Source organism: Triticum urartu, chromosome 2A (genome assembly GCF_056163025.1).
Source record: "Triticum urartu cultivar PI428250 chromosome 2A, HENAU_Tu73, whole genome shotgun sequence".
NCBI lineage: Eukaryota > Viridiplantae > Streptophyta > Magnoliopsida > Poales > Poaceae > Triticum > Triticum urartu.
Genome location: NC_141874.1, coordinates 552091485 through 552235663, shown reverse-complemented (window position 1 = coordinate 552235663; position 144179 = coordinate 552091485).

The window sequence follows — 144179 nt, the reverse complement described above, 5'->3', positions numbered from 1 at the left end:
ATTAGTTAAATAAAATAAAATGCCATGTTTTGTCAGTTTTCTGTATTTCCCGTGCAATAAAAAATGACCCAAAAATAAAAGTTCTCAGAATGCTCTGAAATTTTAATATGATTTTTCTTCTTCTAAATATTTAAGAATTTTTTATGCAAATAACATCACAGGGGGGTGCACCAGGTGGGCACAACCCACCTGGGCGCACCAGCACCCCCAGGCGCGCCTTGGTGGGTTGTGGTTCCCGCGAGGCCCCCTCACTTATCTCTTCATCCCACATCACCACCTACCTCCAGAAAAAAATCACCATTGCTCTCTCTCTCATGTTCTTGCTCTCAAACCCGCGGATTTCGATCTCTTTGCTCGAAGCTCCGTTTCCAAAACTATTTTGGGGGATTGTTGCTCGGTATGTGACTCCTCCGTTAGTCCAATTAGTTTTTGCTTTAGTGGTTTATATTTTGAATAATTAGTTACTCTTGGTGCTGCTATAGATGAGCTTGCATGTTGAATTCTTAGAGTTCTTAGTAGTTTGAATGCTTGATATAGCCTCTATGCATCCCTATGAGTAGTTGCTTTCAATCTTGTGAAGTTTTGTTGAGAAAAATTTTGTGGACTAAAAATTTCCGAATTTTGTTCATAGGAAAAAGATGAGTATCTTTAGGAAGTTTGCTTCCAAGAAGAACTCCAAGGGAGTTATTGGGGAGTCATCTGACAGTGATCTCCACACCCGGATAATGGTGTAGGTACGACCGTGTGAATGGCCGCATAACCCATTCATGGAAGGGTCCAGAATCCTTCAGGAGTTTGCACAATATGCTGCTAATGCCGGCCTCACCGACTTCATTGCAGCTGAATGTGAACAGTATCATCTCCTCAAAAATTCCTTTGTGCAATGTTTTCATTTCTTAGTTAGGAATAACCCCCCTGAGGTGTAGTTTAACTTATATGTTGAACCCCATCAGATACCGCTTACTGAATCTTGTGACATATGCTTGCTCCCTTCTGATGGTGGTTTAGTAGAGCCTAGGCCCGCGGAGTTTGATGGTTTTTACCATACTTTGACAGTGGGGGATGAGAGAGGGGTGTCAGGTGTCACCGCCACTAGCTTAGACTTTCCTGTTATGCATTATTTTGCTCTATTCATTATGAAGTGTTTGCTTGTGAGAGAGAAGGTAGGTGCACTTAGTGCCCCAGACTTTGTTGTGTTACACCATGCACTTTACGGTGACAACACTTATAGCTTGGGAGCTATTGTGGCACGTCGCCTCCCCATTAACAGATCCAAGGGTAAAATACATGGTGGCATTTATGCTACTCTCCTAGCGAATCACTTTAACGTCTAGATACACCAACATGATTATCCCTTGCCCAAGGTTTACCTAGATCATGCAACTATGGCACAACACCAGTTTATTGATAGCGAGACCACCACTATGGATGTTCCATATAACCTGGTTTTCAGTGTGGACACTCGTGATATTATTCCATTGCCTGGACCTGCTTTGTTTGATCCTATTGCTAGGGGCGAATATAGGATTACGCCTAAAGACATTGTCGCTTACCAAAACAATCTGGCTGCGGCAGAGGAGGAGCCTCAGGAGTAGGACCCTCAGGTGCCCGCTCCCCAGCACTTCAACATAGGACCCCATGGCTTCTTCGAGTGGTGATTACCAAGCTAGGACAAAATCCTAAGCTTGGGGGAGTATGTGTTTCCACGGACATTACATTCGTGTTCACACATTTCATTCCAGTTGTCCGTGCCCACAATCTTTATTGTATTATCCATGCTAAATTTATTTTCTCACTATCTTCTTGTGTGTTTGCAAAACTTTGAGAAAATCCAAAAATATATTCCCTGCTTCTTTTCGGGTTTTCTTCCTAGTTTAAATTGTTGTAGTACTAAAAAGAAAACCCCAAAAGATTTCCTTGTTCTTCTTTTGCTTGCTGGGAGCTTTCCCGTGTAAATAGTTTTTCTCATTTTTTATTTTCCCTTTAATTTTCTTGTTCAAGAAAAACCAAAAACTCCAAAAATATTTCAGTGTGTTTCTATGATTTTCTTTTTCTTTTTATTGAGTCAAACCGAGGAGAAGACCACAATGAAAATGTTGAGTGGCTCTCTTATGCATTATTGTTGATCTAACAAAGAGCCCATATTACTTTTTCTCCTCCTTTTGAATAAAATGTTTGCAGATTCTAGCTTAGTCCATGACACTTTTGCACTATTATTATTTTCATATCGTTCAATCGTGCAAGTGAAAGGCAATAATGGTGATATTTGATGAACTGGCTATGGCAGAGAGAAACGGGTATGAACTCAACTTGTTCTGTTTTTTGTAAATATGTTTAATCTAGTATTTCAGCATATTATGATCAAACATGTGTGCAATGACAATGAGAGATTATAGTTTCTCATGCCATTCTGAAGTAGCTAGGAGTGGATACTGATTTATCTTGGATGCCAACGTTGCATTAAAATGATTGTGATGTAGTATGATGATGTTCAAGTGGCTTGACTTGGCACATGTTCATGCATGTAGTTGAATCAAAACCAACATAGCCTCTATGATATTTATGTTCATGGCGTTCATATCCTACTCATGCTAGTATCCAATGTTACTTATGCGTAATGCATGTTCATGGCCGTTTTCGCTCTCTAGTTGGCCGCTTCTCAACCTATTTGCTAGCCTTAACCTGTACTAAGTGGGAATTCTGCTTGTGCATCAAAAACCTGAAAACCTGAAACCCAAGTTATTCCAGATGAGTCCACCATACCTACCTATATGCGTTATTACCCTGTCGTCCTAAGTAAATTTGCATGGGCCACCTCTAAAAACTTCAAATAAATATCCTTTTTGTGTGCCTGGATTGTTCATAGAGCGACAAGAGGTAGTCAGCATCTTCCATGCTAAGTGGGTTATTCTCATGATGAGTTTTTATTCACCTGTCCTTGCACGAGAGGGGCGATAATAGGGATTCCCAGCCCCGAACTCAAATTGCAAATAATTAAACCTTTACTTTTATTTCTTGGGAACTGCCACTAATGTGAAGATACCGATAACTAATGGTCACGAATTAAACAAGAAGGGTGCATTTCTCAAAATTTCATTTACCTCTGTTTTAAAAACTTGAGCTATGGCACCACTTCAAATCACTGCTTCCCTCTGCGAAGTGACTATCTATTTACTTTTATGTTGTGTCATCACCTTCTCAAATAAGCGCCAGAACCTGAGAGCACTATTGTCATTCTCATGCGTTGTGTGTAGCTAATGTTGGGTGCATCATGGCTGGATCTTTTCGACCATGAATTACAATGTTTAGTCGCTGCTTGAACTTTGGAGGTGCTCTGCATTTATGTTTTGCAGTCTCAGAAAGGGCTAGCGAGATACCACTATTGTCATATTATGTTTCATAACATGTTGTCGTTTGAGATATCTTATTATTGCTCGCTAGCTGATTATGTCATTGATATGAGTTAATATAATTTTAAGAGTTATTGTCGACATGGTTAGATATAGTCTTGGCTGAAAACCTGGGTGCTACTTAAGCTTATTTATGTAAACAAGAGAAAAAGAGTTCGTAAAAGTTTTTCTTTTTCACTTTCAGTTTATCAAATGAATTGCTTGAGGACACGCAAAGGTTTAAGCTTGGGGGAGTTGATACGTCTCCGTCGTATCTACTTTTTCTAACGCTTTTCCTCTTAGTTTGGTCTCTAATTTGCATGATTTGAATGAAACTAACCCAGACTGACGTTGTTTGCAGCAGAACTACCATGATGTTGTTTTTGTGGAGAAATAAACGTTCTCAGATTGGAACGAAACTTTGTGAGGATTTTTTATTCCATAAATAAGAATTTCTAGAGTCAAGAACCACCAAAGGGGGCACCTGGGTGGGCACAACCCACCAGGGTGCCCCCCTCGAGGCGCGCCCAGGTGGGTTGTCACCACCTGGTCGCCCCACATGCCTCAACCTATTCTTCATCGAGAGGCCAGATCTGGAGTCCATTTGGGGCTCCGGAGAGGGGGATCTTCGATCTTCGTCATCACCAACCCTTCTCCATCGCCAATTCCATGATGCTCCCCATCAGGAGTGAGTAATTCCTTTGTAGGCTCGCTGGTCGGTGAGGAGTTGGATGAGATTCATCATGTAATCGAGTTAGTTTTGTTAGGGCTTGATGCCTAGTATCCATTATGTTCTGAGATTGATGTTGCTATGACTTTGTCATGCTTAATGCTTGTCAATTTGGGCCCGGGCACCATGATTTCAGATCCGAACCGTTTATGTCATCACCATTATATCCATGTTCTAGATCCGATCTAGCAAGTTATAGTCACCTACTACGTGTTATGATCCAACAACCCTAGAGTGACAATAGTCGAGACACTTCCTGGTGATGACCGTAGTATGAGGAGTATGTATTCACTATGTGTTAATTCTTTGTTCCGGTCCTCTATTAAAAGGAGGCCTTAATATCCCTTAGTTTCCAATAGGACCCTGCTGCCACGGAAGGGTAGGACAAAAGATGTCATGCAAGTTCTTTCCATATGCACGTATGACTATTTACAAAATACATGCCTACATTATATTTATGAACAGGAGCTAGTGCCGTATCGCCCTAGGTTATGACTGTTATATGATGAATATCGTCCAACGAATTCACCGATCCAATGCATATGAATTTCTCTTATATTGTTTCTGCTAACTTACTACTTCTGCTATTACTATTGCACTTGCTACAAAATCATTGCTATCACTGTTAATGTTACTATTGTTGTTGTTACTACTATCAAAACAATCATACTACTTTGCTACTGATCACTTTGCTACAGATAATTAATCTCTAGGTGCGGTTGAATTGACAACTCATCGGCGAATACTTGCAAATATTCTTTGGTTGCCCTTGTGTCGAATCAATAAATTTGGGTTGAATACTCTACCCTTGAAAACTGTTGCGATCCCCTATACTTGTGGGTTTTCAGGGGGCGTGCCTCCCCCTAGGGCGTTCCGTCCACCCTTGCCGCCGCCTCGCGGGTCTTCTGGCTTGGAGTCCAACTCCTACAGGTGTCATATGGTCCAAGAAAAATCATCACAAAGTTTTATTCTGTTTGGACTCCGTTTGATATTCCTTTTCTACGAAACTCGAAAACAAGGAAAAAACAGAAACTGACACTGGGCTCTGGGTTAATAAGTTAGTCCCAAAGTTAATATAAAATAGCATATTAATGCATATAAAACATCCAAAACAGATAATATAATAGCATGGAACAATCAAAAATTATAGATACGTTGGAGACGTATCAAGCATCCCCAAGCTTAATTCCTGCTCGTCCTCAAGTAGGTAAATGATAAAAACAGAATTTTCGATGTGGAATGCTACCTAACATATTTATCCATGTAATTTTATTTATTGTGGAATGAATATTTAGATCCATAAGATTCAAAACAAAAGTTTAATATTGACATAAGAACAATAATACTTCAAGCATACTAACAAAGCAAATCACGTCTTCTCAAAATAACATGGCCAAAGAAAGTTATCCCTACAAAATCATATAGTCTAGCTATGCTCCATCTTCATCACACAAAGTATTAGATCGTGCACAACCCCAGTATTAGTCAATAAATTGTTTCTTACTTTTGATGTTCTCAAACTTTTTCGACTTTTCATGCAATACATGAGCGTGAGGCATGGATATAGCACTATAGGTGGAATAGAATATGGTGGTTGTGGAGAAGAAAACAAGAAGGAGATAGTATCACATCAACTAGGCATATCAACGGGCTATGGAGATGCCCATCAATAGATATCAATGCGAGTGAGTAGGGATTGCCATGATACGTATGCACTAGAGCATAAGTGTATGAAAACTCAAAAGGAAACTAAGTGGGTGTGTATCCAACTCGCTTGCTCACAAAGACCTATGGCAATTTTGAGGAAGCTCGTCATTGGAATATACAAGCCAAGTTCTATAATGAAAATTTGCCACCAGTATATGAAAGTGACACCATAGGAGACTCTCTATCATGAAGATCATGGTGCTACTTTGAAGCACAAGCGTGGAAAAAGGATAGTAACATTGCACCTTCTCTCTTTTCTCTCATTTCATTTTTTGGTGGGCTTCTTTGGCCTCTTTTATTTTTTGTAAAGTCCGGAGACTCATCCCAACTTGTGAGGGAATCATAGCTTCTATCATCCTTTCCTCACATGGGACAATGCTCTAATAATGATGATCATCACACTTTTATTTACTGACAACTCAAGAATTACAACTCGAAACTAGAACAAATATATGACTCTATATGAATGCCTTCGGTGGTGTACCGGGAAGTGCAATGACTCAAGAGCGACATGTATAAAATATATGAAATGTGGCTTTGCCACAAATGAGATGTCAACTACATGTAACATCCCAAATTTTCAATTTGGAATGTTATACACTAGATCATCATTGCATATCATATTTTATTGCATTTTGGTTGATCCTAGAAATTCTACGCAACTCAAGGACCCTCGGAGAGAGTTGGGGATTTCGTTATTTTCATATTTGAGTTTTTCTCAAATTTTGAAATCAGGATCATTTGATTTTATTTATTGTATCTTCATTTATTTCTACTATCAAAATATGAGAGAGGGAATAAAATGACTTTCCCAAAATAAAGAAAAAATATTGAGGATTTAATAAAAAATCAAATAAGATTTTATTTGGTTTTATTTCCTATTTTATTTGAATTTAGGAAAAATTGCACGTTTTCAAAAATTGCATTTAGAGCCAAAAAAATGTTCATCATGTTCTAAATATTTTACTTAGATGAAGAAAATTTGTTTTGACATTTTTAGATTTTTATTTATTTTTCTACAATTTTTTTAGGCGCAGCGAAATTGTTTAAAAAAAACCCCGCGCCCGACTGGGCCAAGGGCCCAGCAGAGCCAGGCCGGCCCAAGCCGCCGCCTCCTCGCCCGTGCTGCTGCCGGACTCGGGAGGAGACCGAGCCAGAGCCGCCGCCGCCGTCGACCCCCTCCCCAAGCCAGCCGACCCCCCCTCCTTAAATAGCACCCCGGGGCCCCCCTGGAGCCCCGAGCCACCACCGCCACCACCCCACGCCGCCGCCGCGCCACCCGGAGCCGCCACCCCGCCGCCTCGCGCCACCCGCCGCCCAGCTGGAGCCTCGCCGGAGAGCCGCCGCCGAGGTAGCCGCCGGCCGGTTTTTGAGAAAAAGCCGTTTCGATTTTTTTTTGAAAAAAACCTAGTTTCGTTTGTTTTAACGAACGTGTTTTTCCTTTAGTTCCTGTTAACGAACGCTCGTTCGTTAACCTGTTCGTCGTTTTTCTTTTTCTCGGATTAAATCCGCTGTTTTTCTGATCGCGATCCCTGATCCAATGTTCGTTTTAGTTTAACTTTTCGCTCGTTTATCGGAATCAGGCGATTCAAGCGCCTGGAGTTTCGTCTCGAAACCCTCTTTCCGTTTAACCAACTCAAACAAGTTTTTGCCACTATAAAAATTGCCCTAGATCCAGAATAGTAAACGAAGCTTGTTTCTTTTGCCGTTTGTTTTTCGTTGCTTCGTTCGATTTGATTCTTTTTGCCAACCGGAGTTCTTAAGTTGAACTTTCTGGTTAGATCTTTTATTCGTGTTTTACCTGTGCATTAGTTGAGTACTTATTGTGTGCTTGTTTGTTTGCGATAGAGTACCCGGAGTGCGTCGCTTGCTACTTCGAATCGCTAGGTTTCCCGGATCATCAGCAAGGCAAGTAACACTTTGATCATATCTCCTACTACCCAGTTTTATTGCATTAGATTAATCCTCACACATTGCATGATTAGGATCTAAATAAATTGTGGGTTTGGGGAGTAGTTGAGGTAGAACCTATTACCTGTTTATTATCAAACCTTTGGGAGTTACTTCTACGTTTGCTTATTATTGCTATGCTATGCTAGTAGACGTGCATTGGGTGAGTGAAATCCATGACAGGTGTGAGTTTGTTAAATTAATGATTTATCTAAGGTGGCAACTTAAACACACATCTGGGTGGATTGAGGCACCTGGGTATTCCAGCGATTGCCTGTTTTCTTTTGGACCGCCACCCAGGCTCAACGGGGTCATGAGATTATTCATGCTAGAAACTTCCGTGTGCAGCCACAAGCTATTATGGGCTCTAGCATAGTTGACTAAGTCGTGCAAACTCTTACAGTGGTAGACTAGCAGATGTAGGGGATGTAGGTTGGTACGGTCTACCCGTCCGTAAGGTGCTAGCGCTTCTGAAAGGCTATGTCTCGGTCATCCGTTTCTCAAACACCTTGTCGTGCGAGAAATCCAACGGAGGAGATCGGGCCTTGTGGGGAAAAGTGCGCAAACCTCTGCAGAGTGTATAAACTAATCATGGTTAGCCATGTCCCTAGTTATGGACATCTTGAGTATCTAGTACCTGGATTATCATGTGAATCTCAACATGTTACTCTAAAATTAATTTTGTTGGGTTTTGATTAATGATGATGCTTAATTGGGATTGAGAATGCTATCAACCATTCTCAATGTTTAACCACTACCATGATAGTTAAGTAAAATCTATTCCTTTGCAGTAGGGAAAAATTGGCTTTACGCAAGCTTTCTACCAGCCATATATGCATATAGTATAGACTATTTCATTCCATTACTCTCTATGTGTTACATTGCCAGCATATTCCATGTGCTGACCCATTTCGGGCTGCAACGTTAATGTTGCAGACTTTTCAGACGACGATTAAGGTGCCTTTAGGTCGTGGTTCTATACTCAGTGATGCCGTTGGAGTTGATGGACTCACTTATCTTCCAAGCCTTCCGATGTTATCGTTATTAGATGGCCTTAAGCCATTATTATTGTAATAAGGTCCCTTTGGAGACTCTCGATAATAAGTGTGTGATTGCTACTCTGTTATAAGTCCTTCAAGTACTGTGTGGTGTCAGCATTACTGATCCAGGGATGACACCTGAGCACAGAGATTGGATCGTTTGAGGTCTGGTCGCTACACTACATGATCATGCAAAGCAATATGACAATGATGAAGCGTGTCATAATAAACGGAAAGGTGGAAGTTGCATGGCAATATATCTCGGAATGGCCATGGAAATGCCATAATAGGTAGGTATGGTGGCTGTTTTGAGGAAGGTAAACATTGGGTTTAATGCACCGGCGAAATTTGCGCGGTACTAGAAAGGCTAGCAATGGTGGAAGGGTGAGAGTGCGTATAATCCATGGACTCAACACTAGTCATAAAGAACTCACATACTTATTGCAAAAATTTATAGTTATCGAAACGAAGTAATAGACGCATGCTCCTAGGGGAGAGGTTGGTTGGAGTTAACCATCATGCGCTCCCGACCTCCACACAAAGGATGACAATCAATGAATAAATCATGCTCCGACTTCATCACAAAACAGTTTACTATTCTTGTAGCGATCCGACCTTAAACGGTCAAATGTCTATGCATAAGTGTCATCCCTGGATCGGTAATGCTGACACACACATTACTTGAAGGATTTATAACAGAGTGCAATCACACACTTATTACATCGAGTATCTCAAAAGAGAGTACTTATTACAATAATATGGCTGAAGGCCATCTAATGAAGATAACAGCGGAAGGCTTCGAAGGTAAAATGAGTCCATCAACTCCAACGGCATAGCTGAGTGCAAGACAATGACCTAGCACACCTTACTCTTCGTCTGAAAGGTCTGCAACATAATACATTGCAACCCGAAACGGGTCATTGCAACCCAAAACGGGTCAACACATGGAATATGCTAGCAAAATAACACTTTAGAGCAATGAACAAGTAGCAACTATAACTATATGCATATTTGGCTGGTGGAGGCTCTATGGTTATTTTTGCAGAAAGCTAGTTTTTCCCTAACACAAAGTAATATATTTTATTTAACTACAAAGTTTGTTGAAAACATTGAGAATGGTAACCCCATCTCAATCCCAATTAAGGTAATCATTAACCCAACAAGTTAATTAAATAAAGTGATGAGATCAACATAATAATTCAAGCACCAGATACTCAAGATGTCTATAACCGGGGACACGACTAACCATGATTAGTTTGTACACTCTGTAGAGGTTTGTGCACTTTTAACCACAAGACTCGATCTCCTCCGTTGATTTCTCGCACTACAAGATGTTTGAGTAATGGATGACCGAGACACAGTCTTTTAGAAGCATTAGCCCTTTTGACGGGTAAACCATACCACCTACATCCCCTACATCTGCTAGTTTACCACTGAAAGAGGTCACACAATATACTCAACTATGCCAGAGCCCATAATGGCTTGTGGCTGAACACGGAAGTTTCCAGCATGAATAACAATATGATCCCTTTGAGACTGGGTGGCGGACCATAGGATGATCGCACGGATTCCCCGGGATCTCCTTGGACAGCACTGGATTGCCCCAGGTGCCCACAGGCAATCCACCTAGAGGTGTGTTAAAGTAGCCACCTTAAGTAAACCCTTAGTTCATAGTTATACTCACATCTGTCATGAATCACTCAAACCAAACCACGTCTACGAGCATAGCTTAGCAGCATAAGCATAACGTAGAAGTAACTCCCAGGGTTTGAATGAAAAGTTCAATAGGTACTACCTCAACTACTACTTCCCAAAACCCAGATGTTAAACAGATCCTACTCATGCAATGTTTGAGGGTTGAAACTAATACATAAAAACTAGGTAATAAAGGGGTATGATCAAAGTGTTACTTGCCTTGCTGACAATTTGAAAACCTAGTGACTCGTAGTAGCACGCTTCGCACTCCGGAAACTCTATCGCAAACAAACAATAACATACATAAGCACTCAAGAAATAGATGCAAGGGTAAAACTAAAGAGAAAAGATCCAAATCGAAAGTACAAGAGAAGAGCTTCGATTTGCAAAAAGAATCAATTGAATCGGAGCTACGAAACTCAAACTGTGATCAAAATAAGTTCAAATTCAAATCTGCTTGCATCCAAATTTTAATTATTTCAAAACCATGTTCAAGTTGACTAACTAGAAATAGGGATCCGAGACGAAGATTTTGGCATTGGTTTCACTGGATTTGGACAAACATTTAAAAAGTTGCGAGCGTTTGAAGATCAGGGGTTAATATGCGATAAAAATAATCACGGATAGGTCTCTAGCCAAAAATAAAATAAAAAAAGACTAATGAACGAACGTTCGCTAACAGAGACGAACGGACGAACGCGTTCACGAACAGAGGTGTTCGAGTGAACGTTCGCTAAATAGATCCAACCGAGAAAACCCTAACCCTAAAAATTAAACCGATCTAAAAGGCGAAAAATCGAAAAAAAATCCAAAGTGAATCGGCAAAATGGAGCGGTTTTCTTATACCGGTCAACGGGCGGCGGACAGTGGCTTAGGCGGGATCTGGTGCAGGCGGTGGTGTTGGTGTGGGGCATCGGCGACGGCGGCGGCGCACCAGTGGCAGCAGGCGGTGGCAGGGCGGTGCGGGTGGCGGCGGGGCGGTGCGGGTGGCGCCGCGGCGGAGTGCAGGAATTGGCGCGGCTTGGCGGCGGGGTGGTGGTGGCGGCGGGGGCCTCGGCCCTATATAAAGGCCGAGGGGCGGCAGCTTGCTTGAGGAGGGGGCCGGCCCGGGGCGGAGTCCAGCTCGGACTCCCCCTCGACGTCCGTGCCAGAGACGGCGGCGACGCGAGGAAGGCGGCGGCCGGAGTGGGCTTCGGCCTGGCTTGGCTGGGCCTTCGGCCTAGTCGGGCGAGAAACTTTTTTAAATAAATAAATTCTGCCTAATAAAAATCATAAGAAAATAAAAAAACTAAAAAAGCCAAAAACAATTTTCACTGTCTAAATAAAATATTTAGAACAAAGTGAACATTTTTCTGGCCTAATAAAGAAGTTTTCAAAAAAAATCATATTTTTCTAATTCAAATAAAATCTCGAATAAATCCAAGTAAAATATTTATTTGATTTTAAAATTGTTCCTCCAATATTCCTTCATTTTGAAGAAGTCATATTATCTTCTCTCTTTTATTTTTAATTGGAAAAATTGGAGAGAAAAATATTAAAATCAAAGTGATCCCTCTTTGCAAATTTGAGAAAATTCAAATATGAAAATAAATGAAAAATCCTCAACACTCTCCTAGGGTCCTTGAGTTGCTTAGGATTCCTGGGATCACAACCAAAATTCAAATAAAATATGATATGCATATGATGACCTATGTATAACATCCAAATTGAAAATTGGGATGTTACAAACCTACCCCCCTTAAGATGAATCTCGCCCTCGAGATTCAGGTTGGCTAGAAAATAGGTGTGGGAGGTCTTTCCGTAGGTCTTCCTCTCGCTCCCAGGTGGCTTCATCCTCTGTATGGTGGCTCCAGTGAACTTCGCAAGACTTGATAACCTTACTGCGTGTAACTCGGCTGGCAAAATTGAGGATCTTGACGGGTTTCTTCTCGTAGGTCAGATCACTCTCTAACTGAATTGCTTCCAGGGGCACTATATCTCTTAGAGGAATATCGGCCATCTCAGCATGGCACTTCTTCAACTGGGAAACGTGAAACACATCATGAACTCCTGACAGTCCTTCAAGTAACTCCAACTTGTAGGCAACCTCTCCCATGCGTTCTAGAAATCGATATGGTCCTACAAATCTTGGAGCTAACTTTCCCTTAACTCCAAATCGTTTAACTCCTCGCAGTGGTGACACACGAAGATATGCTCGATCTCCAATCTCATAAACTACCTCCATGCATTTAGTATCAACATAACTCTTCTGCCTGGACTGAGCTACCTTCAGTCTATCTCGAATCAACTTAACCTTCTCTTCTGACTCTTTGATTAAATCTGGTCCAAATAACTGACGGTCTCCAACTTCATCCCACATTAACGGTGTCCTGCATCTCCTTCCATACAAGGCTTCGAAAGGTGCCATCTTCAAACTAGCCTGATAACTGTTGTTGTATGTGAACTCTGCGTAAGGAAAATTGTCATCCCAACTAGATCCATAATCTAGTGCACAAGCTCTCAACATGTCCTCCAGAATCTGATTGACTCTCTCGGTCAATCCACCTGTCTATGGATGAATGGCTATACTGAACTCTAGCCTAGTACCCAAAGTATGGTGCAATTGATTCCAAAACATTGAGGTAAACTGTGTCCCTCTATCTGATATGATGGTCCTCAAAACTCCATGCAGACATACGATCTTGGTAATATATATCTTGGCCAACTTCGCGCTTGTATACATGGTCTTCACTGGGATAAAGTGAGCTACCTTGGTCAAGCGATTAACTACTACCCAGATTGAATCATATCCCAATCGGGTCCTGGGTAATCCGGTGATGAAATCCATGCCAAGCTTGTCCCACTTCCATTCGGGTATCGGCATAGACTGCAGTAATCCTGCTGGCTTCTGATGTGCTGCCTTCACTCTCTGACATACATCACAGACTGCTACATAGTTGGCAATATCCTTTTTCATACCCGTCCACCAGAAATGCTCCTTCAAATCCAAATACATCTTGGTGTTTCTGGGGTGAATCGAGTATGACGAGTCATGAGCTTCCTGAAGTATTAACTTCCTATTCTCAGCATTATTGGGCACATATATACGGTCCTCAAACCATAAGGTCTCGTGCTCATCCTCACGGAAACCCTTGGCTTTTCCCTTGATCATCTTCTCCTTGATCTCAGCGATTTCCTTATCATCCTTCTGAGCTTCTCGAATCTTTCCCAATAATGTAGACTGAACCTCCATTGTTGCAACAAAACCTCTTGGAACTATCCCCAAATGAAGCTCCTTGAGATTCTCTACTAACTTCTGCGGTAATCCTTCACTTACAAGGGTATTGGCATAACTCTTCCGGCTCAAAGCTTCTGCTACGACATAGGCCTTTCCTGGATGATAATGAAATTTCATATCATAATCCTTTATGAGCTCCAACCATCTCCTTTGCCTGAGATTTAACTCCTTCTGCGTGAAAATGTACTTCAAACTCTTGTGATCCGTGTACAAATCACATCTGTTTCCAATCAGGAAATGTCTCCAGGTCTTGAGCGCATGCACTACGGCTGCTAACTCCAAATTATGGGTGGCATAATTCAACTCGTGATGTCGAAGTTGTCATGAGGCATATGAAACAACTCTTCCGTCCTGCATAAGTACACCTCCAAGTCCTAAGCGAGAAGCGTCGGAATACACTTGGAAATCCTTGCGTATATCCGGAAGAATCAGCACTGGGCTGTAACCAAACGTTTCTTCAATTCCTGAAAACTGGCCTCACAATCTTCAGTCCATTTGAACTTGGTGTCCTTCTTCAACAACTCTGTCATGGGTTTCACAAGCTTGGAGAAATTCTCAATGAACCTTCTATAATATCCTGCGAGTCCCAGAAAATTGCAGATCTCTCCAACTGAGGTGGGTGCCAACCACTCAGTGACAGACTGAACCTTGGTGGGGTCTACTGCTATACCTTCTCCTGATATAACATGTCCCTGAAATCCAACTTCCTTCAACCAAAACTTGCATTTGTTGAGCTTGGCATACAACTGATGTTCCCTGAGCTTCTCGAGAACTAAGCGCAAGTGTTCCTTGTGTTCCTCTCCATTCTTCGAGTACACCAAAATATCATCAATGAACACCACTACAAACTTATCCAAAAACTCCATGAACACCTTGTTCATCATACTCATGAAATAGGCAGGGGCATTAGTCAATCCAAATGACATGATTGTGTACTCATACAACCCATACCTTCTGGTAAAAGCTGTCTTAGGTATATCCTGTTCTCGGATCTTGAACTGGTGGTATCCTGATCACAGATCAATCTAGGAAAATACTTTGGCTCCCTTTCGGTGGTCACTCATTGATCATCGGTAGTGGGTACTTGTTCTTGATCGTCACTTCATTCAATGCTCGATAATCAACAACCATTCTCAAAGATCCATCCTTCTTCTCAACCAAGAGCACTGGGGCTCCCCACAGTGACGAACTTCATCGAATGTAACTTTTATCCAATAACTCCTTAATTTGCTTCTTAATTTCCTCCAGATCATTTGCGGGCATCCGATACGGTCTCTTCGATATTGGTCCGGTGCCTGATACATCTCCATCGTATCTACTTTTCCAAACACTTTTGCCCTTGTTTTGGACTCTAACTTGCATGATATGAATGGAACTAACCCGGACTGACGCTGTTTTCAGCAGAATCGCCATGGTGTTATTTTTGTGTAGAAATAAAAGTTCTTGGAATGACCTGAAAATCAACGGAGAATATTTTTGGAATATATAAAAATACTGGCGAAAGAATCAAGGCCAGGGGGCCCACACCCTGTCCATGAGGGTGGGGGCGCGCCTACCCCCTGGGCGCGCCCCTTGCCTCGTGGGCCCCCTGGTGCTCCACCGACCTCAACTCCAACTCTATATATTCACATTCGGGGAGAAACAAATCAGAGAGAAGGATTCATCGTGTTTTACGATACGGAGCCGCCGCCAAGCCCTAATCTCTCTTGGGAGGGCTGATCTGGAGTCCGTTCGGGGCTCCGGAGAGGGGAAGCTGTCACGATCGTCATCATCAACCTTCCTCCATCACCAATTTCACGATGCTCACCGCCATGCGTGAGTAATTCCATCGTAGGCTTGCTGGACGGTGATGGGTTGGATGAGATTTATCATGTAATCATGTTAGTTTTGTTAGTGTTTGATCCCTAGTATCCATTATGTTTTGAGATTGATATTGCAATGACTTTACTATGCTTAATGCTTGTCACTAGGGCCCCAGTGCCATGATTTCAGATCTGAACCTATTATGTTTTCTTGAATATATGTGAGTTCTTTATCCTATCTTGCAAGTCTATAGTCACCTATTATGTGTTATGATCCGTTAACCCCAAAGTGACAATAATCGGGATACTCACCGGTGATGACCGTAGTTTGAGGAGTTCATGTATTCAGTAAGTGTCAATGCTTTGGTCCGGTACTCTATTAAAAGGAGTCCTTAATATCCCTTAGTTTCCAATAGGACCCCGCTGCCACAGGAGGGTAGGAAAAAAGATGTCATGCAAGTTCTTTTCCATAAGCACGTATGACTATATTCGAAATACATGCCTACATTATATTGATGAACTGGAGCTAGTTCTATGTCACCCTATGTTATAACTATTGCATGAGGAATCGCATCCGACATAATTATCCATCACTGATCCATTTGTTGGAAATATGCCCTAGAGGCAATAATAAATTACTTATTATTATATTATATTTCATTGTTCATGATAATCGTTTATTATCCATGCTAGAATTGTATTGATAGGAAACCCAGATACATGTGTGGATACATAGACAACACCATGTCCCTAGTAAGCCTCTAGTTTGACTAGCTCGTTGATCAATAGATGGTTACGGTTTCCTGACCATGGACATTGGATGTCGTTGATAACGGGATCACATCATTAGGAGAATGATGTGATGGACAAGACCCAATCCTAAGCCTAGCACAAAGATCGTGTAGTTCGTATGCTAAAGCTTTTCTAATGTCAAGTATCATTTCCTTAGACCATGAGATTGTGCAACTCCCAGATACCGTAGGAATGCTTTGGGTGTACCAAACGTCACAACGTAACTGGGTGGCTATAAAGGTTCACTACAGGTATCTCCGAAAGTGTCTGTTGGGTTGGCACGAATCGAGACTAGGATTTGTCACTCCGTGTAAACGGAGAGGTATCTCTGGGCCCACTCGGTAGGACATCATCATAATGTGCACAATGTGATCAAGGAGTTGATCACGGGATGATGTGTTATGGAACGAGTAAAGAGACTTGCCGGTAACGAGATTGAACAAGGTATCGGGGTACCGACGATCGAATCTCGGGCAAGTATCGTACCGATGGACAAAGGGAATTGTATACGGGATTGATTGAATCCTTGACATCGTGGTTCATCCGATGAGATCATCATGGAGCATGTGGGAGCCAACATGGGTATCCAGATCCCGCTGTTGGTTATTGACCGGAGAGTTGTCTCGGCCATGTCTGCATGACTCCCGAGCCCGTAGGGTCTACACACTTAAGGTTCGATGACGCTAGGGTTATAGGGAATAGATGTACGTGGTTACCGAATGTTGTTCGGAGTCCCAGATGAGATCCCGGACGTCACAAGGAGTTCTGGAATGGTCCGGAGGTAAAGATTTATATATGGGAAGTCATCATACGGTCACCAGAATAATTCGGGGGTTACCGGTATTGTACCGGGACCACCTGAGGGGTTCCGGGGGTCCACCAGGAGGGTCCACCTGCCCCGGAGGGCCCTATGGGCTGTATGTGGAGAGGGACCAGCCCCTTAGTGGGCTGGGCGCCTCCCCCCCTAGGGCCCATGCGCCTAGGGTTTGGGGGAACCCTAAAGGGGGGGCGCCCCCCTTGCCTTGGGGGGCAAGGCAACCCCCCTTGGCCGCCGCCCCCTCCTCAGATTGGATCTGAGGGGGCCGCCCCCCTCTCCCTTGCCCCTATATATATGTGGGGGTTGGGAGGGCAGCCGCTCCCAAGTTCTGGCGCAGCCCTCCCCCTCTCCCAAGTCCTCCTCTTCTACGGTGCTTGGCGAAGCCCTGCAGGATTACCACGCTCCTCCTTCACCACCATGCCGTCGTGCTGCTGCTGGATGGAGTCTTCCCCAACCTCTCCTTCTCCCCTTTCTGGATCAAGGCGTAGGAGACGTCACCGGGCTGTACGTGTGTTGAATGCGGAGGTGCCGTCCGTTCGGCACTAGGATCATCGGTGATTTGGATCACGACGAGTACGACTCCATCAACCCCGTTCACTTGAACGCTTCCGCTTAGCGATCTACAAGGGTATGTAGATGCACTCCCCTTCCCCTCATTGCTAGATTACTCCATAGATTGATCTTGGTGATGCGTAGAAAAGTTTAAATTTCTGCTACTTCCCCAACAATGGCATCATGAGCTAGGTCTATGCATAGTTTCTATGCACGAGTAGAACGCAAAGCAGTTGTGAGCGTCGATTTTGTCAATTTACTTGCCGTTACTAGTCTTATCTTGATTCGACGGCATCGTGGGATGAAGCGGCCCGGACCGACCTTACACGTACGCTTACATGAGACTGGTTCCACCGACTGACATGCACTAGTTGCATAAGGTGGCTAGCGGGTGTCTGTCTCTCCCACTTTAGTCGGATCGGATTCGATGAAAAGGGTCCTTATGAAGGGTAAATAGAAATTGGCATATCACGTTGTGGTTTTGGTGCAGGTAAGAAACGTTCTTGCTAGAAACCTATAGCAGCCACGTAAAAACTTGCAACAACAATTAGAGGACGTCTAACTTGTTTTTGCAGCATATGCCGTGTGATGTGATATGGCCAAAAGGATGTGATGAATGATATATGTGATGTATGAGATTGATCATGTTCTTGTAATAGGAATCACGGCTTGCATGTTGATGAGTATGACAACCGGAAGGAGCCATAGGAGTTGTCTTAATTTATTTATGACCTGCATGTCAACATAAACGTCATGTAATTACTTTACTTTATTGCTAAAGCGTTAGCCATAGTAGTAGAAGTAATAGATGACAAGACAACTTCAAGAAGACACGATGATGGAGATCATGGTGTCATGCTGGTGACAACGATGATCATGGAGCCCTGAAGATGGAGATCAAAAGGAGCAAAATGATATTGGCCATATCATGTCACTATTTGATTGCATGTGATGTTTATCATGTTTTACATCTTATTTGCTTAGAACGATGGTAGCTTAAATAAGATGATCCCTCACTAAAATTTCAAGAAAAGTGTTCCCCCTAACTGTGCACCGTTGCGAAGGTTCATCATTTCGAAGCACCACGTGATGATCGGGTGTGATAGATTCTAATGTTCGAATACAACGGGTGTAAGCCAGATTTACACACGCAATACACTTAGGTTGACTTGACGAGCCTAGCATGTACAGACATGGCCTCGGAACACGGAAGACCGAAAGGTCGAGCATGAGTCATATATAAGATACGATCAACATGAAGATGTTCACCGATGTTAACTAGTCCGTCTCACGTGATGATCGGACACGGCCTAGTTGACTCGGATCATGTTTCACTTAGATGACTAGAGGGATGTCTATCTGAGTGGGAGTTCATTAAATGAACTCAATTATCATGAACATAGTCTAAATTGTCTTTGAAAATATGTTGTAGATAAATAGCTCACGTTGTAGCTCCCTGTTTCAATACGTTCCTAGAGAAAGATTAAGTTGAAAGATATTGTAAGCAATGATGCGGACTAGGTCCGTAGTCCGAGGAGTGTCCTCACTGCTACATAGAAGGCTTACATCTTTGATGCACCGCTCGATGTGCAAACCCCTACAACATCGTCTGTGGATGTTGTGAACACCTGACAGACATATCCTGATGACTACTTGATAGTTTAGTGCACCATACTTTACGGCTTAGAATCGGGATTCGAATGAAGTTTTGAACACCATAGAACATATGAGATGTTCCAAGAGCTGAAATTGGGATTTCAGGCTCATGCCCGTGTTGAGAGGTGTGAGACCTCTGACAAGTTCTTTTTCCAACAAGATGGAGGAGAATAGCTCAGCTAGTGAGCATGTGCTCAGATTGTCTGGGTGCTACAATCACTTAAATCAAGTGGGGGTTAAACTTCCAGATAAGATAGTGATTGATAGAGTTCTCTAGCCACTATCACTAAGCTACTAGATCTTCATGATGAACTATGACATGCAAGGGATGGAATAGATCCCGGAGCTGTTCGTGGTGCTTAAGACCGCAAAAGGTAGAAATCACGAAGGAGCATCAAGTGTTGATGGTTTAACAAGACCACTGGTTTCAAGAAGGGCAAGGGCTAGAAGGGAAACTTCATGGATGGCAAACCAGTTGCCGCTCCAGTAAAGGAACCCAAGGTTGAACCCAAACCCGAGACTAAGTGCTTCTATTGTAAGGGGAACGGTCACTGGTAGCGGAATTACCCCAAATGCATGGTAGATAAGAAGGCTGGCAACTTCAACAAAGTATATACGTGTTATTAATGTGTACCTCTCTAGTACTCCTGGTAGCACCTGGGTATTGGATACCGATTCAGTTGCTATTACTGGTGACTTGAAGCAAAAGCTACGGACTAAACGGAGACTGGCTAAGGGCGAGGTGACGATGTGTGTTGGAAGTGTTTCCAAAGTTGATGAGATCACCATCGCACGCTCCATCTGCCTTCGGGATTAGTATTGAACCTAGATAAATGGTATCAGGTGTCTACGTTGAGCATGAATATGATTAGATCATGTTCATTGCAATACAGTCATTCATTTAAGTTAGAGAATAATAGTTATTCTGTTTACATGAATGATACCTTTCATGGTCATGCACCCTATGTGAATGGTTCATTGAATCTCGGTCGTGGTAATACACATGTTCACGCCAAAAGATGTAGAGTTAACAATGATAGTACCACTTTCTCGTGGCACTACCGCTTAGGTCATATTGGCGTAAGATGCATGAAGAAACTCCATGTCGATGGATGTTTGGAGTCACTTGATTTTTAATCGCTTGACACATGCGAGCCATGCCTCATGGGCAGGATGACTAAGACCCCGCTTTCAGGTACAATGAAACGGGCAAGTGACTTGTTGGAAATCATACATGCTGATGCATGTGATCCAATGAGAATTGAAGCGTGCGGTGGATATCGCTATTTTCTCATCTTCACTGACGATTTGAGTAGATATAGGTATATTTAGTTAATGAAGCACAAGTCTGAAACGTTTGAAAAGTTCAAGCGATTTTAGAGTGAAGTTAAGAATCATCATAACAAGAAGATCAAATTCCTACGATCTGATCAATGAGAATATCTGAGTTATGAGTTTGGCAAACACTTAAGACATTGTGGAATTGTTTCACAGTTGAAGCCACCTGGAGCACCGCTGGGTTATGGTGTGTCCGGACGTCGTAATCGAACCTTATGAGATATGGTGCGATCTATGATGTCTCTTATCAATCTACCATTTTTATTTTGAGGTTATGCATTAGAGACAGTTGCATTCACTTTAGATAGGACACCATCTAAGTCCGTTGAGACGTCGTCGTATGAACATTGGTTTGTCAAGAAACCAAAGTTGTCGTTTCTTAATGTTTGGGGCTGTGATGCTTAAGGCTTCAGCTGGAGAAGCTCGAACCCAAAGCGGACAAACACATCTTCATAGGATACCCAAAGGTGACAGTAGGGTATACCTTCTATCTCAGATCCAATGGAAAATTGTTTGTCGCAAAGAACGGGTCCTTTCTCGAGAAGGAGTTTCTCTCGAAAGAATTGAGTGGGAGGAAGATAGAACTTGATGAGGTTGTTGAACCTTTACTTCAACCAGAGAGTGATGCAACACAGAAAGATGTTTTCTGTGGCGCTTACGTCTGTTGAATAGGAAGTTAATGATAGTGATCATGAAGCTTCGGATCAAGTTGCTATCGAACCTTGTAGGTCGACAAGGATATGTACTACTCCTAAGTGGTACGGTCATCCTGTCTTAGATATCATGTTGTTAGACAACAATGAACCTACGAGCTATGGAGAAGCGATGGTGGGCCCGTATTCCGACAAATGGTTAGAAGCCATGAAATCCGAGATAGGATCCATATATCATAACAAAGTATGGACTTTGGTGGACTTGCCCGATGATCGGCAAGCCATTGAGATAAATGGATCTTTAAGAAGAAGACGGACGTGGGCGGTAATGTTACCATCTATGAAGCTCGACTTGTGGGAAAGAGTCTTTTCACAAGTTCAAGGAGTTGACTACGATGAGAATTTCTCACCCGTAGCGATGCTTGAGTCTGTCGGAATCATGATAGCATTAGCTGTATTTTTCAATTATGAAATCTTACAGATGGATGTCAAAACAAGTTTTCTTACCAATTTTCGTAAGAAAAGTTGTATGTGATACAATAAAAGGTTTTGTCGATCCTAAGGATGCTAAAAGGTATGCTGGCTTCAGCAATCCTTCTGTGGACTAGACCAAGCATCTCGGAATCGGAATATATGTTTTGATGGAGTGATCAAAGCTTTTAGGTTTATACAATGTTTGCTAGAAACTTGTATTTACAAGAAAGTGAGTGGGAGCACTACAACATTTCTGATAAGTATATGTGGATGACATATTGTTGATTCGAAATAATGTAGAATTTCTGGAAAGCAAAAATGGTTGTTTGAAGAGTGTTTTTCAAAGGAAGACCTGGATAAAGCTGCTTACATATTGGGCATCAAGATCTATAGAGATAGATCAAGACGCCTGATGGTACTTTCAAAGAACGCACACCTTGGAATGTTTTTGAAGGAGTTCAAAATAGATCAGTCAAAGAAGGGGTTCTTACCTGAGTTGTAAGGTGTGAAGTTGAGTAAGACTCAAAGCTTGACCACGGCATAAGAAAGAGAAAGGACGAAGGTCGTTCCCTATGCTTTTGTCATAGGCTCTATACGGTATGCCATGCTGAAGTACCGCACCTGATGTGTGCCTTGCCACATGTCTGGCAAGAGGGTACAAAGGTGATCTAGGAGTAGATCACCAGATAGCGGTCAAAATTATCCTTAGAGGAATAAGGAAATGTTTCTCGGTTATGGAGGTGATAAAGAGTTCAACATAAAGAGTTACGTCGATGCAAGCTTAACACCTATCTGGATAGCTCTGAGTAGAGATACCGGATACGTATAATGGAGCAACAATTTGGAATAGATCCAAGTGGAACGTGGCAGCAGCATCTACGATATAAAGTTTTGCGAAATACATAGGGATCTGAATATGGCAAGACCCGTTGATTACAACCTCACTCACAAGCATAACATGATCAAACCCAGAACTCTTTGAGTGTTTATCACATAGTGATGTGAACTAGATCATTGAGTCTAGTAGACTCTTGGATGTTGGTCACATGGCGATGTGACCTGTGAGTGTTAATCACATGGCGATGTGAACTAGATTATTGACTCTAGTGCAAGTGGGAGACTGTTGGAAATATGCCCTAGAGGCAATAATAAATTAGTTATTATTATATTATATTTCATTGTTCATGATAATCGTTTATTATCCATGCTAGAATTGTATTGATAGGAAACCCAGATACATGTGTGGATACATAGACAACACTATGTCCCTAGTAAGCCTCTAGTTGACTAGCTCGTTGATCAATAGATGGTTACGGTTTCCTGACCATGGACATTGGATGTCGTTGATAGCGGGATCCCATCATTAGGAGAATGATGTGATGGACAAGACCCAATCCTAAGCCTAGCACAAAGATCGTATAATTCGTATGCTAAAGCTTTTCTAATGTCAAGTATCATTTCCTTAGACCATGAGATTGTGCAACTCCTGGATACCGTAGGAATGCTTTGGGTGTACCAAACGTCACAACGTAACTGGGTGGCTATAAAGGTTCACTACAGGTATCTCCGAAAGTGTCTGCTGGGTTGGCACGAATCGAGACTGGGATTTGTCACTCTGTGGAAACGGAGAGGTATCTTTGGGCCCACTCGGTAGGACATCATCATAATGTGCACAATGTGATCAAGGAGTTGATCACGGGATGATGTGTTATGGAACGACTAAAGAGACTTGCCGGTAACGAGATTGAACAAGGTATCGGGGTACTGACGATCGAATCTCAGGCAAGCATCGTACCGATGGACAAAGGGAATTGTATACGGGATTGATTGAATCCTTGACATCGTGGTTCATCCGATGAGATCATCGTGGAGCATGTGGGAGCCAATATGGGTATCCAGATCCCGCTGTTGGTTATTGACCGGAGAGTTGTCTCAACCATGTCTGCATGACTCCCGAGCCCGTAGGGTCTACACACTTAAGGTTCGATGATGCTAGGGTTATAGGGAATAGATGTACGTGGTTACCGAATGTTGTTCGGAGTCCCAGATGAGATCCGGACGTCACGAAGAGTTCCAGAATGGTTCGGAGGTAAAGATTTATATATGGGAAGTCATCATACGGTCACCGGAATAATTCGGGGGTTACCGGTATTATACCGGGACCACCTGAGGGGTTCTGGGGGTCCACCGGGAGGGTCCACCTGCCCCGAAGGGCCCTATGGGCTGTATGTGGAGAGGGACCAGCCCCTTAGTGGGTTGGGTGCCTCCCCCCCTAGAGGGGGGCGCCCCCCTTGCCTTGGGGGGAAAGGCAACCCCGCTTGGCCTCCGCCCCCTCCTCAGATTGGATCTGAGGGGGCCGCCCCCCCTCTCCCTTGCCCCTATATATATGGGGGGGTTGGGAGGGCAGCCACACCCAAGTTCTGGCGCAGCCCTCCCCCTCTCCCATGTCCTCCTCTTCTCCTACAGTGCTTGGCGAAGCCCTGCAGGATTACCACGCTCCTCCTTCACCACCATGCCATCGTGCTGCTGCTGGATGGAGTCTTCCCCAACCTCTCCTTCTCCCCTTGCTGGATCAAGGCGTAGGAGATGTCACCGGGCTGTACGTGTGTTGAACGCGGAGGTGCCGTCCGTTTGGCACTAGGATCGTCGGTGATTTGGATCACGACGAGTATGACTCCATCAACCCCATTCACTTGAACGCTTCCGCTTAGCGATCTACAAGGGTATGTAGATGCACTCCCCTTCCCCTCGTTGCTAGATTACTCCATAGATTGATCTTGGTGATGCGTAGAAAATTTTAAATTTCTACTACGTTCCCCAACACCATTGCCTACAAACTTTTCACATATTGATCTTTGCTTAGTTACTTATCCGTTGGCATTGTTACAATTACTACAAAACTGCTACTGTTACCTTTGCCAATGTTACCACTACTATCATATTACTTTGCTACTAAATACTTTGCTGCGGATATTAAGTCTCTCAGGTGTGGTTGAATTGAAAACTCAACTGTTAATACTTGAGAATATTCTTTGGCTCCCCTTGTGTCGAATCAATAAATTTGGGTTGAATACTCTACCCTCGAAAACTGTTGCGATCCCCTATACTTGTGGGTTATCAAGACTATTTTCTGGCGCCATTGCCAGGGAGCATAGTTCTATTATTTGAGTCACTTGGGATTTATATCTGCTGATGACTATGAAGAACTTGAAAGACAAAAGAACCAATATTTTTCCCTCGACTACGAGGGGAGGTAAGGAACTGCCATCTAACTCTGCACTTGATTCACCTTCTGTTTTGAGTAAAATTGCGACACCTACACCTGCTATTTATTCTGATATGTCACATGCTATTGATGATGCCACTTCTGATTTGCATGATGCTTATGATGAAACTACTTCTATGCTTGATAATACTGTGCTGCTAGGTGAATTTCTCGATGAACAACTAGCTAGGGTTAGAGAGAATGAAATTATTGAAACTGATAATATTGATGAAAGTGATGATGAAGATTCTCCCCCCACATATGAATTGCCTGTTGTGCCTGAGGATTATGTTATGGATGAAGAAACTACTAGAAACTTCTTAGCTTGCAATGATAGATATGATCTTAAGAAACTATTATCTAAGTTGAAAGAAAAATCTTTGAATGCTAGAATGAAATATGACCCTGCTTTTGCTACTTCACCTATCTGTATTTCTGATAAGGATTATGATTTCTCTATCGATCCTGAGTTAATTACTTTTGTTGAATCTGAAACTGTTGTGGCACATCTTACTAAATTAAATGATATAGCCACCGTATTCACTAATGATGAGAAAACTCGCTACTACTTTATCCTTAAGTTGTTTCCGTACTCATTAAAGGGTGATGCTAAAACATGGTTTAATTCTCTTGATCCTGGTTGTGTGCGTAGTCCCCATGCCGGGGTACTGATCCACGGGCACCTATGGGACCGGCGGACCGAGTCCCTTTCGGTTCGGCGGGGGCGGACATCGTGCAAAGAGCAAATCGAGGCGATACACGCGAGCGGTTTACCCAGGTTCGGGCCGCACAGATGCGTAAAACCCTACTCTTGCTTTGTGGTTTGTATTGATTTCTTGCTCGGGAGCGCGGAGTGCTACACACCAGCAGCTAATGAGACCGAGCGTGAGTGTTCTCTGAACTAGCTAACCCCCCTCTACGTTGCGCACGGGCCTCCTTTTATATTCTCAAGGGGTCACCGACAGGTGGCAACGGAGGCAAAGGGTAAAAATGGAAAGGTGCTGCGGTAGGCACAGCTACCTGCTACAGTGTATCATACCTAACCCTGACGGCAGGGGACAAGGGCAGTAAATGTCCGTCTGTGTCGCCTAAACAGTGCAAAAAGAGACCGCCAGGGACGCCACCGTTCGCCACGATGGCGATCTTGTCAGCGCCGCTTGCCACCGCACGCCGCTGGCTGCACAGCCTCCCGCCACGTACGCCTGGAAGGGCCCCAGAGCGACACGTTGGTGGATGTGCTGGAGCGCGGGCACGGAGAGGTGGCTTGCCGCGGCAAGCGCCTTGCCGCGGTTGTTGTCTTGTCGCGTCCGGGAGCTTGTCGCTCACCGGGCCTTGCCGGGACGCGAGGCGCATCGCGGCAAGTTCCTTGAGGTGCCTTGATTGGCCTTCCCGGCAAGCTCCTCTTGCCGGGGTCTTGAGATGCCTTTGTTAGCCTTCCCGACAAGCTCCTCTTGCCGGGGTCTTGTCTTCTTGGCTTGGACAATTTGTTCTTGAATGGCTCCAAAGGAACCACGGAGGACCTTGGCGGTCACCCGGCAAGCCTTGCCGCGGGATGCTGCGACTGCCCGTGCACAAGTTCGGGATACTAGGGTACCCCTACTCTAGTACACCGTCAGGAGCCCCCGGGCCTGGGCCATACACGGTGCCGAGCGCTGTTGGGCCAGGCCCAAAACAGGGCACGGGCACGCGCGGCCTAGGTTACGCCGTATCTCACTCCGTATCCACCGCGCCCTCCCCGAATGGCACGCGTTGAATGCGGCGTCGTGGGAGAGGTCGTGGGCGGTTTCTTTATTCGGAATTGCGGAACGTCCGCCCGTTGCTGTTCCAATCTCAGAAATCTCCGCCGCTCCCTCGCCTTCCCAAAGCTGAGAGAGAGAGAGCAGCGCTCCGCCCCCCATCGCCACCAGCACCACCAACGCCGTCAACCTCCTCCACTGCTTCCGCCATGGCTCCAAAAGCCGACAAGGGGAAGGTCGTGAAGTCGACCGAGGCGCAGCGGCTCGCAGCGTTGCGGAAGGAGCGGGCCGTCTTCCCCCCCAAGCTTGGCGCGAAGGAGCTGAGGGAGAACTACTACCTTTTCTGGTCGGCGGAGACGCGAGCACATCCGCGCACAAAGGTACTCCCCGCCGCCGCTTGGAAGAAAGCTCCAAACGGATACCCCTTCTTCGCATTGTTCTTCTACTGCGGGCTCTGCCCGCCTTTCTCTGAATTCTTCTGTGACATCATGAATACCTACGGATTCCACCTCCTTGACTTCACCCCCAATGCCGTTCTGACCATGGCAGTTTTCGCACATCTCTGTGAAAACTTTGTCGGAGTCCATCCCAGCGTAGCCCTCTTTCGCCACTTCTTCATCCCCCAAGTAGAGAGAGGAGAGCCTCTATCCGGCGGAATCGCCTGGATCTCAAGGGCCGGCAAGAAGGAAACGTATCTAGAGGGAGAATTCCGCGGCAAGTGGGAGGAGTGGAGAGCAGACTGGTGCTGGATTGACGAGGAGAACCCGCAGCCATTCACCACCCGGCGCCGAATCCCAGTAGCACGCGGCAGCGATTGGAGTGACGTGGCCCCGGAAGACGACATGCTGAAGATTGCTGTCACCAGGATCCTACGCCTCAGGCTTGCCGGGCTTACTGTAGGCGCTGTTGGCGCAGACTTTCTTCGCCGCCGCATCGCCCCCCTGCAGGAACGGGGGAGGCCCACTTGGGAGTTCAAGAACGCGGCAAACATCATGAGGCTGCGGCCGGGCCTCAACTTCAACTTCACCGTTCTGGAGCTCAACGCGATGCTCCGGGAGCTCTTCAAGTATGACCCCCAACACCCCGAAGTTTTCAGGTTGCCGGGGGACGTCGTTCCGCTGTGCAACAATTCCTCGCTCGACCGCATCCGCGCAATGATGCCGGAGTGCGACTCGCATGGAATTGTGCCAACTTGGCAGGAGCTTGCAGACGACGTCGTGCAGCAGTTCTTCGATGACTTGGTGGAAGTGCTGATCCGCTCCGACGAGAAGGACAGCCTCACCCGCGACACCACAGATGCGAAGATGGCACTCATCGCCACTAGGCTGGAAGAGGCGGCGGCAGCCGCAGCCGCGGGCGAGTTTGGATTCACCGTGGAGGAGGCAGATGCAGCAGAAGCGGCAAGCCATGCCGAGCGAGGGGAGCCCGCCGGCAAGAAGGAGCTTGCCGGGCGTGACGCCGAGCCGAGCGAGCCCGCCAAGGACACGAGCGGCTCGTTGGAAATCAGCTCCTCTTCCTCCTCATCTTCGGGCAGCTCGCCGCACGTAGAGCCTCCACCCCCACCAAGAAGGCGTCTCCGCAAGGCCGGTGACGTAGTGGAGCGGCAAGCGGGTCAACAGTCGCCGCGCCGCGTGACACGCTCCACCGCGGCAAACACCGTTGCCGCAGGAGCGCCTCATGCTGTGACGACAACTGGAGCGGGGTCTAGCCGGACCACCGCTTCAGTTCCTGCCGCTGCTCACGCCGCGCCGGCAGCCGGGGCGGGGTCGTCTCAGGCCACCGCCACTGCTCTCGCCAAGCGGCCAAGGGAAGCTTCTCCTCCGCCTCCTCGCGCCGGGCGCGCGCCGGACTTCGACTTCTCCGCGTTCAGCTCCGACGAGGAAGAAGAAGAAGAGTAAGCTTCTCTTGCTGTACTTGTATTTCTTCAATCCTTGCTGTTTGTCTTGTTTCTCACTTGCTTTTCTCTGAACTTGTTCCTCTTTAGGACTCTGGCCCAGAGAGCAGCAAAGAGGGCCAAGGTCCCGAGACAACCTTGCCGGATCCGGCGACTTTTCTCCAGAGCAGCCCCCAGCGTAATTGTATGATTTACTTTCCGCTGCGAGGCGTGCATGGGTACTTGTCTTTGCTGATATCTGCTTGTTGATTTGTGTAGGAGCCGAGCAGCCCCATCGGGAGCCAAGGGAGAATCCCCCGACAAGGGAGAATTCTCCGACAAGGGAGGGCTTTCCGGTAAGGGAGAAGTCTCCGGCAAGGGAGGGTTCTCCGGCAAGGGACAGCGCCAGCGGCCCTCCGACGGCGGAGAACCTGACTGCAGAAACTGGCATAGGTAATCCTTTTGCTGCAAAACTTCCCTTGGGTCCTTCTTCTCTTAATCTTCCTGGGTTTTTGCCGGGTTTTGCTTGACTCTTCTCCCCTTGCCGGCTGTCAGACCCATCTGCTGCGGAGCAGATGGAGACCGAGGTCGCCGCCGAAGAAGCAGCCGGCGCTGACGATCCCACCGGCGCCGAGGCCGCCAAGGCTGCCGCCGCAGCAACTGGCGAGGGGTCTGGCGATCGTACTGACGGCCCAGAGGCCGCAGGAGCGCCAGGCGCTATGCCGACCGCTGACCCGTCCGCCGAAGCCGCAGCGCCAAGCTCCGAGGAGCCCCAGCCGGGCGTCTACTTGAAGGCCGGCGAAGGCGTCTTGATCAACCTCCCCTGGGCGTCAAGCTCCAGGGCGCCGGTCGAGGGAGAGATCTTCGACGGGGAAGTGCTCGCCTCCGCTGGGTTGACGGTGGTTGACGCGCCAAACAGCAGCAGCAACGAGTCTGAGGAGGAGCGGCTGCTGCGGAAGTTGCTGTCGCTCTACCGCGCGCGGCAAGCCAAGCTGGAATCCCGCGAGGCGCTTGTCGCGAAGGCGGGAGCAGACATCGAAAAGCGCGTGGAAGAGCTCGGGGGTTTCCACCGGGAAGCCCTCCGGTCCCTGGCGGAGGAGCGGGAGCAGCTCGCTGAAGCGCAGAAGGCCTTCCTCCTCGAGAAGGCTGAAGTCGAAGAGCAGCAACGACTTGCTACTGTGAAGCTATCCGCGGAGGGGGGCGAGCTGGCGCAGCGGAAGGTCAATCTTGACGCCCACGAGGAGGAGCTTGCCGTGCGCGAGGAAAAACTCGGCGGAGCCCTCAAGCAAGCAGAGGACGCTGCCGGCGCCGCCGAGGCCGCCAAGAAGGAGCTGGAGACGAAGGTGGCGCAGTTAGAAGCCGATCTTGCCGAGAAGGGCAAAGAGCTCAGCGCCGCCAAGGACTCCAATGCGGGTCTTGAGTCGAAGTTGACTGCTTTGACCAAGACGCTGGATGGCGCCAAGAAGCAGGAGGCGGCCTTGAAGGAGGAGATCAAGGCCGACAAGGCGCTGCTAGAGAGTGTTGCCGCCACCCAAAACGCCTTCAGGGAGACTATGGAGCATTGGACGGAGAGTCTTGTGGTTGCCGCCACAGATATTGACAGGGAGCTGGCGCAGCTGGGGATGGGAGATCTCGGGTATCCCTCCGACGAGAACCTCCAACCCAGCGCCAAGCTCGCCTTGTTCTTCAAGGGCATGGCGACGGCCCTCCAGCGACTCCGGGAGAGGATCCCGAAGCAGCTGGCCAATGAGTCGCGCAAGATCTGCGCGGGAGCTCTTCAGAAAGTGTTGGTGAAGGTGGCGTTCCGCAATCCGGGCCTCAACCTCACCAACGTCCTCAGGACCCTACCGCCGGATGCTGATCTGGAGGCGCTCAAGGCCCTTGTCGCACCCATTGTGGACAAGGTGAGCGGGATCAAGAGGATCGAAGGCGATCGCGTAGATTAGGCCGCCCGTTTCTTCTTTTCTTGTCGCTGTTTTTCATGTTATGAAAACAATCTATTAGAGCTGCGACAAGCTATCTTTGTAATATAACTCTATTCTGGGAAATGATTGCAATGTTATTCCCTTTACTTGATTCCTCCCTTTGTATGTTTTTGCCCTACGCTTTTAGGGAACTTGCCGGTGCAGGCACCCGAGCCGCGAGCGCTGAGTGCGGGACGTCAGCAGCCTGCTGGCGGTGCCGCTACCGACAAGAAACCTTGTCGCAACTAGTTGCAGCTCACTTAAGTTGTTGAGTGGACTCAAAACAAAGTAAGGGCGCAACTAGCTACGAGTTGGTTCCTCCGCGCACAGGTTTTCCATACAAAGTGCGGTCGTTCAAGGGAGATAACTTAAAAATTTAAAAAATCTGATTGCTCAAACTTTGGCAACTTAGCTTTTCTGTTGTTTGCTTCCCGGCAAGGCGAAACTTTCTTGAACGACGCCTGGTCCATACCATTATCTTCTTCTTTCCCCCCGGCAAACTTGTGGGCGAGGGAACCTTTCTTTCCTTAAGAAAAAAGAAAGAAGAGAAAATAAAGATACGGAGCCTTACGGCTCGTTATTGCTTACCGTGGAGTAGGTGCTGCACAAAGTGTTAGATCATATATGCGAAAAAATAGAAAGCATGAAATTGACAAAATGTGCGGAGCACATGAGCTTTACTTATGCACGGGGTCTGCGCCCGGCTTTGTACAAAGGATTACATGCAACAGCGGCAAGACTTGTACAAAAGGTGGTTGCCGGAACAGGTTCCGGCAACCGCGCCTTACGGGTAAAACTTACGAAGATGCTCAATGTTCCAGGAGTTGCTCACCGGAATGCCATCTTCGGTCTCAAGGCGGACAGCGCCAGGCCTAGTGACTCGTTTCACCCGGTAAGGGCCTTCCCACTTTGGCGTCAACTTGTTGGAATTCTTGGCGGACTGAACACGCCGAAGAACAAGGTTGCCTTCCTCGAGACTTCTGGCGTTAACTTTGCGGCTATGGTAGCGGCGCAAAGCTTGCGGGTAGCGAGCAGCTCGCACAACAACCTGAAGACGGTCTTCCTCACGGAGCAGCGCGTCATATTGTCGCAGCTGCTCTTGCTCAAGCTCATCATAAGCGAGCACTCGAGGTGACCCATATACGAGTTCCGTGGGGATAATTGCCTCTGCTCCATAGACTAGAGCGAAAGGTGTCTGGCCAGTGGCTCGATTTGGCGTCGTCCTGATCGACCAAAGAACCACCGGCAGCTCCTCGATCCAGTTTTTTCCGCACTTGTGCAGCCTGTCGAAAGTCCTGGTCTTGAGCCCGCGCAGCACTTCAGCATTTGCCCTCTCCGCTTGACCGTTGCTTCTCGGGTGAGCAACAGAAGCGAAGCAGACCTTGGCGCCAAGGTCTTGGACGTACTGCATGAAGGTGCGGCTCGTAAATTGTGTACCGTTGTCGGTGATTATCCTATTAGGGATCCCGAAGCGGCAAACAATCGACCTGAAGAACTTGACTGCTGACTGTGCTGTCACCTTCCTCATTGGTTCCACTTCTGGCCACTTTGTGAACTTGTCGATTGCTACGTACAAGTACTCAAAGCCCCCGACTGCTCGGGGAAAGGGGCCGAGGATGTCGAGCCCCCAGACCGAAAATGGCCAGGATAAAGGGATCGTCTGGAGAGCTTGAGCTGGTTGGTGTATCTGCTTGGAATGGAACTGGCACGCTTCACACTTGGCTACTTGTGCAGTTGCATCCTGGAGGGCTGTCGGCCAAAAGAAACCTTGCCGGAATGCTTTGCCGACAAGTCCTCTTGCGCCAATGTGGTGACCACATATGCCTCCATGTATCTCTGCCAACAGCTTTTGTCCGTCTTCCCAGTGAATACACTTCAATTTCACACCGTTGAGTCTTCTTCTGTACAGTGTCTTGTCGACAAACTGGTACATACTTGACTGCCGGGCTACTCTTTCTGCTTCTTCTTGCTCTTCGGGAAGTTCTCCTGTCTCAAGGAAACGGACAATCTGCTGTGCCCATGCTGGAGCTTGTGGCTCGACAACAAGGACTAAAGGCAAATTTGCTGCTGCGGGAACATCCGCTTCCACGGCGAGAACCTACGGCTTCGCCGGAGCTTGACGTTCCCCGGCAAGTTTGCCGGAGCAAAACTTGTCGGGAGTTTCTGCTTCGACGGAACAAACCCTAGGGTTTGCCGGAGCAGATTGCTCCTCAGCGCAAGGCAAATCTGTTGCTGCGGGAACGTCCGCTTCTACGGCGAGAACCTGCGGCTCTGCCGGAGCTTGACGTTCCCCGGCAAGCTTGCCGGAGCAAAACTTGTCGGGAGCTTCTGCTTCGATGGAACAAACCCTAGGGCTTGCCGGAGCAGACTGCTCCTCAGCGCTCTTGGCGTTGATCTTGGGGACCTTCTTGGCGGCGGCTTCGGGAAGCTCTGCCGGCAAATAGTCACCAGAAATCAACTTCCTCTTCTTGCTCTGTCCAGTCGGTGGCGTTACGGACGGTTGAGTCAGCTTGAGCACAAAGATCCCTGGTTCCACAGGTAACTTAAGTGCGGCGCACTTTGACAGGCTATCGGCAATGGCGTTCTGAGCTCTTGGAACATGCTCCATCTGCAGGCCGTCAAAGTGCTCTTCTAGCTTTCTCACTTCGTCGACGTAAGCTTCCATCAACAGAGTCTGATAGTTCTTGTTTACTTGGCGGACGACAAGCTGTGAGTCACCCCTGACAATGAGCTTCTTGATCCCAAGGTCTGCTGCGATCCTGAGACCGGCAAGCAAGCCTTCATACTCTGCAGTATTGTTTGTTGCTTGCTCCTTGGGAAAGTGCATCTGGACTACGTACTTGAGGTTCTCTCCGGTGGGTGCGACAAGCAGCACACCAGCGCCGGCGCCTTGCAGCGAAAAGGCACCATCAAAGTACATCAGCCACTCTTTGCTTGCTTCCTTGACGGGGATGCTCGTTTCTAGAATTTCTTCATCTGGTGTTGGCGTCCATTCTGCTATAAATTCTTCCAATGCTCTGCTCTGGATAGTTGAAGTACTTTCAAACTTGAGGCCAAAGCTTGACAGTTCCAGTGCCCACTCAACAATCCTGCCTGTTGCTTCTGGATTCTGCAGTATCCTCTTCAGCGGAAAGCGAGTGACAACTGTGATCTTATGTGCTTGGAAATAATGGCGCAGCTTTCTCGAGGCCATGAGAAGGCCGAAAAGCAATTTCTGCATGCCAGAGTACCTTGACCTAGCCCCCTGCAGAAGGGAACTGACAAAGTAAACTGGGCGCTGCACCATCTTCTTCTGTGTCTCCTCGTGCATCTGCGCAGATCCATCTTTGTCGGGACCAGAGCTTGCCGGGGAAGCCCCTTGCTTGTCGCTGGATGTGCTTGCCGTGGTTGCGGGCTCGTCATCTGCCTCCCTCTCTGTTACTAACGTGGCACTAACCACTTGATTGGTTGCCGCTATATACAGCAGCAACTTCTCTTGTGGCTTAGGTGCGACAAGTATTGGAGGGGAGGACAGGTATCTCTTCAAGTCTTGCAGCGCAGCCTCCGCTTCCGGAGTCCATTTCATTGGACCTGCCTTTTTCAATAGTTTGAAAAATGGCAGGGCGCGCTCAGCAGACCTAGAGATAAACCTGCTGAGAGCAGCCACGCAACCGGCAAGTCTTTGTACATCCTTGACACGCTTTGGTGCTTCAGTCTGCTCAATGGCCTTGATCTTGTCGGGATTGGCTTCAATTCCCCGCTGAGACACGAAGAACCCGAGAAGCTTGCCGGAGGGAACTCCAAACACACACTTCTCTGGGTTGAGCTTGAGGCTGATCTTGCGCAGATTTGCAAAGGTCTCGTCTAAATCTTGAATCAGAGTTGCCCTGTCCTTGCTCTTGACCACTATATCATCCATGTATGCTTCCACATTTCTGTGTATTTGCGGCTCAAGAGCGACATGAACTACCCTTGCAAATGTTGAACCAGCATTTTTTAATCCGAAAGGCATCCGTACGAAACAGTACGTGCCACATGGAGTAATAAATGCGGTCTTCTCCTCATCCTCTTCTGCCATGAAGATCTGATGATATCCTGAGTATGCATCAAGAAATGAAAGCAAATCACATCCAGCTGTGGAGTCAACAATCTGGTCAATGCGCGGCAAAGGAAATGGGTCTTTGGGACAAGCTTTGTTAACATCGGTAAAATCGATACAAAGTCTCCATTTCCCGTTTGCCTTGCGCACGACTACAGGATTGGCCAACCAAGTAGGATGGAGCACTCCTCTGACAAGGCCTGCTGCTTCCAGCTTCTTGATCTCTTCTGCAATGAATTCTTGGCGCTCCACTGCTTGTTTCCTAACCTTCTGCTTGACGGGCCGCGCATGAGGACAAACGGCAAGGTGGTGCTCAATCACTTTCCTGGGAACACCGGGGATGTCAGACGGTTGCCACGCAAACACGTCGACATTCGCCCGCAAGAAAGCAACGAGCGCGCTTTCCTATTTAGGGTCGAGAGTGGCACTGATGGTGAAGGTACCACCAGTGCCGTCCTCCTTGGCGGACACCTTTTTCGTCTCTGGCGGAGCTGCCATCGTCTTCTTACACTTGCTGGTGGAGCTCGATGGTGCGTCCTCAACGGCAGCGCAGCACTCCGAAGAGGTGCGCTTGCCGGAGTGGGCATCAGAACTCTTGCCGGACTTGGTCTTCTTCTTCCCCCCGGGAGCTTCAGCGGCAAGTGACTTGTGATCTGCTGCGGCTGCTGCTTCCCGGTAGATCTTGTCGGTGCAGATAAGAGCATCCTTCTTGTCGCCAGGGACATAGATGATGCTTATTGGGCCTGGAATCTTCAGCATGTTGTATGCGTAGTGAGAGGCCGCCATGAACTTGGCGAGTGCTGGACGGCCAAGTATCCCATTGTAAGGCAATGGAATATCGACAACGTCAAAAGTGACCCTCTCAGTCCTGAAGTTCAGCTCGCTGCCAAATGTTACTGGCAACGTGACCTTCCCCTTCGGCTTGCTCCTTCCCGGGTTGATTCCTTGGAATGTGCCGGTTTCTTCAAGCTCGCTGTCAAGGATCTGGAGTTTCTGGAGTACAGCGGAAGAGATCAGGTTCAAGCCGGCCCCGCCATCAACTAACATCTTAGTGACCTTGAGGTTGCGGATAGTTGGTGAAACCAACATCGGCAAGCACCCAACCATAGTTGTGCGATCAGGGTGGTCCTCAATATCAAAGATGATAGGCGTGCTGGACCATTTCAGAAGCTTGCGTGACTCGATGGGTGGTTCTGCTGCATTGACTTCCCGCGCCCACTGCTTGAGTTGGCGGTGCGAAGTATGCAGAGAAGCACCGCCGTCAACGCACAAGACTTCTATGGCTTTCTGGAACTCCTGCTCATTGGTCTCGACATCATCCATGTCTTCGTCGTCGTCGTCGTCTTCATCATTGTCGCGGCCGCGGGGAGGTCTATCTCCTTGCCGCTGCTTGGCCTTGCCGCGGCGTCCTCCCCGGCCGGCGTGCTTCTTTCCGGATTCTCCAGCACCTCCTTGGGCCCTCTCCTTGTCGCGTCGCTCGTACTCAGCCTTTTGCTGCTGGACAAGCTGCTCGACCTTTTTGCAGCTCTGGAGGTCATGGCCCTTGGTGCGGTGAATCTTGCAGTACTGCTTGTCGGTGCCGTCCTGCTTGTTGGCGACTGCCACAGCCTGGAAGTTGGTGCATGCGGCAATCTCCTTGCCGGAGCTACCAACTTTGGCTTTCTTGGCGCCACCTTCGTTGCCGGACTGCTCAACGACTAGCACCTCTTTGCCTTTCTTCTTCCTGTTCCGCCGCCGGTTTCTCTTTGCCGGGGCAGCATCCACGCTGTCAGATCCTTCTGCTCCGGTCTTCTCTCCGGGGAGTTTCCTCCCTTCCTCAGCACGTGCACACTTGTCGGCCAGGGCATACAGCTCACTGACGTCTCTGATCCTGCACATCGCCATCTCCTCCCGCATCCTGCGGTTACGCACGTTCTGATGGAACGCGCTGATGACCGCGGCGGGGTGGACGTCTGGGATGTTGTACTGTACACGGCTGAACCTCTGAATGTACTTGCGCAGGGGCTCTCCTTCCTTCTGGGCGAGCAAATGAAGGTCACTCTCTTGGCCATGAGGTTTGTGGCCGCCTGTAAAGGCGCCGACAAACTGATGGCATAGGTCTGCCCAGGAGGATATGGAGTTGTCCGGCAAGTGCATGAGCCAGGACCTGACGTTGGGCTTGAGCACCAGCGGGAAGTAGTTGGCAAGGATCTTGTCGTCCCGCCCCCCGGAAGCCTGCACCGCGATGGTGTAGATGCTGAGGAACTCCGACGGATGCGTCTTGCCGTCGTACTTCTCTGGTACGTCTGGTTTGAAATTCTTTGTGCTGGGCCACTGGACTTGCCGCAGCTCACGAGTGAACGCAGGGCAACCTACCGCGTACGGCAAGTCGCCTGGTTCCCCTGGCGCATGCATGTCGACAGAGGGCCCAGCGCGCTGGTCTGATTGACGTCACGCTTCTCTTCGGCGCTCGATGCGAGTACGAGCGTCTTCTTGTTGTCGTTCTTGAAGAACTTGGCGCTGATCGCGACGAGCTCGCGGATCTGATGACGTGGTGGAGTCGCTGTCGAGGTGGATCCGATGAGTCGGCGATCTTGGCCTTCGGGGTGGAGAGTGCACAGTGGTTGCACCCCACCGGTCTTGTCGCCACCGGCTCGCGCCTGGCTGACCGGCTGCGGCTGCAACGTGCTCGGCTGCCGTTGAGTGTCGCCGTTGGCGAAGCCGATGAGACTCTGAATGGTAGCCCTCCAGTCGTCGATCTTGTCTGCCATTGGAGGGTAGTCCAGGAGCAGTTGAGCTCGCGCCAAAGCTTCTGCTGCAGTGGCGGGTGGCGGTGGCGAACGGTGCGAGGAGCGGGATATGCTCGGACTTCTAACTATGTTAGAAGGAGCAGTGTCCTGTCCAAGCGACCGTGCCTGGCTCGTGCCAGCATGTTGGCGTGCATGCTGGTCTTGAGCGCCCCGAGATCCACCGGCTCGATCTTGGTCCAGCAAACGCATGGTACCGTGAGTACCATGACGCTGCTGATCCCGCGCCTCCTGAGATGGGCGCGGTGCATGTATGGACGCCGAGGTCTTGGAGTGCGCCCGGTCGTTGTGGGAGCCGGCTACGCCGCCGACGGGCAGCGCAGCCTTGTCCTTGGACCTGGCAGCACCATGAGCTCCCTCGTCGACGCCCATTCTTCCGCCGGCGCCTGCCCCATCAGCCGTTTGCTCCGGCGGTGGTGGGCTCGGCACGGACGGAGCAGCCGCCTCCGAAGTCTTCTTCTTCGGCGGCATGTCGATGAAGATGATGAAGATCTAGCTCACGTGAACGCTGGATCTGGTCCACGCAACCTCGACGCCCCCTACCTGGCGCGCCAAAGATGCCGGGGTACTGATCCACGGGCACCTATGGGACCGGCGGACCGAGTCCCTTTCGGTTCGGCGGGGGCGGAGATCGTGCAAAGAGCAAATCGAGGCGATACACGCGAGCGGTTTACCCAGGTTCGGGCCACACGGATGCGTAAAACCCTACTCCTGCTTTGTGGTTTGTATTGATTTCTTGCTCGGGAGCGCGGAGTGCTACACACCAGCAGCTAATGAGACCGAGCATGAGTGTTCTCTGAACTAGCTAACCCCCCTCTACGTTGCGCACGGGCCTCCTTTTATATGCTCAAGGGGTCACCGATAGGTGGCAACGGAGGCAAAGGGTAAAAATGGAAAGGTGCTGCGGTAGGCACAGCTACCTGCTATAGTGTATCATACCTAACCCTGACGGCAGGGGACAAGGGCAGTAAATGCCCGTCTGTGTCGCCTAAACAGTGCAAAAAGGGACCGCCAGGGACACCACCGTTCGCCACGATGGCGATCTTGTCAGCGCCGCTTGCCACCGCACGCCGCTGGCTGCACAGCCTCCCGCCACGTACGCCTGGAAGGGCCCCAGAGCGACACGTTGGTGGATGTGCTGGAGCGCGAGCACGGAGAGGTGGCTTGGCGCGGCAAGCGCCTTGCCGCAGTTGTTGTCTTGTCGCGTCCGGGAGGTTGTCGCTCACCGGGCCTTGCCGGGACGCGAGGCGCGTCGCGGCAAGTTCCTTGAGGTGCCTTGATTGGCCTTCCCGGCAAGCTCCTCTTGCCGGGGTCTTGAGATGCCTTTGTTAGCCTTCCCGGCAAGCTCCTCTTGCTGGGGTCTTGTCTTCTTGGCTTGGACACTTTGTTCTTGAATGGCTCCAAAGGAACCACGGAGGACCTTGGCGGTCCCCTACCTGGCGCGCCAAAGATGCCGGGGTACTGATCCACGGGCACCTATGGGACCGGCGGACCGAGTCCCTTTCGGTTCGGCGGGGGCGGACATCGTGCAAAGAGCAAATCGAGGCGATACACGCGAGCGGTTTACCCAGGTTCGAGCCGCACGGATGCGTAAAACCCTACTCCTGCTTTGTGGTTTGTATTGATTTCTTGCTCGGGAGCGCGGAGTGCTACACACCAGCAGCTAACGAGACCGAGCGTGAGTGTTCTCTGAACTAGCTAACCCCCCTCTACGTTGCGCACGGGCCTCCTTTTATATGCTCAAGGGGTCACCGACAGGTGGCAACGGAGGCAAAGGGTAAAAATGGAAAGGTGCTGCGGTAGGCACAGCTACCTGCTACAGTGTATCATACCTAACCCTGACGGCAGGGGACAAGGGCAGTAAATGCCCGTCTGTGTCGCCTAAACAGTGCAAAAAGGGACCGCCAGGGACGCCACCGTTCGCCAGGATGGCGATCTTGTCAGCGCCGCTTGCCACCGCACGCCGCTGGCTGCACAGCCTCCCGCCACGTACGCCTGGAAGGGCCCCAGAGCGACACGTTGGTGGATGTGCTGGAGCTCGGGCACGGAGAGGTGGCTTGCCGCGGCAAGCGCCTTGCCGCGGTTGTTGTCTTGTCGCGTCCGGGAGCTTGTCGCTCACCGGGCCTTGCCGGGACGCGAGGCGCGTCGCGACAAGTTCCTTGAGGTGCCTTGATTGGCCTTCCCGGCGAGCTCCTCTTGCCGGGGTCTTGAGATGCCTTTGTTAGCCTTCCCGGCAAGCTCCTCTTTCCGGGGTCTTGTCTTCTTGGCTTGGACACTTTGTTCTTGAATGGCTCCAAAGGAACCACGGAGGACCTTGGCGGTCACCCGGCAAGCCTTGCCGCGGGATGCTGCGACTGCCTGTGCACAAGTTCGGGATACTAGGGTACCCCTACTCTAGTACACCGACACCCCAGGATATGATTTATTACTTGTCTGCTAAGTATTTCCCCGCTCATAAGAAACAAGCTTCTCTAAGGGAAATATATAATTTCGTGCAAAATGAAGAAGAGAGTCTCCCACAAGCTTGGGGGAGGCTTCTCCAATTACTTAATGCTCTGCCTGATCATCCTCTCAAGAAAAATGAAATACTTGATATCTTTTATAATGGACTAACTGATGCTTCCAGAGACCACCTAGATAGTTGTGATGGTTGTGTTTTCAGGGAAATAAATGTTGATCAAGATGAATTGCTATTGAATAATATGTTGAGTAATAAAAATGATTGGACACTTCCTGAACCAACTCCTAAGCCAACTCCGAAGAAAAGGGGTATTCTATTTCTCAGTCCTGAAGATATGCAAGATGCAAAGAAATCTATGAAAGAAAAAGGTATTAAAGCTGAAGATGTTAAGAATTTACCACCAATTGAAGAAATACATGGTCTTGATAACCCAACACAGGTAGTAAAGGTAAATTCTCTCTACAGATTTTATGAACGTGATATTCCTTGATATAAGTCTGCTAGCCAATGCTTGGATGAGTTTGATAATTTTATTGTTAAACAAGAAAACTTCAATGCTTATGTTGGTAGACAATTGAAACGTAATGCTTATATGATTGAACACTTGAGTGATTATATGTCTAGAGTTAAAGGTGAACTTAAACTTATTAGTAAACATGTTTCTATGGTTACCACTCAAGTAGAACAAGTGCTTAAAGCTCAGAATGATTTGCTCAATGAATTAAATAATAATAAAAATGATAATGCTGTTAGAGTTGTGACTAGAGGGGGTAAAATGACTCAGGAACCTTTATATCCTGAGGGCTACCCTAGGAGAATTGAGCAAAATTCTCAGAGAACTAATGTTGATGCGCCTACTTCTTCTAAGAAGAAGAAAAAAGAAAAATGATAGGACTTTTCATGCTCCTAGCGAACCTGTTGTTGACACACCTGAGAATCCCAATGATATTTCTATTTCTGATGCCAAAACCCAATCTTGTAACGAACATGAACCTAGTGATAATATTAATGATGATTTTCGTGTTGATGCTCAACCTAGCAATGACAATGATGTAGAGATTGAACTTGCTGTTGATCTTGATAACCCACAATCAAAGAATCAACGTTATGATACGAGAGATTTTGTTGCTAGGAAGCACGGTAAAGAAAGAGAACCATGGGTTCAGAAACACATGCCTTTTCCTCCTAAACCATCCAAGAAAAAGGATGATGAGGATTTTGAGCGCTTTGCTGAAATGATTAGACCTATCTTTTTGCGTATGCGTTTGACTGATATGCTTAAAATTAACCCTTATGCTAAGTACATGAAGGATATTGTTAGTAATAAAAGAAAGATATCGGAAGCTGAAATTTCCACCATGGTTGCTAATTATACTTTTAAAGGTGGAATAACAAAGAAACTAGGAGATCCAGGAGTACCAACTATACCATGCTCCATTAAGAGAAACTATGTTAAAACTACTTTATCTGATCTTGGAGCCGGTGTTAGTGTTATTGCTCTCTCTTTATATCGTAGACTTGATGTGAATAAGTTGACACCTACTGAAATATCTTTGCAAATGGCTGATAAATCAACTGCTATACCTGTCGGTATTTGTGAGGATGTGCATGTTGTGGTTGCAAACGTTACTATTTTAACGGACTTTGTTATTCTTGATATTCTCGAGGACGATAGTATGTCTATTATTCTTGGAAGGCCCTTTTTGAATACAACAGGGGCTGTTATTGATTGCAATAAATGCAATGTCACTTTTCATGTTAATGGTAATGAGCATACAATACACTTTCCGAGGAAACAACCTCAAGTCCACAGTATCAATTCTATTGGAAAAATTCCAACAATTACTATTGGAGGTTTTGAATTTCCTCTTCCTACTGTCAAGAAGAAATATGATATTCTTATTGTTGGGGACTTGCATATCCCCGTTGAGGTAACCTAGTGTTATTCGAAATTTCTCCGGTTTCATGCGAATCAGAATGAGTTTGTTAACAAGACTTGATCAACCTTGTTAGTGGATTCCTTTTGATGAGCATGAGATGGATGAAGTTAGAAAGCACAACTCTTTGTACCCTCCTTTTACTTTCTGTTATTTAGATTAAATAAAGCAAAAATAGTATTTTCTGTCTATTTTCTGAATTATCCTTGCAATAAAAAATACCTCGAAAATAAAAGTTCTCCAAATGTCCCGAAAATGAAATATGATTTTTTGTAGAATATTTAAGAATATCTGGCATGAGAACACTCGAGAGGGAGCAACCACCTGGCCACGAGGGTGCAGGGCGCGCCCTACCCCCTGGGCGCACCTCCCTGCCTCGTGGGCCCCTCGTGGCCCCCCTCCACTTATTCTTGCACCCACACACTCATTCTTCCTCCAAAAAAATCACCACACAACTCAAAACCGAGTTTTAGCTCATCTTGCTGCCATTTTCGATCTCCTTGCTCAAAGCTCCATTCACAAAACTGCTTTGGGGGATTGTTCTTCGGTATGTGACTCCTCCATTGGTCCAATTATTTTTTGTTCTAGTGCTTTACTTACTGCAATTTTTTGCTGCTTAGGTGACCCTATTCTTGAGCTTGCATGTCAAATTTATTTGGTCCCAAGTAGTTTTAATGCATGATATAGCCTCTAGGCACTTGTTGGAGTAGTTGCTATTAATCTTGTTGAGTTTGATTCACTTTTATTTTGAGTCACTAAATTTTTTCAGAATTTTTCAGAAAATGATGAAGAGATTTTTGAGGGGCTCTTCGTGCCAAAACTCAAAGGATAAGCAAAGTGAAGAAAATAAGAAGCCCAAATATAATCTCCCTCGCACTGTGGAAGTTCGTCCGTGTGAATGGCCTTGTGATGAGTTCTTGAGAGAAGCCGGGATTTTTGAAGATTTTTATTATTTGGCTGAGAATGTAGGCCTCACCGACTTCCTCCACGACCAGCTCGAACAGTATCTCCTACTCACTAATACTTTTGTGCAAAATTTTCATTTCCATGCTAGGAGGTCGCCACCTTCAATGGATTTTTATTTGTATGATGATTATAAGGAGATGTCACTTTATGAAATTTTTGGGGATTGCAAGTTGCCCTTTGAGGGCAGCGTCGAGGAACCACATCCTAGGGATGTGGCAGGATTTATTGATATGATTGCTGTAGGGGAAACAAGAAAAGTGTCAGAAGCAAGAACCACTAGCATACATTTTCCTGTTTTACGTTACTATGCAATATTCGCTAGTAGATGTTTAATTGGCCACGGGAACAGTGGGGGCCTCAGTGCTCCTAACCCCGCCATTTTGCGCCATGCTTTATTCCGTGAGAGAACTTCCAGTTTAGGTGCTATGGTTGCTAAATGATTGAGTTTGAATCGTACAAAGGGCTCCATCTTTGGAACCATCTTTGGTTCGCGTCTTGCTAAATATTTTGATATACCTATTAGACACTTTGAGAAAGATGAAAAGTTGCTGCCCCCTATTTTCTTAGACTATAAAAGTATGGTAGCACATAATTTTATTCGCGAGGATAAGGAGAAGAGACTCATTTATAACCTGGTATTCAGTGAAAAGACTTGTCAGATTATTACCCTGCCCGCACCTTCTTTGTTTAACATTTATTCAGGCACATACATCATCCTGCCCGATGACATTTATGCATATTGGGAGCGAAAATGATTCCTAGAGCCTGAGCCTGAGCCATCTCTGGACCCTTATCAGCAGTCTGTTTATCAGTGGGATTCGGAGGAGATCGCCAACCAGTGGAACCCCGAGGATCCTCCTCGGTACACTGGAGAGGACCATTTTGATCCATGGGCATAGACCAACTTATGCCAAAAGCCTAAGCTTGGAGGAGTACGTATTCCTCACCGACATTACATTCATGTTCAAACACTCATGCCAGTTGTCGGTGCTCATACTTTTTCATTGTATCATCAATGCTAGTTTATTTTCTGTTTTAAGCTTTCTTCTTGTGTGTTTGAAAAACCTTAAGAAAAACAAAAAAACCAGTTTTAGCTTTTAGCTAGTTTACTTTCCACGCCTGTAGTAGTAATTAAAAAAGAAAACCCCAAAAGATTTCTTGTTCTTCTTTTGCTTGTTATGAGCTTTCCCGTGTAAATAGTTTTGTTTCTTTTCTTTTCTTTGGGGGTCAAGAGGAGAAGTCCATGATGAAAATGTTGAGTGGCTCTTTTATGCATTATTGTTGATCTAACCAAGAGCCCATATTACCTTGTCTTCTCCCTTGAATTGAATGCCTGCAGATTCCAGCTTAGTCCAATGCACGCGCACTATTATTATTATTCACACCGTTTGGTTGTGCAAGTGAAAGGCAATAATGACCATATATGATGGACTGATTGAGATGAGAGAAGCTGCTATGAACTCGACCTCTCTTGTTTTTGTAAATATGATTAGTTCATCGTTGCTGATTCAGCCTATTATGAATGAAACATGTTTACAATGACAATTAGAGATTATAGTTGCTCATGCCATGCTTAATTTGCTAGGAGTTTATAATGGTTTACCTTGCGTGCCAACATGCTATTAAAATGGTTGTGATGTGGTATGATAGGGTGGTATCCTCCTTTGAACGATTCGAGTGGCTTGACTTGGCACATGTTCCCGCATGTAGTTGAAACAAATCAACATAGCCTCCACGATATTTATGTTCATGTTGAATTATATCCTACTCATGCTTGCATTCAGTGTTGATTAATTTTAATGCATGTTCATGACTGTTGTCGCTCTCTAGCTGGTCGCTTCCCAGTATCTTTCTAGCCTCCACTTGTACTAAGCGGGAATACTGCTTATGCATCCAACTCCATAAACCCCAAAAGTTATTCCATATGAGTCCACCATACCTTCCTATATGCGGTATCTACCTGCCGTTCCAAGTAAATTTATATGTGCCAAACTCTAAACCTTCAAATGAAATTCTGTTTTGTATGCTCGAATAGCTCATGTATCAACTAGGGCTATCTATATCTTCCATGCTAGGCGGGTTATTCTCAAGAGGAGTGGACTCCGCTCCTCACTCACAAGAAAATGGCTGGTAACCGGGATGCCCAGTCCCATGCTCAAATCAAATCAAAATAATTGCAAACAAAACTCCCCCAGGATTGTTGTTAGTTGGAGGCACCCATTGTTTCGGACAAGCCATGGATTGATGTTTGTTGGTGGTAGGGGGACTATAAACTTTACCATTCTGCTTGGGAACCGCCTATAATGTCTGTAGCATGGAAGATATCGAGATCTCTCGGTTGTTATGTTGACAATGAAAGTATACCACTCAAAATTTTATTCATCTCTATTTCAAAATTGAGCTCTGGCACCTCTATAAATACTTGCTTCCCTCTGCGAAGGGTCTATCTATTTACTTTTATGTTGAGTCATCATTTTCTTATTAAAAAGAACTAGTTGGAGAGCACCGCTGTCATTTGCATGCATTACTATTAGTTTACATTGAGTATGACTGTGACTGGATCTCTTTTACCATGAATTACAATTTCCCGTCAGTCCTTGATCTTCAGAGGTGCTCTGCATTTATGTTTTGCGGTCTCGGAAAGGGCTAGCGAGATACCATCTTGTTATATCATATGGTGATTGTTTTGAGAAAGTGTTGTCATTCGAGATTTATTATTATTGCTCGCTAGTTGATTATGCCATAGATATGAGTAAACATGAGACCTAAATGTTATTGTGAATATGGTTAGTTCATAATGTTTGCTGAAAACTTGAATGCTGGCTTTACATATTTACAACAACAAGAGCAAACAGAATTTATAAAAGTTTTTCTTTATCACTTTCAGTTTATCAACTGAATTGCTTGAGGACAAGCAAAGGTTTAAGCTTGGGGGAGTTGATACGTCTCCATTGTATCTACTTTTCCAAACACTTTTGCCCTTGTTTTGAACTCTAACTTGCATAATTTGAATGGAACTAACCCGGACTGACGCTGTTTTCAGTAGAATTGCCATGGTGTTATTTTTGTGCAGAAATAAAAGTTCTCCGAATGACTTGAAAATCAATGGAGAATATTTTTGGAATATATAAAAAATACTGGTGAAAGAATCAAGGCCAGGGGGCCCACACCCTGTCCACGAGGGTGGGGGCGCGCCTACCCCCCTGGGCGCGCCCCCTGCCTTGTGGGCCCCCTTGTGCTCCACCGACCTCAACTCCAACTCTATATATTCTCAGGGAGAAAAAAATCAAAGAGAAGGATTCATTGCGTTTTATGATACGGAGCCGCCGCCAAGCCCTAATCTCTCTCAGGAGGGCTGATCTGGACTCCGTTCGGGGCTCCGGAGAGGGGAATTCGTCGCCATCGTCATCATCAACCTTCCTGCATCACCAATTTCATGATGCTCACTTCCGTGCGTGAGTAATTCCATCATAGGCTTGCTGGACGGTGATGGGTTGGATGAGATTTATCATGTAATCGAGTTAGTTTTGTTAGGGTTTGATCCCTAGTTATGTTCTGAGATTGATGTTGCTATGACTTTGCTATGCTTAATGCTTGTCACTAGGGCCCGAGTGCCATGATTTTAGATCCGAACCTATTATGTTTTCATGAATATATGTGAGTTCTTGATCCTATCTTGCAAGTCTATAGTCATCTATTATGTGTTATGATCCGTTAACCCCGAAGTGACGATAATCGGGATACTTACCGGTGATGACCGTAGTTTGAGGAGTTCATGTATTCACCAAGTGTTAATGCCTTAATATCCCTTAGTTTCTAATAGGACCCTGCTGCCACGGGAGGGTAGGACAAAATATGTCATGCAAGTTCTTTTAAATAAGCACGTATGACTATATTCGGAATACATGCGTACATTACATTGATGAACTGGAGCTAGTTCTATGTCACCCTATGTTATAACTGTTGCATGAGGAATCGCGTCCGACATAATTACCCTTCACAGATCCATTGGCTACGAGCTTTTCACATATTGATCTTTGCTTAGTTACTTTTCCGTTGCCACTGTTACAATTACTACAAAACTGCTACTGTTACCTTTGCCACCGTTACCACTACTATCATATTACTTTGCTACTAAATACTTTGCTGCAGATATTAAGTCTTTCCGGTGCAGTTGAATTGACAAGTCTACTTTTCATACTTGAGAATATTCTTTGGCTCCCCTTGTGTCGAATCAATAAATTTGGGTTGAATACTCTATCCTCGAAAACTGTTGCGATCCCCTATACTTGTGGGTTATCAGTGCCTGGCAACAGCTCAATCAAAAATTCTATGTCTCGGTCTGGCGGCATGCCTGGTAGTTCCTTTGGAAATACATCCAGGTAATCCTTCACAACAGGCACTTTTTCCTGAACAACTCACGAGAGAGAATTTACTTGGGTCCTCCTTGGTGCATGCCTAGACACATACTTGATCCTTCCCCCCCCCCCGGGGTGGTGAGTAAAATTGACTTACTAGCACAATCGATGTTGCCTCCATACTTTGATAACCAATCCATGCCTAATATTATATCCAATCCTTGGGACTCCAAAATTATTAGGTCTGAGGGGAAAACATGGCTACCAATGGTTAAGGGTAACCGATCACACCATCGGCTGGCCACATACTCCACTCCTGGCGAGCTTACTAACATGGGTGACCTAAGGGCTAAGGTTGGCAACTTAAACTTGTCCACAAACCCCATTGATATGTATGAATGCGATGCACCAGTATAAAAAAGAATGAGTGCAGTAAATGACTATCAAAAACTTACCGATCACTGCGTCAGGCTGTTCTTCAACCTCCTCCACGTTGATGTGGTTCACATGACCTCTGGTGAAGGGATTGGGCTTATTCCCAGAGTTTCCATTTCCATTGCCATTCTTCAACTTAGAACAATCGTTGGTGTAGTGCCCAGTCTTCTCGCACTTGTAACAGGTAACATGGCTCAGGTCCTTCTTGGCGGGTGTTGCTGGGTTGGGACGGTTGCGGTTACTGCTTGCTCCATTCATGTTTCCATTCTTAGGCCCGCTGTTGTTATGTGCGATTCCTCCATTTTGGTTATGGCCTCCATTGTTATGGGTGTAACCTCCGGAGTTAGGGGTAAAGCGAGGCTTCTGCTGAGCTGCAGAATTGTACTTCCCCTGTCCATACTTCCATTTGCGGCTCTCTATCTGCTGTTGTTTGCTTTGAATCATAAGGGCCCGGTCTACCAACTCCTGGTAGTTGGTGAATGTTGCCACCATCAACTGCATACTCATCTCATCATTCAGCCCTTCCATAAATTTCTCCTGCTTCGTGGCATCTGTGGCCACATCATCTGGGGCATAGCGGGCTAACTTGCTAAACTCATCCACGTACTGCCCCACGGTACGATTTCCCTGGCGTAGGTTGCGAAACTCACGCTTCTTCATATTCATTGCTCCTGTAGAGACATGGGCTGTGTGGAAAGCTTGTTGAAACTGATCCCATGTGACATTGGCTATGGGAAAAGTGGCAGTGTAATTCTCCCACCATGAGGCTGCGGGTCCATCTAATTGGTGTGTGGCAAAACACACCTTCTCAGCATCTGTGCAACCTGCGGTGGTCAGCTCCCTTCCAATCCTGCGGAGCCAGTCATCAGCAACAATCGGCTCGGTGCTACTGGAAAACACCGGCGGATTCAACCTCAGAAAATGGGCTAAGTTGTCAACTGGTGGTGGTGGCGGGTTGTTGTTATTGTTGTTGTTGCCTTGGTTCTGGACTAATAGCTGCATCAAGGTATTCTGTTGCTGGATCAGCTGGGTGAGCTCCGGTGGGAAAACAAATCCAGGGTCACGTCTCAGAGGCATCTGATGGGTTTAGAGGGAAGAGATTAGAATAGAGTGAGATCTAAGGAGAAAATCACTACCCATATGCACATGAGATAAACACAATCCACACCACTCAATTCAAACAAGGGCATACAATTGATCTAGCTACCATTACAAAGTACTTGGACTACTCTATATACATGGGGGAATACTACTGATAATATGGTGGTCGCCTAAAAAATTTGATCGGAAGAGGACTCCATGATATATGCTCCAGCTTCGTCTTCATAGTCATTATCACTGTCGGGGTCGGAGTCAGTGTCGTCGATGATGATGTAGTCCTCGGGATGGTCGTCACCTCCTGGCGCGGGGTCTCCCATGAATACTCCTAGCTTCTTCTTTAGATCTTCATTCTTCTCGAGTAGAACTGCAATTTCCTCTTCATATCTATCGCGTGTATACTTGAGTTCCTCTTCTAGCTCCATGTTCCTGGTCATCACCTTCTTCAGGTCTATCATGCTGGCGCACATCTGGTTCGCATGTCGACAAATCTGTTGGTTTAACTCCTGGATGTAGGCTGCAATGGACTTGTCCCTGCTGGTGCTGATCATCTCCCATTGTTCATCTCGGCGTCCACATATCTGGTAGATGGTGTCCTTAAGATCCTTGTGATAAACTTCGCCGATGCGGCCCATGGCGATGTGGGCTGCCATGCTCTTTCCTAGACTCCAGGTTGGTGCATCAAAGGAAAAATCTATGGGCTCAGTCACTGGTATGAATGTTCTTCCTGGAACATGTACTCGAATGGTCCAGCACTTTTCTTCCGGTAGAGTGGCAGTGTAGGTCCTGGTGAAGCTTGGTATTTCGATGTTCAGGTATCTAGTGGCCTCCTTCAAGTGTCGTCCAAAAGGGGTGTCTTCATCCGGTTGAGCAAACTTGTTCCAGTGAATCTGCCATCTATAGAGTGGAAAGTGGAGAAGAGCCAGAAATGAGTAGAGAAGAGTGACCTAAGGCTTATCATAGTGGTCGCATCCTACAGTCAGCGTGTGCTCTGATACCATCTTGTAGCGATCCGACCTCAAACGGTCAAATCTCTGTGCATAAGTGTCATCCCTAGATTGGTAATGCTGACACACACAGTACTTGAAGGATTTGTAACAGAGTGCAACCACACACTTATTACATCAAATATCTCAAAAGGGAGTACTTATTACAATAATATGGCTGAAGGCCATCTAATGAAGATAACAACGGAAGGCTTCGAAGGTAAAATGAGTCCATCAACTCCAACGACATAGCTGAGTGCAAGACAATGACCTAGCGCACCTTACTCTTCGTCTGAATAGTCTGCAACATAATACATTGCAGCCCTAAACAGGTCAGCACATGGAATATGCTGGCAAAATAACACTGTAGAGCAATGAACAAGTAGCAGCTATAACTATATGCATATTTGGCTGGTGGAGGCTCTATGGTTATTTTTGCAGAAAGCTAGTTTTTCCCTACAACAAAGGAATATATTTTATTTAACTACAAAGTTTGTTGAAAACATTGAGAATGGTAACCCCATCTCAATCCCAATTAAGGTAATCATTAACCCAACAAGTTAATTAAATAAAGTGATGAGATCAACATAATAGTTCAAGCACCAGATACTCAAGATGTCCATAACCGGGGACACGGCTAACCATGATTAGTTTGTACACTCTGTATAGGTTTGTGCACTTTTCTCCACAAGACTCGATCTCCTCCATTGATTTCTCACACTAAAACATGTTTGAGAAACGGATGACCGAGACATAGTCTTTCAGAAGCATTAGCCCTTTCGACGGGTAAACTGTACCACCTACATCCCCTACATCTAGTAGTTTACCACTGAAAGAGGTCACACAACATACTCAACTATGCCAGAGCCCATAATGGCTTGTGGCTGCACACGGAAGTTTCCAGCATGAATAACAATACGATCCCTTTGAGACTAGGTGGCGGACCATAGGATGATCACACAGATTCCCCGGGATCTCCTTGGACAGCACTGGATTGACCCAGGTGCCCACAAGCAATCCGCCCAGAGGTGTGTTAAAGTAGCCACCTTAAGTAAACCCTTAGTTCATAGTGATTCTCTCATTTGTCATGAATCACTCAAACCAAACCACGTCTATGAGCATAGCATAGCAGTATAAGCATAACGTAGAAGTAACTCCCAGGGTTTGAATGAAAAGGGCAATAGGTACTACCTCAACTACTACTTCCCAAAACCCACATGTTAAATAGATCCTACTCATGCAATGTTTGAGGGTTGAAACAAATGCATAAAAACAGGGTAATAAAGGGGTATGATCAAAGTGTCACTTGCCTTGCTGACGATCTGAAAACCCTAGTGACTCGTAGTAGCACGCTTCGCACTCCGGAAACTCTATCGAAAACAAAAAATAACATACATAAGCACTCAAGCAATAGATGCAAAGGTAAAACTCAAGAGAAAAGATCCAAATCGAAAGTACAAGAGAAGAGCTTTGATTTCCAAAAAGAATCAATCGAATCGGAGCTATGAAACTCAAATCACGGTCAAAAGAAGTTCGAATTCAAATCTGCCTGCAACCAAATTTTAATTTGTCAAAACCATGCTCAAGTTGATTACCTGGAAAGAGGGGTTCGAGACGAAGATTTTGGCGTTGGTTTCACTAGATTTGGACAAACGGTTAAAAAGTTGCGAGCGTTTGAAGATCGGGGGCTAATCCGCAATAAAATGTAGCGACCCGACCTCAAACGGTCAAGTCTCTGTGCTTCAGTGTCATCCCTGGATCGGTAATGCTGACACACACAGTACTCGAGGATTTATAACAGAGTAGCAATCATACACTTATTACATCGAATGTCTCAAAAGAGAACTTATTACATTAAATATGGCTTAAGGCCATCTAATATGATAACAGCGGAAGGCTTGGAAGATAAAGTGAGTCCATCAACTCCAACGACATAGCTGAGCTACACGGCAACAACCTAATGAACCTTACTCGTCTGAAAAGTCTGCAACATAATACGTTGCAGCCCAAAAACGGGTCAGCACATGGAATATGCTGGCAAAGTAACACAGTAGAGCAAGAATATAATAATACTATCACTACATGCATATTTGGCTGGTGGAAAGCTCCATGGTTACAGTTTTTGCGAAAAGCCTATTTTTCCCTACAACAAAGGAATAGATTTTATTTTAACTATCATGGTATTTGAAACATCATTGAGAAGGTTCCTCCAACTCAATCCCAATTAAAGTAATTAACAACCCAACAATATTAGTTTACAGAGTGATGAGATACTTAAGGTACTCCAAGTACTAGATACTCAAGATTGTCCATAACCGGGGAGACGGCTAACCATGATTAGTTTATACACTCTGCAGAGGTTTGCACACTTTTCCCCACAAGACTCGATCGCCTCCGCTGAATTTCTCGCACTACATGGTGTTTGAGAAACGGATGACCGAGACACAGTCTTTCAGAAACATTAACTCTCTACTACGGGCAGACCATACCAAACCTACAACCCACTACCTGCTGATCTAACTCTTCAAAAGCTTCATGTAACTTACTCAACTATGCTAGAGCCCATAATAGCTTGTGGCTGCACACGGAAGTTTCTAGCATGAATCATCTTAGTTCCCTTTGAGCCTGGGTGGCGGTCCATAGGAAAATCACACGGAACCTCAGGATTTCCAAAAATACAGGCAACACTGGGTTCTCTAGGTGCCTCAATCCACCCATATGTGTATTCAAGTTGCCACCTTAAGTTGAACCATTAATTAACAATCTCACATCTGTCATGGATTTCACTCACTCAAACCACGTCTACGAGCATAGCATAGCAATATAAGCATCGCGTAGAAGTAACTCCCAAGGGTTTGAATGTAACAGGGCAATAGGTTCTACCTCATCAACTACTTCCCAACCCACATTTTAATGGCATCCTAATCATGCAATGTTTGAGGATTGTAACTAATGCAATAAAACTGGGTATGGAAAAAGTAAGATCAATGTGTTACTTGCCTTGCTGACGATCCGCGAAACCTAGGGACTCGATGTAGCACGCTTCGCACTCCGGGAATTCTATCGCAAACAAACAATAGCATACATAAGCAATCAAGCAAAGAAACACAGGTAAATCTCAAATAAAAAGAGATTGACCAGAAAGTTCAACTTAAGAACTCCGGTTAGCAAAAAGAATCAAATAAAACGGAGCAACGAAACTCAAACGGCGAAAGGAACAAGATCCGTTTGCTAACCTGGACTAAGGTCAAATTTTACAGTAGCAAAATCTTGTTTAAGTTGATTAAACAGAAAGAGGGTGTCAAGACGAAGATCTAGGCACTTGAATCGCCTGATTCTGGATAAACAAGTGAAAAGGTAAACTGAAATTAAAATCGGATCAGAAATCGCGATTGAAAATAATCGCGGAAAAATCCGATAAAAGAAAACTGACGAACAGGCTAATGAACGAGCGTTCGTTGTCTGTAGCTAACGAGCGAAAACCATTCGTTTAAACGAACGTACGGACGAACGTCCGCTAAATAGAAGAACCGGGAAAACCGGCGAACCGATCTAAAAAAACGAACTAGGGTTTTTCTAAAAAAGACCCGAATTGGTTTTCTTAAAAAAACCGGCGGCGGCGAGACGGCTACCTCGTCGGGTCCGGCGAGGCGCGGGGCTCCGGCGGCGGGGCTGCTGCGGTGAGCTTGCGGGGTGACGGGGCGAGGCGGCGCGGCTTGGCGAGGTGCGGCGGCGGCGCTACGGCGGCGGCGAGGCGTGGGGCGAGGCGGCGCGGCTCGGGGCGGGTTGGTTGGTGGTGGTGGCGGGGGGCGGTGGCGGTATATTAACGAGGGGGGTGCTTGGAGGAGGGGCCAAGGCGGCGGCGGAGGAGTCCGGCTCGGACTCCTGTCCGACTCGGCGGCAGCGGCGCGCGCGCGTCCTGGAGGAGACGGTGGTGCGGGAGATGGGCCGGCCCGGTTGGGTTCGGCCCAGTCGGCGCCCGAGGTTTTTTTTAAACAATTTCGCCGAACAGAAAATAAATCCTAGAAAATAAAATAAAAATCTAAAAATGCCAAAACAAATTTTCACCGTCTAAATAAAATATTTAGAACGAGATGAACATTTTCTTGGCCCTAAAATGCAATTTTGAAAACGTGCAATTTTTCTAATGCAAACAAAATTGCAATAAAATCCGAATAAAATCAAATATTTGATTTTAATATTTTTCCTCCAATATTTCATTTATTTTGGAGAAGTCATATTATCTCCTCTCCTATATTTTGATATGAAATATTTTTTGGAGAGAAAAATAATTAAAACCAACCTCCTCGATTCAATATTTGATAAAAATCAAATTTGAAAACCGGGAAATCCCCAACTCTCTCCTAGGGTCCTTGAGTTGCTTAGGATTTTCGAGGATCGCGAGACGAAAATGCAATGAAATATGATATGCAAGAATCATCTATGTACAACATTCGAAATTGAAAATTTGGGATGTTACAAAACTACCCCCCTTAAGATGAATCTTGCCCTTGAGATTCGGGTTGGCTAGGAAATAGGTGTGGGTGGTCTTTGCGAAGATCATACTCTCGTTCCCAGGTTGCTTCATCTTCGGTATGGTGGCTCCACTGAACTTTGCAAAACTTGATAACCTTGCTGCAGTGACTCGACTGGCAAACTCCAAAATCTTGACTGGTTTCTCCTCATAAGTCAAATCATTGTCCAACTGAATCGCCTCCAAGGGTACGGTATCTCTTAGCGGTATATCGGCCATCTTAGCATGGCACTTCTTCAACTGGGAAATGTGAAACACATTGTGAACTCCTGATAGTCCTTCAGGTAACTCAAGCTTGTAGGCAACTTCTCCCATCCGTTCCAAAACACGATACGGTCCTACAAATCTCGGGGCTAACTTTCCCTTAACTCCAAAAAATTTCACTCCTCGCAAAGGTGATACTCGCAGATATGCTCGATCTCCAATTTCATAGGTTACCTCCTTGCGTTTCGAATCTGCATAACTCTTTTGCCTAGACTGAGCTATCTTCAGTCTATCTCGAATCAGTTTAACTTTCTCCTCAGACTCTTTGATTAAGTCTGGTCCAAACAACTGTCAGTCTCCTAGTTCATCCCACATCAGCGGTGTTCTGCACCTTCGTCCATACAGGGCTTCGAACGGTGCCATCTTAAACTGGCTTGGTAACTATTGTTGTATGAGAACTCTGCGTAAGGCAAATTGTCATCCCAACTAGATCCATAATCTACCGCACAGGCCCTCAACATGTCCTCCAGAATTTGGTTGACTTTCTCGGTCTGTCCATCCGTCTGTGGGTGAAATGATGTACTGAACTCCAATCTCGTTCCCAAAGTCTGGTGCAACTGATGCCAAAACTTTGAGGTAAACTGTGTTCCTCTATCGGATACGATGGTCCTCGGAACTCCGTGTAGACATACGATCCTGGACATATATATCTTGGCCAACTTCACACTTGTATAAGTTGTTTTCACTGGGATAAAGTGAGCCACTTTGGTCAAGCGGCCAACTAATACCCATATAGAATCATAACCTGATTTGGTCCTGCATAACCCGGTGATAAAATCCATGCCAAGTTTATCCCACTTCCATTCGGGTATTGGCATAGGCTGTAACAATCATGCTGGCTTTTGATGCTCTACCTTCACTCTCTGGCATACATCACATACGGCTACATACTCGGCGATATCCTTTTTCATCCCTGTCCACCAGAAATGTTCCTTCAAATCCAAATACATCTTGGTGTTTCCGGGGTGTATCGAGTATGGTGAGTCATGAGCCTCCTGAAGTATTAACTTCCTGATCTCTGGGTTATTGGGCACATAAAGCCGGTCCTCAAACCATAAGGTGTCATGCTCATCCTCACGAAAACCTTTGGTCTTTCCTTTGCTCATTCTCTCTTTTATCTTAGCAATCTCTTTGTCATCCTTCTGAGCTTCTCAAATCTTTCCCAACAATGTGGACTGAACCTCCATTGTTGCAACAAAACCTCTAGGAACAATCTCCAATTGAAGTTCCCGGAGATCCTCTGCTAACTCCTTTGCTAATCCTGTACTCTCTAGGGTATTAGCATAACTCTTCCGACTCAAAGCGGCTGCTATGACATTGGCCTTTCCTGGATGATAGTGCAGCTTCATTTCATAATCCTTTATAAGCTCCAACCATCTTCTCTGCCTAAGGTTCAGCTCCTTCTGTGTGAAGATGTACTTCAAACTCTTATGATCCGTGTACACATCACAACGGTTTCCAATAAGGTAATGTCTCCAAGTCTTCAATGCATGCACTACGACTGCTAGCTCCAAATCATGCATGGCATAATTCAACTCGTGTGCTTTTAGTTGTCGTGAGGCATACGAAACAACTCTTCCGTCCTGCATAAGCACACTTCCAAGTCCTAAGCGAGAGGCATCGCAATACACTTGGAACTCCTTTCGTATATCTGGCAGAATCAGCACTGGGGCTGTAGTCAAACGTTTCTTCAACTCATGGAAAGTTGCCTCGCAATCTTCTGTCCATTTAAATTTGGTATCCTTCTTCAATAGCTCCGTCATTGGCTTCGCAATCTTGGAAAAATTCTCAATGAATCTCCGATAGTATCCTGCGAGTCCAAGAAAACTGCGGATCTCGCTAAGTGAAGTGGGTGCCAACCATTCAGTGACTGACTGAACCTTGGTGGGGTCTACTGCTATACCTTCTCCTGATATAACATGTCCAAGGAATCCGACTTCCTTCAACCAAAACTCGGATTTGCTGAACTTGGCATACAACTGGTGTTCCCTGAGTTTCTCGAGAACTAAACGCAAATGCTCCTTGTGCTCCTCTTCATTCTTCGAGTATACCATTATATCATCAATAAACACCACAACAAACTTGTCCAAATATTCCATGAACACCTTGTTCATCATGCTCATGAAATAGGCAGGGGCGTTAGTCAGTCCAAACGACATGACCGTATATTTGTATAGCTCGTACCGTGTGGTGAATGCTGTCTTGGGTATATCCTTCTCTTGAATCTTCAACTGATGGTCTCCTGATCGCAAATCGATCTTCGAAAACACCTTAGCTCCTTGCAGCTGGTCAAACAGATCGTTGATCATTGGCAGGGGGTTCTTGTTCTTGATCGTCACTTCATTCAAGGCCTGATAATCAACAACCATTCTTAAAGACTTATCCTTCTTCTCAACCAAAAGCACTGGGGCTCCCCATGGTGATGAGCTCCGTCGAATGTAACCTTTCTACAATAATTCTTTGATCTGTTTCTTAATCTCCTCCAGATCATTCGCGGGCATCCGGTATGGTCTCTTTGATATAGGCCCGGTACCGGGCAATAGCTCTATCAAAAACTTGATGTCTCGATCCAGTGGCATGCCTGGGAACTCTTCTGGGAAAACATCCGGGTAATCCTTCACTACAGGCACTTCCTCCTGAACAACTCCCGTGAGGGTATTCACTTGACTACTTCTTGGCGCATGCCTAGATACATACTTGATCCTTTTTCCCTCAGGGGTGGTGAGACAAATTGACCTACTAACACAGTCAATGCTTCCTCCATACTTCGACATCCAGTCCATGCCTAATATCACATCCAATCCTTGTGACTCCAAGATAATTAGGTCGGACGAAAAAACGTGGTTGCCAATGGTTAGGGGTATCTGGTCACACCATCGACTAGCCATATACTCTGCTCCAGGTGAACTTACTAACAGAGGCGTCCTAAGGGTTTGGGTTGGTAGTCTAAACTTATCCACGAATTCCCTTGATATGTATGAATGTGATGCACTAGTATCAAAAAGAAGAAGAGCGGTAAATGACTTAACCAAAAACTTACCTATAACTGCGTCAGGCTGCTCTTCAACCTCCTCCACATTAACATGGTTCGCTTGTCCTTTGTTGAATGGATTGGGCTTCTTTCCAGCGTTCCCATTGCCGTTTCCATTCTTTGCTTCAGGGCACTCAGTGGCATAGTGTCCAGTCTTCCCGCACTTGAAACATGTAACGTGGCTTAGGTCTCTCTTCGCGGGTGTGGCTGGACAAGGGCGGTTCGGATTTTTGCTTGCTCCATTCCCATTCCCATTCCTTGGGCCAGTATGGTTATGGTTACTTCCTCCATTATGGGTGTGGCCTCCATGGTTATGAACAATTCCTCCCGAGTTCGGGGTTAGGCGAGGCTTCTGCTGAGCTCCTGAGTTATACCTCCCTTGTCCATACTTCCTATTACGGTTCTCAATTTGCTGTTGCTTCCCTTCAATCATAAGAGCCTCATCTACCAACTCCTTGTAGTTGTCGAATGTTGCCACCATCAATTGCATGCTCATCTCATCATTCAGCCCTTCCATAAACTTCTCCTATTTTGCGGCATCTGTGGCCACATCATCAGGGGAATAGCGAGATAACTTGCTAAACTCATCCGCGTACTGAGCCACAGTACGGTTCCCCTGGCGTAAGTTGCAAAACTCACGCCTCTTCATACTCATAGCTCCAGTTGAGACATGGGCTGTGCGGAAAGCTTGCTGAAACTGATCCCATGTCACCGTGGCTATAGGGTAGGTGACAGTGTAATTCTCCCACCATGAGGCTGCTGGTCCATCCAACTGATGTGCGGCAAAACGCACCTTCTCAGCATCTGTACATCCTGCAGTGGTTAACTCCCTTCCAATCCCGCGGAGCCAATCATCTGCTACTATAGGCTCGGTACTACTGGAAAACACCGACGGTTGCAACCTCAGAAAACGGGCTAAGTTATCAGCTGGTGGTGGTGGTGGATTGTTGTTGTTGTTGCCTTGGTTCTGAACTAATAGCTGCATCAGGGTATTCTGCTGCTAGATCAACTGAGTGAGCCCCGGTGGGAAAGCAAATCTGGGGTCACGTCTCGGAGGCATCTGATGGGTTTTAGAGGGAAGAGATTAGAATAGAATGAGGTCTAATGAGAGAACACTACATATATGCACATGAGACAAACACAAACATTTCACTCAATCAATCAAGCAAGGGCATACAATCGATCTAACTATCATTACAAAAGTGCTCGGACTATACTATTTACATGGTGGAATACTACTACTGATGTGGTGGTCTACTAAAAATATTCTTCGGTTGAAGACTCCATGATGTCTGCTCCAGCTTCGTCTTCATAGTCATCATCGCTATTGTCGGGTTCTGAATCAGTATCGTCGATGATGATGTAGTCCTCCGGGCGAATCTCCTTGGGTACTTCGTCTTCTCCTCCTGGTGCGGGGTCTCCCAGGAATACTCCTAACTTCCTTTCCAGATCGTCATTCTTCTCCACTAGTACGACGATTTCCTCCTCATAATCTTCACGTGTAGCCTTGAGTTCTTCCTCCAATTCTGTGATCCTAGTCATTGCCTTCTTCAGATCTATCATTCCTGTGCACATCTGGTTCTCCTGGCGACGAATATGTTGTTTTAACTCCTGGATGAAAGTTGCAATGGATCTATCCTTCCGGGTGCTGATCATCTACTATTGCTCGTCTCAGCGCCCACAAATCTGATAGATAGTATCTTTAAGCTCCTTATGATAAACTTCTCCAATGCGTCCCATGGTGATGTGAGCTGCCATACTCTTTCCTAGACTCCAGGTTGGTGCATCAAAGGAAAACTCTATGGGCTTAGTGACTGGCGTGAATGTCCTTCCTGGAACTTGAACTTGAATCATCCATCGCTCCTCTTCTGGTAAAGTGGCGTTGGAAGTCCCGGTGAAGCTTGGTATTCTGATGTTTAGGTACCTAGTGACTTCCTTCAAGTGTCATCCAAAAGGTGCTTCTTCATCCGGTTGTGCAAACTTGTTCCTTGCGTCCGCCATCCTAAAGAGTAGAAAATGGAGAGGAGTCAGAAATGAGAAGAGAATAGTGATCTAGGGATTTAGATTAGTGGTCATGTCCTACACTCAGCGTGTGCTCTGATACCATCTTGTAGCGACCCGACCTCAAACGGTCAACTCTGTGCTTCAGTGTCATCCCTGGATCGGTAATGCTGACACATACAGTACTTGAGGATTTATAACAGAGTAGCAATCACACACTTATTACATCGAATGTCTCAAAAGAGAACTTATTACATTAAATATGGCTTAAGGCTATCTAATACGATAACAGCGGAAGGCTTGGAAGATAAAGTGAGTCCATCAACTCCAACGGCATAGCTGAGCTGCACGGAAATGGCCTAACGAACCTTACTCCTCGTCTGAAAAGTCTCCAACATAATACGTTGCAGGCCGAAAACGGGTCAGCACATGAAATATGCTGGCAAAGTAACACAGTAGAGCAAGAATAGAATAATACTATCACTACATGCATATTTGGCTGGTGGAAAGCTCTATGGTTACAGTTTTTGCGAAAAGCCTATTTTTCCCTACAACAAAGGAATAGATTTTATTTTAACTATCATCGTAGTTGAAACATCATTGAGAAGGTTCCTCCAACTCAATCCTAATTAAAGTAATTAACAACCCAATAATATTAGTTTAGAGAGTGATGAGATACTTAAGATACTCCAAGTACTAGATACTCAAGATTGTCCATAACCGGGGACACGGCTAACCATGATTAGTTTATACACTCTGCAGAGGTTTGCGCACTTTTCCCCACAAGACTCGATCTCCTCCGCTGAATTTCTCGCACTACATGGTGTTTGAGAAACGGATGACCGAGACACAGTCTTTCAGAAACATTAACTCTCTACTCCGGGCAGACCATACCAAACCTACAACCCACTACCTGCTAATCTACCTCTTCAAGAGCTTCACGTAACTTACTCAACTATGCTGGAGCCCATAATAGCTTGTGGCTGCACACGGAAATTTCTAGCATGAATCATCTCAGTTCCCTTTGAGCCTGGGTGGCGGTCCATAGGAAAATCACACGGAACCCCGGGATTTCCAAAAATACAAGCAACACTAGGTTCTCCAGGTGCCTCAATCCACCCAGATGTGTATTCAAGTTGCCACCTTAAGTTGAACCATTAATTAACAATCTCACATCTGTCATGGATTTCACTCACCCAAACCACTTCTACGAGCATAACATAGCAATATAAGCATCGCGTAGAAGTAACTCCCAAGGGTTTGAATGTAACAGGGCAATAGGTTCTACCTCATCAACTACTTCCCAACCCACATGTTAATGGCATCCAAATCATGCAATGTTTGAGGATTGTAACTAATGCAATAAAACTAGGTATGGAAAAAGTATGATCAATGTGTTACTTGCCTTGCCGACGATCCACGAAACCTAGGGACTCGATGTAGCATGCTTCGCACTCCGGGAATTCTATCGCAAACAAACAATAGCATACATAAGCAATCAAGCAAAGAAACACGGGTAAATCTCAAATAAAAAGAGATTGACCAGAAAGTTCAACTTAAGAACTCCGGTTAGCAAAAAGAATCAAATCAAACGGAGCAACGAAACTCAAACGACGAAATAAACAAGATCCATTTACTAACCTGGACTAAGGTCAAATTTTACAGTAGCAAAATCTTGTTTAAGTTGCTTAAACATAAAGAGGGTCTCGAGACGAAGATCTAGGCGCTTGAATCTCCTAATTCCGATAAACGAGCGAAAAGATAAACTGAAACGAAAATCGAATCAGAAATCGCGATTGAAAATAATCGCGGAAAAAACCGATAAAAGAAAACTGACAAACAGGCTAACGAACAAGCGTTCGTTGTCTGTAGCTAACGAGCGAAAACCGTTCGTTTAAACGAACGTACGGACGAATGTCCGCTAAATAGAAGAACCGGGAAAACCGGCGAACCGATCTAAAAAAATGAACTAGGGTTTTTCTAAAAAAACCAAAATCAGTTTTCTTAAAAAACGGCGGCGGCGAGACGGCTACCTCATCGGGTCCGGCGAGGCGCGGGGCTGCGGCGGCGGGGCGGCTCGCTTGCGGGGCTACGGGGCGAGGCGGCGCGGCGAGGTGCGGCGGCGGCGAGGCGCGGGTCGAGGCGACGCGGCGCGGGGCGGGTTGGTTGGTGGTGGTGGCGGGGGGCGGCGGCGGTATATAAAGGAGGGGGTGCTTGGAGGAGGGGCCATGGCGGCGGCGGAGGAGTCTGGCTCGGACTCCTGTCCGAGTCGGCGGCGGCGGCGCGCGGGCGTCCTGGAGGACACGACGGCGCGGGAGATGGGCCGGCCCGGCTGGGTTTCGGCCTAGTCGACGCCCGAGGTTTTTTTTAAACAATTCCGCCGAACAGAAAAAAAATCCTAGAAAATAAAAATCTAAAAATGCCAAAACAAATTTTCACCGTCTAAATAAAATATTTAGAACGATATGAACATTTTTTGGCCCTAAAATGCAATTTTGAAAATGTGCAATTTTTCTAATGCAAACAGAATTGCAATAAAATCTGAATAAAATCAAATATTTGATTTTAATATTTTCCTCCAATATTTCATTTATTTTGGAGAAGTCATATTATCTCCTCTCTTATATTTTGATATGAAATATTTTTCGGAGAGAAAAATAATTAAAACCAACCTCCTCGATTCAATATTTGATAAAAATCAAATTTGAAAACCGGGAAATCCCCAACTCTCTCAGAGGGTCCTTGAGTTGCTTGGGATTTTCGAGGATCGTGAGACGAAAATGCAATGAAATATGATATGCAAGAATGATATATGTATAACATTCCAAATTGAAAATTTGGGATGTTACATAAAAATAATTGCAGATAGGTCCCTGGATAAAAACAAAATAAACAGAAAAGACTAACGAATGAACGTTCGCTAACAGAGACGAACGGACGAACGCGTTCGCGAATAGAGGTGTTTGGGTGAACGTTCGCTAAATAGATCCGATCGAGAAAACCGAGAAAACCCTAACCCTAAAAATTAAATCGACCTAGAAAGCGAAAAACCGAAAAAACCGAAGTGAACCGGTGAACCGGAGCGATTTTCTCATACCAGTCAACGGCCGACGGACGGCAGGATCCGGCGCGGGCAGCGGCGTTCGTGTGGGGCGGTGGCGGCGATGCAGCAGCAGGCGGCGGCGGGGCGGCGCAGCGGAGTGCGGGAGGCAGCGTGACTCGACGGTGGGTCGGTGTTGGCAGCGGGGGCCTCGGCCCTATATAAAGGCCGTGGGGCGGCAGCTTGCTTAGGGAGGGTGCCGGCCCGGGGCGGAGTCCAGCTCGTACTCCCCCTCGGCATCCGTGCCATAGACGGCGGCGGCGCGAGGAAGGCGGCGACGGGAGTGGGCTTCGGCCGGCTCGGCTGGGCCTTCGGCCCAGTCGGGCGAGAAACTTTTTCTTTTACATAAATAAATTCCGCCGAATAAAAATCCTAAGAAAATAAAAAAATTCTAAAAATGCCAAAAACAATTTTCATCGTCTAAATAAAAAATTTAGAAGAAAGTGAACATTTTTCTGGCCTAATAATGCAGTTTTAAAAAAATGCACATTTTTCTAATTCAAATATAATCTTGAATAAAATCCAAATAAAATATGTATTTGATTTTAAAATTGTTCCTCCAATATTCCTTTTTTTAAGAAGTCATATTATCTTCTCTCTTTTATTTTTAATTGGAAAATTGGAGAGAAAAATATTAAAATCAAAGTGATCCCTCTTTTAAAATGTGAGAAAATTCAAATATGAAAATAAATGAAAAATCCTCAACTATCTCCTAGGGTCCTTGAGTTTCTTAGGATTTCTGGGATCACAACCAAAATGCAAATAAAATATGGTATGCATATGATGACCTATGTATAACATCCAAATTGAAAATTGGGATGTTACAACGTGCATGCTACGGGAATCCCAAACTTTAACACAAGTATTTATACCAATCCACAATTACTCAGTAGCATGACTCTAATGTTACCATCTTTATAGCTCAAAACAATCATAAGGAATTAAACTTCTCATAGTATTCAATGCACTTCACATGAAAGTTTTTATTATATCCCTCTTGGATGCCCATCATATTAGGACTAAATTCATAACGAAAGCAAATCACCATGTTGTTTACAGAGACTCTCAAAATAATATAAGTAAATCAAGAGAGTTCAATAATTTATATAAAATAAAGCCACCTCCGTGCTCTAAAAAGATATAAGTGAAGCACTAGAGCAAAATTGCCTAGCTCAAAAGATATAAGTGAAGCACATAGAGTATTCTAATAAATCATGATTCATGCATGTCCCTATGAAAAGGTGTGTACATCAAGGATGATTGTGGCAAATTAAGAAGCGAAGAATCAAATCATACAAGATGGTCCAAGCAAAACACATATCATGTGGTGAATAAAAATATAGCCTCAAGTAAATTTACCAATAGACGAAGACGAAAGAGGGGATGGCTTCCAGGGCATTCCCAAGCTTAGGATCTTGGTTTTCCTTGAATATTACCTTGGGGTGACTTGGCATCCCCAAGCTTAGGCTCTTGCCACTCCTTATTCCATAGTCCATCAAATCTTTACCCAAAACTTGAAAACTTGACAATACAAAACTCAACAGAAAACTTATGAGATCCGTTAGTATAAGAAAATAAATCACCACTTTTGGTACTGTTGTGAACTCATTCTTTATTTATACTGGTGTAATATCTACTGTATTCCACCTTATCCATGGTTCACACCCCCCCTTCCGATACTACCCATAGATTCATCAAAATAAGCAAACAACACATAGAAAATAGAATCTGTCAAAAATAGAACAGTCTGTAGTAATATGTAAATCTCTAATACTTATGTAACTCCAAAAATTCTGAAAAATAGGAAAATAGAGTAAATTTGTATATTAATCTTGTACGACAATAATTATTACTGTATCACGCTTCTGTCAAAAATGAAAATTATTTTACTGGGCTTAAATGTTTTTGTTTTTCAGCAAGATCAAATCAACTATCACCGTAAGCCATCCCAAAGGTCTTACTTGGCACAAACACTAATTAAAACATAAAAACACATCTAACCAGAGGCAAGATGAAAAATTTATTGCAAAACATAACCCAAAAAGCAATAAGAAAAATAAAATTGGGTTGCCTCCCAACAAGCGATATTGTTTAACGCACCTAGCTAGGCATATTACAATAGATCTAGGTATTGTCATCTTTGGTATGCAATCCATAAGTAGCTCTCATAATAGATTCATATGGAAACCTAATTTTCTTTCTAGCAAAGTGTTCCATGTCCTTATTTAACGGAAATTGAAATATAATGTTTCCTTCTTTCATATCAATAATTGCACCAATCATTCTAAGAAAGGTCTACCAGGAATAATAGGACATGTAGGATTGCAATCTATATCAAGAACAAGGAAATCTACGGGCACATAATTCATATTTGCAACAATAAGAACATCATTAATCTTTCTCATAGGATTCTTAATAGTGGAATCCGCAAGATGCAAATTTAAAGAACAATCATCAAATTCATGGAAACCTAGCACATCACATAAAGTTTTCCGAATCATGGAAATGCTAGCACCCAAATCACACAAAGCATGTCACTCATAATCTTAAATTTAAATCTTAATGGTAGGCTCCCACTCATCATAAAGCTTTCTAGGGATAGAAACTTCCAACTCAAGTTTTTCCTCAAAAGATTTCATCATAGCATCAACAATATGTTTAGTAAAAGCTTTATTTGATTATAAGCATGAGGAGAATTCAACATGGATTGCAACAAGGAAATACAATCTATCAAAGAACAATTATCATAATTAAAATCCTTGAAATCCAAAAGAGTGGGTTCATTGCTACTTAAAGTTTTGACATCCCCAACAACAATTTTATCAATTTTTGCATCAAGAGCTATAAACTCCAAAACATTGGGACACCTTCTAGCTAAAGTTGACTCATCTACAGTCCCATATTTATCAAGATTTATATTAGAAAACAAAGATCCAATAGGAGTCACATCAATCACTCTAAGATCTTCATCATTATTTTCATGAGAAATCGAAGAACATGCTTTTACAAACCAATCTCGCTTAGCACGCATCCTAGCAGTTCTTTCTTTGCATTCATAAATACAAATACTCATAGCTTTTAGAGACTCATTAATATCATGCTTGGGTAGAATAGATCTAATTTTCAAAGAAGCAATCTCAAGAGAAATTCTATCCACGTTCCTAGCCAAATCATCAATCTTAAGCAATTCTTCTTCAACCAAAGCAATGAAATTCTTTTGAGAACTAATAAATTCTTTAATATTTTTCTCAAGATCAGAGGGCATCTTATTATAATTTCCATAAGAATTGTTGTAGGAATTACCATAATTATTAGAGGAATTACTAGGAAACAGCCTAGGGCTGAAATTACCTCTATACGCGTTATTACCAAAATTGTTCCTATAAAAACATTCACATCCATAGATTCATTATTATTCTCAACCAAAATAGACAAAGGAATATTATTTGGATCAATAGGAGCACTCTTACTAGCAAACAATTTCATAAGCTCATCCATCTTTCCACTCAAAACATTAATTTCTTCAATTACATGCACTTCTTTACTAGTAGGGGATCTTTCAGTGTGAAATTGAGAATAATTAGCTATAATATTATCGAGGAGTTTAGTAGCTGCTCCTAATGTGATTTCCATAAAAGTACCTCCTGCGGATGAATCTAAAAGATTTCTAGAAGCAAAATTTAATCCGACATAATTTTTTTGTATAATCATCGATAAATTCAAACCATTCGTAGGGCAATTTCTTATCATCAATTTCATCCTCTCCCAAGATTGTGAAACATGTTCAAGATCAAGTTGCTTAAAATTCATAATATCGTTCCTTAGGGAGATGATCTTAGCGGGAGGAAAATACTTGGAAATAAAAGAATCTTTACACTTGTTCCATGAATCAATACTATTTTTAGGCAAAGATGAAAACCAAGTTTTAGCTCGATCTCAAAGTGAGAATGGAAATAGCTTCAATTTGACAATATCATTATCCACATCTTTCTTCTTTTGCATATCAGACAACTCAACGAAAGTATTTAGATAGGATGCGGAATCTTCACTAGGAAGGCCGGAAAATTGTTCTTTCATAACAAGATTCAACAAAGCGGCATTAATTTCATTGGATTCCACACTAGTGGCGGGAGCAATCGGAGTACTAATAAAATCATTGTTATTAGTATTGGAAAATTCACACAACTTGGTATTCTCTTGAGCCATCGTGAGAAAGCAAGCAATCTAACACATGAGCAACCAAAAAGCAAATAAAAAGGAAAATATTTTTGTGTTTTTCTAGAAATCGTTTTAGAAGCGGGGGAGAGGAAAACGGGAGGCAAATGACAAATAATGTAATGCAAGGGATGAGAGTTTATGATGGGTACTTGGTAGGATTGATGCAGACCTCCCCGACAACGGCGCCAGAAATTCTTCTTGCTACTTCTTGAGCTTGCGTTGGTTTTTCCCTTGAAGAGGGAAGGGTGATGCAGCAAAGTAGAGATAAGTTTCTCCCTCAGTTAGAGAACCAAGGTATCAATCCAATAGGAGGTACAAGCAAGTCCCCAATCTATGCACCTACACAAACAATCAAACACTTGTAGCCAACGTGATAAAGGGGTTGTCAATCCCTTCACGGTCATTTGCAAAGGTGGGATCCGATAGAGATAGGTATGAAATATTGCTAAAACATAAAACAAAATAAAAGTAAATAAGTTGCAGCAAGATATTTTTGGTTTTAGATCTCAAAATATAATATGGAAAATAGACCCGGGGGCCATAGGCTTCAGTAGAGGCTTCTCTCATGAAGGCAAATAATACGGTGGGTGAACAAATTACTATCAAGAAATTGATAGAAAAGCGCAAAGTTATGACAATATCCAAGGCAATGATTATCCATATAGGCATCACATCCGTATCAAGTAGACCGACTCCTTCCTGCATCTACTACTATTACTCCACACATCGACTGCTATCTAGCATGCATCTAGAGTATTAAGTTCATAAAGAACGGAGTAACCCCTTAAGTAAGATGACATGATGTAGATGGATAAACTCAAGAAATATGATGAAAACCCCCATCTTTTTATCCTTGATGGCAACAATACAAATACGAGCCTCGCTACCCCTACTTTGTCACTGGGTGTGGACACCGCAAGATTGAACCCAAAACTAAGCACCTCTCCCATTGCAAGAAATACCAATCTAGTTGCCCAAACCAAACCGATAATTCGATGAGAAATAGAAAGATATCAAATCATGCATATAAGAATTCGGAGAAGATTGAAATAATATTCATAGATAATCTGATCATAAGTCCATGATGTCTACTATGCAACTTTATTCTTGTAGACACGTGTTGGGCCTCCAAGCGCAGAGTTTTGTAGGACAGTAGAAATTTTCCCTCAAGTGGATGACCTAAGGTTTATCAATCTGTGAGAGTTCCAGGATGAAGATGGTCTCTCTCAAATGACCCTGCAACCAAATACAAGAAATCTCTTGTGTCCCCAACACACCCAATACAATGGCAAATTGTATAGGTGCACTAGTTCGGCGAAGAGATGGTGATAAAACTGTAATACGGATGGTAGAAATATATTTTTATATTATGAATAAATAAAAAACAGCAAGGTAGCAAATAGTAAACGAGCACAAAAACGACATTTCAATGCTTAAAAGAAGGCCTAGGGTCCGTACTTTCGCTAGTGCAATCTCTCACCAATGCTAACAAAGCCCATGATATAGATCACGAGAGAGAGAGAGAGAGAGATAAAATACATAGCTACCGGTACAAACCCTTGGCCCCGAGGGTGGACTACTCCCTCCTCATCGTGGTGGCCATCGGGATGATGAAAATGGCCACCGGAGATGATTCCCCCCTCCGGCAGGGTGCCGGAACGGGTCTATATTGGTTTCCGGTGGCTACGAAGCCCTGTGGCGGCGGAACTTCTGATCTAGGTTAACCCCAAAGGGTTTCAGAATATTTGAGAATTTATAGTGCAAAGGGGGTGCAGGAGGCCACTGAGGTGGGCACAACCCACCTGGGAACGCCAGGGGGCCCTGGCGCGCCCTGGTGGGTTATGCCCCCCTCGGGGCACCCCCCCCCAGGTGAAGTTCTGGCCCATTGGGTTCCTTCTGGTCCAAAAAAAATCTCTGTAAAGTTTCGCGGTGTTTGGACTCCATTTGATATTGATTTCCTACGACATAAAAAACAAGCAAAAAACAACAACTGACACTGGGCACTAGGTCAATAGGTTAGTCCCAAAAACTGATATAAAGTTGCTATAAAATGATTGTAAAACACCCAAGAATGATAAAATAACAACATTAACACTTCATAAATTATAGATACGTTGGAGACGTATCATCATCTCCAAGCTTAATTCATACTCGTCCTCGAGTAGGTAAATGATAAAAGAAATAATTTATGAAGTGTGAATGCTAGCAAAGTGCATAATTTTGATCAATGATAATTTCATTCACTTTTCCTAGCATCATAACAGCAATTCCTTCTTATGAAACTTCTCATGTTATAGTAGTAACCAATTCACATGTTAAGGTTCAAACAATGAATTCTCTTGAAACCCAACAACCTATGTTCTTAGTCACCAAGCAATTGCAATTCAATTTATTCAACGGAGTTTAAGTAAGTGCTCCACATACCCAACCATCATATAGTCTTCTATGATTGCTAACACTCACCGCATACACATGAGCAAAACATTTCAACCGGACACATAGAAAGATAGGGGCTTATTGTTTTGCCTCCCAACGTATTCACCTCAAGGGTGATGTCAACAATAATAACTCATGCTACCCATATTCAACTGGACATAAGTGCCTAGATCTTTCCTCACCACATGATGCTTGCCAAAAGAGAAAAATGAAAAGGAATAGAGAGAAAACCTTTGACTCTTTGCATAAAAGTAAATACTGGAAAGTAAAAGATAGGCCCTTCATAGAGGGAAGTAGGGATTTGTAGAGGTGCCAGAGCTCAAAGCGAAAATTGAGAGATAATTTTTTTTGAGAGGCATACTTTTCCCACCAACGAAGATGACTTAGAGCTCCCAACACTTTCCATGCTAGATATATCATAGGCGGTTCCCAAACAGAAAATAAAGTTTATTCCTTTTTCCACCATACTTTCACTTTCGATGGCTAACCGTATCCACGGGTGCCCTCCATACCAACACTTACCAAGGAATTTATTATTTGACAACATAAAGTAAATTCAGTTTCATTTCAGGACTGGGCATCCCTAATACCTTTGCCTTTCTCTCGTGCAATGACAAGTGAATAAACACTCATCGTGAGAATAACTTATCTAGCATGGAAAATATTGGCCACCCCTCACCGCCACGCGAGCAGTACGAGCACAAAAAAGAGAAATTTATTTTGAAAATTAGAGATGGCACATACAAATTTTCTTAGAATGGCAAAAGAATACCACATATAGATAGGTATGGTGGACTCTTGAAAATAAGATTTGGGTTTACGGGTTTTTGGATGCACAAGTAGTATCGCTACATGGTGCGGAATTTTTGGCTAGCAAAGATGGGGGGCAAGCACCACATGTTGAAGGATCTATGACAATATAACTTCTATGTGAATATGAAAAAACATAAATCATTATGTTGTCTTCCTTGCCCAACGTCAACAATTTTGGCATATAATATTTTGTTGGGGGCTCACAATCACAAAAGATTTCCATGATAGTGTATTTGCATGTGAAAGTTCTCTTCCTTATACTAGTTATTCGTGAATTTCTTGTATGACCGATATTGTGATTGTCAAGCCTCAAAAGATTTCACTTTCTAAACCCAATGTGACGTTACCACTAGGCATGATATGATTTAAACTTCATGACATTCAATTTATTCAACAATTGACTCGTAGGATATAAGTGAAGCACAAGAGTAAATGACATAGAAAAGAGCTTCTTTGACGGGATGTGAATGCCGCTTACTTAGACTCTCTGGCAACTATTTGAGGACTCTATTTTATTTAAAAAAATTCAGATCTAAGTACCTTATTAAAACAGCAAGTAAAAATAAAAATAAAATGACATTCTAAGAATAGCAGAACTCATGTGAAGAAGCAAAAACTTAGGCTCAACCGATACTAACCGATAATTGTTGAAGAAGAAAGGTGGGATGCCTACCGGGGCATCCCAAAGCTTATATGCTTGAGACTTCTTGAAATATTATTTTGGGGTGCCTTGGGAATCACCAAGATTGAGCTTTGTTGTCTCCTTAATTCCTCTCATATCACGGTTTTCCTAAATCTCAAAAGCTTCATCCACACAAAACTCAACAAGAACTCGTGAGATAAGTTAGTATAAACCAATGCAAAAATCTTATCATTCTCTACTGTAAAAAATAACTAAAATTATTATTAAACATTGCATACTAAATGCCTCTGCATATTTAATACTCCTATCTTCAAATAGAATCATTAAACATGCAAACATATGCAAACAATGCAAACATAACAGCAATCTGCCAAAACAGTACAGTCTATAAAGAATGCAAGAGTATCAATACTTCCCTAACTCTAAACATTATGAAAATTTACCACACTGAACAAAATTTATCAGAGATCATTTTGCAAAAATTTCAACATTTTATCACATTCTGCACTTTCTAGGGAATTTTTGCAACAGCGGTAAACTTTCTGTTTTCAAACAGCAACATGTATACTTGCAAAATAAGCATAGTAAAGGCTATCATTGCCACTTTCATTGAAATAAAAGATGCAAAAAATTATTATAAATAACATCAAGCAAATCCCAAAAAATTAAATTATGCTCCAAGCAAAACACATATCATGTGACGTATGAAAACATAGCTCCAAGTGAGGTTACCGATAATGTTGGAGACGAAAGAGGGGATGCTTTCCGGGGCGTCCCCAAGCCTTGTTGCTTGGATATTCCTTAGATATTAACTTGGGGTGCCTTGGTCATCCCCAAGCTTAGGGTCTTGTCACTCCTTACTCTACTCATATAGATATCTCACCCAAAACTTGAAAACTTCAATCACACAAAACTTAACGGAACTTTGTGAGATAGGTTAGTATTATAAAGAGCAAACCATTCCACTTTTGGTACTTTCAAAGACAAGATTCATAATTTTTTACACACAATTCCTACTATATCATATCATTTCTACAATTTATATTGATGAATATAAGCCATGGAAACTATAAAATAAGCAAACTATGCATTGAAAACAAAATCTGTCAAAAACAGAACACTATGTAGTAATCTGTACTCAAACCATACCTCTACTACTCCAAAAATTCTTAAAATTTAGGACCACGTGAGTAATTTTTATATTAATCTTCTGCAAAAAGAATCAACTCAATAGCATTCTTTTGTTAAAAATAGAGTTATTTTCGTGAGCGTAAAAGTTTCTGTTTTTCAGCAAGATCCAAGCAACTATCACCCAACAAGATCCTAAAGGCTTTACTTGGTACTTTATTGAAACAAAGGCTATAAAACATGATTAATATAGTATCATAATCATGTGAACACACAAAAACAATATGTAAAAGTGTTTTGTTGTCTCCCAACAAGCGATTTTCTTTAATGCCTTTTAAGCTAGGCATGATGATTTCAATGATGCTCACATAAAAGATAAGAATTGAAACATGAAAAGAGCATCATGAAGCATAAGACTAGCACATTTAGTTCTAACCCACTTCCTATGCATAGGGATTTTGTGAGCAAACAACTTATGGGAACAAGAATCAACTAGCATAGGAAGGCAAAACAAGTGTAACTTCAAAACAATCAACACATAGAGAAGAAACTTTATATTATTGAGATATGTAAGGGCATAAGTTCCTTTCTCATAATAATTTTCAAAGACATCATGAACGGATTCAACAATATAGCTATCACATACAACACTCTTTTCATGATGCACAAGCATAGACAATTTATTACTCTTTATGGCATACATGTCATCATAATAATCATCATAGATAGCAACTTTATTATCATAGTCAATTGAAACCTCTTCCAAAATAGTGGATGTATCACTAAATAAAGTCATGACCTCTCCAAATCCACTTTCATCAATGTTGTAATAAGATTCAACACTCTCCAAAATAGTGGGATCACTACTACCTAGAGTTACCACTCTTCCAAACCCACTTTCATCAATGTAATCATCATAAATAGGAGGCATGCTATCATCATAATAAATTTTCTTATCGAAAGTAGAAGGAATCTAAGGATCATATTCATTAAGAAAATCATCCCCAAGCTTAGGACAAGCATTATTTCCAGCAAATAAATCTTCAAACATGTCATACTCATTAAACATAGCATCCCCAAGCTTGTGGTTTTGCATATCATCACAATCATTCTTATCAATAGCATGAATGGCACTAATAGTATAGCAAACATTATTATCATATTCTTACCAATCATAATCATCACAACAAGCAATAGGCATAACAAAATCATCATCAATATCATCATCCTCCATCAACATAGTCCATTCACTTTCATGAAGCACGATGGTGATGGAAGCAACATTATTTGGGAGAGATACATTTCTACCTCTATTCTTTATTATTTTCTTCTTCACCACACCATGTGTGTGTTTAATCAATTCTTTCAAGCTTCTTGTTGAAGAGATTGATTGGATAGGAAGTTCCTCCTTGTTACCTGATTCATCATAATAAATACTAGGAGGGTATTGGGAAATATGTTCCCTTTCATTAGTACTCTCTTCATAATCCATTTGTTTTCTTGACTTTAGATATTTGGCAATATAAGTATTCTCAATGCAATTTACCACGCAAAACATATAAATTTCCTCTAGATCAAAATCAAGAAATCTCTCGGAATTTGGAAAACCCTTAGTTATATGTTTCATTTCTTCATACACCAAAAGAAGATTAAGCTCTTTATGATGCTCAAGGGAAATCAAGTTATCACAATTTTTGGACATGATTTGATCATGAAATAATTTGCATTGGAGAATTAAATGACCATGTTCATTGCAAAGTTCACAAGGATGGCAAAAAAATACATCTTTCAGCATAATCATCTAGCCTCTCTTGCAACTTTTTCATTTCTAAATATTTATGCTTCTTACAAAATCTATCTTCCCTTTTTGGTGTGCAATTGCACTCCCAATTCACTCTGCAAAAAGTGACATGCTTATAGGAAACATTTTTGTCATGACTTGTGCAATCATCATTAGCATTTTGGAGATTCAAAGAATTTATAAAAACAACATTGCGAGCATGCTCATCATTCAAATATTTTGTGCCAAACATTTTATCGACTTCTTCTAACAATTGAGCACAATTTTAGGAACCATCATTTTCAAGAAAGATATTATAAAGATGATCAATGACATGATGCAACCTAAATTACATTGATCATCTTTATAATATCTTTCTTGAAAATGATGGTTCCTTGTTTCTTGTTTGTCACTAGTTAGGTCTATAAAAGATATACCTTCAAGCACTCACCTCCCTGACAACGGCGCCAAAAAAGAGCTTGATGTCTACTACGCAAATTTATTATTGTAGACACGTGTTGGGCCTCCAAGCGCATAGTTTTGTAGGACTGTAGAAAATTTCCCTTAAGTGGATGACCTAAGGATTATCAATCCGTGAGAGGTGTAGGATGAAGATGGTCTCTCTCAAATGACTCTGCAACCAAATACAAGAAATCACTTGTGTCCCCAACACACCCAATACAATGGCAAATTTTATAGGTGCACTAGTTCGGCGAAGAGATTGTGATAAAAGTGTAATACAGATGGTAGAAATATATTTTTATATTTTGAGTAAATAAAAAAGCAAGGCAACAAATAGTAAAGGGGTACAAAAAAGGTATTTCAATGCTTAAAAACAAGGCCTAGGGTCCATACTTTCGCTAGTGCAATCTCTCAACAATGCTAACAAAGCCCATGATATAGATCACGAGAGAGAGATAGAGATAAAACACATAGCTACTGGTACAAACCCTCAGCCCCGAGGGTGGACTACTCCCTCCTCATCATGGTGGCCGTCGGGATGATGAAAATGGCCACCGGAGATGATTCCCCCCTCTGGCAGGGTGTCGGAACGGGTCTCGATTGGTTTTCGGTGGTACGGAGCCCTGTGGCAGCGGAACTTCTAATCTAGGTTAACCCCGAAGGGTTTCGGAATATTTGGGAATTTATAGTGCAAAGAGGGGGTGCGGGAGGCCACCGAGGTGGGCACAACCCACCTGGGCGTGCCAGGGGGCCCTGGCGCGCCTTGGTGAGTTGTTCCCCCTCGTGGCAACCCCAGGCGTAGCTCTGGCCCATTGGGTTCGTTCTGGTCCCAAAAAATTCTCCGTAAAGTTTTGCGGTGTTTGGACTCCGTTTGATATTGATTTCCTGCGATGTAAAAAACAAGCAAAAAACAGCAACTAGCACTGGGCACTGGGTCAATAGGTTAGTCCGAAAAAATGATATAAAGTTTCTATAAAATAATTGTAAAACACCCAAGAATGATAAAATAACAGCATGAATACATCATAAATTATAGATACGTTGGAGACATATCAGTCCACTATTCATCGGATCTCGACAAACACACCGCAAAAGAAGATTACATCGGATAGATCTCCAAGAACATCAAGGAGAACATGTATTCAGAATCAAAGAGAGAGAGAAGAAGCCATCTAGCTACTAGCTATGGACCCGTAGGTCTGAGGTAAACTACTCATGCTTCATCGAAAGGGCAATAGGATTGATGTAGAAGCCCTCCGTGATCGAATCCCCTCCGACGGATCGCCGGAAAAGGCCCCAAGATGGGATCTCACAAGTACAAAAGGTTGCAGCGGCGAAAAAGTGTTTTCGTGGCTCCCCTTGAGGGTTTTGGAATATATGTGAATTTATAGGACGAAGAGGTAGGTCAGGAGACTCTCGAGGGGGCCACAAGGAAGGGGTCGCGCCCCCTTAGGGCGTGCCCCCACCCTTGTTGCCGCCTCGCGGGTCTTCTGACTTGGAGTCCGAGTCCTACAGGTGTCTTCTGGTCCTAGAAAAATCATCACAAAGTTTTATTCCGTTTGGACTCCATTTGATATTCCTTTTCTGCGGAACTCAAAAACAAGGAAAAAATAGAAACTGGCACTTGGCTCTGGGTTAATAAGTTAGTCCAAAAAATAATATAAAATATCATATTTATGCATATAAAACATCCAAAACAGATAATATAATACCATGGAACAATAAAAAAATATAGATACATTGGAGACGTATCACACCTGGGCCCCCAGGCGCGCCCAGGTGGGTTGTGCTCCCCTCGGAGCCCCCCTCTGGTACTTCCTTGGCCCAACTTTTGTCTTCTGGTCCTGAAAAAATCTCCAAAAAGTTTCGTTGCGTTTGGACTCTGTTTGGTATTGATTTTCTACGAAGTAAAAAAAGCAAAAAAAAAACAGCAACTGGCACTGGGCACTATGTCAATAGGTTAGTCTCAAAAATGATGTAAAGTTGCTATAAAATTATTATAAAACATCCAAGAATGATAATATAACAGCATGTAACGATCAAAAATTGTAGATACATTAGAGACGTATCAACCCACATGTCATAGACACTGTCCAAAAACAGTTTTTAGTTAGAATTTAACTAATGTGGTTAGTGGCCTGGGGCCCAGTTGTCAGTGGCACAGAGGCTAACTAAAATGGGGATTAAGGCATAAATAACTACACCACATGATCAGTCACCGGAGTTCGCCACCGGCGACCATTTTCGCGGTGGAGGACCTCGGAAAGGAGCTACATGCGCCGGTTTGAGCTGCGGGTTGGTCCAACGGTGAGCTGACGCTCGCGCACATCCACTGGAGGCATCAGGAGAGCGCGAGGTGTTTTGTAGTGACAACGGCGATGCGCAAGGAGGCGGCTAGAGCAGGAACTGCTTGAGTTCGCCTTTGCGGTGCACAAGAGTTGGCGTGGAGGAGCTTGTTGGACTCCCCGGGAGCACGGGAGCTCTATGCGAGGCACGAACGCGAGGGAGGTGAAGTGGCAGCGTCGGCGAGCTAAACCGCGGCGGTGAGCTCTCGGACATGGCGGCGGAGCTAGATAGGGGGAGCCGGAGCTCAGGGGGAAGAGGGGAGGATCCGGGGGGCTCACAGGGAGGTCGTAGAAGGGTCAACGGGGACGGGGGTGCTCGAGGATGAGGGGATTGTCGTATGGTCGAGGTGGATCCCGGCGACTGGAATGGGGCGTGGTCGGCGTTGTCGGGGCTCCCATCATCGACCTCATGGCATGGCAGACGCAGGCGACCGCGACGAAGCTGCCGGACATGCTCCGATGACGCGGGGTAGCTAGTGGCCACGACCTCAACGGCGGCACGGCAAGGACGACGCTCGACTATGACTATGCAGAGGAGGGGGCGCGGGGGAAGGAAGGGAAGGGGCTAGGGTTCGCCTGGGGTGCCCTAGGGTTGGCCTTATCCCCCCACGATGGCCACAGCGATGGGGGATGGCCGATGCGTGCCCACCGCCGGCATCAAATGCACGCGGTGCCGCCACGCACATGATAGAGAGGGAGGTAGAAGGAGAGAGTAAAATGGATTGGGCTGGCTCTTGTAATTTGCTGGCTTAAGTGCACAGTAAAACTCCTTTCTTTTCTTTATTTCTGTGTGTTTCTTTTTACAAAAATTGCTTTGCAATATTTTGAGCTACAAAATAAATTCTGTAAAATGTGGTACTTGTCCACATGATTACGTTGCAATTTTTGTGTTGGCACAAAAAGTTTGGGGGAAATTGGAATGTGTAAGCATTTTTAGACCAGAGAGAAGGTTAATCATTTTGTTGTTCAACCACTTAGTTAACTTCCAGGGGAATTTTCGGAATTCAAATAAGGTTGGTTTTATTTTTATAATAGCTTTGGGATTTTCTGCAATATTATGAACATTTTTGTTTTGCTGCTTGAAAATGTAATAATTTGACTTGCATTTAAATTTGAATTTGTCTTTGATTTCTATCAAGTGGCAACTTAGTTTAGCAAGACTGGTGACATGGCATCATTAGGGTGAGGTTACTATAGCTAATCACTAGGGGTGTTACACCGGCCCATTAACAGCTTTCCACAATTTGGGCCAAATTACGGCCCACATAAGATCCGGCCCATTAGATGTCTGCCACGTTTTGAGCCAAATGACGGCCCACATCAGAACCACCCCATTAATAGTGTGCCATGTTTTGGGCCAAACGACGGCCCATAATGGATCCGACCCGTTAACTGCATGACATATTTTGGGCCAAATTACGACCCATATATGATGTGGTCCGTCAATAGGCACTATGATTTCGGGCCCACTTGGGGCCTACTTGAACTACGACCTCTTAAAGGCCCATGTAACAATTCGGCCCGATATTACTTTCGGCGTGCTACTGGCCATTAGTACATACGGGCCATTGTAGGCCCGGATTCACTTTCGGCCATTTAACGGCCCCTGCTGCATTGGGCCTATTTCTGGTCTGAAGTGACTTTTAGCCTCTTAACGGCTCATAGTCTTCGTGGATACATTTTAGCCCAACCTGACTATTGGCTCGTTAAAGGCCCATGACACAACTGGGCCTAATGATGGCCCGCTTTGCATCCGGCCTGCTTATGACCTGATGACCCACAAGTATAGGGGATCAATCGTAGTCCTTTCGATAAGTAAGAGTGCCGAATCCAACGAGGAGCGGAAGGAAATGACAAGCGGTTTTCAGCAAGGTATTTTCTGGAAGCACTGATTAAATTATTGATAACACATAGTTTGGTAGCAAGATATTTCTTAATGGTTAACCAGTAATAAGTGTAACAAAAGTGCAGCAAGGTACGTAGCCCAATCCTTTTTATAGCAAAGGATAAGCCTGGAAGAACTCTTATATAAAGAAAAGTGCTCCCGAGGATACATGGGAATTATCGTCAAGTTAGTTTTCATCATGCTCATATGATTCACATTCGTTACTTTGATAATTAGATATGTGGGTGGAACGGAGATTGGGTGTTGTCCTTACTTGGACAAGCCTCCCAGTTATGATTAACCCCTCTCGCAAGCATCCGCAACTATGAAAGAAGAATTAAGACATCTAACCATAGCATGAAACATGTGGATCCAAATCAGCCCCTTACGAAGCAACGCATAAACTAGGTTTTAAGCTTCTATCACTCTAGCAACCTATCATCTACTTGCTACCTCCCAATGCCTCCCCCTAGGCCCAAATCATGGTGAAGTGTCATGTAGTCAACGTTCACATAACACCACTAGAGGAAAGACAACATACATCTCATCAAAATATCGAACGAATACCAAATTCACATGGTTACTTATAACAAGAATTCCCCATATCCTCAGGAACAAATGTAACTACTCACAAAGCATGTTCGTGTTCAAGATCAGAGGGGTATTGAATATCATTAAGGATCTAAACATATGATCTTCCACCAAATAAACCAACTAGCATCAACTACAAGGAGTAATCAACACTACTAGCAACCCACGGGTACCAATCTGAGGTTTTGGGACAAAGATAGAATACAAGATATGAACTAGGGTTTGAGAGGAGATGGTGTTGGTGAAGATGTTAATGAAGATTGACCCTCGCTCGATGATAGGATCATTGGTGATGACGATGGCTCCGATTTCCCCCTCCGGGAGGGAAGTTCCATCGGCAAAATTGCTCCGCCGGAGCCCTAGATTGCTTCTACCCAGGTTCCGCCTCGAGACGGTGGCGCTTCGTCCCAAAACCCTTCTTATTGTTTTCTAGGTCAGAACCATTCATATAATAGAAGATGGACACCGGAGGCTGGCCAGGGGGCACAAGCTCGGGATGCGCACCCTGGGGGGTAGGGCGCGCCCCCCAGGCTTGTGGCCACCTAGTGGGTCCCCTTCTGTTCTTTCTTTGCCCAATATTTCTTATATATTCCAAAACAATTCTTCATGATATTTTAGGACATTTGGATTTGTGCAGAATAGGTATCTGAGATTTGCTCCTTTCTGGTCCAGAATTCCAGCTGCCGGCATTCTCCCTCTTCATGTAAATCTTGCAAAATAAGAGACAAAAGGCATAAGAATTCTATCAGAAAGTGAAATAACAATACGTAATGCAATAAATATCAACATAAAAACATGATGTAAAATGGACGTATAAACTCCCCCAAGCTTACACCTCGCTTGTCCTCAAGTGAAAGCCGAAATCGATAATCATGACCACATGTTTATAGATAGAGGAGTCGATAAAATAAAATACGGACATGAGGGCATCATGATATCTTTAGAACAACAATATATTGTCATATAACTCCTTATGCTAAAGTGATAATTCATTCACAAGGTAAAGTATGAACTCAAAACTTCATTGAAAACTAACAAACTATTATCTCAGTCATTGAAGCAATTGCGATTTGTCATAATATCGGAAAGAGTCAATGTAAGAGTTTTTATCTAGAAAGTCCACATACTCAACCATCTTTTAGTTTTCCATAATTGCTAACACTCACATGATAGTTATGAGATCAAAGCTTCAATCAGACACATAGAAGATAGGGGCTTATAGTTTCACCTCCCAAACATTTACTGAAGGGTAATGTCAACAATAATAATTTCTGATCACCTACATCTGAGTGGATATTTATGTCCGGATCTTTCCCCAACACACAGTGCTTTCCAAAAAGAGAAAATGTAAAAGGAAGGGTGGAGATCACCATGACTCTTGCATAAAGGTAGGAAGTAAAAATAAAAGATAAGCCCTTCGCAGAGGGAAGCAGAGGTTGTCATGCACTTTTTGGTTGGATGCACTAAATCTTAATGCAATGGAACATCACTTTATATTGCCGCTTGTGATAGAGAAATTTATTATGGAGTCCCTCGGTTTATTTCTTCCATATCACAAGTTTGTATAAGGCTTATCTTCCTCACACTAAAAGATAGTACATATTTAGAGAGAATTTTTTATTGCTTGCACCGATGACAACTTAGTTGAAGGATCTTACTCAATCATAGGTAGATATGGTGGACTCTCATGGAAAAAATGGGTTCAAGGTCTTTGGACTCTCATAACGCTTCCACTTACGGTCTACGAGGGTACATGGACAACACTCCTCCCCTCTCGTTGCTATGCATCACCATGATAGATCTTATGTGTGCATAGGATTTTTTTTTGAAAATATTGCGTTCCCCAATAGTGGCATCCGAGCCAGGTCTATGAATAGATGTTATATGCACGAGTAGAACACAAAGGAGGTGTGGGCGTGGGTATGTACGTATTGCTTGCCGTCACTAGTTTATTCTTGATTCAGCAGTATTGTTGGATGAAGTGGCCCAGACCGACATTACGCGTACGCTTACACGAGACTGGTTCTACTGATGTGCTTCACACACAGGTGACTGGTGGGTGTCAGTTTCTCCAACTTTAGATGAATCGGATTCAATGAACAGGGTTATTTCTGAAGATCAAAAAGCAATCACTATACCTCGTTGTGGTTTATGATGCGTAGGTAAGAACGGTTCTTGCTCAGCCCGTAGCAACCCGTAAAACTTGCAACAACAAAGTAGAGGATGTCTAACTTGTTTTTGCAGGGCAAGTTGTGATGTGATATGGTCAAGACGTGATGAGATATAAATTGTTGTATGAGATGATCATGTTTTGTTGAAGTTATCGGCAACTGGCAGGAGCCTTATGGTTGTCTCATTATTGCATAATATGCAAGTGCCATGTAATTGCTTTACTTTATCACTATGCGAAAGAAATAGTTGCAAAAGCAATAGTTGGCGAGATGGCCATGTGACTACACAGATAAAGATCAAGATGATGGAGATCATGGTGTCATGCCGGTGACGATGGAGATCATGACGGTACTTTGGAGATGGAGATCAAAGCTACAGAATGTTGATGGCTATATCATGTCACATATTTTGATTACATGTGATGTTTATCTTTTATGCTTCTTATTTTGCTTAGTATGGCGGTAACATTATAAGATGATCTCTCACTAAATTTCAAGGTAAAGTGTTCTTCCTGAGTATGCACCATTGTGACGGTTGGTCGTGCTGAGAAACCACGTGATGATCGGGTGTGATAAGTTCTACGTTCACATACAATGGGTGCAAGCCTGTTTGCACATGCAGAATACTCGGGTTAAACTTGACGAGCCTAGAATATGCAGATATGGCCTCGGAACACTGAGATCGAAAGGTCGAGTGTGAAACATATGGTAGATATGATCAACATAGTGATGTTCACCATTGAAAACTACTCCATCTCGCGTGATGATCGGACATGGTTTAGTTAATATGGATCACGTGATCACTTAGATGATTAGAGGGATGTCTATCTAAGTGGGTGTTCTTAAGTAATTTGATTAATTGAAATTTAATTTATCATGAACTTAGTCCTGATAGTATTTGCATATCTATGTTGTAGATCAATTGCTTGCGTATAGCTTCCCCGTTTTATTTATGATATGTTCCTAGAGAAAACTATGTTGAAAGATGATCGTAGCAATGATGCGGATTGGATCTTTGATCTGAGGATTATCCTCATTGCTACACTGAAGAATCATGTCCTTGATGCACCTATGGTGACATAACTATTGTAGGAGAAAATGCAGACATTATGAACGTTTGACTAAGCTCGGTATGATGACTACTTAATAGTTTAGTGCACCATGCTTTACGACTAACAACCGAGACTTCAAAAATGTTTTTTTGAACGCCACTGAGCATATAAGATGTTCTAAGAGTTGAAATTGGTATTTCATACTCATGCCCATGTCAAGAGGTAGGAGACCTCTGACATACTTTGCCTACAAGATGGAGGAGAATAGCTCAACAAGTGAGCATGTGCTCAGATTGTCTGGGTACTACAATTACTTGAATCAAGTGGGAGTTAATCTTCTAGACAATATAGTAATTGACAAAGTTCTCTAGTCACTATCACCAAGTTACTAGAACTTAGTGATGAACTATAATATGCAAGGGATGACGGAACTAATTCCCAAGCTCTTCATGATGCTGAAATCGGCGAAGGTAGAAATGAAGAAATAGCATCAAGTGTTGATGGTTAACAACACCACTAGTTTCGAGAAAAGGGCAAAGGGAAAGAAAGAGGAACTTCAAAGAAGAATAGCAAGAAAGTTGTTGCTCCCATAAAGAAGCCCAAAGCTAGACCCAAGCCAGGAACTGAGTGCTTGTACTGCAAAGGAAATGGTCACTGGAAGTGGAACTGCCCTAGATACTTGGCGGATAAGAAGGGTGGCAAAGTGCACAAAAGTATATTTGATACATGTTATTGATGTGTACTTTACTAGTGTTTATAGCAACCCCTCAGTATTTGATACTGGTTCAGTTGCTAAGAGTAGTAACTCGAAATGGGAGTTGTAAAATAAACAGAGACTATTTAAGGGCGAAGTGATGATGGGAGTTGGAAGTGATTCCAAGTTTGATAAGATCACCATCGCACACTCCCTTTACCTTCGGGATTAGTGTTGAACATAAAATAAATGTTATTTAGTGTTTGCGTTGAGCATAATTTTTTGGATCAAGTTTATTGCAATATGGTTATTCATTTAAGTCAAAGAATAATTGTTATTCTGTTTACATGAATAAAACCTTCGGAGGTCATACACCCAAGGTGAATGGTTTATTGAATCTTGATCGTAGTGATACACATATTCATAATATTGAAGCCAAAAGATGCAAAGTTAATAATGATAGTGCAAGTTATATGTGGCACTGCCGTCTAGGTCATATTGGTGTAAAGCGCATGAAGAAACTCCATGCTGATGGGGTTTTGGAATCACTTGATTATGAATCATTTGTTGCTTGCGAACCATGCCTCATGGGCAATATGACTAAAACCCCATTCTCCGAAACAATGGAGCAAGCAACTGAGTTGTTGGAAATAATACATACTGATGAATGCTATCTGATGAGTGTTGAGGCCCGCGGCAGGTATCTTTATTTTCTTACCTTCATAGATGATTTGAGAAGATATGGGTATATCTACTTGATGAAACATGAGTCTGAAACATTTGAAAAGTTCAAAGAATTTCAGAGTGAAGTGGAAAATCATCATAACAAGAAAATTAAGTTTCTATGATCTGATCGTGGAGGTGAATATTTGAGTTATGAGTTTGGTCTTCATTTGAAACAATCTGGAATAGTTTCGCAACTCACGCCACCTGAAACACCACAACATAATGGTGTGTCCGAACGTCATAACCGTACTTTATTAGATATGGTGTGATCTATGATGTCTCTTACCGATTTGTCACTATCGTTTTGGGGTTATGCATTAGAGACAGCTGCATTCATGTTAAATAGGGCACCATCTAAATCCGTTGAGACGACACCATATGAATTGTGGTTTAGCAATAAACCTAAGCTGTTGTTTCTTAAAGTTTGGGGCTATGATGCTTATGTGAAAATGTTTCAACCTAATAAGCACGAACCCAAATCGGAGAAATGCGTCTTCGTAGGATACCCAAAGGAAACTATTGGGAACACCTTCTATCACAGATCCGAAGGCAAGATATTCGTTGCTAAGAATGGATTCTTTCTAGAGAAGAAGTTTCTCTCAAAATAAGTGAGTGGGAGGAAAGTAGAACTTGACGAGGTAATTGTACCTACTCCCTTATTGGAAAGTAGTTCATCACAGAAATAAGTTCTAGTGATTCCTACACCAGTAAGTGAGGAAGCTAATGATGATGATCATGAAACTTCTGATCAAGTTACTACCAAACCTCGTAGGTCAACTAGATTAAGATCCGCACTAGAGTGGTACGGTAATCCTATTCTGGAGGTCATGTTACTTGACCATGATGAACCTACGAACTATGAGGAAGCAATGATGAGCCCAGATTCCGCAAAATGTCTTGAGGCCATGAAATCTGAGATGGGATCCATGTATGAGAACAAAGTGTGGACTTTGGTTGACTTGCCCGATGATCGGCAAGCCATAGAGAATAAATGGATCTTCAAGAAGAAGACTGACGCTGATAGTAATATTACTGTCTACAAAGCTCGACTTGTTGCGAAAGGTTTTCGACAAGTTCAAGGAGTTGACTATGATGAGACCTTCTCACCTGTAGCGATGCTTAAGTCCGTCTGAATCATGTTAGCAATTGGCAAATTTTATGAAATCTGGCAAATGGATGTCAAAACTACATTCCTTAATGGATTTCTTAAAGAAGAGTTGTATATGATACAACAAGAAAGTTTTGTCAATTCTAAAGGTGCTAACAAAGTGTGCAAACTCCAGCGATCCATCTATGGACTGGTGCAAGCATCTTGGAGTTGGAATATATGCTTTGATGAGTTGATCAAAGCATATAGTTTTATACAGACTTTTGGAGAAACCTGTATTTACAAGAAAGTGAGTGGGAGCTCTATAGCATTTCTGATATTATATGTGGATGACATATTGTTGATCGGAAATGATACATAATTTCTGGATAGCATAAAAGGATACTTGAATAAGAATTTTTCAAAGAAAGACATCGGTGAAGCTTCTTACACATTGAGCATCAAGATCTATAGAGATAGATCAAAACGCTTGATAAGATTTTTCAATGAGTACATACCTTCACAATATTTTGAAGTAGTTCAAAATGGAACAGTCAAAGAAGGAGTTCTTGCCTGTGTTGCAAGGTGTGAAGTTGAGTAAACACTCAGAACCCGACCATGGCAGAAAATAGAAATACAATGAAAATTCATTCCCTATGCCTTAGTAATAGGTTCTATAAAGTCTGCTATACTGTGTACCAGTCCTATTGTATACCTTAGCATGATTTTGGCAAGGGAGTACAATAGTGATCTAGGAGTAGATCACTGGACAACGGTCAAAATTATCCGTAGAGGAGTAAGGAAATATTTCTCAGTTATGGAGGTGATAAAAGAGTTCGTCGTAAAGAGTTACGTCAATGCGAGCTTTTTACATTGATCTAGATGACTCTAAGTCTTGATCTAGATACATATTGAAAGTGGGAGCAATTAGCTAGAGTAGCTCCATGCAGAGTATTGTAGACATAGAAATTTGCAAAATACATACGGATCTAAATGTTGCAGACCCGTAGACTAAACTTCTCTCACAATCAAAACATGATCACTCTTTGGGTATTAATCACATAGCGATGTGAACTAGATTATTGACTCTAGTAAACCTTTTGGGTATTAGTCACATGAAGATGTGAACAAATCACATAAAGATGTGAACTATTGGTGTGAAATCACATGACGATGTGAACTAGATTATTGACTCTAGTGCAAGTGGGAGACTGAAGTAAATATGCCCTAGAGGCAATAATAAAGTTGTTATTTATATTTCCTTATATCATGATAAATGTTTATTATTCATGCTAGAATTATACTAACCGGAAAATTAGTACATGTGTGAATACATAGACAAACAGAGTGTCAATATTATGCCTCTAATTGACTAGCTCGTTGAATCAATGATGGTTATGTTTCCTAACCATGGACATGAGTTGTCATTTGATTAACGGGATCACATCATGAGAGAATGATGTGATTGACTTGACCCATCCATTGGCTTAGCACGATGATCGTTTAGTTTGTTGCTATTGCTTTCTCCATAACTTATACATGTTCCTATGACTATGAGATCATGCAACTCCCGAATACTGGAGGAACACTTAGTGTGCTATCAAACATCACAACGTAACTGGATGACTGTAAAGATGCTCTTCAGGTGTCTCCAATGGTGTTTGTTGAGTTGGCATAGATCGAGATTAGGATTTGTCACCCAGAGTATCGGAGAGGTATCTCTGGGCCCTCTAAGTTATGCACATCACAATAAGCCTTGAAAGCAATTTGAATAATGAGTTAGTTACAAGATGATGCATTACGAAACGAGTAAAGAGACTTGCCGGTAACGAGATTGAACTAGGTATTGAGATACCGACGATCGAATCTCAGGCAAGTAACATACCGATGACAAAGGGAACAACATATATCGTTATGCGGATTGACTGATAAAGATCTTCGTAGAATATGTGGGAGCCAATATGAGCATCTAGGTCTCGATATTGGTTATTGACCGGAGACGTGTCTCGGTCATGTCTACATAGTTCTCGAACCCGTAGGGTCCGCACGCTTAACGTTCAGTGACGATCGGTATTATGAGTTTATGTGTTTTGATGTACCAAATATAGTTCGGAGTACCGGATGTGACCACGAACATGACGAGGAGTCTCGAAATGGTCGAGAAATAAAGATTGATATATTGGATGACTATATTCGGACACTGGATGAGTTGCGGGGGTCACCAGGTAATTATCGAAGTGTCGTGGGGTTATCGGAACCCCCAGGGGGGACTTATGGGCCAACATGGACCTTAATGGAGAGAGAGAGGGCCGGCCCAGGCAGGGCCGCATGCCCTCCCCCTCTAGTCTGAATTGGACTAGGGAAGGGGGGTGGCACCCCCCTTTCCTTCTCTTCTCTCCCTCTCCATCCTTCCCCCTTTCCTCCTCCTAGTAGGACTAGGAAAGGGGAGTCCTACTCCTACTAGGAGGATGACTCCTCCTCTCATGGCACGCCTCAAGGGTCGGCCGGCCTCCCCCTTGCTCCTTTATATACGAGGGCAGGGGCACCCTAGGACACACAAGTTGATCATTGATCCCTTAGCCGTGTGCGGTGCCCCCTCCACCATAATCCACCTCGGTCATATCGTCATAGTGCTTAGGCGAAGCCCTGCGCCGGTAGCTTCAACCACTACAAAAAAAATACACTTCCGTGATGATACGTGTTTGTCACAGTAGGTCACATTTTTTGTCATGCATGTACATCCATGACAATTTTACGACAGAATCAAGATAATCATACTTGTACTGTCGTAGAAGTGTTACATGACATTACCAAAATTATCATCATGGAAGTGTCCACTTCCAAGACGATAAATCGTGTGTCACAGAAGTGCTTTTCTTCAAGGGTGAACGACACGTGGCATCCTCCGTAACGGAATGCCGTTAAGCTATCTGGTCTGGTTTTGGATCTGATAACCCGTTAACAGCCCGGACCAATGGGGATTTTCCACGTGTAAAATTCTGATTGGCTGACGGAAACACGTGTCAGCTCCGCGTTGGCACAGGTGTCACTCATCCAATGGGCGAGATGCGCCTATGATATGTTGACACGTGGATAGGCCCAAAAGTGGCCCATAAAGTTTAAATGGACCGGCCCATCTAAAGGCCCGCAAGATTTTGCAGACCATAATGGGCCGGCCCAGCTAAAGGCCCACGAGATTTTGCGGACCATAATGGGCTGGCCCAGCTAAAGGCCCACAAGATTTTGCGGGCCATAATGGGCCGTCCTAGGTAAAGTCCCACAAGATTTTTGTGGACCATAATGGGCCGGCCCAGCTAAAGGCCCACAAGATTTCGCCGACATTAATGGGCCGGCCCAGCTGTAGGTCCACAAGATTTTGAGGACCCTAGTAGGTCGGCCCATTAACTGGCTGCCATGTTTCGGGCCAAATGTCGGCCCATATTTGATCCGGTCCATTAATGGCCTGCCACGTTCCAGGCCTAACAATGGCCCATATGAGATCTGGCACGTTAAAAGCCTCCCACGTTCTGGGCCAAATTACGGCCCAGATCAGGTCCGACCCTTTAAGAGGCTTTGGGCTAAATTATGGCCAATATCAGTCATGCCTAACCAAATATACACAACAAAGTTTGAAGGCTTGAGAAGGACAAACTTACATTATTGGTGAAGGCAGGCTCTATAAAGCCCTTGTCCATGCTGATGGGGGAGCAATTCAAGAAGTTTACTACAGAATCTTCTTCATAAGCATTGCCTTTATTCTACATTTTGTTAAGAGTAAATATAGATGTGACAATATAAGAAAAAATGGAGAATATTTAAGATAAGATGAAGAGTGATGCTACATAACCAAGTAGCTATAAATGTAAGTACAGCGATATAGGCAAAAGGTACAACCAAGAGCAATGCAGAGCTAAACTTCTTCAGTACCATCGGTGTTATCCAACCTTATGGTAAGAGTAAATATAGATCTTATGTGTAGAAAAGGGCAAAGGAAAATAAGCTGCAGAGTGATGGTACATGAACAACTACCTATCAATATAAGTACACTGATAAAGGACAGCAGGTACTTACAAGAACAATGCAGAGCTAAAAAAATTCATTGGCATTGGATATATTCTACACTAATGTAACCATTCATACAGATCAGATAATTTGGAGCGAACAATTGATAAGCAAGCTATCATGCATACTACTGTCACAAAATGAACCAGGTATGTATGCAAGTACAGTGATACAGGACAACATGTACTAACAAGAGCAAAGAAGTGGGCAGCATATTTGCGATATCCCGTCGTTCTTTTCAAAACGGAATTCTTTTTCGAGCAGATTTCCTGCAAAAAAGATCCGTAAGGCACATGCGGAAAAGTAGAAGTTCAAATTGTCATGCGATATCATAGACAATACCTCATCCTCGGAACAAGACCAGTGCATAACAAGGTTTTTCCATTCAATGTCTTCTAAATTTAGCACAGGAGACTTCACCAGAAATTCGTTTATAGACTTGCCATCAATGTGTGATTTCCTCAGGTAACACCAATACTGCTACAATGCTTCCTTGAAAAGCGCAAGCAAGCTTTGCTCGTCATGACTATCCAGATTGACCCTCGCCTACTTACAACAATGTAATGTAAATCATTGATGTGTTCAATCAGCAGAAAACAGGAAAATAATCACCATGAATAATAGAACTTACACGTAAGTGGGACAGGAAGATGTGAAAATGGTGTTTGTCTTCACTATAATATTCCCATGATGAGAATATCTGCACGTAGTCCCTAACAACATTGAAAGCATTGTCTTTTAAACTGGTAATAACTGGAATGGGGTTCCAATCTACAGGAATTGGCCGTCTCTGCAATTGGGATAGGTCTTAGGCCGGTGGACTTGTTGTACTTTTTGCTGGAGTGGGATTTTTCTATGGTATGGCTTGTGCTATGGCAACTGAAATCGGCATACCTTTTGCTGGAGTGCAGGTCCTGTGTGGTGCGGCTAGTGGTGTGGCCAGTGAAGTATGGGTACAGTGTGCTGGAGTCGGTCCTACGTTTTATGTTACTGGTTGTACAACCAATATAAGTGGGGTGCTGTCTGATTTCTCCGGCACAACCACGTTTTTCAAGGACTTTGTTGGTGCTCCTTCAGGTTCGGCAATCACCCTCTTCCTTTTTGATGTCTGATGCACAAGAACAGCATTTGAGTGGAAAAACATGGTACGATGACAGATGGAAAATGTATTGATAATGGATGGGCATGGCATCTCGACATATATGATGAGTAAACTAAGCAGATGGCGGTGCAACAAAGTAGAAGAAATGCAAGACAACATATGCAAGATACGCGAAATCAATAAAACCTAGCCAAATTAGAATAGGCACCTTGATGGGTGAACAGGATAGGTCATCTGCCTTTGACTCCTCGAGGTTACAATAGTCATTAGGATCATATTCCGAACAAGAATCAACAGGTGGCGAGCGTATGAGTTTCATTGCATCCAGAATGGCACTCAATGCCTTGGTGCCAATTTTGTAAGTCATTGCGGTGTTTAGCTTCAAGAGTGGACTGCTGCTAGTGTGACACAAAGCAGCTACACAGATCATAGTGTAGATATAATGCGAAAACTGTAAGCATCAGAGTAAAATCAGCAAAGTGGAACTTGCTGGAATATATGTGCTAGTATTGCCAGTACGACTAGAAAGGCTTCGGATACCAGCTCTCTTCAACTGAAGGTGCGGTGTTGTTAATATCAGTGTAACTCTCAAAGGAGACACAGCTCCCCGCATTTCCTTGCTATTCTTATACGATTCAAGTGGGCAGGCCACTACAAATCATATTCCTATCTTTACAAAATCCTATAAATCAAAGAGGCTCGAAGAGTTCAAAGTGTCCATACCAACTGATCGTATAGACCTCTACACTACAAATGTCCCTGCTCATCTTCACTACAAGGAACATACTGTACTACTATCATACTCCCTCCATTTCGAAATATAAGTCTTGGTAGAGATTTCCACTATGGATCACATACAGATGTATCCAAATACATTTTAGAGTGTAGATTCACTCATTTTTCTCCATATGTAGTCCATGGTGGAATCTATACAAAGACTTGTATTTAGGAACGGAGAGAGTACTTATTAAAGAAGAACGGAAGAGGAACATGCTAAAGAAGAGCAAGCAAATTTTGGATAATAAAATGTTCGTTGCGAGTGCCCACACATGATGAACCAGAGCGCATTAAGAAAGCAACTCCCTACTGTCTCTCTATATGTGGTGCACGTGCTTTTTCGAAAGTAAAGTAGGAACATTAGCTGACCAATTAAATGTTATCTGTTTTAGTAATATCAGCATCATATCAGATTCGTACTTGAGCAATAAGTTTGGAATTATGAGTGGCACGTTCTTTAGCTTGATGGATTCAGGAGCAGTGCTAAGCAGGTACGATGATGATACTGAATATAAAGGCATGTCTGCATACAAGTCGCGTGACTTTTGTCATTTAGGCCAGTCGACCATTTCAGGCGGTTGGATGAAGATCCTACATCTCCTAACCCTTCTTCTTCCTCGTCTCTGATTCTTCCCATACAGAACACCGCACGGGCCGCCGGCCAGACCACCGGCCCCCACCGCCTGTGTTCCTCCGCCACCCCCACACCCCACCCTCGCCCCCACCCACGTCAAGTTTTCTTCGTTCGGCGAGGCCCCACCACCGCCACCCCCCACACACAACCAAAGTCCCCACCTGAGCCCCTTCGTTCGCACCAGCGAACTCCGGCAAGCTTTGAAAAATCAACTGACCCAATTTTGAAATTTAGTCTACTCTGATTTAACTAGTGTGGAATATCAAAGGGGAAAACCATAAGCATTGGGAGTATATTATTGAGCGTGCCATGGAGGATCTGAAGGTACAAACCGGACAAAGTCAACTTCACAACCAATGTTTGCTTTCAACTAGCAAGTATGTGATGGACAAGAAATCGGTGTAAAGTAGCGGCGATCTATTTTCTTACTGTGATAAATAAGTTGAGCAGATACGAAAGAGTACCACCTCTGGTGTGGCACCGTGTATGCATCTGCTGAGAATTTGACGGTGTTGCGGTAGCGATGGCTATCGGCAGCGTGGAAGAAGATCTAGGATGGTAGACGGTGGCGGCGAGGAGCGGTGGACGAGACGGTCGTAGGAGCGGCGCCGGCAAGGTGGACGACGGCGGGGATGAAGCGAGAGGACGTGATGCAAGGATCCCGGTCCGAAGCTGTGGATGAGAGAGGTTGATCTCTTGTAATGGACGGAGGCGTCGGGGTATCAGCTTCGGCATGGTGGAGGAGGACATCGGTGGATGGGGTGGCGGATGGAGGAGGCTGGGCTGGGGAGGGTGTTTTTCCGCCCACGGAGTACGAATGGGGAAATGGAGGTGGAGAAGAAGGGGGAACCGTGTCTTTAGGGCGCGCTTGTCTCAAATGCGAGGAAATTTACAAACATAGCCCCTGTTTCAAATTTCCTACATCACAGCAATATTAGTAGGTTGGGGATGGGACGGTAATCTCGCATACACCGAATATTTGCCGACGAGAGTTTGTTTTTGGCGCCCACCGTGTGTGAATCAGGGAGGGAGTCGATTTTGGCCGAGGACACACTGTGTTTTGGTGCCCACCGTGTATGAATTTGGGTGAGAGGCGGTTATGTCACATTTGAGTGAAATTACAAACCTACCCCTATCGAAATATATAGAAATCAAGCAGATAGGCTTTGCGTGGCAGGGATAGGTAGTAGTAATTTCCATCTCACAGATTTTGGTTTCGGGCGGTTACTACGACATTCCCTGCTTCATTCAAATTTTGCAGAGTGCATGTTTACCGTGCCAACTCAATTCGAATCCCATTTGTATTCTATTTTTTTCGAGCGAGATCCATTTTCGATTGGAATAAAATTCTATATACATCATTTTTTATATATACTTTCAAAAGCACAACAAAGAATTCTGCTCCTTTATATGTATAATATGATTTACAAATACAATGATCTCAAAATCTAAGGTTGAATTCAAAAAATTAAACCAAATTATGTTCTATTAAAATGTATGGATCAGTAATATCTACATATTAAATAACATAGATGCGCGTGAATTCATATGAGTATGCATGTTCGATAGATCAATTTTGGTTCGAGTATGGATTACATGTATCGTCATCTCGAATTGAAATATTTGAATTCCTTTTATGTTCACTCCTTTCACGCCCATCTCTCTCGCATGGATGATCCTTCATGTAGCTATCACTCTCTTTTCTCCAGCTCACCCGCACGCTCACTTCATGTTTCTCCTATCCTCACAAATATGGTCTCTCGAGGTCTCCCTTGAGAAGTGTCACACTCTCCCTATCATTATACATTACATGGTTTTCATTATCTCTCACGTCTCTACCGTTCTCTCGTATCACTAGGTACCTAAGCTTTCTTTTTCACCGCCACACACACAGTGTCCACTCGTCTTTCACTTTGTCTTTCTCTCTATGGGATTCTCTCGCACACCCTATATGTCTCTAGATATGAATCATACCACTAAAATTACTCTCTCTCTCTCTCTCTCTCCTATAGACACACCATTTGTTGCGGTCTCCTTTTCATCTCCATCCCAGACTGACATTATTCATTTGTTTACCGATCAGACAAACTCCCCCCTCTCTCTCTCACACACACACAACTCCTGCCTCCACTCCCCTTCCCGACTACCCTCTCTCTCTGTCACACACAAAACTCTAGCTTTCGCACCCCCGACTCGTATTTCTCTCACAAACATTTATCGACTAGCCTCTAGATAGGTTTATACACCTGCACACTCGTGCTTCCACTATCGCATACATGTCTCTCTCCCGCTCCTTGTATCTATGTAGATTTTTCTTCCCTTCTTGAGACACGACCTCTCGATCGTGCACACACACACTATCGCCTCATTTTAAGCTGATACCTCTCGCACACACACACTCTTTGTGTCTTTTTCACACATGCACTCCGTCCTCCTCCTCTCTCCCTCTCTCTCTCACACACATGGGCTTTTTGCAACAACTAGCAAGATGCCCATGCGTTGCATGGAATATGAAGATGAATTTGTATGAGTAGTTTATCTTGTGGGAGAAAAGGATGAACAAGTGAAGGCCTTATTTGCAAGTGTGGAGAGGGGTGTGGGTATCTTTTTGCAAAATTGCCATAGTTTCCTTCCTATCCGTCAGATATAGATCGGACGGCCAATATTGCAGGATGGCAGGCACACGATCATCACCGAGTATGATTTTTATAAGAGTAGGGATAAAAATAGAGTTGGCGATGATGGTGGGCCTGCCATCCTGCAATATAGGCCGTCCAATTTATATCCGACGGATAGGAATGAAACTATGGCAATTTACCCACACTCCTCTCCACATTTGTAGATAAGGCCTTCCCTCGTTCATCCTTTTCTCCCACAAGGTCTTGGTGTTCCGTGCAACGCATGGGAATCTTGCTAGTAAGAGTAGAAATTAGACATATACCACTTCTCGAATCTTAAAACCAACAACATTCCTCCCTTATCTCATCAAAACCGCCAAAGGAATATATTTTGAGTGAAACATAACATTTTTTACTAATACACGTATTTCAAAACTAGACTTTTTTTCTATCAAATCGGTGAATATGTATTAATCTACTCTGATCGTGTGGCAATGCATTGGCACATTGCTAGTAGTTATTATAATTTTTTGGACACCAGACAAACGGTTGAGTACATACACGAAGAGAAGAGGCGCACGCATGCAGTCGGTCTCTTGCTATCTCGCACACATGAGTGTTACATAAAGGCAACGTTAACAAATAAACCCTAAAACCCTAGGTGCATGATTGCTGCATTCGCTGGTATCGGGTACGTGGTGGAGCGCACCTTTGTAGGAATAGTCAGCTCGCGTGATAATTTGATCCGTATGAGTTGATGGTCGGGAGCACAGGTGAACGACTTGGAGGCGGTGGCTCGCCAGTTGCCATAGATCGAGTAGCCACGTTTAAAATATCATTTTTTAGCGGGGTTAAGAGTTCAGATTTTCAATGGCGTGTTATAAGTACTAAGTAGTTTTTAGAACGATTGGTATGGAGTGAAAATGGAATTCATAGTACTACGTACCTCCTTGGCGTATGGTTGTATGGGTTTATGTTGCGAGATGTTGAACCTGGTAGTTCTAGGGCAAATACTATGGTTTAGATTTAGATGTTGGTTTTTAGTAATGAAAATCGGATGGGGGAAACCCTTCTTTGATTAAAAAAACTACTACGTCCGTTCTAGTTTACTAGTCCCCATCGTATTTTGGGTCGAAGTTTGTCCATGAATTTTACTTGTAAAATGTCAATGGAAAACGAGATTTTGTTATACGCAAACAAAAAAGGACTGGAGGGAGTGATTGCTCTGACATGGATGCGACCTCTCATAGCGCAGGCATTGAACCGGCGCACGGCTAAGAGGGCCCCACTCACTGCAGGCCCGGCTGAACACGCCTCCTCGCCACATGCAACCGGCTTCAAACTGCCCCGCCTGCCTTCATTGAATCCGCGCATGTGCCGGCAACACGTCCTTCAGCGAGCTGGCCGGCATTTTTGAACAGAAAAAATGACCAAAATATAATTAATTACGCATGGTCTTGACTTGTTGTGCTCGCACTGGTAGCAGGAACTAGAGGTTTTTCTTTATTCATAACTCTCCTCAATTTTTTTTGGCTTTGAAGTGAATCATGGTTGAGGACATTATGTATGAATGTGGAGATATCTGTGAACATGAGTTTGATGTGGAAGTTGAACTTGGAATGTCGGGCTTGCGCGTAAACTATACCATGTCCAATGCTTCGTATGTTATTGTTTGGAAAGTAATTGCTGTTATTATTTTTTGGGTTAGTTGAGTTCAAACTAACCCAAACTAACTCTAACACATGGATCCAAACAGGGCCAAGGTTAGCTATTAGAGTACTACTACCTCCCTTCTAGTTTAAAGGGCTCGATTCAAAATTTTCACCTACTCTTAGCAAGATAGAGGCGGTGGAATAGTTTTTGTAGTTCTTCAGAAAAAATGTGTTTACCAATGCATGCATGAACACTAGTTACTCTAACCCCTCTCTCTTCTTTAATTCTTTGCCACATCAGCATGTTTGCTATTCCCGTGTGCATGATACCAGCTAAGAGACCACCATTATGGCCAGCCTTAATAATTGCATGCAATAATTTAGTGCACCTTGAAATATGAACATGTGTGGGCAGTGTATGTTTTTAATGAATTGAGACTATACCTGGCCTGACATGCAAGATGAGACTTATTATGCACCGTTCCCCATACCTGCAGGAAGCCCGTTCATCTCCAAATCTTTTCCTCTCCATGTGTGGAAACAATATTCCTGCCAGACTCTCCTTCTCCCTCCGGCGGTCCCACCACTCCACCCCGTGTGGAAAAAAATCTGCATGCTTGACTCTCCTCCCCCCGCGCTCGTCCAATCCGTTGTGACCAGCAATATTTCCACCCCTTCCCTCCCCCGTAATTTACTCCAACAAATATGCCCACGTACTACCTCCTTTCCGGTTTATAGGGCTCAATTCAAAAATCTCACCAACCAAGGTAGATGATGAGTGGTGGAATAATTTTCATGGTTTGTAAAAGCACTCAATTAATGCGCTCATTTTTCTCAAAGAATTGTGTTTACCAATGCATTAATTGCAATGCATGCATGCATGAAGTACATGCATTGGTCAAGTTTCTCATAATCCTCGCATGCAATGAATTAATGCACCTTGAAATCTAAGCATGTGATGGGAGTAGCTGTTACATTAATCACGCAACATATGTTCCGGGACACTGATTCAGTTACTTAACTACAGGTGCATTGGGTCACTGACATATGGGCCCAACAGGGGTCTGGCCCACATGTCAGTGACGCAACTGGACCTACAGTTAAGTCAGTGCAGCTCAGTCCATATCTTACGTAGGTGTGCCATTGCTCGCTATAAATACTGCGCCTCCCACGACATCGCTATCTCCTCCCCCTCATGTTCTTGTTCATCGCTATATCCTCCCCCTCCCTCTCACGTCGACCACCATGGCATCGCCCCTCCCAAGCCCTAGGTGCCCCTCGCTGCACCGCGCGAACGGTCACGCGTCGCCGTTCTGTTCCTCGCCGCCACTAGTCGAGGAGGACGTGTCGGTGTTCCGCTCCTTGCCGCCACTAGTCGAGGAGGATGCGTCGGTGTTCCACTCCTCACTGCGATGCGGCGAGGTGGACGCGTCGGCGTTCCCAATCTCGCCAGCACGCGCATCGGAGGATGCGTCGGCTCCCCGCTATGAGAAGAACGCCACGCCGCCTGCCGAGCCCCCATCTTTGAGGAGCTTTGGAAAGAAATGGATGTCATCTTGTGGGAGGCTTTGCCTCCAGCAAAGCGCGCCAAAATAGAGGCGAAGAAGAAGGCCCATGAAGAGAAGCGCACCGCGGAACAAGCTGCCTGGCAGGCCTATGTCGCGTTCGAGAGAGTCAGGAAATTGGCTCTTTGGCAGAAGGCTCATGCGAGGGTCATGAGGGTGGCGGAGGACGCCCATGCCAAAGCCCTGAGTGCAGTCGGGCCCGAGCGCCTCATTTATGCTTGGCGGTACGTGGACCGGGTGCACGCTTCCAGCGAGGAGGAGTACCTGTTGGCGTCGGATCACCACACCGGTGAGATCGCGCTCGCCCGTCGGCAAGCCGCCAATCAGCACCTCGCGAGTTGCGAGGCTGAGGAAGAGGCGTTGTGTCGGCGCGCTGGGAAACGGCCGCGCACCAGGGCACTCTGGCGCGCCGCAAGCGCTCCTGCGAGTGCCGTGGCTTTTAGTAGGAGTATAATTTTTGTTTCGTAAGGCGATCTCATTAGTTTTGGGACGCAAATGATAAATCCGGAACGTTCAGGAATTATTAGCGTCCTTAATTAAGTATATAAAAGGGAAAGTTTGGAAACCTTGTGTATTCGTACGCATTTTGTAAGTACGTGCATATAGCACAAACTTTACTATATACTATCGCACTACACGTCTCTCTCTATATATGCTTGCAGACTGTGCTACTCCCTCCGTCCAGGTCAATAAGTCATCTTTGGTTGTGCACCGTGACCAAGAAGGATGGAAGACTTATACACCTAGATGGAGGGAGTACTACTATTACTTATGTACGTGCAAATGCATGTTTTAACATTACGATGCGGTATTTCTAAAAGTAGAAAAACAACACTAGTCAAGCTTGTGAAACGATTCAATGCAAAACAAATGCAAAAATGCTCCTTTGATTGTTTACTTTTAGCTTCCTTCTCTGTGGTTATTTCTCTGTCGTACTATGTACGGAGTATCTCACTGTTCGGAAAGGCATGCAAATTCCCAAACCGCTTCCTACACCCTGTATCGAATTTTTTGCCTAACAAGTTGTGTCGTGCAATTGGAATTCCAACTTGATTACTACTACTAGTAGGAGTACCAGGGGCCAGTTCTTTTAGGCTTCTAGATTAGTAATCCCATAACTACTACCTCCGTCATGGTTTATTGGTCCCCATTTGTAATCTGTGTCAAATTTTCATCATAAATTTAACTAATGAAATGTTATCTTTGGTCAAAATTTAGCAAAAAATACAATGGTGAGGAATAAACCAGAACGGAGGTACTACAACTAGTAGTTTAGAAGCCCAAATACATGAGTGAGACGCCTTAAAGTTACTCTCCACTGTGACTAGTCTTATGGGAAAAGCTGGGGAAGCCGCCAAAAGAACTGGCCCTAGCAGTAGTAGCTAGGGATACTAGGAGTAGTAGCTAGGGATCGACTGTGCGAGATGAACCGGAGAAAGTAAATGCAGAGAGATGAAATGCAAAAAAGACGGAGGGATGTGATGGTTGCTCATCCGCTTATTTTACCAGGCCACTTATTACTGGGAGTGGTTGGGTTTTGTGATATGACGGCTTTACTGCCGCGCCACGAGCAGGGTGAGACTCCCGTGCAGTGCCGCCCTCTACACTAGTACTCGGTCGTGGTTTACTACATCGGTCGTGGTTTATCCCCCATTGAATTTGACTGAAGATTTAACTGACAAAATGTTAGTGCATGACAACAAAAACAATATCGTTGGATTCATATTTGAACATAGTTTTCAATGATATAATTTTAGGTGACATGCATCATCATTTATCGTACTATATATAATGTTAGTTCAATTTTTGGTCGTATTAATCTATAGTAAGGTGCCCGTGCGTTGCACGGAAGAGTGAAATGCATTGATCGGGGAGTTGTTTATTTCGACAAAGGATGTGGGGGTCATCTCATTTGTAACGGGTATCGATAGGTTTCTTCGAATATTATTTCATCTCTAGAGCTCATAAACATCCAGGTGAAATAGATAAAAAAGTATATTTTTCAAAAAAAAGCTTTCAACTGTTCAACCTGCATCCAAAACTTGTGAAGAAATAACTCGTATTGTGCTTTGCAAGAAATGATCATCAATAATTAGTTTTTGAGGATCCATTGTTATACATGTTGGCTACAGATGACATGGCAATTTCTTATAGTCAACAGTTGGCTATACTATTTAAGTATTAACCATGCCCTTATACACCTAGATGGAGGGATTAAATCAGGATGACTTGGAAGGGGGTAGAGGATATGTAAGAAATGGTTCGTCATAAGTCTTTCACCAGTAGTGTAGTAAAAATTCATACATGGAAGATTCTAGACTAAACCATCAATGGATACACTTTTATTCATGCATGATATTCCAATAGAGCAAGATCATGCATGGAAGTCTCCACATGCTTAGATAGCGGATTACATTGAGCGAAGACTAATGGTTAACATTTAACTTGATATTGCAGATGTCTAGGTGAACCTCCTTGGAGTCCCTGTGCACATTGTTGGGGGTCAAATAATACCGTGCGTCTTCCATGTCCACATCGGCGGGAAGGTCCCAGCTCCGCAGAGTCCAAGTCAGCTTGACGTAGCCAGTGTCGCCGCCCACGTACCTCCGAGGGGTAGTAATAGTGAGCACGCACCCGTACATCGGCCTCGTGTCAGTGTCAGCGTCAACGGCGTCGCCCCTGATGCACACTATAGAGACGGGGCGGCGGCCTGCGCGGGCCTCGCCGGTGCCCACAATCAAGAGGAAGACATTGCCGTCCTCCTCCGAGACTAGTAGATGGCGGTGATCCTCCAGCGACTCCGGCACGGTGAACGGGTAGCACGTCTCGTACTTGATGTTCTTCGCCAAGGGCCAGTAGTGATCGCCGCACGCCTGTGTCAGGTGATGCACGATGTCCGCCGGCGAGACCCAAAACGGCACCGGGCACTCATAGCAGTAGACGAAGGGCTCTTGGAGGCATCGACCAGGCCGTGCATGAAATGGGAGTGGCTGTAGGGGACGTTCCACTAGTTGAATATATGAGCAAGTTACTACGAGATTTAGTCCGAAGAAACACAAAATAAATCATGACGGCTATAACATAGATTAAACTAGTCATGCAGACTAGCATAGTAGATGAACAGATCGAATCTAGGACACAGAATAGAAACATGAATTCTACCATGATTTCGAACAGGAAGGACTAAAACACATACGGTGCAACGGGAGCAGCACCATTGGCGTTGAGGTTGTCGCCCATGTCGTTGAGGCAGAGGTTGCCAAGGTCGGCGAACAAGTCGTCGCTCCTAGTAGTCGCGGGAGTGCGCCCCCCAAATTTCAACAGCGCCCGCCGAATGGAGCGCGGGAGGGAGTGGCTGTAGGGGACGTTGCGTCCGCCGAATGGAGCGCAAGAGTAGCCCACGAAGCAGTAGATGGTGCTCCTCCCTAGTATCTATTCTTATCTCTATCTCTACTACTCTTCTTTGTTTTTTATCTATATCTATACTACTATATAGTGTACCAATTTCGAAAATTTGAAACATGGGCCTAAGAAGTAATTTCATCCATCGATAGGGTCAATCCTATGGTTCAGAATGCATGGATTCGCATCTACAATATCCACCATGCAGCTGGTTGTTCATTCTAGAGAAATCTAGGCCCACCCGAATTGTTTATAGCAGGACGTCGCATTTGTGCACTGCAAGGTTGGGCCACGTAGATAGAAGGACGCTGTCCGGCCATGGACTGATTGACCTACAGCGCAGCAAACCGCAGTCACGCCAGACTTTCGGTCCTGTACTCCCATCTCCCTTTTTTATTTGACTCCAACTTTTTTTAGGGTTATTTGACTCCAACTTGATATGATGTTGTCAGACTGAATTATCCGATTAACCAGGAGATAACCGACGGCCAGGATCATGATGGCAGCGCGGTTTCGTTTATCAGGCAAAACTGTGTGTACACAGCGTACCATGCGTCTCTGCATGCACCATACCCTGATATGTGCCACCATGCTCTACAGCCCAAAGTAGGAGAGAGGGTCGCAAGTATCAGACTTCGACCTGCTGGCTGGAGTTTCCCCCGTCAGGCACCCATCTGGTTCAAGCCGTCATCCAATCTCCACAGCTTAATAAATAGTAATGTCTAATTAAGCCAGTTAGTTAGATGCGTACACTTGGTGTAGTAGGATCTTTATTTAGTTTGATGCATACACTTGTTCTTTTTTGGTAGCCCTTTTGTAATGATGGCAGATGTTTCGTTTGGAAGAGAGAGTTGCGTCTTCACTCTTCTGTCCTGCTTACTGCTTCTGTTGCACCCACAGCCCTGGTTGTTGCTGCTGCTTTTTTCAATGTGCAATCACTAGTATATTTCGTCTGTTGGTTCAATAAATGTGTTGTAAGAATGACAAACACAATGTTTTGGAAGTCATTGCATGGTTCGATCCTTTAGTGCCCCGTACCGTACGTAGCGCATATTATTTTTCGTACTGGACACATTTTCCACTTGTTGATAACATGCAGCCCACTGATGAAGGCCCAATAGAGAAGCCCATAATTAACTAGAAGGCAGGCTCTCACATGAATCCGGCCCAGGTACATGCTCATGGTCCCCTAAACATAAATAAATAAATAAAGCTAAATCCTCATGCACCAGTTCTTTAAATTCACGATTTAACAGGAGGATATTATTTCCTATGATAGTGTCGTTACATTCAGTCGATATTATTCTTCGGCAAAGATAGCGACCAGTCTTCTTTCTCCCAGAATTTTCTTCCTGCAACCAGCGGACCCTTGCAAATAGTAGTCAACGTCGTAAATAGATCCGGTCCATTCTTATTTTTCAATAAGAATGTCCAACCCAGCCCAGCACATTGGCGACAACACTTTATCCTCCGCCTTGGTGCGCTCGCCGCGGCGCCGCCGTCCGGCCCTGTCAACATAGTTTTTTTCAAAACGGTCCCTGTCAACATAGTGAATCAGGGGAGGACTGTAGTTGTGAGTATGACAGTATGGACCCACCAGGTCCACTCCCAAACACAAGCAAGCGCCTCTTTTACTACTTAGATGAACCCCTCGTTTTTTTACTCTAATCCACCCTGCTGATATCTGGGACCCACATCATTTTCAACGTATAGTCAATTAACGACAGAATTGCACAACTTTTTTAGTAGTAATTTGGAGGAGCGGGCTATAAATTGGGTTGTGCGGTCTCTGTGGCCCGTCTAGCAACATGACTAGCCCAGCAGTTTTTTCTTTGGGAAAATAGGTAGCCCAGTATTTCTTTTTGAAGAATACCCAAGCTAGGCCTATTTGTTTTCTCCGACTTACTGGGCTGCAAATATTTCAAGGTGAGGAGGGATGCATTCCGGCCTGGCCAAAGAGTATGGTCAGTGTCTGTTAAAAGTAATATCAAAAGGGGTTGAAAATTCCAAAAAATTATAGCAAATGGGATATTAGTTTGTTTTTTCGTTTTTGTTCTTCACTGATATCTTATATTCCCTCTGTCCCAAAATTCTTGTCTTAGATTAGTCTAGATACAGATGTATCTAATACCAAAACGTGACTTGATACATCCGTATCTATACAAATCTAAGACAAGAATTTTGGGATGGAGGGAGTATTTCATTCGATTTAACATGACATGGTACACATTTATTTTAAAATTTGTTTTAGTATGGCTACTAATTTTTGGATTAAGAATATTTTTTTCCTCAGCAAAAATTTGTGAATTTTCAAAAATTCCCACATATTTAGTTAATTTTTTTAACCCTGATACAGACCAGAAAATGGGCAGCAATTCTAAAAATGGAAAACGGGCTGCAATAAATTCCATATGAATTAGAAAATGAGTAAAAATTATAAAAATAATAGCAAATGGGCTGTACACGCCACAGATTTCGAGGCTGACTTATTTACGCAAGGCTTTGTCAGTCAACACACGATTCTAGCAGCAGTGATTGTTGGATGTCCATCCAACGGCCGACGTGCTTCTTCAATCTCTGATCTTCCTGCTCTAGCCGCCTAAACTAGCGCCGGCGGGACTGCCTGCTCCCTCCTCTTGTGGCCCGCTGTGATGCTGCGCAGGCTTCCCCGGCCCACCCTACTCCCTCCGCTGGGCTGGCTGCATGCAATCAACTGCCTCCTTATTACGCGAAAAAACTGATTACTCCCACTGACATCTAGGGCGCACCGGTTGGGAGGATGACTTGTGGCCTACTAAGTTGACGCGTACGCAGGGCTTGTCAACTTAGTTAACAAACAATTCTAGCAGCAGTAACCGTTGGATTTGAATCGAACAGTCCTGCTGCTTCTTCAATCGCTGCTCTTCTTGCACCAGCCGCCCAAACCAGTGCCGGCGAGACCTCCTGCTCCTGCCTCAAGTGGTCAGCTATGCTCCCGTTGAGGCCTCACCGCCCCCTACTACTCCCACCGCTAGCCGGGCCCTGCGGGGATGGCAGCCTCACACTGCAGCCGAACCAGTGAACCCTCGTACTCTGCTCCGCGTGGGCATCCACTGCCGCGTCTTCCCCGGCTCCGCATCGTCCCCTTCCTAGGCCTCGTCGTCGTCCACCGCCTTGGTGCTCTCGGCGTGGCGTGGTCAATGTGGTCAACGACCGACTTCCATCGGAAGAGTACTGTATGTGGAGAGGCTGACAGCTGGGTCCACGGCCACAGCTGGGTCCATGGCCACAGCCTAGTTTTTTTTGTGATTTGCCAAGTCGCTTTGTCAGGCCTATTGGGCTGCAAATCTTTCAAGACGAGGAGAGCTTCATTCTGCTGGCCAAGAAAATGGCCTATCAGTAATGAGAAATGGGTTGTACATTTTTAAAACACATCAAACCGGCAATTAGTTTCAAATTCTTTTTTTCGTTTCGAGATTTTAAATTGCGTTGATTTTTATGCATGGACAATTTGTTGGATTTTATATTGATATATATTTATTTTTAAAATCAGTTTGAACGTGACTCAACATTTCAAGATTAAAAACAGTTTGGACCGCACCGAAATATGCAAAATTTCGTATAATTTTTTAACCGTGGCCACATTATGGGTTGTAATGCTGACAAAAAGAATATGGGCTCCAAAAAAACCTTAAGAACTAGCAAATGGGTTGTAAATTATTAGAAATAATGGTAGATGGGTTCTATGTTGTTTGCCACAGATTTGAGGCTTTCCTAAAAAAGTTTGACGCACAAGTAGTGATTGTTGGATTTCATTCCAACGGCCGTCGTGCTTCTTCAATCTCTGCTCTTCCTGCTCCAGCCGCCCAAAGAAGGGCCGGCGGGACTGCCTGCTCCCTCCTCCCCACGGCCGGCTGTGCTGCCGCGCAGGCCTCACGGCCCCACCGTACTCCCATCGCTGGCCTAGCCATCCTCTACACACCCACACTTGCTGTTATTCTCCGGCGACGGCAGACGAACCAGTAAACCCTCGTACAGTCGTACTCCCCTCTGCGTGGGAAACAACTGTCGAGTCTTCCCTGGCTCCATGTCGTTCCCTTCCTAGCCTCGCCGTCGTCCACCGCCCTGGTGCTCTCGGCGCGGCCTGGTCAACATGTTCAACAACCGACATGCATCTGAAGTGGACTGTGCGTGGAGAGGCTAACAGCTGGGTCCACGGCCGCACGCAAGGAAATGCCTCCTTATTACGCGCAAAATAATGATTCCTCCACCTGACATCTAGGACCCACCAAAAGGGCCTCTATATTTTGCGAAAAAAACATTACCGCTGCTGACAGCTCGGACCCACCAGCTATATCTTCGCACGCAAGGAAGTGCCTCCTTATTACGCACAAAAAATGAATACTCCCCCTGCTAGCTGGGACCCAGTATAGTGGGAGGCTCACTTGTGGGCCTACTAAGTTGATGGGGACGGAGGGCTTTGTCAACTTAGTCGATATGCACGATTCTAGCTCCATTGACCGTACGATATCCATCCAACGGTCGTAGTGCTTCTTCAACCTCTGGTCTTCTTGCTCCAGCCACCCAAAGCAGCGCCGGTCGTGCCTCGTGCTCCTGCCTCCCGTGGCCGGCTGCAATGCCGCGGAGGCGTCACCGCCCCCTACTACTCCCACCGCTGGCCAGGTCATCCCTCTACTCACCCACACCCCCTGTTATTCTGCGGCGATGGCAACCTCAGACCACAGCCGAACCAGTGAACCCTCGTACTCCTCTTCGCGCGGGCTTCCACTGTCGCATCTTCCCCGGCTCCACGTCGTCCCCTTCCTAGGCATCACCATCTTCCACCGCCGTGGTGCTCTCGGCGCGGCGTGGTCAACATGGTCAAGGAACGGCTTCCATCGGACGTGGACTATACGAGGAGAAGCTGACAGCTGGGTCCACAGCCGCAGCAAGGAAGTGCCTCTTTATTATGCGCAAAATAATTATTCCTCCACCTGACAGCGGGGACCCACCAGATGGGCCACCGTATTACGTGAAAAAACGTTTCCCTTGACTTTTGGGACCCACCAGCTACATCTTCGCACGCAAGGAAGTGCGTCCGGGCAGAAAAATGATTTTCCCCCCTGACTACTGGGACCCACCAGCTACATCTTTGCATGCAAGGAAGTTCCTGACAGTCGGGACCCACCTGGTTGAAGCGTACGTAGCGTTGTCATTCTAGTCGCGAACGTGTACGTACATACTGGTCGATGTAGAGGTGCGCACGTGTCGTAGTAGAGGCGCGCATGTAGCATGTACACGTATGTACAGCAAATAGTGTGCAAGAAAGAAAATACAACCACGTACGTACATACGGGCAGGGTCTCGAACGCCTACTTGCGCATACGTACGGCCAGGGCTCGTGTACATGGCTGGGTCGGAACGGAGAAACAGCGTCGTTGTCGTGTTCATGGGGACCCAACCGACTGGGTCGGAACGGAATGCGTCATCATGTTCATCAGGAGGGCTTGGATGGAACAGCCGATGGAAACGAGGCCTGGCGTACCGCAGAACGGAGGAAACGGCCTTGTGTTCGACCGACCACGGTCGAAACGGGATCCTGTTCATCGGGAGGGGTTTGGCATACCGCAAAACGGAGGAAACAGACCTCCTACCGTCGAAACAGGGGTCCTATTGTTCGGGAGGGGTGTGGCGTACCACAAAACGGAGGAAACGGACTTGTGTTGGAGCGCTACGGTCGAAACGAGGGTCCTGTTCATTGGGAGGGGTGTGGTGTGCTGCAAAACGGGACTCCACGGGATACTGTTCATCTCCATGGTCGACCCCCTCCATGGGCTACTATTCATCCACCGTCGAGCTCCTCCAGCCTCCACCTGCGGCTGTTCATCCACGGGCTCCTGTTCATCCAGCCTCCGCCGCGCACTACTTCACCGGCTACTGTTCAACCAGCCCTCTCCACGGGCTCCTGTTCAACCACCCCTCCACAGGCTACTATTCATCCAGCCCTCCATCGTCTATTGTTCATCCAGCCCTCCACGGGGTGGTCCTATTCATCCTGCCCTCCATGGGGTCTTGTTCATCCAGCCCCAACCGACTCGATCGATCGGGGTCCTATTCATCCAGAGGCGACACCACGGGGTCATGTTCATCCACCCCCACTTGGAACTATTCATCCTCCCCCAAACAACGCTCACTGTTCATCCAGAGGCAGCATCGATCGGCTTCAGTTAGCAACAGTAGCGAAGGAATCGCTCGATCGGGTTCAGTTAACAGCCATCGACCGATCGCTCGGGTTCAGTAACGCGTAGCCTGTAGTGCAATCGCTCGGGTTCAGTTAGAGACCAACGCCTCACATGCGTGTACGAGAGAAACACGCATCTCTCGGCCCCGACCACCCACCGTAACCGGGAACACCCCGATATTTTCCTCGCACTCGCTTCTACCATGGTTTTTTCCGTCATGGACGACCCAAAGAATGTCATGCAGCTGCGTCTCCGGCCCGCCCAGGATGAAAAGCTCGTTTTCTGTCATGATTTTTTGTCATAGAAGTAGGAGCCCACCACATCTATGATGATACCGGGTTTTGTCACAATTATCATCATAGAAGTGTCATAAATATGACAGAAAAAACGTTTGGCCCAAAATGTCACGGATGTGTCTTTTTTTGTAGTGATCATCACCGTCATCATGCCCTCATGCTGACGAAGCTCTCCCTCGACACTCAGCTGGATCGAGAGTTCGTGGGACATCACCGAGCCGAACATGTGCAGATCGCGGAGGTGCCGCACTTTCGGTACTAGGATCGGTCGGATCATGAAGACGTACGACTACATCAACTGCGTTGTCATAACGCTTCCGCTTACGGTCTACGAGGGTATGTGGACAACACTCTTCCCCTCTCGTTGCTATGCATCACCATGATAGATCTTGCGTGTGCGTAGGAATTTTTTTTGAAATTATTGCGTTCCCCAACACCAGCCGCTACCGTAACTCCTCGGGTGCTCTCCAGGCCCGCCCGACTTTAACAGGTATCTTTCGCGACTGCTCACTAGGCCCGCCCAACTTTCACAAAGGTCTCAATTAAAGTCAAGGTATCCGTGTGTCGAAACATCAAGGGGAAAAACCCGAGGAATCACCCTCGAGGGATTCCACTCGATGTAATCATCAAGGTGAACTTAGGAGGAATCACCCTCGAGGTTCACACTTGAGGGGTTGCACGACAGAGTCGTATCAGGAGTGGTGAAGGAGGAATCACCCTCGATGACCACGACCGAATAGCTACACTACAGAGTTATCATTAGGAGTGCATTACGAGGTATCACCCTCTGCACTCGATAGTAGCTCTAAAGAGTCGTACAACAAAAGGAGGGTGAGGTGATGTGTCGTGCTCTGGTCGTTGATCACATTGATCGACTCATCGGTCATCAAGCCGAGGCAACTGGGACAAGGAGAGGGGTCACTGATGGATCACTAGCCAACCTATACTAAGCAGTTTAGGATAAGCAGGTAAGGTACAATAGTAGGTTACAAAAGCAGGCTATGCATCAGAATAGGAGCGATCAATAACAGTAATAAAATCTAATGCAAGCATGAGAGAGAATGGAACTGCGCGATATCTGAATGTTTAAGGGGGGTTTGCTGAAACGGAAGGAGGGTTGTTGACGACGTAGTCGATCACAAGGGCATCAACATCGGCCTCGCGGTCTACCGAATAGAAGATGGGGAGGAAATAGTAAATGCAGAGCAAACATATGCATGACAGTCAATAAGCAGCACTACGGGTGTTCTAACACAGGGGTATACGATACCGGCGAAGGGGGATAATGTCGTGGTTCTAAGTCTGACAGTAATGTAGGGGGGTAGGTATGGAGAGGCAAGATCTTAGCTATGGAGTAGTTGTAAGCACACGAGGTTTACGAGTTCAGGCCCTTCTCGGAAGAAGTAATAGCCTTACGTCTCGGAGCCCGGAGGCGGTCGACTGGATTATGTGTGTATGAATTACAAGGGTGCGAACCCTTTACACTGAGGAGGGGGGTAGCTTATATAGAGTTCGCCAGACCCCTCCGGCCCTTAGTTATGAAGGGTTTTAAGTACATTAAGGTCGGGAGTTACTGGTAACGCCCCTACTAAAGTGCTATGATGACCATAAAAGCTACTTAATGAGCGACCGTTAGCGTGCGGAGTGACTTTAGGTCTCCTGGTCGTCGAGTGGTTGCTTCTTGGTCGAGTGATTGCTTCTTGGTCGAGTGTCTTCGAGTCTGTCGAGTGGAACACCTCCAAGTCGATTGAAAGGTGATTTCTTCTAGAGATGTCCTTGGGTAGGGCAGTTAGGACAGGTCCATGACCCTACCTAGGTACATAGCTTCATCATTAGCCCCCGAATGGATCGAGGTTTGAGTGGGTAAGGAGTTGAGAACTTCTCCGACTCATTTTTCATGCCATGAGCATATCTTGTTTCGGATCAATGAACCTGAGTGACGACAGCAACTTCCTTTTCAGTCGCCTTGATCCATTCTTAGTTTTTTGTCGAGTGAGTTTCTTTACTTGAAAAGCTCCGAGTGACAGTGTGGAGGAGATCTTCCGTCTAACGAGTTGTTCTGCTGCCCGCGGATTTCGCAGGATTCGAATTTTGGGAAGCGCGTGAGACGAGGGAGGCCGCAGTAATCGGATGGGATAGGGTGGAGCCGCCTCGATCTCCGCGCCGCCTTTTTCGCCACGTATCGCGCGCGCGACTGTTGCGGGATTTGATAGGATCGTCCGGGCCTACCAGTCAGCCACTCGAAAGTAACCTCATATAAGGCGTCGGACCAGGGTTTCTTGAACAGCGCGTTCTCATTTCCTCTTCTCCTCTTCAGGCTTCTTCGTCGCGCTCGCTCTTGCTCCAGCGCCGCCGCTCCGTACGTGTCTCGCCGGCGACGATGGGGAAGGAGAAGACGGTGGCTCTGGAGCGGGCGAAGAAGGCGACGACAAAGGCGAAGGGGAAGGTGACAAGTCGGGGTGGATCTTCCTCACGAGCCGGCCTGCCGAAGGGCTGGATCCAGGGCGACTGGATCCGCTCGACAATCTGCCAAGAAGACCTCGATGACCTAGCCAATGGAGGACTGATCCCCCATGGATCGCCGCGGCTTCCGGGGAAGGAATCCGAGCCGCAACCTTGGGAGGGTGAGTGCGTTCTCCTTGCCACTCACGTCGACCGTGGGTTTTCCTTGCCTCCTCACCCTTTCTTTCGGGGATTTCTGAATTTCTTTGGGGCACAACTCCACCACTTCACTCCCAACACAATCGTGTACCTTGCTGCTTTCGTGTCTTTGTGCGAGAATTTCTTGGGTTGTCGGCCTCATTGGGGTCTTTTCAAGCACATTTTCACCTGTTGTTCTCAGACGGTGAAAAAGGCCAATCCGAGTGATGAGAGAACACAAGTGATTCAGATGTGTGGGGGTCTTGGTGTTCAGATGAGAGGGAAAAGTTCAGATGAGATGGTAGTCGACCTGGTTTTACTACAGATACCAGCCGACGCCAGGGCAGTCGACTGGCCTCCCTCCTTTTACCATGGACCGAGTGAGGAAACCCTCCTCTTTGAAGGTGATCCCGGAGGAGAAGGCGCAAGTTAGGGTGCTGGTCGAACGAGTGGTCCAGCTTATCCGTGATGGGGTCACTGGTATGGATCTCTTGGAGGTTTTCCTTCGGCGGCGCATCCAGCCTCTTCAAGCTCGAGACCATCCGATGTGGATGTATTCGGGTCTTGACGACACCACTCGGATTCACCCGGAAGAGGTCGATGACGACACACTAGAGGGGTGGCTGTCGGGCATCACCGGAAACAAGGACAACCCCAGGGGAGCCAGGAGGGTTCCTCCATTCGACCAGTCCCATGAACCAGAAAAGGTCCGATTCTGAGCTTTTCATTATAATCTGATTTCACTCGCGCAGCTGTCTATACCGCGTCGACTGACTTTATTCTTCCTGCTTTCTTTCAGGCCCTTATCGAAATGTACTCAGTGCCCAATGGAGAGCAAGAGCAAGACCCGGAAGGAGAGGCAAGCAGCGGCGACAGTGGCGAATGGCATTTGGACGGAGAAGGGGACGAAGAAAGTGACAACTCAAGTGACGAAGAAGAAGTCGAGTCGCCTCCTCGCAGGGAGAAGTGATCCAAGCTTGACCAAGAACGACCGAGCGCCCGTGAAAAGGTGATTGCTCAGACTGGTCATTCTTCAAAGCGTCTTCGGACATCTTCACCAACCCCAACTGAAAAAGCATCAAAGCATCCCAAAGTTGCAGAGCAGAAGCCTCGGAAGGCGTTGCCGAAGATTAAGATTGACATCCCCGTCGCTTCTACGTGAGTGTCTCCCTTTGCATTCACTTGACGCTTCGTCCTGTTTTATTTTTTCTTGATTTAACCAGACGAACTTTGTAACTGGCAGCGCTGCTACTTCCGGGACCTCAGCTTACAGGGATGAGGATGAGGTAATGGAGGATGCAGTCACTTCCAATCTGGGTATGATTTCTGTCATTTTGTCTTTATTTGGTCGACTCAACTGCAATGTGTACCATTGGGTGATGTGATTTTGGCGATTGATCTTTGAACAGCTCCTAACATTATTGACCTCCCCGATGATGATGATGAAGAGCCTGAGAGGCCTTTGACGAGGAAAAATAGGAAAGCTCCTACAAGCAAGGTGCCACAGTCGACGCTGATGGCGGAACCAGTCGTTCAGGACGCTGGTGATGCCAATCGGGGTTCTGTTACCTTCGTTGTACCATTGTCGAGTGCCCTGCCTTCTTCGTCGACTGCTCAAGCTCCTGCCAACCCGCCTTCAGTTTTTGTGATCCATCATGTCCCAGAGGACGAAGTGAATGCTGCCAAGGAAGCCATACGCTAGGCGGGTATTATGATGGAGAAGATGAAGGCGGTGCGGGACGCCAGTCAGGCCGCCTATGACGCCAGCTCGGCTCTCCAAAGCAATGTTCAGGTTAGTTGGTCAACGCTTGTTCTGTTAGGATATGCTATCTGAAGACTCTCTTTCCGAAAATATTTGCATCTGTACACCCACTGGGTGCGTCGATTGAATTTTTGGACTAGTGGGGGCACGCTAAGTGCACCCACTGGGTGTAGTCCCCGAGACTATGATGGACTGCTGACAGTCGACTGTAGTCTTTGTATTTTGATCCTTTCGCTCGATCTGGTCTGGCCGTGTCGAGTGTAAACTGAACCGGTGGGGGCACGCAAAGTGCACCCACTGGGTGTAGTCCCCGAGACTATGGTGGACTGCGGGCAGTCGACCGTAGTCTTAGTATTTATTGTCTTTGTCGTTTTTCGCTTTAAAATAACTTCCCCTCCCTGATTGCAGAAATCTTGTGATCTTGGAGCTCCTTTGCTGACTTGGAGAAACAGCAGATCCAGCTAAACCTTGACTTGGAATTGGCCAAGACAGAGCTGCAAAAGGCCAAGGACGACGCCAATGGTAAGACGAGCTTGTTGACTGGTTTGTCTTAGTCTTGAGTACCCTTCTGCTCTTTCTGAATCAAGCACCATTTCTTTGCAGAAAAACTGAACAAAGCTCTGGTGAAGAAGGATCAGGATTTGGCTGCTGCTCAAAAGAAAGCTGACGACAGAACCGCTCTGGCTGAACAGAAACTGGCTTCAGTCGGCCAATTGGAAGAAGAGAACGCCAAGATGAAGTCTGCCCTGGGCGAAGCCAACAAGGAGGTCACGCGCTTGAAGAAGGACAAGGTCAACCTGAATGAGAAGATGGAAGGCATAGCTCGCAGGAGGGACGATCTGGAGAGCTATCTGAGGAGGCTTGCCAAGAAGTTGTTCATCAAGCTTGAAGGTATGCATTTTGTTCCGACTGATGTTTTTTTGTCGACTCAGCATACGAAAATTGGCTTATCCTTGGATCATGAATGCAGAGTTTTGCCAGAACTTCGAGGAGGAGACTGGGCGGATTGAGCCAGGTTTGGACCCCATCAACTCTCCCGTGAAAGATGAAACTGCCATGAATCTGCTCCGACTGGAATCCCGCATCGACGGTGTTGTGGACTACTTGGCTCGACTGAAGGTCGGCATGTCATGGATCGACACAGCACTTTGGCCAGGGGTCACGCTCCAGAATGATCTTGAGTCTCTGATGACTCGACTTAACGAGATCCCTGGTCGAGTGCAGGAGTGGAAGAAATCTTCTGCCCGGTGTGGTGCTGATGTGGCTCTGTCTTTGGTTCGTGTCCACTGCAAGGAGGCACGAGAAGATAAGCTAGCAGCAATCAAGGTCGCCAACACCCAGAGGCATGACTTCCGATCTTTTATGGAGACTTTTATTGCTGCAGCCACTCGGATCACCGACGGCGTCGACCTGGACGAGTTCGTCGAGCCTGCCAGTCCTCCTCCTGCGGAGTGAACAAACTTTTATGCCCCACCTTAAATTTGCCTCGGAATGTCGAGTGGTTTTTGTAACCGTTAAACTCTTTCGGGCTGAATGCCCGAGCACTTCGATCTGCGGTCTGGAACCTTTAGGATTTATCTGGACTTGGTTTATCGTTGAATATCTTCATGAATTCTCCGTCGAGTGGAACTCGTTCTTCACTCAAGACAACTTTTGTACTTGTGGCGCAGCTCCGAAGGAGAAGGTAGCAGTCGACCTAAACCTCGTCGTCCTTGCGGGTCGGGATGGAGCGCACGTTGCATTTGTGGCGAAGCTCCGAAGGAGAAGGTGGCAGTCGACCTGCACCTCGTCGTCCTTGCGGATTGGGATGTGTTTCGTACTTAGGCGAGTACTGGACCGCAGCTAAGCCCCCAAGTGAGAGGGTCGCTCTCCACTCGGTAGGATTTTCAAACTTAGGCGAGTACTGGACTTCAGCTAAGCCCCCGAGTGGAAGGGTCGCTCTCCACTCGGTAGGATTTTTCAAACTTAGGCGAGTACTGGACTGTAGCTAAGCCCCCGAGTGGGAGGGTCGCTCACCACTCGGTAGGATTTTAAAATACTTAGGCGAGTACTGGACTGCAGCTAAGCCCCCGAGTGGGAGGGTCGCTCTCCACTCGGTAGGATTTTCAAATACTTAGGCGAGTACTGGACTGCAGCTAAGCCCACGAGTGGGAGGGTCGTTCACCACACGGTAGGATTTTCAAATACTTAGCCGAGTACTGGACTGCAGCTAAGCCCCCGAGTGGGAGGGTCGCTCTCCACTCGGTAGGATCTTTCAAACTTAGGCGAGTACTGGACTACAGCTAAGCCCCCGAGTGGGAGGGTCGCTCACCACTCGGTAGGATTTTCAAATACTTAGGCGAGTACTGGACTGCAGCTAAGCCCCCGAGTGGGAGGGTCGCTCTCCACTCGGTAGGATTTTTCAAACTTAGGCGAGTACTGGACTGCAGCTAAGCCCCCGAGTGGGAGGGTCGCTCACCACTCGGTAGGATTTTCGAATACTTAGGCGAGTACTGGACTGCAGCTAAGCCCCCGAGTGGGAGGTTCACTCTCCACTCAGTAGGATTTTCAAACTTAGGCGAGTACTGGACTGCAGCTAAGCCCCCGAGTGGGAGGGTCGCTCACCACTCGGTAGGATTTTCAAACACTTAGGCGAAACGGGTTCGCAGCTAAGCCCCCGAGTGGGAGGCTGGCTCACCACTCGGTAGGATTTTCAAACACTTAGGCGAAACGGGTTCACAGCTAAGCCTCTGAGTGAGAGGCTGGCTCACCACTCGGTACGAAATTATTTTTGCAAACTTAGGCGAAACGGATTCGCAGCTAAGCCACCCACTGGGGGATTTCTCACGCAAACAGAAACAATAACAATCACTGGGAAAATTATAACACTCTTGTCTTTGATAAATAAACTACATAAGTTTTTCTTATTACATCTCATCCGAGTGAGAATTCAAGTATAAAAGGGGCGGAGCAGTTCCGCATTCCAGGCTCGTGGCTCATCAATCTGGCGATCGACATTATAAAGGTGGTACGCTCCATTGTGGAGGACTCTGGTGACTATGAAGGGACCTTCCCAAGTAGGGGCGAGTTTGTGTGGTTTCTGTTGATCCACTCTGAGGACCAAGTCTCCTTCTTGGAAGGCTCGACTCTTCACATTTCTGGCATGGAATCGACGCAAGTCTTACTGATAGATGGTCGATCGGATCATGGCCATTTCTCTTTTTTCTTCCAGGAGGTCGACTGCGTCCTGCCGGGTATCAGCAAGCACCGGTTGGGTGGAGAGCAGAGCTTTGAGCTCTGCAAATGCTGCATCAGCTTCAGGAGTCCACTCGAACTTGTCTGACTTCTTCATCAGTCGGTATAGAGGCAATGCCTTTTCACCGAGACGAGAGATGAATCGACTTAAAGAGGCCAAGCAACCAGTAAGCTTCTGGACGTCGTGCACTCTTACAGGATGTTTCATCCGGAGTATAATACCGACTTTTTCTGGATTGGCGTCGATTCCCCATTCGGAAACGAGAAAACCGAGTAACTTTCCACCAGGAACTTCGAATGTGCACTTTGATGGATTAAGCTTGATATCATACCTCCTGAGGTTGGCAAAGGTTTCAGCAAGGTCAGTCAGCAGGTTGGAACCCTTCCGTGACTTGACCACAATATCATCCATGTATGCTTCCACATTCCGACTGATTTGAACTCCGCTGCTAAGAGCCGAGCCACCTCCTCACCAATAGCCTTTCTCTTCTGGACGGCGGACTGTCGGAGATGTTCTTTGACAGGTTTCACTTTTGAGTCGACTCGTAGGCGGTGCTCAGCCAGCCCCCTGGGAACACCCGGCATGTCAGAAGGCTTCCATGCAAAGATGTCCCAGTTCTCATGGAGGAACTGGATGAGCGCTTCTTCCTATTTGGAGTCGAGTGTTGTTGAGATATGAGTCGGAGCAGCACTGGGATCGGTCGGGTGAATGTGAACCGGCGTCGTTTCACCAGACGACTGAAAAGCTAATTCTGTAGCGGGCTTCCTGGCTCGCAACAAATCACTCGGGTCTGTAGTCTTCTGGTACTCCTGTAGCTCCACCATTGCTATCTGAGCATCAGCGATCTTTGAGCCTTTCTGAAAACACTCTTCTGCTTTCTTCCGATTGCCCGTAACAGTGATCACACCTTTGGGACCAGGCATCTTCAATTTGAGATACACATAACATGGTCGAGCCATGAAGCGTGCATAAGCTGGCCTGCCCAAAATAGCGTGATAAGCACTCTGGAAATCCACAACTTCGAATGTCAACTTTTCTTTGCGGTAATTCTTGGAATCACCAAAAACCACATCAAGAGCAATTTGGCCGAGTGACTCAGGCTTCTTCCCAGGAATGACTCCATGGAAACTCATATTGCTGGTACTGAGTCTGGACATCGGAATGCCCATCCCTTTCAACGTCTCAGCATACAGTATGTTCAAACCACTGCCACAATCCATCAAGACTTTGGTTAGTCGAGTGCCTTCAACAACTGGGTCGACCACCAAAGCTTGCCTCCCAGGGGTGGCAATGTGCGTTGGGTGATCGGACTGGTCGAATGTGATGTCAGGACCCCGATTCCAAGTCACATCGATCTAGTCGGTAACACCTCATATCGCTTTGCGGCCTCACGCACGGTATCCCCACGGGTGTCGCCTTACCATGACCCGGGGCCGTTTATGCCTTTTGGCTCACGTATATGATAGTGTCGCTAGCATCCATATGATAGAGAACCCGGGCTGACATGGCTAGTCGTGAACCCAAAGCGGCACTAACCTATGGGAACGGGCATACCTGAATCACATCGAGCATGTCGGTCAGCAGCGTGTGAATCCGGGCTGTAGCACTGGGCTAATAGGACTCCGGGAACCCGGGCTGTAGCAGGCTAGGCAGGACTCCGGATGTCACCGTGTGACATTTCCCTGAAGGGACAGACACAGGAACGAAGTGAAACACATGCCGGCCAGTCAAGTGTCCTGAGCAGTAGTGCTGGGCTAGCAGGACTCCAGTGAACCGGGCTGTAGCGGACTACTATGGCTCATGGAAGCACAAGACTACATTTCCCCATAAGAGAGGCTACCAAGGATAAACCACTAGGTTGTCGGATCCCACACATACCAAGCATTTCAATCATACACACAATATGCTCGATATGTGCACATACAACATGGCATCACAACATAACTCTACGACTCAAAGTATTTATTCATTAGGCTCTGAGGAGCGAGATATTACAAACATGGGTCTCATGACCCAACATACAGAGCATACAAGCAACAAGCACATGCGGAAGCTTAACTTGTCTGAGTACAGACAACTGCAAATGAAGAAGGCTAAGAAGCCTGACTATCTACCAGATCCTGCCGAGGGCACAAGATCGTAGCTGAGGTATCAAGCTAAACATCGAAGTCCACGCAGAACTACTAGCGAGACTGAAATCTCTCTACAAAACATAAATTAAGCAAATGTGAGTACAAAGGTACTCAGCAAGACTTACATCAGAACTAAGCTACATATGCATCGGTATCAACAAGGGGGGGGTGGTGGAGTTTAACTGCAGCAAGCTAGCTTTGACTCAGTGGCTAACCTGAACTACGATTGCAAGCAACTCTTTTGAGGTGGCGCACACGAGTCCACATATTCACCATTCAATACACTACTATGGATCCGCTCTCGTCTACCTACGAGAGCACCATCCATAGTACTCACGCTTATCTTGCGCATTTTAGAGTATCCACTTTCACTTATCTATGAACTGTTATAGGCAACCGAGAAGTCCATTACCGCGGACACGGCTATTCGAATAGATGATGTTAACCCTGCAGGGGTGTACTTCTTCACACACGCTGTCACCACTTACCGTCGTTTACACGACATGTACTCGGCAACCTTCAAGCGGAAGCCCAACGAGGGTGTCGGCCACGGCCTACCTATACACTCAAGTCTCTAGTCCAGGTTTATCGCCTATCCAGGTTCCATCCGCAGGGAGTCCGGCCGAGGTTTCCACATACGGCCCCAAACGATGTGTACAGGGTTCCGAGACACCAAACGGGCGCCCGGCATGCCCGGCCACGGTGTATCTACCGCAACATAGCCCACCCCTAGGGTCAGCGCTACGCACGGCCGCCAACACATATCCTATAAATACCAGAAACTAGTTGCAACTCCTGGACAGAGGACAAGGGTGATCAAGAAGCCGAGAGGGTCCATTGGTTTCGGGCCCAATGCATGGTAGTAACTGTTTCATGGATCACAAACACAGAACTCAGTTCCTGAGGACGGTTTCAATGAGACAACCCACCATGTACTCGTACATGGCCTCTCACCGCTACCTTTACCAAATCGTGTTCACACACTTAGCTCACACACTGTAGGACATGTTTACACACCTCCGGTTCATCCCCGATGAATCAGACCTGACACAACTCTATGCAATAGTAGGCATGATAAACAAGCATGGATGAGTAGGCACATCAGGGCTCAAACAACTCCTACTCATACTAGTGGGTTTCATCTATTTACTGTGGCAATGAAAGGTCATGCAGAGGATAAGGGGCTCAACTACTGCAGCAAGTAACAGTTGAATCATTGTTGTCCTAATGCAGTAAAAGAGAGCAGGAGCGAGAGAGTGGGATTGTATCGGAATGAACAAAGGGGTTTTGCTTGCCTGGCACTTCTGAAGATATCATTGGGTCTTCATCAGTGTCAACAATCACAGCGTCGGTACAACGTCTATCGAGAGGGGACAAACACCGGCAACTGAGAAAGAACTCAATCAACACATGACGATATGCAACAATATGATGCATGCTCATGACATGGAAAAATGAGTGTGTTTTGGCTAATGCAATAGAAAGTCATTTTAATTGAAGTGGAATTCAAAATTATATCAAATTCCAACTCCAAACCTATTATGAAATTTGCCCTAATCATGTTTCATCCTAATCAGTGAGGTTAACTTGCTCAAACATGCATGAAAATGGTACAGATGGATTCCTTGAATTTTTATGATAATTTTTCATATATAATTTATTTCATTTGGAGTTACGGTTGAATTTCTATGATTTTTGGAAGTTTTGGACATTTTTTGAATTAAATAAATCATTTCTGATTTATTTAAAATCCAGAAAGCATTACTGCGTCAGCCTGACGTCAGAATGATGTCATCAAGTCAACAGCGTCAGCCCAGGTCAAACCTGACGCTGGGACCCACTGGTCAGTGTCTCAGGCTGATTTGGGTCTATGACAGGTGGGACCGGTCAATGTTGACTTGACCAAGTCAAAGCTGACACGTGGGGTCCACACCGATTAGCACTAATCTAAAAAGAAATTAAACTAATTAATTTTTGGTGCCGGGGCCCACACAGCAGTGGCATAGGGTGTTAGTTAAGGCGTCATTAGAGGCTAATGACATCGCCACGTCGGCTTCGCCGGAGTTAGGCCGCCGGTGATGGCCAGGCGCGGCGGAGGTGCTCAGAGTCTAGCTGTGCGGGTGAGCGCAGTGCAGTCGCTACGACGCACGGGGAGAGAAAAGAAGAGGATGGGGGAGGTCAGTGGCTCACTGCGGGGCGGAGGAGAAGGCCAGCGGGCTCGGGGACGCGTCGGAGCAGAAGCACGGTCACCGGCGATCTCGGTGACCCGAGAAGGAAGAAGACGTCGGGGCGGCGCTCCGAGGCTCTTCTCATCACATGGCTCGGTGGAGACGGCGTGTGGGTCAACGGCGGAGCTCGAGGTCATGTCGGAGGGGCACGGGGAAGGCTGTGGTTGTGGTGGTGCTCGTCGGCAGTCTCGGCGCCCACGAACAGAGAAGGGAGGAAGCAGAGGAGGGAAAGAGGTCCAGGGAGAGAGGGGAGAGGACGAGGGGTCGGGGTGCGTGGCGGCGACCAGGCAGTCGAGGGGGGGGGGCACGCAGGCAGGGAGGAGCCAGTGCGGCTCGCCGACCATCGGGCACGCAGCTGCTTCTCCTCCTGGCAGGAGGAAGAAGACAGTGCTGCCCCTGGTGGGCCGGGCTGGCTTTGGCCAGTAGGCCACTACAGTGGTGGGCTGCACGGTAAAGTTCCTCTTTTTTATATATATTTCCTGTTTTCTATTATTCTGCAACTTTGTGGCTTTATTAAAAATACTTAGATACTTCCAAAATTCACCAAACTGCTCATGCTCACTGTATGGAATAAACCCAACATGAAACATTTCAGTTTGGGGTTATTTGGACATTATTTATTATATAACAGAAATAATTCCAACCCAAATATATTATTGATTTAAATCAAAGGCCCAAATAAATTATTTCTGTGACTCCCAAAATATTGGTTTGAATTTCACCTCATGCCAATATTTTCATAGAATAACAGGAACATTTTCTTGGACTCATTTGATGAGATTTAAATGTTGGTTATTTTTAGAGGTTTTCTGAGGCTTGGAAAATTCCTCAATTCAAATTTCAATTGAATTTAAACATGATGCAGCAACCAAACTAGTCCAAGGCCAGGGTAAAGCTAGGGATGTGACAACTCACCCCCACTAAGCAAGAATCTCGTCCCGAGATTCAAGTCGTGAGGTAAGGAGATAGAGGGACACAAGCTAGCACAATCTTCACGATCCAGATGTCTTTCTTGAGGATATTGATTCATTGCGTCATCTTGATCTTGACGTCTTTGCTTTCGGGATCTTCATCCAGCATGATGACGGCAGAAAGAAATTCTACAGAAATCGATCTCCTCGGAGATAGAGCACTCAAGATCAACTCATGGAGTGAGATATAAAACATCTCTTGAGCTGAGACACGAAACACACATCAGGGGTGATGGAAAGAAGCGGATGATAATGGTTCAAATTTGGTAGGCAACAATTCCACGCTTAAGTAGGATGATGCATGGTTTCAAAGTAGCGAGGAGATAATTGCCATGATACCATAACGAGACATCTTAAGAAAGGTGACTCGCAGAAATATTCCCTTAAGTGGCAAAAAGAATTACTTTTGATTCAGAGATCATTGAAACTCTTCATACCAGCTTAAGGCAATTTACAATTGATCGTTTGAGATAGCTCGAAGAGATGGCATACTTGGACTAGGATGGATGATCTGGACTACCTTTTTGAAGACAACGCAATGGATGATTTTTGCTTATCATCGGAGATGGATGGAACCCGTGGTAGGACCACTTTGAAGATGATCCTGATCAGTAATTGCTGAGAAGGGTAGTCCGTAGTAGGATGACACAATGGCGGTGCAAGCTGGGAACAAAATGCAAATGCTAGGAATGATTCTAGTAACTGGGGTGAAACCCAATAGTAGAGAGAGATTCCACTGTTTGAAAGGTTATGGCATAATCGAAGAAACTAAGAACGGATCCCAATTAATGCCGATGATAAATCCTAGTGCTTGCGCGTGCTCTCAAGAACTTGAGCATTTCCGTATTCATCAAGGTTCTGCCAATATCCGTGTCAAGGATCCTGGCAACACAACATGCTACCATGATGAATAATGGTGGAAGATGCAGATGCAAAGAAAGATAACACTTTCTCAGATTTCACATTAGCGAGGCCAAGGGATCAGAATCTGGATGATCGACCGAGAGACATTTAGCACTCTGCCTCTAATGTTCTCCTTGATGTGCTAGCGTAATCCATTCATAGATATGGTTTGATATCTAGAACATCAAGTAAAAGGTCGGACTTCGAAAGCTCAAGAATCCATAAGGAACAACTACGGAGGCAGATCCTGCGAGATCCTTATGGGGAGGTGACTAACTTCTTCAACCAGGATACTACAATGATAGGCCTTCCGGTTAGGTGTGTTGGCCACGACATCCACATTACTGGTTACAGAGGGACCAACAATATAGTTCTTGGAGTACGTTCCAACCATCATATCTGCCCGAGATTCAGATCTGGTTGGTGTTAGGATATTCCAGACTCATTGAGTCTAGAAAGAAAATGGAAGTTTGCAACACAAATCGACGAGATGTCATTGCGAGATTCTCGGGAAATGGAGTATGGTAGGAAGCTCCAAAACATGAGCCGGTTTTGCTACAAACCTGCGAACACGCTGTCCCAGACAAGCATGACCACATAGTAGTCTTATAATAAAACACTACTGAGTCCAGATGGGGAACCATCATCGAGGATATCGAAGTCCTTGCGTAAGTCTAGCTCTTAAGAAGAAACTTCTTCTCCTTGAACAAATCAATCAGTGGCTTGGTGTGCTAGGGATTCATATAGAATGACGGTTGCAAGTCTCCACACCACAGAATACTTCGCACATATGCATGACTGACTTGGGATGGTTCCGAAGGAAGCAAAAACAAGCTTTCTCGAATTCACGGCGGCAACTTTCATCAAATGCACGTGAATTAGAGGAAGTCACTCCTTTCATCCAAACGTATACCTCATGAGCAGAACATGAAGGCAATACTTACCAAGTTTCCAATATTAGTGTAATGTTCAACATGAATCATGGGGGAGACAAAATGCTGCTGATGGGCTCAACAGCAACTCATCGAAATTCCCATATCACTGGACTTCCACCATCATGTGAACACAGTGATAGCATTGGTCAGACCAAAAGATTTAATGGTGTATGCTTGAGGAATCAACCACGAGTAAGACAACATTACAAACATCGTTGGTTCTGATTTGACTTGACGATAGCCCATACTCAAGTCAAAGTTTTGACAAGGCAATAGTTCCAACAACTGATCACGAGGACCAATCGATGGAGATATCATCTTTCTTCAACACACGCACACACAAGGATATCCCTTTGGAATGAACTAGGCCGGACAAGCTTTCATCTTCCAACTCTCCAAGTTGTTGTTCAGCTTAACCAACTAGCTCAGGGTATCCAACACAGATTCTTGGAGAAGGGGTGGTTTACAAGAAACCAACTTGATCACGAGCTCAACATAACAGTCAGGGGGCAACCTGGTGATACTTCCAAGGAAATATTCAGAAAATCACGAACCACCGATATGTTCCTAAGCTCGGGAACAATCTTGCTTTTCAGAGCAAGATGATATGATCAAGAGAGCGAGGGACTGACCCAATCCTAACTCATTGATCGAAGAGTGCACGAGGAAAAGTGGACTAGGTAGCACGATCAATCTTAGGATGATGATTCAATAACCAACACGCTAGGAAAGAAATTATTGTCCATTAGCTACCTAGCAACTAGTTGCTAGAAGTATTGATTTCACACATCATGGTTCACCTGCCGGCATTCCGGTTGCGACAACACAGGACCGAGGAATGAAAAATGATGGTAATAAGTATCACTGCGTCAAGAATTCATGAGAGAGGGTGCAATTCTCATGACAATCCTGACATAAAGGGGGTAATACTCCAGGGTAGAACAGAGCAAAAGCTGGATTGGCATTTGTTCTGCAGAACACAACTACTTTGACCCAATCCTGGATATGGATGAGGTAATGGAGTTTGTTTCTCCTAGTCATTCCGGAATAGAATGGCTTGACGGACCACAAGAATAAAAGGGCATTGATGGACACAAATGCACACATACTCTTGGCTATGAACTGATAGGGGATGGTCGGAATACAACTAAAGAGGAACAACTCAAGGAACATATGATTTTCTGAGTTGTGGATGCATAGATTAATATGTGGAGCAAAGCTCAACATTTCTTCCGGACAACCCATGCAGAATGGTAGGACTGGCAGAATCACAATATAGAATGGGGAACTCATCGAGAGCACTCTTGTTGTGATCTTTTGATCCAACAAACTTCTGCCATAAGTGGTTCATAGTATTTGGAAGAAGGAAATACCACGGACCTCGAGGACTAATGCAGAGGTTACTAACATCCTAAAGGTACGAGAAACACTATCAACAGGATGTAAGTAGAATGAATCTTGGGTTTAAGGACCCAGAAATAAAATACCTACTAACTAAATGGCATCACGGGATGCTTTCGAGAATGGTGGCCAGAATCATCACACTAGAGACACAAAGCATTACTAGATTACTGGGTGGTTCCCTAGTACAACTAGGGTCATAATAATAGTTCCAACATATATATCGAGGCAATGGAATACCTCAACACACTGGTTAGTGTGATTAATCTGGCCCAAAAGACATCGAACACAGGAGAAAGGGATTTGCAGATGCATTAGATTGTTTAGGAACCTGGGATAACTCGGACAGCATAACGGCTGTAATTGCTCAAAAAGATTTGAGACAACCTGCAAAAAAATGGTGGCATAACCACTTAACAACATCATATCAAGGTTCTGGTGCCAGCTATGAACATATGGAAGTAGTAGGAACTGAACTGAGGCTTGAACTCAACAATCCTAGGCAACTACGGTTTAGTAACACGTCATCTTGAGAGATAGAAGAGAAACCTAGTTCTTAACCCCGTAGAAAGATAAGATGACACAGATTAGAAGGTCATGAGGATAAGGAGTAAAAAGAGCCTTACGTTCCCTTCCACAATCAATTCCCTTACGTAACTAAAGCATTTCTAGACTCAACTTCGACCGGTTGGCTTGGTAATCCTACAGGAAGTCAGGCTCTGATAACAAAGCTGTCAGGACCCCGATTCCAAGTCACATCGATCTAGCCGGTAACACCTCATATCGCTTTGCGGCCTCACGCACGGTATCCCCACGGGTGTCGCCTTACCATGACCCGGGGTCGTTTGCGCCTTTTGGCTCACGTATATGATAGTGTCGCTAGCATCCATATGACAGAGAACCCAGGCTGACATGGCTAGTCGTGAACCCAAAGCGGCACTAACCTATGGAACAGGCATACCTGAATCACATCGAGCATGTCGGTCAGCAGCGTGTGAATCCGGGCTGTAGCACTGGGCTAATAGGACTCCGGGAACCCGGGCTGTAGCAGGCTAGGCAGGACTCCGGAGGTCACCGCGTGACATTTCCCCGAAGGGACAGACACAAGAACGAAGTGAAACACATGCCGGCCAGTCAAGTGTCCTGAGCAGTAGTGCTCGGCTAGCAGGACTCCGGTGAACCGGGCTGTAGCGGACTACTATGGCTCATGGAAGCACAAGACTACATTTCCCCATAAGAGAGGCTACCAAGGATAAACCACTAGGTTGTCGGATCCCACACATACCAAGCATTTCAATCATACACACAATATGCTCGATATGTGCACATACAACATGGCATCACAACATAACTCTACGACTCAAAGTATTTATTCATTAGGCTCCGAGGAGCGAGATATTACAAACATGGGTCTCATGACCCAACATACAGAGCATACAAGCAACAAGCACATGCGGAAGCTTAACTTGTCTGAGTACAGGCAACTGCAAATGAAGAAGGCTAAGAAGCCTGACTATCTACCAGATCCTGCCGAGGGCACAAGATCGTAGCTGAGGTATCAAGCTAAACATCGAAGTCCACGCGGAACTACTAGCGAGACTGAAATCTCTCTGCAAAACATAAATTAAGCAAACGTGAGTACAAAGGTACTCAGCAAGACCTACATCAGAACTAAGCTACATATGCATCGGTATCAACAAGGGGGGTGGTGGAGTTTAACTGCAGCAAGCCAGCTTTGACTCAGTGGCTAACCTGAACTACGATTGCAAGCAACTCTTTTGAGGTGGCGCACATGAGTCCACATATTCACCATTCAATACACTACTATGGTGAAGGAAATATTCCCTAGAGGCAATAATAAAGTTATTATTTATTTCCTTATATCGTGATAAAAGTTTATTATTCATGCTAGAATTGTATTAACCGGAAACATAATACATGTGTGAATACATAGACAAACAGAGTGTCACTAGTATGCCTCTACTTGACTAGCTCGTTAATCAAAGATGGTTATGTTTCCTAACCATGGACAAAGAGTTGTCATTTGATTAACGGGATCACATCATTAGTTGAATGATCTGATTGACATGACCCATTCCATTAGCTTAGCACCCGATCGTTTAGTATGTCGCTATTGCTTTCTTCATGACTTATACATGTTACTATGACTATGAGATTATGCAACTCCCATTTGCCGGAGGAACACTTTGTGTGCTACCAAACGTCAAAACGTAACTGGGTGATTATAAAGGAGCTCTACAGGTGTCTCCAAAGGTACATGTTGGGTTGGCGTATTTCAAGATTAGGATTTGTCACTCCGATTGTCGGAGAGGTATCTCTAGGCCCTCTCGGTAATGCACATCACTGAAGCCTTGCAAGCATTGCAACTAATGAGTTAGTTGCGGGATGATGTATTATGGAACGAGTAAAGAGACTTGCCGGTAATGAGATTGAACTAGGTATTGGATACCGACGATCGAATCTCGGGCAAGTAACATACCGATGACAAAGGGAACAACGTATGTTGTTATGCGGTCTGACCGATAAAAGATCTTCGTAGAATTTTTAGGAGCCAATATGAGCATCCAGGTTCCGCTATTGGTTATTGACCGGAGACGTGTCTCGGTCATGTCTACATTGTTCTCGAACCCGTAGGGTCCGCACGCTTAAGGTTACGATGACGGTTATATTATGAGTTTATGCATTTTGATGTACCAAAGTTTGTTCAGAGTCCCGGATGTGATCACGGACATGACGAGGAGTCTCGAAATGGTCGAGACATAAAGATTGATATATTGGAAGCCTATATTTGGATATCGGAAGCATTCCGGGTGAAATCGGGATTTTACCGGATTACCGGGAGGTTACCGGAACCCCCCGGGAGGTATATGGGCCATAGTGGGCCTTAGTGCAAGAGAGGAGAGGTGGCCAGAGATGGGCCGCGCGCCCCTCCCCCCTTTGGTCCGAATAGGACAAGGAGAGGGGGCCGGCCCCCCTTCCTCCTCTCTCTCCTCTTTTCCCCCCTCCGCGAATCCTATTCCAACTAGGAAAGGGGGGGAGTCCTACTCCCGGAAGGAGTAGGACTCCTCCTGGCGCGCCACCTCTTGGCCGGCTAGCCCCCCTTTTGAGCCTTTATATACGGAGGCACGGGGCACCCCTAGAGACACAAGTTGATCCACGTGATCATATTCTTAGCCGTGTGCGGTGCCCCCTTCCACCATAGTCCTCGATAATATTGTAGCGGTGCTTAGGCGAAGCCCTGCGACGGTAGTACATCAAGATCGTCACCACGCCGTCGTGCTGACGGAACTCTTCCCCGACACTTTGCTGGATCGGAGTCCGGGGATCGTCATCGAGCTGAACGTGTGCTAGAACTCGGAGGTGCCGTAGTTTTGGTGCTTGATTGGTCGGGCCGTGGAGACGTACGACTACATCAACCAAGTTAACGCTTCCGTTGTCGATCTACAAGGGTACGTAGATCACACTCTCCCCCTCTCGTTGCTATGCATCACCATGATCTTGCGTGTGCATAGGAAATTTTTTGAAATTACTACGAAACCCAACAGTGGCATCCGAGCCTAGGTTTTATGTGTTGATGTTATATGCACGAGTAGAACACAAGTGAGTTGTGGGCGATATAAGTCATACTGCTTACCAGCATGTCATACTTCGGTTCGGCGGTATTGTTGGACGAAGCGGCCTGGACCGACATTACGCGTACGCTTACGCGAGACCGGTTCTCCCGACGTGCTTTGCACAAAGGTGGCTAGCGGGTGACAGTTTCTCCAACTTTAGTTGAACCGAGTGTGGCTACGCCTGGTCCTTGCGAAGGTTAAAACAGCACCAACTTGACAAACTATCATTGTGGTTTTGATGCGTAGGTAAGATTGGTTCTTGCTTAAGCCCGTAGCAGCCACGTAAAACATGCAACAACAAAGTAGAGGACGTCTAACTTGTTTTTGTAGGGCATGTTGTGATGTGATATGGTCAAGACATGATGCTAAATTTTATTGTATGAGATGATCATGTTTTGTAACCGAGTTATCGGCAACTGGCAGGAGCCATATGGTTGTCGCTTTATTGTATGCAATGCAATCGCGCTGTAATGCTTTACTTTATCACTAAGCGGTAGCGATAGTCGTGGAAGCATGAGATTGGCGAGACGACAACGATGCTACGATGGAGATCAAGGTGTCGTGCCGGTGACGATGGTGATCATGATGGTGCTTCGAGGATGGAGATCACAAGCACAAGATGATGATGGCCATATCATATCACTTATATTTATTGCATGTGATGTTTATCTTTTATGCATCTTATCTTGCTTTGATTGACGGTAGCATTATAAGATGATCTCTCACTAATTATCAAGAAGTGTTCTCCCTGAGTATGCACCATTGCGAAAGTTCTTCGTGCTGAGACACCACGTGATGATCGGGTGTGATAGGCTCTACGTTCAAATACAACCGGTGCAAAACAGTTGCACACGCAGAATACTCAGGTTATACTTGACGAGCCAAGCATATACAGATATGGCCTCGGAACACGGAGATCGAAAGGTCGGGCGTGAATCATATAGTAGATATGATCAACATAGTGATGTTCACCAATGAAACTACTCCATCTCACGTGATGATCGTACATGGTTTAGTTGACTTGGATCACGTAATCACTTAGAAGATTAGAGGGATGTCTATCTAAGTGGGAGTTCTTTAAGTAATATGATTAATTGAACCTAAATTTATCATGAACTTACTACCTGATAGTATCTTGCTTATGCATGTTTGATTGTAGATAGATGGCCCATGCTGTTGTTCCATTGAATTTTAATGCGTTCCTTGAGAAAGCAAAGTTGAAAGATGATGGTAGCAATTACACGGACTGGGTCCGTAACTTGAGGATTATCCTCATTGCTGCACAGAAGAATTACATCCTGGAAGCACCGCTGGGTGCCAGGCCTGCTGCTGGAGCAACACCAGATGTTATGAACGTCTGGCAGAGCAAAGCTGATGACTACTCGATAGTTCAATGTGCCATGCTTTACGACTTAGAACCGGGACTTCAACGACGTTTTAAACGTCATGGGGCATATGAGATGTTCCAGGAGTTGAAGTTAATATTTCAAGCAAATGCCCGGATTGAGAGATATGAAGTCTCCAATAAGTTCTATAGCTGCAAGATGGAGGAGAACAGTTCTGTCAGTGAGCATATACTCAAGATGTCTGGGTATTGTAATCACTTGATTCAACTGGGAGTTAATCTTCCAGATGATAGCGTCATTGACAGAATTCTCCAATCACTTCCACCAAGCTACAAGAGCTTCGTGATGAACTATAATATGCAAGGGATGAATAAGACTATTCCCGAGCTCTTCGCAATGCTGAAAGCTGCGGAGGTAGAAATCAAGAAGGAGCATCAAGTGTTGATGGTCAACAAGACCAATAGTTTCAACAAAAGGGGCAAAGGGAAGAAGAAGGGGAACTTCAAGAAGAACAGCAAGCAAGTTGCTGCTCAAGAGAAGAAACCCAAGTCTGGACCTAAGCCTGAAACTGAGTGCTTCTACTGCAAGCAGACTGGTCACTGGAAGCGGAACTGCCCCAAGTATTTGGCGGATAAGAAGGATGGCAAGGTGAACAAAGGTATATGTGATATACATGTTATTGATGTGTACCTTACTAATGCTCGCAGTAGCACCTGGGTATTTGATACTGGTTATGTTGCTAATATTTGCAACTCGAAACAGGGACTATGGATTAAGCAAAGATTGGCTAAGGACGAGGTAACGATGCACGTGGGAAACGGTTCCAAAGTCGATGTGATCGCGGTCGGCGCGCTACCTCTACATCTACCTTCGGGATTAATATTAGACCTAAATAATTGTTATTTGGTGCCAGTGTTAAGCATGAACATTATATCTGGATCTTGTTTGATGCGAGACGGTTATTCATTTAAATCAGAGAATAATGGTTGTTCTATTTATATGAGTAATATCTTTTATGGTCATGCACCCTTGAAGAATGGTCTATTCTTATTGAATCTCGATAGTAGTGACACACATATTCATAATGTTGAAGCCAAAAGATGTAGAGTTGATAATGATAGTGCAACTTATTTGTGGCACTGCCGTTTAGGTCATACCGGTGTAAAGCGCATGAAGAAACTCCATACTGATGGACTTTTGGAACCACTTGATTATGAATCACTTGGTACTTGCGAACCGTGCCTCATGGGCAAGATGACTAAAATGCCGTTCTCCGGTACTATGGAGAGAGCAACAGATTTGTTGGAAATCATACATACATATGTATGTGGTCCGATGAATATTGAGGCTCGTGGCAGATATCGTTATTTTCTCACCTTCACAGATGACTTAAGCAGATATGGGTATATCTACTTAATGAAACATAAGTCTGAAACGTTTGAAAAGTTCAAAGAATTTCAGAATGAAGTTGAAAATCATCATAACAAGAAAATAAATTTTCTACAATCTGATCGTGGAGGAGAATATTTGAGTTACGAGTTTGGTGTACATTTGAAACAATGCGGAATAGTTTCGCAACTCACGCCACCTGGAACACCACAGCGTAATGGTGTGTCCAAACGTCGTAATCGTACTTTACTAGATATGGTGCGATCTATGATGTCTCTTACTGATTTACCGCTATCATTTTGGGGTTATGCTTTGGAGACGGCCGCATTCACGTTAAATAGGGCACCATCAAAATCCGTTGAGACGACGCCTTATGAACTATGGTTTGGCAAGAAACCAAAGTTGTCGTTTCTGAAAGTTTGGGGCTGCGATGCTTATGTGAAAAAGCTTCAACCTGATAAGCTCGAACCCAAATCAGAGAAATGTGTCTTCATAGGATATCCAAAGGAGACTATTGGATACACCTTCTATCACAGATCTGAAGGCAAGACTTTTGTTGCTAAGTTCGGAAACTTTCTGGAGAAGGAGTTTCTCTCGAAAGAAGTGAGTGGGAGGAAAGTAGAACTTGACAAGGTAACTGTACCTGCTCCCTTATTGGAAAGTAGTGCATCACAGAAAACTGTTTCTGTGACACCTACACCAATTAGTGAGGAAGCTAATGATAATGATCATGAAACTTCAGAACAAGACACTACTGAACCTCGTAGATCAACCAGAGTGAGATCCGCGCCAGAGTGGTACGGTAATCCTGTTCTGGAAGTCATGCTACTAGATCATGATGAACCTACGAACTATGAGGAAGCGATGGTGAGCCCAGATTCCGCAAAATGGCTTGAAGCCATGAAATCTGAGATGGGATCCATGTATGAGAACAAAGTGTGGACTTTGGTTGACTTGCCCAATGATCAACAAGCAATTGAAAATAAATGGATCTTCAAGAAGAAGACTGACGCCGACGGTAATATTACTGTCTACAAAGCTCGACTTGTCGCTAAAGGGTTTCAGCAAGTTCAAGGGATTGACTACGATGAGACCTTCTCACCCATAGCGATGCTTAAGTCTGTCTGAATCATGTTAGCAATTTCCGCATTTTATGATTACGAAATTTGGTAGATGGATGTCAAAACTGCATTCCTGAATGGATTTCTGGAAGAAGAGTTGTATATGATGCAACCAGAGGATTTTGTCGATCCAAAGGGAGCTAACAAAGTGTGCAAGCTCCAGCGATCCATTTATGGACTGGTGCAAGCCTCTCGGAGTTGGAATAAACGCTTTGATAGTGTGATCAAAGCATTTGGTTTTATACAGACTTTTGGAGAAGCCTGTATTTACAAGAAAGTGAGTGGGAGCTCTGTAGCATTTCTGATATTATATGTGGATGACATATTACTGATTGGAAATGATATAGAATTTCTGGATAGCATAAAGGGATACTTGAATAAGAGTTTTTCAATGAAAGACCTCGGTGAAGCTGCTTACATATTAGGCATTAAGATCTATAGAGATAGATCAAGACGCTTAATTGGACTTTGACAAAGCACATACCTTGACAAAGTTTTGAAGAAGTTCAAAATGGATCAAGCAAAGAAAGGGTTCTTGCCTGTGTTACAAGGTGTGAAGTTGAGTCAGACTCAATGCCCGACCACTGCAGAAGATAGAGAGAAAATGAAAGATGTTCCCTATGCTTCAGCCATAGGCTCTATCATGTATGCAATGCTGTGTACCAGACCTGATGTGTGACTTGCTATAAGTCTAGCAGGGAGGTACCAAAGTAATCCAGGAGTGGATCACTGGACAGCGGTCAAGAACATCCTGGAGTACCTTAAAAGGACTAAGGATATGTTTCTCGTATATGGAGGTGACAAAGAGCTCATCGTAAACGGTTACGTGGATGCAAGCTTTGACACTGATCCGGACGATTCTAAATCGCAAACCGGATACGTGTTTACATTAAATGGTGGAGCTGTCAGTTGGTGCAGTTCTAAACAAAGCGTCGTGGCGGGATCTACATGTGAAGCGGAGTACATAGCTGCTTCGGAAGCAGCAAAGCAAGGAGTCTGGATGAAGGAGTTCATATCCGATCTAGGTATCATACCTAGTGCTTCGGGTCCAATGAAAATCTTTTGTGACAATACTGGTGCAATTGCTTTGGCGAAGGAATCCAGATTTCACAAGAGAACCAAGCACATCAAGAGACGCTTCAATTCCATCCGGGATCTAGTCCAGGTGGGAGACATAGAGATTTGCAAGATACATACGGATCTGAATGTAGCAGACCCATTGACTAAGCCTCTTCCACGAGCAAAACATGATCAACACCAAGGCTCCATGGGTGTTAGAATCATTACAGTATAATCTAGATTATTGACTCTAGTGCAAGTGAGAGACTGAAGGAAATATGCCCTAGAGGAAATAATAAAGTTATTATTTATTTCCTTATATCATGATAAAAGTTTATTATTCATGCTAGAATTGTATTAACCGGAAACATAATACATGTGTGAATACATAGACAAACAGAGTGTCACTAGTATGCCTCTACTTGACTAGCTCGTTAATCAAAGATGGTTATGTTTCCTAACCATGGACAAAGAGTTGTCATTTGATTAATGGGATCACGTCATTAGTTGAATGATCTGATTAACATGACCCATTCCATTAGCTTAGCACCCGATCATTTAGTATGTTGCTATTGCTTTCTTCATGACTTATACATGTTCCTATGACTATGAGATTATGCAACTCCCGTTTGCCAGAGGAACACTTTGTGTGCTACCAAACGTCACAACGTAACTGGGTGATTATAAAGGAGCTCTACAGGTGTCTCCAAAGGTACATGTTGGGTTGGCGTATTTCGAGATTAGGATTTGTCACTCCGATTGTCGGAGAGGTATCTCTGGGCCCTCTCGGTAATGCACATCACTGAAGCCTTGCAAGCATTGCAACTAATGAGTTAGTTGCTGGATGATGTATTACGGAACGAGTAAAGAGACTTGCTGGTAACGAGATTGAACTAGGTATTGGATACCGACGATCGAATCTCGGGCAAGTAACATACCGATGACAAAGGGAACAACGTATGTTGTTATGCGGTCTGACCGATAAAAGATCTTCGTAGAATATGTAGGAGCCAATATGAGCATCCAGGTTCCGCTATTGGTTATTGACTGGAGACGTGTCTCGGTCATGTCTACATTGTTCTCGAACCCGTAGGGTCCGCACGCTTAAGGTTACGATGACAGTTATATTATGAGTTTATGCATTTTGATGTACCGAAGTTTGTTCGGAGTCCCGGATGTGATCACGGACATGACGAGGAGTCTCGAAATGGTCGAGACATAAAGATTGATATATTGGAAGCCTATATTTGGATATCGGAAGCGTTCCGGGTGAAATCGGGATTTTACCGGATTACCGGGAGGTTACCGGAACCCGCCGGGAGGTATATGGGCCTTAGTGGGCCTTAGTGGAAGAGAGGAGAGGTGGCCAGAGATGGGCCGCGCACCCCTCCCCCCTTTGGTCCGAATAGGACAAGGAGAGGGGGCCGCCCCCCTTCCTCCTCTCTCTCCTCTTTTCCCCCCTCCGCGAATCCTATTCCAACTAGGAAAGGGGGGAGTCCTACTCCCGGAAGGAGTAGGACACCTCCTGGCGCGCCACCTCTTGGCCGGCCAGCCCCCCCTTTTGAGCCTTTATATACGGAGGCACGGGGCACCCCTAGAGACACAAGTTGATCCACGTGATCATATTCTTAGCCGTGTGCGGTGCCCCCTTCCACCATAGTCCTCGATAATATTGTAGCGGTGCTTAGGCGAAGCCCTGTGACGGTAGTACATCAAGATCGTCACCATGCCGTCGTGCTGACGGAACTCTTCCCCGACACTTTGCTGGATCGGAGTTCGGGGATCGTCATCGAGCTGAACGTGCGCTAGAACTCGGAGGTGCCGTAGTTCCGGTGCTTGATCGGTCGGGCCGTGGAGACGTACGACTACATCAACCAAGTTAACGCTTCTGTTGTCGATCTACAAGGGTACGTAGATCACAATCTCCCCCTCTCGTTGCTATGCATCACCATGATCTTGCGTGTGCGTAGGAATTTTTTTGAAATTACTACGAAACCCAACATATGGATCCGCTCTCGTCTACCTACGAGAGCACCATCCATAGTACTCACGCTTATCTTGCGCATTTTAGAGTATCCACTTTCACTTGTCTATGAACTGTTATAGGGAACCCAGAAGTCCATTACCGCAGACACGGCTATTCGAATAGATGATGCTAACCCTGCAGGGGTGTACTTCTTCACACACGCTCTCACCACCTACTGCCGTTTACATGACATGTACTCGACAACCTTTAAGCGGAAGCCCGACGAGGGTGTCGGCCACGGCCTACCTAAAAACTCAAGTCTCTAGTCCAGGTTTATCGCCTATCCAGGTTCCATCCGTAGGGAGTCTGGCCGAGGTTTCCACATACGGCCCCGAACGATGTGTACAGGGTTCCAAGACACCAAACGGGCGCCCAGCATGCCCGGCCACGGTGTATCTACCGCAACATAGCCCACACCTAGGGTCAGCGCTATGCACGGCCACCAACACATATCCTATAAACACCAGAAACTAGTTGCAACTCCTAGACAGAGGACAAGGGCGATCAAGAAGCCAAGAGGGTCCATTGGTTTCGGGCCCAATGCGTGGTAGTAACTGTTTCATGGATCACAAACACAGAACTCAGTTCTTGAGGACGGTTCCAATGAGACAACCCAACATGTACTCCTACATGGCCTCTCACCGCTACCTTTACCAAATCGTGTTCACACACTTAGCTCACACACTGTAGGACATGTTTACACACCTCCGGTTCATCCCCGATGAATCAGAACTGACACAACTCTATGCAATAGCGGGCATGATAAACAAGCATGAATGAGTAGGCACATCAGGGCTCAAACAACCCCTACTCATACTAGTGGGTTTCATCTATTTACTGTGGCAATGACAGGTCATGCAGAGGATAAGGGGCTCAACTACCGCAGCAAGTAACAGTTGAATCGTTGTTGTCCTAATGCAGTAAAAGAGAGCAGGAGCGAGAGAGTGGGATTGTATCGGAATGAACAAAGGGGTTTTGCTTGCCTGGCACTTCTGAAGATATCATTGGGTCTTCATCAGTGTCAACGATCACAGCGTCGGTACAACGTCTATCGAGAGGGGACAAACACCGGTACCTGAGAAAGAACTCAATCAACACATGACGATATGCAACAATATGATGCATCCTCATGACATGGAAAAATGAGTGTGTTTTGCCTAATGCAATAGAAAGTCATTTTAATTGAAGTGGAATTCAAAATTATATCAAATTCCAACTCCAAAACCTATTATGAAATTTGCCCTAATCTTGTTTCATCCTAATCAGTGAGGTTAACTTGCTCAAACATGCATGAAAATGGTACAGATGGATTCCTTGAATTTTTTTGATAATTTTTCATATATAATTTATTTCATTTTGAGTTACGGTTGAATTTCTATGTTTTTGGAAGTTTTGGACATTTTTTGAATTAAATAAATCATTTCTGATTTATTTAAAATCCAGAAAGCATTACTGCTTCAGCCTGACGTCAGAATGATGTCATCAAGTCAACAGCGTCAGCCCAGGTCAAACCTGACGCTGGGACCCACTGGTCAGTGTCTCAGGCTGATTTGGGTCTATGACAGGTGGGACCGGTCAACATTGACTTGACCAAGTCAAAGCTAACACGTGGGGTCCACACCAATTAGCACTAATCTAAACAGAAATTAAAGTAGTTAATTTTTTGCGCTGGGGTCCACACGGCAGTGGCACTAGGGTGTTAGTTAAGGCGTCATTAGAGGCTAATGACATCGCCACGTCGACTTCGCCGGAGTTAGGCCGTCGGCGATGGCCAGGCGCGGCGGAGGTGCTCGGAGTCCAGCTGTGGTGCTTCGTTCGAAGCTTGGCTGGGCTCTCTGGAAAGCTGGCGTGACAGTGCGTCGAGTGGTGGTGGTTGTCGGGCCTGGGATAGCCGGAATCGACACCGGCGATGAGCCTTGCAGCTGCCGGAGTTCGGGCGAGGCCGAGCTCATTGCTGCAGTGGCCTAGGCGGGGCGGCGCTAGCACCTACGGCTCCTACGCGATGCGGGGAGTGCAATGGGCTCAAGCCCGGGACCATATGGTCACCAGAGCACCACCGACAACGAGCGCGGGCGGCGGCGCGTGCGGGTGAGCGCGGTGCAGTCGCTACGACGCACGAGGAGAGAAAAGAAGAGGATGGGGGAGGTCAGTGGCTCACTGCGGGGCGGAGGAGAAGGCCAGCGGGCTCGGGGACGCGTCGGAGCGGAAGCACGGTCGCCGGCGATCTCGGTGACCCGAGAAGGAAGAAGACGTCGGGGCGGCGCTCCGAGGCTCTTCTCGTCACGTGGCTCGGTGGAGACGGCGTATGGGTCAACGGCGGAGCTCGAGGTCACGTCGGAGGGGCAAGAGGAAGGCTGTGGTCGCGGTGGTGCTCGTCGGCAGTCTCGGCGCCCACGAACAGAGAGAAGGGAGGAAGCAGAGGAGGGAAAGAGGTTCAGGGAGAGAGGGGAGAGGACGAGGGGGTCGGGGGGGGTGTGGCGGCGACCAGGCAGTCGAGGGGGGGCACGCAGGCAGGGAGGAGCCAACGCAGCTCGCCGTCCATCGGGCACGCAGCTGCTTCTCCTCCTGGCAGGAGGAAGAAGACAGTGCTGCCCTTGGTGGGTCGGGCTGGCTTTGGCCAGTAGGCCACTACAGTGGTGGGCTGCACGGTAAGGTTCCTCTTTTTTTATATATTTCCTGTTTTCTATTATTCTGCAACTTTGTGGCTTTATTAAAAATACTAAGATACTTCCAAAATTCACCAAACTGCTCATGCTCACTGTATGGAATAAACCCAACATGAAACATTTCAGTTTGGGATTATTTGGACATTATTTCTTATATAACAGAAATAATTCCAACCCAAATATATTATTGATTTAAATCAAAGGCCCAAATAAATTATTTCTGTGACTCCCAAAATATTGGTTTGAATTTCACCTCATGCCAATATTTTCACAGAATAACAGGAACATTTTCTTGGACTCATTTGATGAGATTTAAATGTTGGTTATTTTTAGAGGTTTTCTGAGGCTTGGAAAATTCCTCAATTCAAATTTCAATTGAATTTGAACATGATGCAGCAACCAAACTAGTCCAAGGCCAGGGTAAAGCTAGGGATGTGACATGTGATGGCAGTCTGAGTCCACTTCAGATAACTGGGTGTCGCCGGAGCAACCATATTCACCTCACGGTTGATAACTTTCAGTCGACTTTTGCTTTCAACATCAGCAAAAATCATCAAGGTGGAATTGACCTGGGGGTATCCATCATCACTGTCTTCCTTGTCCTCAACTTTTTCTGACTCCTTTCCCTTATCTTTGGGCTGTTTGCCCTGGAACTGTTGGATCAAGAGCCGACACTGTCGAGTGGTATGTTTCGGGTAAATGAGCTTACCCTCTTCATCTTTCTTTATGTGGATGTGGCATGGCAAATCCAACACATCATTTCCGTCTTGGTCTTTAATTTTCTTGGGGTTCCAAGGCCCTTTGGGTTTCCCCTTAAACTTTCCTTGAGTTACAGCCAATGCTTCCCCAGGAGCAGCTGGCTCGGCTTTCCGCTTCTGTTTCCGATTGGAATTTCCTCCTCCGGTTTCTTGGGCGACTGACTTGTGTTTGCCACTCCGGAGTCGGTCCTCATCTTCACCATTAGCGTACTTGGTGGCAATCTCCATCATCCGATTCAGAGACATGTCTCCGGTTCGACCGAATTTCAGATTCAGTTCTCTGTACTTGACGCCTTCTTTGAAGGCACATACTGCTTGGTGATCAGGCACATTCTCTACCGTGTGATGTAACGTGATCCATCTCTGGATGTAATCCCTCAAAGTTTCATTCGGCTTCTACACGCAAGACCGCAGTTCCGTCAGCCCTGCCGGTCGCTTGCATGTTCCTTCAAATGTGGTGAGAAACACTCGGGCGAGATCTTCCCAAGTGTAAATGCTGCTGGGTGCTAACTGATTCAGCCACGCTCTGGCCGAGCCCTCCAACATAAGAGGCAGGTGCTTCATGGCCACTTCATCATTGCCACCGTCAATCTGGACAGCCACTCGGTAGTCTTCAAGCCAAGTATCGGGCTTGGACTCACCAATGAACTTACTGACTCCAGTCGCCAACCTGAAGTTGGTAGGAATCACAGTGGCCCTGATGGCTCTACTAAAGCACTCTGGCCCCGAAACATGTACTCTACTGCTGGTAGGTGCATCTCTGTCGTGACCTTCTCGGTGAGCTCTGTTCCTGTCGACCAAACCATCAACGAGAATGGATCTTGCATCAAAGCCTGGTTCCCTGGGGTCGACTGGAGTCCTTCGCCCAACACTATGAAGGCGCATGTCATCCTGCTGTCGAGGCACATACGATCCACTCCTCGGGGGAGGGGTGAGCACTCGACGTCGATCTTCATGATCGAATCGGTGATCATACTGCTCACGGTTCTCGTACTGATCACGCCGGTCCTCATGTCCCTCACGCCTCGGGGGCGATCTTGGGCTATGAGCCGACTGGACTGTGTCTGCAGTAATGGATCTGCTATGAATCCTGTTCCGCGACTGAGAAACAGCGGAATTCTGGTCTCCTGCTGCCCGGAGTAACGCTCTGATCTGCAGCAAGCCTCCGCCAGCCTCTGACTGGGAAGGCTGAATCGACTCTGCTATACAGGCTGCAGCTGCTAAATTCTGAATCGGAGTTTGATATACCTACGGGGGCGGAAAGAGCTGTCGTCGACTGGATTCTAGAACCCGTTGTCGCGCACGCTCGTCGAGTGCTCGCTGGAGGTTCTCCAGTCAAGTGCGCTCAGCCAAGTTTGCCAGGCGTGCGTCCTCCGTGGCACGAGCCTCGGGGGTTTCTCCAACGATAGGAGTGTGCAGTGCATCCATGTTCCGGCGATGAAGTTCTTCTCTCTGCAGCGACGTGAAAGGCTCGGGGAGATATTCCTCATGGGGATGCGACACGTCGCCTCCACCTGCGCCTCCGTCGGTGCGGGGAAAACCGGGAGGACTGCGTGGTCCATCGACCATCAGAACCTCCGCCGCCGGATCACTGTTGTCGCACTCGGATGCGGTCTCTGCGGAACTAGTCGACAGGTCGAACAGGCCGTAGAGGGATTCATCGGGCTCGATCGCCGTGACTTGAGGGGTGGCCGACTGGCTTGCCACCGCGTGTCTCACCCACCGCTGAAGTCTCGACCGACCGGAGCGCTTGCGCCGGCAGGAAACAGGGAGGGAGGACAACACAGGGGCCGACCGATAATGGGTCGACGGTTGCCGCAAGAGGACGCCGCGGACGCACGTGCGAAAGTGCGTTGCCTCGCGGACAGGGAGTGCGTCGACGTTGAGCGGAGCCTCCTGAAGCCAAGCGGAGTCGTCGGTGATGAACGTGAGTGCGCCGAGACGGATCTCGCGGCCCTCCACCAAAACTCCGTCAGAAACCATGATGATTTGGATCGGAAAAGATCGCAACTTCTCCAACAAATCGCTAAGACACCTGCCCCAAGGTGGGCGCCAACTGTCGTGGTTCTAAGTCTGACAGTAATGTTGGGGGGTAGGTATGGAGAGGCAAGATCTTAGCTATGGAGTAGTTGTAAGCACATGAGGTTTACGAGTTCAGGCCCTTCTCGGAAGAAGTAATAGCCTTACGTCTCGGAGCCCGGAGGCGGTCGACTGAATTATGTGTGTATGAATTACAGGGGTGCGAACCCTTTACACTTAGGAGGGGGGTGGCTTATATAGAGTTCACCAGACCCCTCCGGCCCTCAGTTATGAAGGGTTTTAAGTACATTAAGGTCAGGCGTTAATGGTAACGCCCCTAATAAAGTGATATGATGACCATAAAAGCTACTTAATGACCGACCATTAGCGTGCGGAGTGACTTTAGGTCTCCTGGCCGTCGAGTGGTTGCTTCTTGGTCGAGTGATTGCTTCTTGGTCGAGTGTCTTCGAGTCTGTCGAGTGGAACACCTCCAAGTCGATTAAAAGGTGATTTCTTCTAGAGATGTCCTTGGGTAGGGCAGTTAGGACAGGTCCATGACCCTACCCTAGGTACATAGCTTCATCAGATAACATATAGGAAAGTTTTCCCGAAGTTTGGCATTTTCGGACAAATGATTTGGAGGAGGACGGTTGCATGTTCGCTATGATAGGGATGTGTGACAGACGAATGGACTGCGTATTGGGATTCGTCATATTTTTCTGAGCAACTTTCATGTATAAAACTTTTTCATTTGAGTTACGGATTATTTTCTATGATTTTTCAAAGCTTTAAACAATATTCTGAAATTATTTTTAATTCGAAAATAAATGCTAATATGCTAGCTGCACCCTGCACATTGTACTCAAGAGTGCACCTAGTGGCTGACAGCTGGGCCAGGGGGTCCAAGTTAACGAGTCAACGTTTGACTAGTCAACAGGGGGTGGGCCCCCTGTCATACACACATTCATCTAACTGCTGATTTAAATTAACTAATCTAGTTCTTTAGTTTAGTTAAGCCTAATTAATTAAGTTAATTAATCAATTGATTAATTATATATATTCTTTATTTTCTTAAATCTATTTTATTTTTTTCACAAGGGTGTGGGGCCATCTTGGGGGTGTCTTAGGGGGCCAGCCGGGGTGGGTACAGAGCGCCGGGCGCGGGCGTCCCTCGGGGCGGACCTGAGGCAGCGTAGCCCGCCCGGGCGTGGGGGCGAGACCGCCGGCGAGCATGGCGGTGAGCATGGCGGTGGAGAGTGGTGTTGGTCGACGAGCGGGATGGCGCAGGCATAAGGCCGCGCGGCTGGGTGCACAGCGACGGAGCCGGGCAAGGCCAGGCGCAGGGCGCGGGCTGTAGCAAGCAGTGGGGCCGGTGGGTGTGCAGCAGGAGCAGGGGTGCGCGCGGGCAGGCGGCCTGGGTCACGGCCGAGCATGGTCAGCGAGGCAGGGGCGCACGAGATGCGACCTGACGAGGGCAGAGCACGACATAGCTCTGGGCGGTAGGGAGCACCTAGGGTGCGTCAAACAACAGAGGGGGCACGGCCGGAGCTGGAGGGGTCGCTTGATGGAGCGGGAGCGCAGGTGCAGCGGCGCGGGCTCGGCCAGCGAGCAGCAGGCGAGCAACAGGGTAGCGCGCCGAGCAGAGCAGCAGCTTGGCAGAAGCAGTAGCAGTAGCGGCGGGCGGAGCCAGGCGTGGTGTGGCAGGGCAGAACGCGCACGCGGACGGGTGCCTGGGGTGGCAAAAGGTTGGCGCGGTGAGGTGTGGGGCGAGTGAGGCCGGCGCGGCTGGCGAGCCGCAGGCATGGGGCAGCAGCACGCGACGCTCGGCGGTGCATGGGGGCAGGACAGTACTGTTGGAAGGCTTGAAGGTGCGCAGCAAAAGAAAGGAGGGGAAACGAAGCCCAACGGGTGGCTCAAGAAAGGCTAGCGAATGCTTATAATCATTTTATCGTCATTTTATATCATTTTTGGTACTAACCTATTGACATAGTGCCAAGTGCCAGTTGCTCTTTTCTGCATGTTTTTACATCGCAGGAAATCAACACCAAACGGAGTCCAAACGTAGCGAAACTTTTGGTGGATTTTTTTTAGACTAGAAGACAACCAATGGGCCAAAGAAGCACCTGGGGGATGCTCCGAGGGGAGCACTGAAGGAAATATGCCTAGAGGCAATAATAAAGTTGTTATTTACATTTCCTTATATAATGATAAATGTTTATTATTCATGCTAGAATTGTATTAATCGGAAACTTAGTACATGTGTGAATACATAGACAAACAGAGTGTCACTAGTATGCCTCTACATTGACTAGCTCGTTAATCAAAGATGGTTAAGTTTCCTAACCATAGACATGAGTTGTCATTTGATGAACGGGATCACATCATTAGAGAATGAGGTGATTGACTTGACCCATCCATTAGCAGTCAATACTTTCTTACTAAAACTAAATTACTCTAATAACTTTTATACAACATGGAAAATATAATTCTAATAAAACAACAACAAAATAATTTACTAAAGCATTTACTAGCAAAAAGAACTAGTATGAAAACCATTGTAACTGACTAGTTAACACCAGAACAACTATAACAACTAGCAAAACACCAAGACAATAGTAAACAATACTAAAATAATTATCAAACTAATTTACTCCTAAATAACAGAATCAATGACAACATATAATGAAGTGGCAAAAAAAGTTACTTTTAAAACTAATGAAACTACTTTTATCACCTATCACTATGAACTAAACAAACAAATACTAAAACAGTAACTAAACACTAATAAATAACTGCAAAAATTTATCTAATGCAGTCTAACATAAACATATGACAACATGTAAATATTTACAAAAAGAATTAACTAAAAATAATTAAAAACAATAAGTATATGTCAAAAACAATTACATAAGCAAAACAGTATTGTTTTTGCAACAAACCTAATTTAAAATAAACTAAAAATAAATAACTATATGCTACTGGATAAACAAACAATAACAAAGCAGTAGCAAAAAGAATCAATCAAAAAATCTATTTCTAAACTCAAGTTAGATCAAATACAAGATTTTAAGAGAAATTGATCAAGTTCAAATTTAAATAGTCAAACCTAAAAACTATTTACCTATTCAGAAACTTTACAAAATTTGTGATCTAACGCAATTGTAATCACTCAATTTGGATATGTATACTAATAGATATGAATTTTCTAAGATCGCTACTTTTCTGAAAAGAAGAAATTACGGGATTTCTTTGATCTCACCGGAGTAGTCGCCGGAGTTGGGGAAGAAGATCGAATCCGAGGTTGTAGGGGCTCCTAGAGGAAGGAGAGCATGGGACGGTGTAGAGGAGATCTCAGCAACCTTAGGGGAGGCCGAGGAAGTACCAACCGAGCCTCGGGCGGCGATGGAGAAGCCGCCGGAGTTTATGAACTCTGATGAGAAATTATGCGGGATAGGGAGGGGGATAAGCTCCCATAGGAGAGGCCTTTGGGCGAGGGGAAAGAGGGCAACACAAGGGAGGTATTTATAGGGCGAGGGGGTGTCCACATGCGTGCAGCCATGGCGAGCAAAAAAAGGCAAGTGAGGATCTCCGGCGAGAAAATCTGTGGCATTAATGGCCTTTTACTTGGAGAAGGAGGTGTAGGGCAAGGAGGTGGATCCATTCAGAGGATTCTCGGGGAAGGGGAAGGAGGGAAGGGAGTGGGGCATGGGGTGGGGTGCGTGCGTGCGTTCTGCTCCTGTAGGAACGATTGTAGGAGGAAGACGACCTGTTGGGTCGTGGAGGGGGCCGAGCCTAGTGCGGCTGGGCTTCGCCCAGTTTTTGTTTTTTTAGAAAATAGAGAAGGAAAACTGAAATAAAGAGCAATAAAAAACTATTATATAGGCATATTATATATCAAAAGTTTCAGAAAAACAATTTCTAAAACATGAACACATTTTCAGAGGCAAATAAAATCTACAAAAATTCAAATAAAGCAAATAGTGCTACTCTTGCATTAAAACCCCACAAAGATCATTTTTAAAATACTAAAATGATTTCAAATTTATTTTCTCCTAATTTTCCATTGAAGGGAATCATTTTACCCTTATTTCCATTTATTTGTTTTTTAGGAGAGAAAAAAAATAAAATTAAAATCCAAATAATTCCAAATTGGAAGGGAGTTTCAAAATACTTCCAAATGACTTTAAATTGGATTGTTTGTAACTTCCAAGTCATATTTCATATAATTGAAGAAATCATTTTATCTTCTCTCATGAAAATCATTGAGTTGCATAAAGTTTCGAATTTGAAATATTTTTGGATGGAATTCAAATCTTTTCAAAACCCTTTTCATTTATTTAAATGGAAGAAATCATATCATCTTCACTCTAGGGTTTTGTGATGAAATGAATTTGAATTCATGGGGATCAAAATGCAAAGTGAAAGTTTTGGGAAAGTCATTTCATTCCCTCTCATTCAACTTTCAAAAAGTATCAAATTTCACTCAATTTCACACAAGCAACCACACCACAATCAACCAAACAAGCATAAATATTTATGTAATATAACATTCCAAAATTTAGAATTTTGGGATGTTACAAACGTACCACACTTAAAATGAATCTCATCCTCGATACTCGAAGAGGCTAGCAAGAAAAGGTTAGGATTTGGAGGTCTTCCAGTAAATCCATCGACCAGAGAGGTCTGGGGTGCTACCACACTTGAAAGCAATGCTATGGTTCTGACAAAATTCATGTACTCCATCCTTTCGGTTGACGGTGTCGGTCTTCTCATATTCTCCGGAATAACTCTTTCACTGGTGCTCTCCCGGTCGGGGCATGACCTTTTTCTCAAAATCTTGTGTCCTCT